Raw genomic sequence first — 128029 nt, forward strand, 5'->3', positions numbered from 1 at the left:
ATCACTTCGAAAATTATTTCTCGAAGATATCGGTTATACTACAAGAAAGCAAATCAAAATTAAAGTAAAAGTTCAACTACACGTATACCAAACGACATTTACAATATTGGAGGGACAGAATACTTAAAAAAAATTGTTGCTTCATTCGAAGGTAAAGGCGTGGTGTAGTGGTTCTTCTACCGGGTTTAAGGAGCGAAAGCTTGTAGGGTAGTGGCTACCTTTCAGGATTGTCAATCTGATGGTCGTAGGTTCAAACCCTTCCGGTGGCAGAAAATTTTCGTAAGTTTTAGACATATCCCATTGTGTTCATTGTCCACGCCGTGTGAAACGGAATGATTTAGTTTGGAATTAAGGATGGGGGGAGGGGAAATATTGAATTACAAAATCTCAATTTCAACGAACCGAGAAGTGGAGAAAAGTTGAAGAATTCTTATAAATATTAAAAATTACGTTAATTTTTTAGTGGTGTAATCGCAGGTAAAATCAAAGATCTTACATGGAAGATTTTAATTTGCTCTGAACTCAGCCAAAAGGCATTTCGCAACGATCTAATATATTCTCCAATAAATTTCAAAATGTTTTGAATGTTTCATGTCGATAATTTGACCAATGCATCCATTCTTGACTCTCAGACGATATTTTCTGCAACTACCTCTTCTCTCCAGTTCCTTCTCCTTCTTCTCTTCCCTCTTTCTGTTCTGCTTTTATCTCATATCCCCTTCCCTACTTTTCTCGCATCTTATCTCCATCCCACTCTTCTCCACTCCTCTCATCTCCTTTCCTGTCTTAGATTTCCGACTCCACTGCACTCTCTTTTTTCGTTCTTCTCTATTTTCTCTCCTTTACTCTACTGTCCACTTCCCTCTTCTCGTCTCCCTCTCTCCTCTCCTCTCGTTTTACTCCTATTTTCTATTCTTTGTTCTCTTTTCCTCATCTCTCCTCGAATCTTTTTCCATTCTCCTCACTACATCTCCTCTCCTCGTCTATCCTATCTTTCTTCTCTCCTCTGCTTTCCTCTTCTCCTTTCGCTTTCTCTTTCTCCTCTCCTTTGTAACCTTTCGTTTCCTCTCACCTCTTTTCCTTACTGTAGACTCATCAGCGATGAAATACTAGAAAACCTATTTTTTTCTTTCAGAAAGAATTTTGTCATTTGCGATATAATAGTGATATTTTTAATAATTTTATACAATAATACTTGTTTATATTTCTTTCGCGTATTTTATAAATATATATTGTGCATGTTGCAACCCTGAAATTGAGCCTAACTCTGCACGCAACCCACCAACGGCTTGTGTAAATTGGGTTGCCTAGTTTAAAATGTCGTTGTCCTAAAACTTTTGAGAGACACTGTACATACATAAAGCCCCAAAGCACGTGCAAATTCAAACAGTATTAACATAACTTAACAACGACGTAAAATTACTATCAGCAACGACGTCATGGCGTTATAAATGGTACCACATAAAACCATCCATTACTTCGCTATAACACATCTCCACGAGCTAAAAGTAACAGAAACCGTTCATAATAAACACAGTGGCGTAACTACAGCGACAGCAGGGGGACATTATCCTCCAACATGGGATGAATATCAATTATTTTATTTTTGTTATTTAGCGTCGCTTTTCTGCCACTTTAATCGCTACGATGATGATGGGTTGTGATATCTGAAGTGATCCGGAACTCCTGAGGTATTTTTTCTTTGATTTTTGCTGTTCAAGGTCGCTTTTCTGCCAGTTTGCCTACTCGCGACCATGAGGATGAGTGATGATATGATAAAAGTGACAAAGGAACACTTATTTATTTATTTATTTATTTACTCAGAGTTTCAGATACAGTCTTATTTAGCCATTGCTAACCACTGTGCTAACCACTCCGCCACGGAGATCGGCGGAAATAAATTATACAGGACGCAAGCAATGAAAGAAGAAGCAAGGATAACAAAATCTTTGGAATATTTTCAGACCGAAGCGACAGGTGATAAGTGGCACGCGATAAATCACAGGCGACAAAGGAGGTGGTTTGACACAGAAGCGACAACCGGCACATGCCCCTACAGTTTTTGAGCAAGCATTCACCGTGCATACGCGAACAGCAGACCGAGGCGACACGATGCACGTGCAGCATGTTGTGGCGCTTCTGTTCAAATAATTTCAGGTATTTCAGAAGAGACATGCGTCGCTTCGGTTCGAAATCTCCCTTTCATTTATCACCTATAATGGCACCGCCGTACCAACCAGTGTCCATTCACAGCGCAGAACGCTTATTTTGACAAAATCCTGTCTCCCTGCTGGCTACTTTGGAAGAGGGGATATTTTAATGTTGCCAATTCTTGCCCAAGCACTAGGCCTAATTTGTTGTTTGGCCGCGAGTTCCTTCGTGGGTAAACGTGGCAACAGAGGGTCACTGACAAAACTCACGTCATATTTAAGTAGCAAACAGCCGAATGAATTTTCAATAAAAAAGTACGTTGCGTTAAAAGTCATGTAAAGCAACTCTAGTATAGTCGACGCGCTAGCTACGTTAACGACCGGCTGGCTTTAAAGTCCACGGAGCGCGCCCACCAGCTGCAACGATCACATTCAACGTACAGTGTTGCCACACATCTACTCTACGTCACCTTGTCCCTCCGCCTTCCCACGGTCTCCACATTGAAGTTGCAAAGTACGGCAAAAACGTATCCGCAGTCATGTGACTGAGACTCCACGTGGAGTAGACGAGCAGAATGACAGCTGCGCCCATTGGCTGAAGGTTGAGTGTGATTGGACGAAAACAACTCGCCCGCTATTTATCCCCCACCCACGTTCGTGGCGGCGGCTTTCTTCAGTTCTTCGACGTTAGCGAAGTAAACGCGTGGACTATTAGAGCATCTGGCAGCAGCTCCTACAAATTCCAATCTCCATTCACCCTTCGCCATTTCTACACATTCTGCACATTGAACTATCAGTACCCTCGCGATTTTCCTGATCCAGTGACCATCACGCAGCCGAGGTGCCAGGATTTATCAAAGCAAACATGTCTAATCGTAAAACCTCCAATATTCGCCCAGGGTGAGAAATCCGCACGGGGGGAATTTCCACCACCAACAATCCTGGCCTCAATAATCCACCACCAAAAAATTTCGGGAGGGAGAGTTTTTGTTATAACAACAAAAGATATGCAAATAGTGTTGACTTCAAATATACTCTACTAAGGATAATATTGAAAACACACAACACTATCCCTTTCAAGAGATCATTAACAGATCTACACCAATAGCAATACAGTATATGCACAACAAAAGTAAAGCAAGAATGAAAAACAAGAATAAGTATGAAATCTAATTCCTTCATATTAATAGAAAGCAAAAACTAAACAAAAACTATTTAATCTTAACTATTACATAATAGAACTATTTAAACTATTTTGAACTTTATTGACATCTTTAACCAGATACTATGCTACTTTATAAATATCTGATATATGTAAGTATAATAAGTAACAAATTAATCCCTCTTTATTTATTCAATAATAATGTATTTTTTAAAGTATTTAGTTATTAACTTTGTTTAATAACATTATAAATATGTATGTCATATAAAAATTATACATACATACAATATACAGGGTGGCTCAATAAGTCACTTAACACCCTCAGTACAAGGCCACTGCAGCGCGCAACATGGAAATGGTGATGACCAATCGTTATCAGGCCAAGGGGGAACCACATTGACGCCACCCACACGGTCGGCGGCCATCTTGATGTCCGCCATCTTGAATTCAACTTCAGAATTTTAAATGGGAAGGGGGTCGTGCGACATATCAAAATGGGCTAGAATTTCACGAGAAATGCAATGGTGTAGGTTCTTTCGACGTATCTTTAACCAGTAAAAAGTTATGACTGAATTCTTGTACCAATTTGCTCCTTTTCGAGGTGTTAGAAAAATGCCTTAAAATTTGTTTAGCGCTTCGGTAATGCATCGAGATCAAAGTGACGTCTATGGAGAGATGTTCGCATGCCATTGCACATTATTTTAATCGGATACATCCATGAAGAGCTGTGCATTATGAATGGTTGTCGCGAACAATTTACAGTGTGACGCTTCCATTGAATTAAAAGTCCTTCACAGTGACAAGGCTAATGTTTATGTTCATAAGGAAGTTCATAAACAGAATATGCGACCCTTGTCATCTGATAACTAACTTTGGACAAAAACTGGTTCATAACGTTCCCATAAGTGTTCTGGTGTTCTTCCCTATTGAAAAAACTCTGTAAAAAGTACCTTCTTCCATAAGCAAGGATGAAAAAAAACTGTTTATTTAACACATCCAAGTAGCCCTAAGCATTTAAGGTTCCGTTGATGGAAAATTGACTAACCAATCGTGTTCCACACAGCACGCCACACCATTAACTTACCAACACTAACCATTCAGCTTTGATCTGTCGAAAATGGGTTATCAGATAAAAATCATCGAATATTCTGTTTATGAACTTCCTTATGAACATAAACATTAGCCTTGTCACTGTGAAGGACTTTTAATTCAATGGAAGCGTCACACTGTAAATTGTTCGCGACAACCATTCATAATGCACAGCTCTTCATGGATGTATCCGATTAAAATAATGTGCAATGGCATGCGAACGTCTCTCCATAGACGTCACTTTGATCTCGATGCATTACCGAAGCGCTAAACAAATTTTAAGGCATTTTTCTAACACCTCGAAAAGGAGCAAATTGGTACAAGAATTCAGTCATAACTTTTTACTGGTTAAAGATACGTCGAAAGAACCTACACCATTGCATTTCTCGTGAAATTCTAGCCCATTTTGATATGTCGCACGACCCCCTTCCCATTTAAAATTCTGAAGTTGAATTCAAGATGGCGGACATCAAGATGGCCGCCGACCGTGTGGGTGGCGTCAATGTGGTTCCCCCTTGGCCAGATAACGATTGGTCATCGCCAATTTCAAATTCCATGCCGCAGTGGCCTTGTACTGAGGGTGTTAAGTGACTTATTGAGCCACCCTGTATATACAGGGTTAGTCAAAAGCGTCGGGACAGGCCAGTAATAACGAGACGCGTGGACGGAGGACAATCACATGTTGCAAGTGAGTATTGAAACCTATCCACAACGATGGATTGGAAGACGAGGTATGATCGAATGGCCTGCAAGATCTCCCGATCTATCACCACTGGATTACTTTCTATGGGGCACATGAAGGACAAAGTGTATTGCACCAAACCACACTCCCTGAATAATCTACGGAATCGCATTGTGGACGAAACAAGATGACTTTCTCAGGATATGCTACAACGTGCACTTTGCAGTTTTTACGATCGGTTGGCATATTGTCAAACAGTCGACGGAAGCAGTTTGAGCAGCGGCGGCTCTAAGGGGAGAGCCGCCGTGCCATGGCTCAAGCCTCAGAAAAAGAAAAAGCACTTGCTTTGCCAAAATATAGTTAAATTAATACATTTACGAACGAGGAGATTCGAATCTCGTAAGCGTTCGAGCTTACGGCCGCCTCAATTCCTACGCCTCATCCCCAGCTGTTCTCTGACTTGCTCTGGGCCAGCATAGTCTGGCCTGTACGCAGAGGCATGCGCGGAGGCATGAAAATGTATCCGCAGTTAACGAGCGAGGAGGTGGTAGCCTAGTGGTAACCATAAGACAACCAGCCGTGCCCCTTTTCGGCTGGCACGGACGCGAGAGCTTTCGCATTGTGTTGACATAGTTGCAAACTTCAGAGAGAAGTGACTAATCCTGACCGATTTGTAATACTCGTTGGAGAAGTAATTCTCGAGGAAGATACTTTGCTGCATACTTGGCAAGAACGAACCTAGTATCTTCCCCAAATTTATATAACCATTTAGCCAGTTAGCCGTCTAATGAGCCATCCAGACTTTTTTGTTATCGATTTCTTCCTTAAGAAAAGATATATCCCTTGCTCTCACGCACACAGACACTCACGTGTTGCAACTGACGTTGACAATATTGAAGAAATTTTCTGTACGAAATTGATTGATTGATTGATTTGGTGTTTTAAGTCCACTTTATGCACAGGAGGCTTTCTGTACAAAAGAATTGCCTAAATATCAAAGGGAATTCGCAGCACCAGGCCATTTTTACTTTAATATTTGTAAAAAATCACACGGAAAATCTATCAGTATAAGAATTTCACTTGGAGATATAATTCAATTTCTTGCATTGAATTTTAAAAATTGTAGATCTACAGTTCATTTAGCAGATAATCATATTTCAATTGTTAGTAACACCGATTGTTGATGTATCGTCTGCCGTGCTGGGGTTGCAAATTATAAACAAAGCAAGGCGAGAATACTGTGTTCGACTCGGTGTATCTAATTGTTCAGTGTCTTTCTTTTTACTGAAGTGAAAGTGTCCGATGGTGTGTGAAAGGGGTAGTTAGTAAAGATGAGTCAGATTAGAGCATTATTACATACAACGTTTTCCAAGGTACTATACGATATTAAATTAAAAGTTAAACAACACGCCAGATTTAACAACAATTCTATTTAAAAATATCAAAAAAATGGTAAAGGTGACAGGCGTCGAAATTTTAATAGTCCCATTTATTTCCTACAAACTCTGGCCGACCTCCGCACAGCATGCTACGACGCCAGGGATTGCGGGTTCGAATCTCGGCCTGGGCATCGGTGTTCTTTGTGAGTGTTCACTCATCCTTATCTTTGCGATTAGCCAAAAGTAGTACAAACACAAAGTAAAATAAACCAATCTTAGGAACTCTGAATTTTTGTCTGCAACTTTAGTAAACAAAGTTCCATTAAAATTACCTCTTTCATTAGATTTCTATGACTATGCTAGAAAAAAAAATTCGATTTCTTGATCACGTTGGCACTACCCATCATACTAGCTGCCAGCCACCACTGAGTTTGAGCCCTTGCTTTGAGGCATTCTGTAAGCCAATGTCATGTTTTCTTGTTCATGCTCTCTGTAATTTGCAGTATACAGTTACCCACAGGCATACAGTAAACAATTATTTCAGACAAATCTCATTTCTTGCAGTCAAACGTAGCACACCCTATCTCTTCCACGTATGGCGATAGGTCCCAAATGAGTTCGGATTGTCATTTGTGGAACGTTTCTAACCTAAATTGATGTCATACATATCCCTTTCCATTTGAAAATATTGTGTGATACCCAATATGGCGGAATCCAAGATGGCTGCCATGATGGCCACACCCCCATTCATTGCAGTTTCCACACCAATACCCACTTGCAACATGTGATTGTCCTCTGTCCACGCGTCTCGTTATTACTGGCCTGTCCTGATACTTTTGACTAACCCTGTATGTATGTATGTATGTATTTATATATATATATATATATATATATATATATATATATATATATATATATATATATATATATATACCGGTGTATAAGCTTAAATCTGCTGTTTGCTCATAGATGGCGTTAGTGAGCGTATGATGCTACCATGGGCACACCATACCTGGTGTTTGTATGAGTTGGACATCTGCCAACACGAATCAGTGCACATCGTCAGCACGTGCAGACAACAACAGACAGTGTTCCTGTGGTAAGCATGTCTAGTTTTGTGCCAGAAAAAGAGCATATGCGGGAAGTTCTGCTTTTCTGCTTCCATTTGAAGAAATCGGCTGCCGAATTGCATCGAATGCTTGTGGAGGCCTATGGTGACAGTGCTGTATTGGAAACAACATGCAGGGATTGATTTTGCGGTTCAAAGATGGCAATTTTGACCTGAGCGACAAGAAGTGTGAAAATCGGCCCAGGAAGGTTGAGGACCATCAATTGCAGGCTCTTTTGGACGAGGATGATACCCAAACGCAAAAGATGCTTGCTGAGCAATTGGGTGTTACTCAAGCAGCCATTTCCATGCGTCTACGTGCCATGGGAAACTTTCAAAAGATCGAAAAATGGGTGCCGCATGAATTGGCCGATCGGCAGCTGGAGAGATGCCAAAACACATGCAAAATCTTGCTTGCCAGACAAAAAAGAAAGTCTTTCCTGCATCGGATTGTGACTGGCGATGAAAAGTGGATATATTTCGAGAATCCTAAATGCAAGAAATCGTGGGTTGATCCCGGCCAACCATCAACATCTTCCTCTAGACCAAATCGCTTCGGCCGGAAGACAATGCTGTGTGTTTGGTGGGATCAACAGGGTATCGTCTACTTTGAGCTGTTGAAACCTGGTGAAACTGTCACTTCCCACCGCTACCACCAACAACTAATCAAATTGCACCATGCTCTGTGTGACAAAAGGCCAGATTATCAACAAAGACATGACAAGCTTATTTTCCTCCACGACAACGCCCCATCGCACACGTCAAGACTGGTCCAAAACTACTTGGAGACATGCAACTGGGAGGTGCTACCCCATCCCGCCTATTCACCAGACCTGGCCCCTTCCGACTAACATCTGTTTTCGTCGATGGGCCACACTCTCGCTGAGCAGCACTTCGATTCATATGCAGACGTCTGAAAATGGCTTGATGAGTGGTTTGCCTCGAAAGAGAAGGACTTTTTTTGGCGTGGTATCCACAAATTGCCCAAGAGATGGGTAAAATGTGCAGCTCGCGAGGGCAAGTACTTTGAATAAATTTCTTGTTGCTTTCTATGAACAAACCATGTGTTTTTCTGACTACAAAACAGCAGATTTAAGCTTATACACCTGGATATATAGATAGATAGATAGATATATATATATAAATCAAAGAAGGTAAAAGGAAACACTCACCGGACAGTAGAAAAATTCAAAATGTTCGCTAATTTCATAGCATCATCAGTGTGAGGAGAAAGAGACGGAACCGGTGTGTGTTTCCTTTTACCTTCTTTGATTTTTACTTAGCCCTTTTGGCCCTCCTTGCTTTTATCCATATATATATATATATGGGAGGTGCACGCCTGTGTGTAGATTGATTAAGATCTTTCTCACCAATCAGTCATCAATGATTTTGCACCCTGTATACACTTAATTTTACTCATTTCAAAATGGGGTGTTAGGGGTGACCTTCCACATAGGCACCCAAAAGTCAACCTCACTTCCACGTAGTGCACCCTGGAGTGCATTTTGCAGACGAATGAGGCTCTGGCGACTGGCCAGTATAATTTTGTGTGTGTTGTCGTTTTTCATCCTTGTGTGTGCTGAGTGCCCCTTTACCGCCTCAGCTTTTAACGAAAGTCAGAACATTTTAATATTTTAGTAACACGACACTGAAATTATGCTATTTAAGTTATGGAAAGGAGCTGGACTCCGTATAATGTAACGGGTGCAAAATAGCCTAAGTGCTGACGCACCCAAAATTTTGAATTCAAATTAAAAAAATATTTCAAAATATAGCCAGTAACTTAAAAAAGGTAGTATGAGGTGCATCCAGAAAGTAAGTTCCTTTGGTGTCCGTACCCTATGCTTTAGTGTGGCATCCATACGTGACAACTGCCCCTCTTAATCGCCGCATCAAAATACTCCATCTGGAGTCCCTATTGTGTACTACAGGTAAATTGTACTGCAGCATTGCTACAAGTGTGATAGGCCATTAACAAATCACTTGCAGCAAACTTAAGTGGAGTTAAATGTAAAGTCAAGTTTCTTGCACACTTAGACTGATGAAAAAAACTGTGATTCTTTGTAATCTTGAATTTTATTTTATTTTAATTTTAATCTGTACTTTTTGGGGTTAGGTGGTAGACCAGTAACAGCTGAACCTCGGCCAGCAATAAAGTCAATTCAATTCAATTCAATTCAACTTGCATCCAACTTGACGCGCCACGCAAACCTTGCAAGATAAAATCGAATCTAGTGCACACTTGCAGTTAACTTATGTGATATCTGGGGAGTGGTTGGAGCGTGTGGCATGTATGCAGGCAGGAAGAGATGGTATGTGTCTGTAATCTGGTGTAGTCGCAGTGCAGTGAAGGCAGTCATATATTAGGACAGTACTAGGAGAAAGATTGCAGTTCTCATACAGCTTCCCACCGACTTTGTGGTATGTGCCGTAATCAGATTTTTGCAAGCTCGGAGTCACATACCGGATATGAGGTTGGAATTTTTCCTGCCTTGTCCCTGCATAAAATGGCCAGATGGCTCACCCAGCCTCAAACCAATGGGTACCTGAGGGAGGGGGTAAAGGTGGCTGGAGCATGGTGTTGAAAACATCACCTTCAAACTGGCAGAGATCGAGAATGTGTGGCGCCCTACCTGCACAACCCCTAAATATGCCTTCATGGCACAGTGCTATGTGTACGGGGAACTTTACCCTACCTTATCTTCCCATATAAGCCCAAGCTTTGACCAAACATACCCCTGGCTAATAATTTCCACTTCAAGTGCTGCACTAGATTTTTGCATGCAGCGTTGCATAATTTTATTGTAATTCAGTACAAACTCATTGTTGATCCACACATATTTTCAAATACTCTGAAAGTGCCTGGTGAAATTATCTTTGGGATGCACATTCAGTCACACATGTGCCACTGTGAAAGTATTTTCACTCATCTGCCAATGAAGTGACACCAATCCAACTTCCACCATTCGTACACTTGCTTGATAGATACGAGGTTTGGCTAGATATAAAACGGATTGATGTTGCTATTGGCAAAGAACGAATGCGCGAAGGTTGAGCAATGCATGATTCTATTCTACCATACCCTGCCTACAGAATGACTAATTGCCCTGGGTGCAGGCCTCTCAGTTTCGCTGTGGCACTTGGACAAAGCGGAACGTGCGTCTGTGCTCCGTCGGAAAAATGCTGAGTATTAAAATGGAACAGCGTGTCAATATGAAGTTCCTTTACAAACTGGGGAAAACTGCAACAGAAGCGTACGACATGTTAAAATCTGTGTACGGGGATGAGTGTTCATCATGCACACAAGTGTTTGAGTGGTTTAAACGGTTTAAAGAAGGACAGGAAATGATCCAAGACAACCCACGTTCAGGACGACCATGCACGTCGAAAACGGAAACAAACATTCAAAAAGTGAGTGATGTGATTCGAAAAAATCGTCGATTGACCATTAGAGAAGTTGCTGAAATCACAGGAATAGACAAAGAAAGTGTTCGACAAATTTTACACGAGAATTTGAACATGAGTAAAGTGTGTTTAAAACTCGTGCCAAGGAACCTGACATCGGAAAAGAAGGAAGCTCGAGTGAACATTTGTAAGGACACTTTGAAGAACATTGAAACAGACCCTACATTCTTAGAGAGAGTGATAACCTGTGATGAATCGTGGTTTTTCACGTACGACCCTGCCACAAAGCGCCAATCAATGCATTGGAAGACCCCGAGTTCGCCACGTCACAAGAAAGCTCGCATGAGCAAGTCCAAATTCAAAGCCATGACGATTGTCTTTTTCGACATTCGAGGCATTGTGTACGTTCATTGGGTACCCGAGGGTCAAACTGTAATCCAAAATCATTACATTAATGTGCTGAAAACCCTTCGTGAGCGAGTAAGAAGACGACGACCTGATTTGTGAAAACGGAAGTCATGGATTCTGCACCAAGACAATACTCCTGTCCATACGGCCCTGTCAGTGAAGACATTTTTGGCTAAATATGGCATCCCAGTGTTAGAACATCTGCCGTATTCGCCGGACCTTGCTCCCTGTGACTTCTTTTTATTCCCCAGAGTGAAGTACGCCCTAAAAGGAACCAGATTTGAGACAGTAGAAGCTGTGCAAAGAAAAGCGACGGATGTAATGAACATGATCTCCGAAAATGACTGGCAACACTGCTTCCAGCAATGGAAAATTCATATGGAGCGGTGTACAGATCGTGCAGGGGAGTACTTTGAAGGAGATAAAGTTCCTGTTGTACAAAATGCCGAATAAAAGATTTCATAGCATCAGTCTGTTTTTTTTTCTAGCCAAATCTCGTATATTGAATTTTCATTTGCCAGGGAATTTCTGTAGGTTTCGGATTTACCTAAAAAACAAAAAAACACTGCATTTCACTGCTGTAAGGGTGTAATGCGGTGCCCTTCTTTAGAATGAAACAATGGCATTTTGAAGATCATGTGATCAGTATAAGTAATGGACTAAAACAGGGAAGTGCTCTTTCCCCACCGCTCTTCATAATTACAATGCATGCAATTAATGAAGAGGTGGGGAAGAAGATAGGAGGAAGAGATGAAGTTACTGTTTTTCGCTGATGACAGTATATATGGGGAAACAGGGAAGAAGAAGTACAGGGATAGTTGGGAATGAGGAAATAAATTCAGTGCAGAAAAGAGAGAGGTGCTAATTACAACAAGAAACAGAGCCAGAAATGAACCAAGATAAAAGATGGACACGAAAGAGTTGAGGGTAGTGGAGAGCTTGAAATATCTAGGAATCATAATTGAGAGAAGTGGAAGAATAGATGAGGAGGTAAACAGAAGAGGACAAATGGGTGGTGGACTATATCAAAGCATTTGAAGATTAATATGGAACAGGGATGTACCTTTCAAATGCAAGACTGTAATATATAACACATACTATGTGCCAATAATTACATATGGAGCAGACTTGGACAATGACAGAGAGAGACAAAAGAAAGATGCAGGCAGTGGAGATGAAATTTTTAAGGAGTATATTGGGGAAGGCTAGAAGGGATAGAATAAGGAATGGGGAAATCTGACAGACAGTGGGGGTGGTGAAGTTTCAGAACAGGTTAGATCAGGCACAGATGAGGTGGTTCGGACACATGAAGAGGGTGGATGCAGAAGGACTACCAGTAAGAGCTTACAATGCACAAGGAGTGGAATAAAGCCAAGGGGGAGACCAAGATGTCGGTGGAAAGAGCAGAGAGTGTTAGGAGAAGAGGACAAGATTGGAACACTGTGGAAAGAGAGGAGTGGTGGAAGACCAGAAGATAATGGAGGGGCTTCACTTCTAAGCCGATCCAGCCAGAGGCAGGAAATGGCAGAGGAGGATGATGATGATGATCACTGCTGCAGCCTTATAGAAGTTCTGTAAATAACAGCTGATGCCTTACATAAATTCAGCCGTATACAATCTGTCCTATAGTTTTTGTCTCTCTCTCATTCTTAACGTATAGTTTAGTCAACGTGCACCAGGAGACAGTTTTCTGAAGATGGTGGCTAGTGGTAATGAGAAGGCATAGACTCAAGTAGAGGAGAAATATAGTGTCCTTTATGTATCCCAAAAGGAAAAGAAAAACACAGGGTGGACTGTCAGGGGAGTGAGGGGGCCAGGGTTAAGATTATTTTAGTTTCCACATCCGAAGGACCGTTGCGGTAGGGTGTTGTTCAAGAAATTCCACATCCATGTGAATATGGGGCAGGGCCACATCCATCCAACTGTAGTCATAACTGATAAGCCATTCTTACATATCAATAAATGTTGATCCAGTCACTGTTGGTTCAGCGAAAAATCCTTTTCTCCGACATCGAAAAACACGGATTTTGGGGAATGATATTCAACATTCACACATGGATTTCCCACAACTCAAATTTGAACATTGTGTGGGTTTACCTTTCCAGAAAGGTGAAATCTAGCCTCGTCCATGAATAACGGGTTATCAACAAAGTTGTCACTCTCACTAATCAATTTATCAATGTTCATGCATACCACTAGTCACTATTTTGCGAAAATTACATTTTAAGAACAAGAGAGACACAAAAACTTGGTTAGTATCTCGATAGATTGCCGGTGCATTATTTTCTTGAAAAACACATTATCGGTAATAACTTCAACAAACATGAAAAATAATTTTGAAAAGCCCTGTACGAGGTGCATTAAAGTTCTAAAGTCTCCTATTTTTTCTTCATTAATAGAAGCAGTTATAAACGTGAGAGTTGTTTGAGAAGAAGCATCCATTCTTGAAGGTTGATGAGGCCAGATGACAGCACGATACAACCCATAGGAAGTTAGTGGCGCTATCTAACGACTGACATGTTTTTGATACTGGGAATGACATCATTTACATTGAAAGAACAGTGTGTTATTATCCATTTTCTTCACCTGCGTGGAGTAACACCCATCGATATTCATCTTAAATTGACTGAGATATGCTGAGGTGGTGTAATGGACGTGAACAATGTGCGTTCGTGGGTACGATAGTTCAAGGAATGTCGAACGTCGTATGAAATCAAGCCAAAGGAACTTCGCCCACGAACCAGCTGCCAGTTACTCCATTGCTGAGAAAAGTGATGTTTTGGAACAGCGAAGGCGTTATACTTACGCATTGCTATCCTAAGGGTACCACAATGATGGGTACAAGCTATGAAACTGATTTGTGGACCAAGTTGCTTCCAGCATTCCGAAAGAAACAGCTGGAAATGGCTGCAGCTGTGTTCTTTCATCAGGACAATGCACCTCCTCATCAGGCGGCCATTGTTCAGATGCTCTTCATGGAAAACAAATTTGAAGTGAATCACATGCTCCGTCCATACTCACCTGACCTCACACCTAGCAATTTTTGGCTCTTTGCAACGCTCAGGGACAGTCTCCGTAGGTGCACATTTTCCAGCCGTTCCTCTCTTGCATCAGCGATTAATCAGTATACAAAACAGACTCCTAAAAAAGCGTTTGCAGAGGTCATGCTATCGTGACGTCAGCATTGTGAAAAATGTGAACGTCTAGACGGTGATTATGTTGAAAAGTGATGGCAGTTTCAGCATTCTGAGGTGAGTATATTTTTCAAAATAATTTAGGAGGCCTTAGAACTTGAATGCACCTCGTATGTACAAGCTGGTCTATAAATAATAATTCATGGAGGGGAAAGGTGATGTGGTTGGCCCTTAGGTCAATGGAACCACCAAAATCAGGTAACCATGCTCTGTGTGTGTGCCCACAATATTGTGCTACTGGATGTTGGCTGTATGACGCTCTTATACAACAGTGAAAACTCGATTTCATGTTTTTCAAGGGACCAAGCCAACTTAAAATATGAGAAAATGTGAAATCAAGCAAAATTCTATAACATTTTGATAGTATGTTGGGACCATCAAGATTGAAGGTACAATGTGTGAAAATGTAAAATCCAGGAATGTAAAATTTGAGTTCCACTGTATTGAGTTTGCATAAACATTAAAACCTCACAAACAGTACAGGGTGATACTAATAGAACCAGCCTGATGAATTTGCTAATAAGTCTGCAGGTGATGCATGTAACTGCTCACAATTACATCATAATCCTTGGGCTGTGCCGAGTCAAATGGTGTGCGGATGGTCTGACAGGTGGCAGCACTTATGCAAGGTTCAAGGATACGTAGCGGTGCACATGTGAACGTTTGTGTGCCGTTTTCAAGAAGGCATGTTGTCCTTTAAAGCTTTTAAGGAACGTGGTTTGTTTGCATACCTGTCCTTCAGCAAATCTCATAGGCAAAAATCCAGGCTGGTAAGGTCAGGGGATCTTGGGGGCCTGTTGCCTGGGCACAGCAGACACTTTCAACACATGCTCTGATCACAATAAACAACACACTATCCAAGGTATGTCATGTATAAATTGCGTTAATATCTATATGGTATATTTTACATTAAGAGCTCATTTTGTCAGGCTGGTTCTATAAGAATTCCCCTGTACAACATTGGAATTGGCCACTTCACACAGTCAGGTTCAACTCTATGTGAAGAAGTGGACTGTGTTCTTGGTTAACCCAATGTTGGTAAGAGAATGAAAGAATGACAAAATTTTTGGCATCTGTACACACAGCCATTTTGCACCCTTCAATGTTTAGGGGGAAGTATCCCCTTATCTAAATTTCTTACCTCAGTTAAAAAATGTGTAAAAAGCCCCTTGAGAAAGGTTGAAGTGTGAGGTTGTAAAGGAATTTACAGAGGACAAACGCAACACATGCGAGTGTGGATCCATTCACAAAACCAGTATTCTTTCACAAGTTTTCAGTCTTCCTCAAAGCTTTTCATAGCCAGTACAAGAGAACCCTGATCCATGTTTTTGAAGTCAAAAGTTTTAAAAACGATCTTAACTAGGGCTGAGCCGATACCACTTGCAACCGATACCGATATATGAAAATTGTAATAAAATTAAAAGTTCTTTAAAATATTCATTAACAATAGTGTGTTAGTATACGCTGGTCTAGTGAACGTCACTTCCGGCGCTGTTGCCATAGCAACAGTATACCTGGCAATATACAACGCATTGTCCGTACTTTCCCCATGCAGTGAGTATTGGAAGCGGACCGCAAGGGATACTTTTGTTCTTAGTGACAGGGTTTTTCAACGAAAATGGTAATATGTATCTTACACCACTGTAAAGATTAGATTCACAAGAATACGTACATAAAATACAGGTTGCTTACAGGTGACAAGTTAAAGAAACAATGGAAGAACAAAAGCAGGCACACTCCATGGAAGTGACCGGCAACTTACGATTTCTTCGGTTTCCGATACACAGGCTTGCTGACGGGTAAATGAACGTAAGTCGCATGGTTCTTTGCCTGTGGTCAGATGTGTCTTATTGCTATGCGTATGATTACAATCATTGTGCACATTAGGCATATTTCGTGCCTTTGCACTAATGGGTATTCAAAAACTACAATGTATTTTCTCGATCGGAAGAATACATATGTGTAATACATAGTCATAGACGTCGAAAGAAATTCTTGTAGGGGTAGCCAGGCCATTGACATATTTTAATAGTAGTAGTAATATTGGGAGTGTCTAAAGTGATTTCAGTCAGTAGCCGGAACAGCAAACAAATGAATAGGCACGAATACTGCTACTACTACTATCAACAACAATAATAAATGCATATGAAGATAACAATGATTTATTATTCTTATTGATTGGTTGATTTGGTGTTTTTAAGTCCAGTTTATGCATAGTAAGGCTAATCGGAACTGGACCTACAGTTTAAATTGTAATCCGAACAACTATGTGCCTCCACCGTATTATTATTATTATTATTGCATCCAAAGTAAATGTGTAAACTCAAGGTGTATCACATCTGTTATCAGGAAATTAGGTTCGCATTTACATCTTAAACGAATGGCACTTTCCAAAATATATTATGTTCTTGAATTTCCAGAAGTTCTGAATAATCGTAACTCGTAAATAAGCGATTTCTAACCGAAAATATTTTACTCCCAATTATAGATTATGAGGAATTGAGATAATACGAAAGAAATCTCTCCCCTAGAAGCTTATCTTCCCGCTTCTTAGAAATTCACCCCATTTTCGAGTTATGCATATCGCTGTGTGCATTAAGGACTATTGAACGAAAGATTGAACTTGTGATTAATGCAGTGGCGTAAATAACACCCCCGCGGTGCGCGGGTGAGGGGCATGAGCTTCGGGGAGCAGTAAGAATGATAAACTAAGAAAGACCGACAGTTCACTTTCGGCGTTAAAATATATTTTCAACCGAGCATATTATATTTTATGCCCCTAACTGCAAACTGAAAATGTTAATCACAAGTAGGAAGTGGATTACCAGATTAGAAAACAAAACTTCATTAGCTGAATGGTTTACGTAGCCGAAGGGTAGACACAGGCAAGACAACACACTGGCAACGCTAATTTTCACCCTACTTACAATTTTTACCAAACAGAAAAGAGAAGTTTAAAAAAATCTTCCTCGACGAAATGATTTTCCAAGTTAAAATTCATCAAAAATTACTTGAGAAGCACAATGTCAGGAGTGAGAGTGATCGAGGTCGAAAACTAGCAAAATAATTAGCTTCCATGAAAAAATGCAGAGGACTGCTAATGATCATTTGACAATATCGTAATTTTTGTAATAACAGTCTGTTTTCATATATAATTATAATATATAATATTTTACAGCTTCTCTGTTGTCTTAACCTTTCGTATCAGTTTTTACATTGATTCAAATTACATGAATGCATTTTCATGTTTTTATATACCTAATATAAATGTGGGCGTGAATTAATATTTTAGAAAAGAAATATATTTGTATATTTTTAGACGAGTATGGGCGCACAACTGAAGGTTGCGCGCGGGGGGCGCAGAGCATGTTAGTTACGCTACTGGATACATTCCTGGCGCCTGGAGCCTACTGATCGACCTGAAGGTGTTTTCAGCTTGGCAGCCCATTCTTAATTACAACAAATTGTTTTGATTCTAATATTTTTGCATAAAAGAACATGATAAAGTAATAAGTTGAAATAATAACAAGATAATGATGGACAGAGGAAAGGGCACATGTTGTGTTCAACCCTTTTGTCCTCGTAATAGGCTCGTAACAAAGGAATAGAGGCTACATTGGTTATGTAAAATATTTCATCTGGTTCACGTAAATATAAAGAAAGCAGTAGCGGCGATTGGGTTCCAAAACCGGGGGGGGGGGGGGGGGGGCAAGGTGTTAAAACTGGGAGGCAAAGACAGTATATTTCTCTTTTTAGATAAGATTTAACATAGTGCGGGGGCAAAAGTGGGCGAAAAAGTGTGGGGAATTGCCCCCTCGCCCCCCCTAATTGCCGCCACTGAAAGGTAATAAACATCTCTTCGCACATAGACAAAGTTATTGCAAAATTTTCGAAGAAGTGCTAGTCACAACACGTGCGACATCTAAGTATCGCTTTCCTTAACATCATATTCTTTCCTTCATGCTTGCTTTCACCCTTACTTTGACGACGCCTTCTTATCTTGTGTATCTGAAACTACGAAAGTGGTTCTCCTTACATGCTAACCCTCCATCCTTCATTGTTTTCGGCTCATCTTTCCAAAACCTCAGCAACGCTCTATAGACAAACGCCATGTTACCGACCTTAGCAACGGGTTGTTTATTGCCAATATGGCCGCACTCATGCGCGGAACCAGCAGACGACTTGGCCAGCGTATTCCACTCTCTATGGATCGATTGACCAAGATTTCTGCTTTAAAATAAACAAAAAATTATATTAGAACATTAAATTAGGTACATGTTGTCATGTCAAGGTGGCCGCGGTGGCTCAGTCGGTAACGCATCTGACTACCATGCTAAAGGTCCCGGGTTCGATCCCCAGCCAGCTCAAATCCAGAACTTTTCTAACGATGGAAGCGGCCCCGGTGCCCACCCAGCATCGAATGACATGGGTACCTGGGGGATAAAGGTGGTCAGGAGCATGATGCTGATCACATCACCCTCACTAATGACTGGATCAAGAAAGTGTGGGGCGTTACGCCCACACCTCCTGTGTGTCTTCATGGCGTGGTGCTAAGCACAGGGGAACACTTTACTTTTACTTTTTTTTACTTTACATGTTGTCATGTCATCAGAAAATTAATTTTTTGGTGCAAAATGACAATAAACTTCAAATTTTGCATAATTTCCAGAATAATTATAATTAGACCCGGCAAAGTGTCGAGAGGTATTTCAAGGTGTCTACCAAAATAACAAATCCAAAATTCTTGACTTTTTAATGTCCTTTTCCCCCTTTTTCTTAACATTTTTATTTAATCGCCCCCTACTTAGGTACGAGGTGGTATCAAAATATTCAGAGACTAGCTCTGTTTAAAAGAGAGCACTTTATTTATCTACATTTACACACTATCACCTTCAAAATAATCCCCTTCCACAGCGATACAGTGCTCGCAGCATTCCTGAAATGTCCTGGAAGTCTTCTTTTCGAAACGTGTCAAGCACCTTGTGCGATTCGAGCTGGATCTCCGTAATGGCGTCAGAACGGTAACATTTTAGCTGGATCTTCTTTGGGAAGAAGGCGAAGTCTGCAGGAGCCAAATCTGGCGAGTAAGGTGAGTACAGAAGTGAGATCATGTTGTTTCCACAGGGTGCATTGTCGTCGTGGAGCATCGAAGTCTGCCAAGAACTCAGTCAACGTGCCGTGGATGATCCATCCTTCATGTCGAGGATGGTGACGAAACTTCGGTGTGTGGGTACAACCCTGAGCTGTAAACATACCGAATCATATCAAGCGTCTCTGTGGCAGATTTGCCCAGTTTCAATCAGAATTTCACGTTCGTTCTTTGTTCTAACTTGCTGACCGTGATGAATTCGCAGACGTGGTAACGCACATGGTCAGAAGAGCACCAGTTCACAGCTACTGATGTACACAGGACGATGTCTCTTGGCACACTGACTCATGAAGGTCAGCGCTCCCTGCGAACGTGCGTGCAGTCTTGTGCTGCCATCTGCTGGCGTGTCACATAACTAGTCTCGAAACTTTTTGATACCACCTCGTATAGTTGGAAATTAAGAAAATAGTTATTTTAATTCAACGAAAAACCCTACCACAAGGCTGGTTACGACGAAAACTGAAGCTGTACTTTAACGAGATATTTAGACTTGTTGCATGTAAAAATTAATGCTTCTGGCATCCTGGATGGGGAATGGCAACATTACTTTAATATTTTTTACAAAACTTCACGCACAGGCTATAAGAATGTAATTCTTAACAAACAAAGAGAAAAAATCTTAACCACAACTTAATACGAGATTTCCAAATATTCAATTTTATCAAATTCCAGTACAGGTATGTAACAATGTAAATTCACTATGCTGTAAAAAAAAAAAAAAAAAAAAAAAAAAAAAAGCAACAAATCTTGACCACAAACAAAATTTCTTGACTTTTTCTTGACTGCTAGACACCCTGTATTTTTGCAGAGATCTGAGAGATCAAATTGCTGGAAAGATATCAGTGAATACATTGCAACAGATACTTTTCAATACCGATACCAATACATCGGCATCAGCTCAGCCTTAATCTTAACGAAAACCTAATGAAAACTAGTAATATTTTATTGCTTTTCTGGCACAGACCAAATACTGTCAGAGGGCTGAACAGGTGAAATAAAATTAAACGTTTCCATAAAACCAGAATATCATGCACATTTATTTTAAAACACAAATATAGCTACATTATAATAGTTTATATTTCTAGACGAAACAAGGAGGTATATATTCAACAACAGGTTTTGTTTGTTCCCAATATTCAACTATTATTAACAACAGTATATTGTACAATTCAATTTTTAGCTATTCTCGATCCAACAATGGTATTCGTTATTTCAAGCGAGCATTTTCTCATGCACATTATGTAATTTGTAATAATTTGCAGCACAATTTTAGCAATAATCACCTTTCCACGAAGCCAAATAGTAAACAGCACATATTTAACATGACCTGGAGGATATTTTTCGTAAACAGAAGACTGTAGTTTGATATAATCATGCAAAATAGCACCTACTATGATGACATACATGTATACATACAACTACAAATTAAATATTCCTATATTTGTGTTTAATAAAATTTGTGCAGATCTACAATTTTTCTACTAAAACGTCCAGGTGAAATGCTGTTGAATTTTAGTAAATATATTGAAGGCTCTTCTCTGAACGTTCCTTAAAAAAAACTATGGTAAAAGGACGAATTTAGTTTTTCATTTTCTGAAGGAAGGTTGGAAATTTTGGAAATTATCTTCAGTTTTTCTCTTTTTGTAATTTAACAACATTCTTGCAACATGTCTCTTATTTTCACTGAGTATTTTTTAACGAACAGCATCGATTACATAATTATACTTTCAATCATCAACGTTCTCTATAACCAATACAAAAATACCATGTGTATTACCATGAAGGCACTTTCATATTTCTCACTTCTTTTTCACGACATTCTGAGCCTGACTATTAACACCAACTACTACACATATACCACTTCAACAGCAAAATGTATGTTTAAAAAGAACAATAAATTAAAAGAAACTAAACAAAGAATGTGACAGATTAGAGAAGACAAATTTGCACATTATTAAAATAGCATAAACAATAACTAATAATTTCCAGTGTCATGATGCGAGTAAAACAGCTCTACTGGTGTCTCACGAGACATTGAGCACATTACTACTGGCCATATCGATTTGTTTCTAAGAAGTAAAGTTACGAACGAAAATAAAAGACACCGAAAGTAACGTTTCAAGGATTCATGAGAAACTATCCTGCTCGTAGTAATAATCTGGATCCCAACTATCGTCTAGGTCATCATCATCATCATCTTTGTCTGCGGTATCACACGAACTCGTGGTCGTGGTGTCGGGATCAGTGTGGTATTTATCGTCTCTGCCCGTATCATCATCATCATCATCATCTATGCTACTATTGCTGTCGAGTCTTGAGCTTTGGTTGCTATCTGCTTTTACTTCCTCTACAGTATTGTTTTCGTGTTTTTGATCTAGGCTGGCTTTGCTATCGTTTGATTCCTCTTGGTCCATGTTTAAATTGGACAGGGCTTCTGGAAGATCATCCATGGATCCGTGCTCTTTTGGAAGTGTCTTTGCAGCTGACGAATCTCTACTTTCCTGGCTTTCTGAATCTGAAAAAAATATCATTATTATTAATGTAATGTCTACGAAATAAGAATAGTTAGGTGTTCTATTTTGTTTCATCACACACTACCTACCAATCCTTTTCTCTTTTACAATATCCTTTACTATATATTCTATCAGGGTAGCTACGATTTTTTGATTATGAAATTCCCTGACTTTTCCAGGTTTTCCAGACCAGAAATGAAATTTTTCCAGACATGTTTGCAGTCATGATTTTTGCTTTTGAACCTCATGTTTTTGAATAAAATATGCAGGCACGTTAATTATTAAGAATATGACTATACACAGTTATTAGCTGAAAATTGACCAAGTGATTAATACAATGCTATTCAATGAAAAAATAAAAACTATTGTACTTCCGCATTTTCACTAAGTAATTACAATTAAAGTGGTGTAAAAAAAATCAATAAAAAAATGTGGCATATATCAAAGCTGTACAATGTAACCTGTATACAACCTCAATTATATCAATACAAATGAGAAACAACAGAAAATTAGGTCATGTACCTTTAGAAAATATGCAATAAATGTAATGATTATATTTTTAAATTTATTGAAAATAGTACATATTTCGGAAATTCAGAACGTGAATGGGGCTGGTGACCCACCATACACCTAAAAAAAATATATACGTGGGCCATACTTTGGAATCAAATATCTCTATTACTTGAGTTTTCCACATGCTGGAACCAATTTTATATTACGGAAAACCTAGAAATCTGTCTATTAAAAGGTAACAGTTCCGAATGTTTTATGATTTTTTCAAATTTTCCTAGAAGGAAGACTAATTACCATAGAATTTTGGCAATCATTGTGACACAAAATTTGAACCTTCCTTAAAATAATAAGCACTGTTTGGATTCGAAAAAAGTTATTTATGTTGAAAAGAAAACTTCAAAATGACCTTACGCAATCATACACACTTCCCACGGACAAGGGGACAAGGTAATTCTCTGGTTGACAAGCGACAGTAAGTATCGTAAACTAGTGGAAATGAATGTAGAAATAAATCGGAACCTTAGTAGAGTGCATTCAGGGTCTTTATTTTAATTCTAAGACAACCAAATCTGACCTTCCTAACCTAACCACAAAAGCATATATTGACAAAATCTTAAGTAATCGCTAAAACTCTGCAGTATGTGTTAACCTTTTGAGTCCCAAGGCCATTTTCACAAGTAACCTCCTTTGTCCCGAGCCGATTTTGAGCAAAATGCAGAGTTTCAATTAAATGAGTGTAGATCGGAGACTAATTGCCCTAGAGAGATGAGTGATATACCGTTGTACGCGGAATGAACCAGAGATACAGACTATATGAATTTTTTGCAAATTCGGCGTATATGTGGTGGGGAGGAGGGAGCTATCTCTCAAAATTCCAAAATTTCGGGGAAAAAGCCCGACCCTGTGGCCGAGTGGTTAGCACATCGCGCTGCGACGCCAAGGGTCCCGGGTTCGAATCCCGGTCGGGCTTGGTTGTTTGTGAATGTCCATTCATCAATTTCATCATTTCATCACTCATCCCCATCTTCGCAAATTAGCCAAGAGGCACAAAACGCGAAGTAAAATAAACTAAATCAATCAATTCGGGGAAAAAATGGGGTACCCCAACCCTCCCCCAAGAAAAGGTACATGACAGTGTCGACATCCACATAGAAATGATCGCTCACATGTAAGGAACACAAAAATATTTGCATTATTATCATATGACCAATGTAACTTGAGTTGTACCCTCAAAAGGAATGGTACACTGATTCAAGCTTCAAAATGCAGCGGTACCTTGAAATGACTTTAGCTCAGAGACTATTTGCCCTGGAGATATGAACGATATACCGTTGTACGCAGAATGAATCACAGATTCAGACGATATATAATTTATGCACATTCGGCGTACATGTAGAGGGAAAAAGGGGGGAAATACCCTGAAAAATACTTTTTTTAAAAAAAAATTGGGGTTTGTCCCCCCGCCACCCCCCCCAAAAAAGGATATGAATAGTTCAAAATGCACATAGAAATTATCGCTGGCATGTAAGAAACAGAAAAATATTTTCATCATTGTCATATGACCAATGTAACGCGAGTTGTACCCCTGAAACAAAAGGCTTGTATGCCACTGTACGCACAAAACGACACACACCTACGCACAACTTTCACGGACGAAAAGCTAGAATGCAGTGAAAAATGAGCGCCGATTCTTGCAGCTGCTTGAAATTCTATTTTTAGACAATGCAGGGTTACCTGTGTTGCAACTTGTGGAACACCTGTGCTCAAAAACAAAGGTTTCCTTCATCGTGCCTCGAAATTACATTCTCACAACGCAGATTCAACAACCAGTCTTCCCCCTCCCCTACCCTCAACCCCTGCTTGCGCTCGCACGGAAAACTTTCATTTTGACATTGGATACTGATAAACATGCTTCCTTCGAATGCAGTTACCAGGCGGGAGTGAAAAGCATTGCTTTAGAACAACAGAGCCAGTCTTCCTTTGCCGGCAAAAATTTTCCCTTGAAAAGAGACACAAAAGAGAAGTAGTTCCCTTTCCTGCCTTTTCCCCTCCATTTTCATGAAGAAAAAGAAGTGCAAGAAACATTTCTGTTAAATACATTTGTTAGGAACAATATATATATATAAATCGAAATTCTAGCAAAAAATAGAAAAGTTATAACGTAAAAACTACGACCTTGACACAGCGTCTCAATCGAGATGCTTGGGACCGCGAGGGTTACATTTTGGTATCTCGATTGAGGTGCTTGGGATCCAAAAGGTTAACAGACATACTAAATCTAAATCTAACCATGTAAAAGTTGCATATTGGTATGATGAAATCGTAATAAAACAAAAGGAACTTGGGCCCATTTTCACCACTTTTCAGCATAATTTCATTCTACACGCAAAAAATACGTAAAATTACTATCGGCAGCAAACCAACATTCCTAACCTAACAACGATGTGTGACCAGCGTACGTTTAATTCCTCTATTTCGCACCAGTTTTTTAAAAAAATAAATTCATTCTACATGCACAAAACATGTGCATATTCGAATAATGACATCACTGATACTGCATAAAATCACTAATTTCTCAGGTGTAACATCTCTGCAATGTAAAAACTACGACAACGAGCAGCAAATGAACTAGTTGATCAGGTTGCTTCTGAACGAGTCGCAAACGAAGAACTCAAAATCACAGAATGGGTTCACGGGGGGAACGAAATAGTGAGTCCCTTTGATTTTACTAGGCATCCGCACCCGTCCAGTGTGACGTCAACCACAACCAGTTTACGTGAAATTCTGCTCTTCAAGGCAGAAAGTATTACATTGTCTTTGGTTCAAGGAGTATACAGTTATTGCAGATCCAAAACCAATGAACTGTCTGAACACCAACCTGCTCTGCTTCACATATCAAAAGAGAACAGGTTCCGAACGGGTGTGTTCTTGCAGAAAGGAAATTTAATCACTACACACAAAGCTAAAGCAACATTTTCTCCGCAAGAAATTCTGAGGATGGCTGGTGCGTAGGTTTCGTCTTGAATAGCTTGTTCTCTAAGGAAAAATCTCAGGCCTCTCCAAATTCCGTTCTTGAACAGGTTCACAAGAACGAGTCACAAAATGAACGGATCCAAGAACCTAGAACCAAGAGTGAATAAATATAGAATTGAAATGCAAAGGAACCATAATTTTGTATGTAACAGACTAGAAGTCATAATGACGAGAGGAACAAGTTTCTGAACTGAATCTTTTGGGGGAACTGGAATCACAAGAACCGAATCCGGAAGTGGAAATGAACCGTTCGTTCATTTTGTAACTGGTTCTCCTGCAACTCCAAAATGAGCGTAAATTCCAGAAAATATGCAAAATTCCCTGACTATTCCCTGACTTTTCCCTGACCAACCAAATTCCCTGACTTTTCCCTGTTTTCCAGGTTTTCCAGTCGCGTAGCAACCCTGTCTATGTTCCTCGAGTTTACGTTTTCCTGTATTATACAGTACATTCAATCTTGGTGGTCCCAATAGAGCAAAATGTTTTAAAATTTTCCTCCATTTTAATTTAGGTTCCAGTATATATGTAGACAAAAAGAAATGCAACTCTCATATGCCACATTTTTTTTTCACATTTGAGAAGAAAATACAATGGGAAAAACTTCATAATAGATTGTTTCAATTGTTTAATGATATGATATCTGGACACATTGGATAATACCAAATGATTGGAAAACATCATTAGTAATACTTATCCACTAAAAGGGAGAAAAAAAATAAATGCTCAAATTATAGACATCTCACATTCATAGCATACAAAAATCTGCACTATAGCTTATTCGGTGTTGGGCATAATATTACGCCCGGGAACATCTCTGACTGAAGTAACCTGTGTTGAATGGAATAATACGTTTTTTGTTGGTGAAACGTATGTTTTGCTATTGAAGAAACGACGACCTTTTATTTAGTCACGATTTTCAGTGCTGACAAAGAAGAAGAAGAAGTAGTTCAGAGGAAAGTAAACTGTTTTTGTGTTATGCTGACAAAGTGCAAACGTGAGTTCGTTTGTGTGCTGTGTTTAGTCAGTTGCTTTATATACATTTGTTTTGGTGTAGCGTTATTTCAACTGTTGGTGATTAATTTTTGGTTTTTGAGTTTCTAATAGTATCTAATAGTATTGTCAAACAGGACTGCGAAATATTTTTCCCTCATCCCTATTGAAGATAGTGCAAGGAAACTTGGCGGATGCATTTCGTATAGACCATAGTATTTTTCAAGGTAGATTATAATCGGAAAGCTATATCCAGGCCAGTCCAGACGGCCCCAAAGTTACCAAAAGGGACTTTTTGGAGGGAAATTTCCCGAATTACCCTCGATTTCCCTTTCCTCATACATGATGTACACATACGCGTGGTACCATTTGAAAGCCTGTTCTATTCTGAAGAGAAAGACATATGAACCATGATACTCGGATGAATTGTACTGAAGCAGTAGCTACTTCAAAATATTACTACGCAAACTCAGAAAAAAAATACACAGAACGGAGAGCATTTTGCCAGAAAATTACACAGAGAAGGGGTTGAAAAAAAAATTAAAGGAAATAACAGAAGAGGAAATTTGAGAACAGCAGAGAGATCATATGCCCCATTTGTACTGAAACAATTAATTTACTCTGATAAGTTTACTTTTCATTTTTCCGCACAAATTATCTTCGCCATCGATTGTGCCACCCATCTGGTCGCTGTGAGTAGAGGCCAGCATAGTCTGCCTTTTACCTACCCACTGCCCGCTTGCACGCGATAACAGGTTTACCTGCTCGCCTGCCCACGGCAACGAGTCGACTTGCGTCTTTACCCGGGTTCTTGGTCTTCAAGGCGCTCTGCGCTTACAAGGTACCTGGGCATTCATCAAGACCCGGGCACCTGCAAAACCTGCTGGAAGGAAACAGCCCTCCGGCAACGTGTCGCTCCAGGTGTTTCATCACCACGTGGACGGCTGCAGCCAGTGTTGCCTACTTACGTAGCTACTAAATCCTACGAAGTCCTAGGAGGAGCTTCTTCTCCAAGGAGAATTTATATACTTAGCGATTTCAGTTCAGCGTAAGCAGTTTTTATCTTATTGCCAGGAAATGCACGCAATATTACAGTTTCATTTATCTAAATGAATGATCGAGCAAACAAAAATCTCCTCACTGAAAACTAATTGTTTTTCATTGCATGGTGCCTTAACCAGGCACGCAGTGGCGCAACCAGAGGGGGCAGGGTGCATTGCTCACAACCTTGGACGGAAATTGTCTAGCGGAGATGTCATGGTGGGGGTCAAACATTAAAGTACAAGTCTCATCAAGTGCAATGCGTAGCAAAGGGGTAGCGGGAGTCGGCCCTGAGCGCCGAACGATCTAAGTGAGAAAAGTTTTAAAACAGAGAATGCTATGGCAGCCCGTGATATTATTTGCTATTAATGTTGGTTTGTTACGAGTTGGATGAATTAATTATGTAATACGTCGCTCCATGTAAAAAGAAAATATTGTAGATGGAAATTTTACATGCCATATGTATGTACATTCGGAATGCATTTATCATGCACTTTCTTTCTTTCAAAAATAGTTTGTGTGCTTGTTTTCCATTATTAGATAACGTGAAATTGACGTGTTGAAAAAAAATATTTCTAATCCTCTGTTTCAACACAAATGCGTGAGAACCGACTTCTACCCCCTTTTTGCGTAATTTATGAGGATAATAATGCCTTTCATGCTACTTTATTACTATTATTGTGATTGTTGTTGTTGTTACGTTTATCCAAGTACTTGCCCCCCCCCCCCCCCCCCAAACGAGGGTAACGGCAATGCCCCTGGCTGGCTACGGCCCTGGTGTTCGCAGTAGAACAGCGTGTTGTTTGACTCGCGACCTCAGCGTCGAACGTGACATGTTTCAGTCCTGCCCTATATCACTATATATACGTATATTGGTTATTTACGACATATACTTATGGATCCTGTGCCACGGAAAACCTATTTCAATGTATGTGTGTGTGTGGGGGGGGGGGGGGTAGCAACATTCGTAAATCTCATTTCATTGGTGATGTGGCTTACGAAGCTTTGAGTTCCCTTTTTTAAGTAGTGAAAATCTATTGCAGTTGGCAACACTGCAGAATGGTGTGGGCCCGGTGCAGTTTCTACTCGAAGCAACTACGTCATGCAGAGGGAGGGGCCTGCAGTTGATGGAAAGAACGAACTGAGACCTACTAGGTATCGTAAGACTGCGGGTACCCGGCGGGTCTACAATGCCTGCCAGGAACGATCTGGGCAGGTGGGCATACAAGCTGCTCAAGCGAGGGTGTTGCGCAGGTTGCATGGCATTTCAGGAGCGATGTCTCGCGAACGGGTCTGCTCCAGGTCTTGTGCAGGCCTCTGGCTGTGAGCAGCGAGGTTCCTTCTCCTTCTGCTTGTGCTCATAGTGGTGCTTGTTGACACGGTCCTTTCACTTTCTGCCGTTCCAGTGTGAGTGTAGTGCCTCCATCTTTTGCCGTGCATCGGGGTTTTGGCACTCTAGGCGTCGGTTTTTGGTCTCGTCGTCTGCTTCCATGGAAAGGCATTTGTTGGTTTCTTGTCGCGATGGGGGCCTACAGCAGCAAAACCCAGATGCACGGCAAAAAAAAAAAAAAAAAGGAAAGTACTTCAACCCCATCGGAACGCCAGAAACTTAAAGGACCGCGTCAACTAGCGCCAGCACAAGTGGAAGAAGGAACCTCGCTGGCCACAGCCAGAGAGTACACACCTGATGAAGCAATCAGACGGGTGGCGAAATCAATCGCAAAGAAAATTTACATGGAAAAATGAAAAGTAAATCTATCTCCGCGTAACTGCCAAACAGATATATTTAGATACAATGTGAAACAATTAATTAAAAAAGGAAAGGAATTTAATTGTGCACTTTATGTATTTTTTTGATTTTGAAAAGGCATATGACCAAGTAAAAAAGACAAAGTATGGAAAGTCTTGGAACAGCATAAAGTCCCAAAACATTTAGTACATGCAATAAAGAGCCTTTATGAAGCTACATTAGTGAAAATCAAAATAGATCATGGCAGAACATAATTAAGGAACGGAAATCTTTAAAGCCCTCAAGAATATATATTGACAGAAATACAAAACTACAAACAGTAATATGATTGACTGGTTGTATTAGATTATTTTATGTCACTTTTCTGCCATTTTTGGTCAATTGCGAAGATGAGAATGGATGGTGATATGATGAACTGACTAAGAGAGAAACTCACAAAGAAAACCCATAGCCAAGATGGGATTTGAACCCAGAACCCCTGGCATAAATTTCCATAATTCAAGAAATTCCGTGTCAGTCAACATCCTCTATTACAAGAAATCCAAATAAAAATTCAATTCAATTCTATACACTGAATTTGCAAGAGATTTAATTGTTCAGAATTTACAACATCAGCATGATTGTTCAAAAGAAGAGAGATATCCTAGGAAAGAAAGAGAGAACTCTGTACCTTGTTCGGTTTCCTTGAACTCCTCATCTACTTCTTCGTCCTCAAAATTCTCTACAGTTGTTACACTGTATACGGAGGATGACGTTGCCGAGTGGTACGAATTGCGAGATTCTACTTCTTGCATCCGAAGATTCTCTAGGTCCTCAATGTGGTAGACTGCAGGGTGGGCTTCCTCTGGAGCTGGAAGAGATGGGATCCAAAAGTCAACACTCAATTATAAAAACTGATTAACGGAGGAATGCATTTTTAGTTTCTGACATATATATGAAATGCGAGATGACACTTTGCAATGTTCTTCTACAAGTTGGATGTTTTATAAACAGATCAGGAATTCACACATTGCTGTTTAGTCTTTGTTTAATGGCAGGCGAAGTGTACTCAAGAGAAATCAATTACAGTGGAACCTCGATTGTACATTTTCCCCGCATTACACATTCAATCTTCACAGTCTCAATAGAGCAAAATGCTATGAAATTTACCCTGATTTTACAGTTTCCTGCATTTTAAGTAGCCAAGTTCGTTCGCTGCGGGACAGCGTAGGTTCGAATCCGGCTCTGGTTGGAATTTATTCGGCCTACGTATAGGACCGGTGGCAAACCACCATTGTGAGGAAATTGGGGAGCTTCGAATGAGCAAGCAAATCCGGTCCCGGAAACCTACTATAACGGCTGAGGATACGTCGGGCTGACCCCCCGGCTATTCCAATACTGGTTGCAGATCTCCACGCTTAGAGGTGACGAGGGAAAGCGTGGGAGGGAGTCTGGCAGTCGGTAGGTAAGCCAAGGCCCTTCAGGGTTGTTCCCCAAATGATTATTTTATTATTATTATATTATTATTTAAGTTATTTCACCTTGGTCCTCTGAAAAATTGAGGTTCTGCTATAAGTTTCAAAAACAGTCCAAGTTAGTAATGTTCACGCTTTTATTAAATGAAGAGCATGGAAGTAACTTAAATAACTCCTCAAAAAAGGTGTACCACACGCATGTAACCATCTTACATCCAACTGACTTGTTCCAAAATTTAACCAACAAGTTATAATTTGTACATCATGATTGCTTGCATGCAAAATTAGCTTTTATGCATTTTTCCTACTTATTTCTTCTGGTATGTTGCCAGCAGGTTTGTAATTGATACATCGTGATTAGGGCTGAGCCGATACCAAGGGTATCGGTATTGGCTAGTATCGGTTCAATTTTTTTCGCCGATACCATCCGATACCAAAGATTTTGAGTGTCTAGAGTGGCCAAGAGAAACGTCAAGATTTGTCCTTTTCAAAAGTTCGTTCACTCTTCCTTGCGACAGGTTGGGCTCCCGCACAAGAATTCCATGTACATTTCCGAAAATGATGCACCCTCCTGGGAAGCAGATGACAAGATCAAAGGCAGGGCTAAAGTAAAAGCGCTGCATCCAAATGTGACATTGAAGGCATGTAACTGCCTAGTGGTCAACGCTATGAGGAAATGAAAGAAACCATTCCTTGCCAATTCTTGTTCGCAAAATCGTGGGTCAAAAACGTGACGTTTTCAAAACCAGCATTATTATAATGCTAGGCTCATTCCGGAGTACCTGGGAGTGGTATGAATGTCGCTGTGGGAGGGAGGGTTGTGGATTTTCTTATTGTGTTCTACCCTTCTGTGCGACTGCTGCCCAATGCCGACACTGCAGTGACTAGTTTTTATTGCAAATGAGAGAGACTAATGGACAGCAGGGCATATACAGAGCTGCCAAATGAGCATGAAATAAATATCTGTATTTGTGTACATTTTTCAGTCGTTTTCCTCCCTCTCCAGGTTAATCCAAATGATAAGAATGTTGTTTACATTTGTATTTATTTTGCATTCCTTGGGCAAGTTGTATGCTATATGCAGTACATACATTTTATTTTACACGCTATAACTTTCTCTCCCCTTAAAGACTTGTGTAATGAATTTGCGAATCATGATAATCCACCGATTTTTTCGGTGTATATGCAACATTACCAAAACTTCTTCTTTCTTTGCATCCTCTGGGGGATGGGGGGGGGGGTAGAAAGAAGTTCACATAAAATATCACAGGACATTTTAAGTGATATAATGCTACAGCAGAATAATTTGGAAGTATTTGATATCATTAATAGAATGCAATCTGATGAGTTTTGTGACTCAGCAACTAGCCTTTGTTATTTTAAACTGGAATTATACAAGTATCGGTATCGGTTGGAATCAAAATCAGTATCGGCTCAGCCCTAATCGTGATTGTTTCGATTTCACAATTTATGAAGAAGAAAAAGTTGCACATGCAGCAAGACAACATTACAAATATAAACACACATGTAAGGCCATACACAAAGCAAAATACTATTCTTGTACAAACCATTCCATGAAAGTGGTATTTAGAGACTTTTGAAAATAGTAAACAACAACAGATTATGACGATTTGTCATAAAATAAAATATTACTCTACAATAATTAATTGTTGCTTCAAACAAACTCTCAGTGTAGTTTTTCCTGAATATGAACACAATCGACACAGAGTATTGAATTTACAGTCACAATAAGTCTCGAAATAAAATCAATTGGGGCATTCCACAAAAAGTGGTCCTACGTCATTTAAATAACAAATGAATTAATCTGAAAATTATTAGTGTTTCTAATTGCATTAAGGTTTAAATGTACATGAATACATATAATTTGCACATTAAGCCAACAAAACTTATTAGCATCTGTAACCTATACGCTTCAAAGACAAAGAAAGTCAAAATTTGCTACATTTTAAAAGTATAACACATGTAACATATTTTCGTTAATGCTTTTCATGGATTTATTCAATTATTTTTCATTTGTTAGCAAACACAAAGTACTTCATAAATCAATGAAATCAGTTCATTATGAATATTTTAGGGATGGACCGATTAATCGGTAGTCTATCGATATCGGCCGATATAGGAATATCGGTGTATCAGTTTATCGGTAAAAATACCGATTATGTTACTGATCCGATATATCTTATAATTCAGTGCAAAATTCTGCAATTTTGTTGTAATGTTTATGGATAATCTCGATGCCCTACTTTCTAAAGAAGTAACTGTCTAAATATTCAACTTCATTGGCACTGTTGTCACCTCGAAACACACATTTATTAAGGAGATCAATGGAACTTTCAGGTTCTTCAAGGACCATTTCTAACTTTATATCGGATCGGTAGAATATCGGTTATTGGCCCACCCCTAGAATATTTTAATCCATCTCATGTCTCGAACCTTACATTTTGTATGCGAAATGTCACACACGTGATGCTGGAATGCCCCAATTCCTAATCAGAAGGCATCTTGCAATAGCTCAACCTATTGACTTCCTAATCTATAACTGAACAGCTTAAACTACAGCAGTGGCACAGGTTGCCCACGACACCTAGATGTGTTTTCTAGATAGTGAACAATATGCAGTATGACATTACTTAGCTCCCCTGTATCTCACCTCTACTTACTGGGACCGAAAAAAAAAAGGCTAAAATAAATATAAATTTACACTTAGGCAAAACACTGGCACATTAGTTTCACCTCATTAAAACAAAAGCAGTTGGACTACAAGTAATATATCAATTACATCTAACCATGCTTGGTTTTCAATCATACTTACTGCATTTCACCAGTTCTTCAAAGTTATACTGATTGATATCAACACTCTGGTTAAGCCATCTGTTTGTAAGGAGGTCAGACACTTTGCAACGTTCTCGTGGATTTTTGGCAAGCATTGATGAAAAGAGTTTCATCAGTTCTGAAAAAAAATAGAGAGTTGATATTTATACATGACAAAATTTCACACATTTGCTATCTGATAAGATAATGGCAATTCAAGAACTACGTATAAATGATATTTGATTACAGCAGAGGATGAGATGCAGTGGTCCACTAGGTAGGGTGTCTGACTGCCACGTGGGAGACCTGGGTTCGATTCCTGGTGGAACCATTGTTTCCCTATATAAAGTGGCTTTTGGGATCACCCAGCCTCTAACAAATGTTCATCCCCCATATGTATCTTGGAAAGTTTTGTTCAAACAAATACCCTTCTCGCGTTGACAACTGAACCTTTAACAACATATAGTGTTCATCCATCTTGTGCCAAACACACAGATATCGAAGATCCCACGTCATTTTACAAACTAAGTACTCGACTTTTAATACAAAACATGTGACCAAACATTCATGACAACAGTGTCACAGTTTCACACTTATCTGGTTCAGTCCTGATGACTCAGTTATCCCACAGGGTCCAGAATCTCACAGCATCATTTTTCTTTATTGTATTACCTCACTGAGGCCAAAAACAGCACATTTGAACCATTTTGCCTTGTGATTTCTTGCTATCATCCACCATATATTTTCTCAAGGTGATAGTGATGTAGATTTCACTACTTTCTTTGCAAACATTTTTTCTTTGCAGAACTAAACACAGGCTGACATATTTTGTTACAAAGTTTGTAATAATAACAATTAAATAGTTTTTGGACAACATTGAATGAATTTGCACTGAATAATTAGATAGCAAAAATTGATTTTTTTAAAAATCGCTACTATGTGAAGCCATGACTGTTTTGCTGTGGTGAAAATATGACAATATCTTGATCTCTTTTTTAGAGAATTCAGGTTTTTCATTAAAATTGAGAAGATAACCACATGTAAGAAGATAACAAAGTTAAATTTCTAATTGTTATAGAGAAAAATGTATGTGATTGCCTTTTATTGAAGTATGGGAAAGCTAAATCCTTTCTTGCAAATAGCTCTCATATCGAGATCATTGCATGATATCGATATACAGAGTTACTTTTATTTAGTTCTTTAGAGACATAGTTCCTTGAAGAACACATAATGAAGCTCCCCACTACATACAAGATGTACGTACATGCCATAATATCATATTTTCAGAAATATGCCCTTACCTTCTGAAACAGCAAAAGGTGGATGAAGTTCTGCCTTCACAGTCTCTTCAACATCAAAGAATGGATTCTCTCCGTAGGTCATAATGTACAAGGTAACACCAAGCGACCAAACTTCCAACTCCGGTCCTTCATACCTGGAGTAAAAACAATTTGGTAATCAATGCCACTTGCCAACATTTCAAATATTATAGCTTTTCATTTCTAGTGTTAAAACGGATTCTTCAAAGTTTCACAAAATTAATTTTATGTGACGACATCAAAAATAAAGATGTTAAGTAACAGAATGAAACATAAAATAATGTTTTTTTAATATATATTAAGGATGGGACCCATTAATCGGTACTCTATCGGTATTGGCCGATATAGGCATATCGGTGTATCAATTACCGATTATTTTACCAATCCGATATATTGATAAATATCTGATAATTGAGTGCAAAATTCTGCCATTTTGTTGTAATTTTTATGGATAATCTCCATGCTCTAATTTCTAAAAAAGTAAATGTCTAAATATGCAATTTCTTTTTCACTGCAGTCACCTTGAAACACACATTTATTCAGGAGGTCACTGAACCTTGCAGGTTATTCAAGGATCATTTCTAATTTTATATGGAATTGGTAGAATATCGGTTATCTGTATCAGTAAATTTTATATCGTTACTTCATTGATATCAGCCCAAAATTTCATATCGGACCATCCCTAATATATAAAGCACGAACCTCATCAATGACACAGGCAGCATTAATTATTACATGTTGAATCACTCTGTAAAATCACACATTTTTAACAAAGATGGGGAAAAATTTCTTATGGAATCAGAGTTTGCTGATCGACTGGGTTTATTTTACTAGATGATGAATTGATTAAATTGACGAAGACACACTCACAAGGAACACCCATGCCCAGACCAGGATTCAAACCCAGAACCCCTGGTGTCGCAGTGTGTTGGGTTAAACCCTCCACCACAGAGGCCAGCCAGTCAGAATATGTTTCTGATGTTAAAGAAGAAAAGGTAACTCCATCTAGGTTAAGATGATGATAAGTAGACATGCTGGCATCAATTTCCTAATACCGTAGGACCAGTTTCAGAAAGGGAGTATCTCTCACCATGGCCAAAATGTAGGTAGGTAGTGTAATACATGTTCCATATATGTATATGTAATACAGAGCATTCCCTGACTCTGCAACAAGTGACCTGGCGTCAGCGCTTGTCTTTCCTGATGAACGGGTCCACGACAATCGCACGCCACAGTCTGTTTTTTTTTTTGTTTTTTCGCACTCCCTGATTTCACTCTCTTTCCCTTTCTGTTGACGTTGCAGACTGATGCCAGTTAAATCCTCCCTCGGAAGTTGTGTCGTGTCAGTGTCTTGAAGATTGTGGCTTAATATGGCACCACAAAAGTTTACATTACAACAAAGGATTTATCTTGTCGATTGTTACTTCGGAAAGAGGAATTGTGGAGAAGTGCGACGATGTTTTGCAACAAAATTTCCTGATGTTTCCGTTCCACGTAGGACCACTATATTAAACCTTGTAAAAAAGTTTAGAGTAACAGGGTCAGTTCTGAATAAAAGTGGAAAGAAAAACGAAGTATACAAAGACAATCCGCACACCATCCGTGAGTTAAAAGAGAGTATTGTACAAGAAATCGGGAGAATTACAGTAAACGAACTTGCAAAAGTAAATGCGAATTTCCTTCGGAGATGCCAGGAATGTGTTGCAGCAGAGGGACATCATTTTCAACACCTTCTGAAGTCAAGGTTAGTACACAACATGAAAACTGTAATTTTAATAGCCGACTCTAGCGACTGTTACGGAACCGTTCACTGGGAAAGACAAGCACTGATGAGTGCTGACAAGTGCTGCCACTTGCCGCAGAGTCTCATAGCAAATGTCAGGAAATGCTCTGTATATTGGTACCACCTGGAACAATTGCACACACTGCCCATTCTGCAAACTGACTGCTAGCAGGTGGTGTGGACAAATTTGTTACATTGCTACCTACATTTTAGCCATGTTGAGGGATATCCCTATTTTTCCACTAGCCCCTTTAATTCGTGTCAATCAGCTGGTATAGTTCACACACTGCCAGACATAAAAATCAAGGAAGCACATGCCATATGCACTTCCAACATGCATTAAACATTGACACCACACCTGGATTCCTTTACAGCAGCAGTTAGCACTAAAGCAGCAGAAAATGCTGCAGAAAAGCACATGTAGTAGCATGCCATAAAATTTAAAATAACAGAAGCTCGTCGAGCAACATTACAAGAAGTTAGCTAGAGGATGGGTGACAGTTGCCACCGAAATTTACAGAACATGATAAAAAAAAAGTTAGGCAGATGAATAGAGTGGAACCTCGATTTTACATTTTCAGGGCACCAAACTGAAAAACTTAAAATGAAGGAAAATGTAAAATCGAGGAAAATTTTATAGCATTTTGCTATCTTGGGACCATCAAGACTGAATGAATAAAGAGGAAAAATGTAAAATCCAGTAGAATAAAATCAAGGTTCCACTGTACTTGATTTCAATATATTAATTTATTACCATGTCTTTCTCCCCCCTCCCCCAAAACAAGATTATTCTATTGAATTCTCCACAGATTTAATTTCCTTAGAATTTAAGATATCACCATGGTTTTTCCAAACTAGTAAATTTTTATTTAAAAAATCACTGCCATGAGTAACCCAAGGTGCAGTGGATCATAGCTAAATATTCTGTGCAGAGCATATTTTTGTGCATAAAATAACCTTGAATGTACAACTTGACATTAAATATTAGGGATGGTACCGATTAATCGGTTCATTATCGGTATCGGCCGATATAGGCATATCGGTGTATCGGTAAAATTACCAATCCCATATATATCGATAAATATCTGATAATTTAGTGCAAAATTCTGCCATTTTGTTGAAATTTTTATGGATAATCTCCATGGCCTAATTTCTAAAAAAGAAAAAGTCTGAATATGCAATTTCCTTTTCACTGCAGTCACCTCGAAACACACATTTATTAAGGAGGTCAATGAACCTTTCAGGTTCTTCAAGGACCATTTCTAATTTTATATCGGATCGGTAGAATATCGGTTATTGGTATTGGTAAATTATATATCGGTACTTTATTGGTATCGGCCAAAATTTCATATCGGCCCATCCCTATTAAATATTAAATACTTACTTATTCCCAGAAAGTACTTCTGGACTGCAGTACTCGACAGTTCCATAGAAAGTTGAAAAGTGCATTCCCGTGTTCATGAAAGTGGCAGAACCAAAGTCTATCAATTTTGCATGGAACCTCTCGTTGATTATCACATTTTCGTCTTTAATATCTCTATGCAAAATATTAAGGGCATGCAAATGGGCAACAGCTGACACAATCTGAAAAATAAGAAAATATATTATATTACAAAAGCCAAAACTTTAAATTGTATAACAAATTGAAACCATCATAAAATGTGTTTACTAGTATTGTGATGATAACACATATGTAAATAAATGTCTTTACAATTTAAAAAAAAACTATCATATTACATCATGCTGGCTAAGACACTTCAAAAGTCGTGCTGTTGTTTGTTCTGTATTATTGTTAACAAGAATGTTGCCGGCACATGACGTAAAAAGTTTATTAATGTCTTAGATAAACTGTCTTAAGTGCAAGATTAGGATGCAGGAAATACTGGTGAATATATGTGAACATGGATTAGTTCAAATCGACAATATCATTTCTTCGTGATGAGTGATGGTCTGAAAAAGTTAACACACATTAGTTGTTATTGATTTGTGCATTACAGTCAAAGTATTACACTTGGGAAAATTTACTACAGTGCGAAGTAGGGACTTACAAAATTTTAGCTTCTGTGCCTGAATATTCTGCACTACTTCAAAAAGTAGGGGGAAATTCCATAGGCATGGTGAAGCCAGTCTCCAGAGATAACTGGAAATAGAAAATCCCTGGTCCTCTAAGGTATGTGGGACATGCAATTAAATTCTCTGTGTGGAGTTTGCAACTCTGCCAGAGGATTTGCAATACTGAGATTCTGTGACATCAGCTTAGTTCAGATTTCTGGCAATCTGCCAGTATATAAGCAGTGATGCAAGGCCAAGAGCTCAGTTGATGCCCAGTTGCGAACTGGTGAATATCTGCTAAGGAAGAGGTCCAGAAGTATATTGATTGATTGAAACTAAATTGTGGGTGCATCAGCACTTAGGCTATTTACACCTGTAACATTATATGGGGTCGGAGGGTGATCTAAGGTTGGATTTTTTCTGGGCTTGTCCCAACATAATGCGACTCTGGGGCTCAAATCAATGGGTACCTAGGGGCAACCCTGGGGGGTAAAAGCAGATGGTGCTGATCACATCACCTCCAAAATTACCGAGATCGAGAATGTGTGGGGCCCTACCCTCCACATCCCCTAAATGTGTCTTCATGGCATGGTGCTATATGCACAGGGAACTTTACCTTTTTACCTTACCGTAGCTAAATTCAGTATCTGTCTCGGAAAACTAAAATCTCCTTATTTAGGTAAAAGCTGAGCCTGTAAAGGGGCGCTCAGCACAGAAGGACAAAACAGGACAAACACAGTTCTCCGGAGGATTATACTGTGCGAAGAGTCAGCTCAAGACACCAGTACGACAACAGTCGACCTGCAACATTGTAGTTATTTGCAAGGTGAAATTTTTAATATATCTCTGTTCTGTTATAGTTAAATTCTATGAAGGTGATGTATTGTAGACAAGGATTAGATACCCTATTATTATCACTGTTAATTAGGCTTGAGTAGTATTAGTTATGATCTTGAAACTCAAAAGAATTTCGTGGTGCATTATTGATTGGGTGTGCCACGTGGAAATCAGGTTCATCTGGGTGCCTACTCAAGACAACTTACTCCCCCCAGGAGCAGCAGAAGAAACCAGAGGAGTAAAAGAAATGTAAGACAGAACCTTACCTTCCCTATAGCCTGTTCGGGCTGTTGCTTTGAGACTGGACTTTCCTTTGTCTGCTCATGCATCTGCCTAGACTTCAGACACACTATACTGCACCCTTACACAGGGGTAGACAAATGCAGGGTGTGTAGCCATGCAATTAAAAATTTTCACTTGGCGCCTGAATTTTCAAATCAAGTCTTAAATTTGGAAATTTCCATTACCTTTTTTTTAAATAACGAGTACAGTATACATGTTCTTTAATGCTCGGCTGGACCTCTGGCATTCGAATGGGCAATGGATACTATCAAGTTTTATCAATTGCTTGATCCCCCCTACACAAACATTTCTGGTGACACTCATGACTGATTGTAGCTACAAGGAGTCTGCAAAAAAAAGTCTTATGTTCTTACCTGCCTAAAAATATAACTAATAAGCGGTTCATCCAACTTTGGATTCCGATCAATGAATTCGAACAAATCCATTCCTGACCCATGCTTCTCCATCACCATTTGGAAGAACTTCTCATTCTCAAACACATCAAGAACTTCCACCTGAAACAATCAACACGATTTTTAAAAAACTGGAAAGGAAAAATGTTTTCTAATTTGTGTGACACAAGATATGAATAAAAAGACTGAAACCTGCTCACACCGAGAGCATGATCACTTCATGATGCTGCAAGTAAATATGTAAAAAATCCATTAGAATTACTGAATATGTTAATTTTTGTATAGGATCACCTACATAATTTATCAATATTTTTGCATTGTATGTGCCTCACAAAATATACAAGGGTCATTAACAGTACCAACAAGCATTACATTATCATATAGTATATCTGGAGTTCAACAGCTAAATATCATACAGAAAAAATAGAATCAATTCAGAAAATATGTGCCTCTAGCTATGAAAATTGTTAAGTACCATTTAAATATGAGGAGTGGTTTGAATCCCTTAAATTGCAAACACTGTGCTTAAGAAGGAATAACAAAATAAGTGTACAGTGAAAAAACGATTTTACAATCCCAGATTTTACATTTTCCACATTATATGCTCACTCTTCTTCATCCCAACAAAGCAAAATATTGTAAAACTTTTTCAATTTTTCAGCTTTGTCCCATGAAAAACATAAAATCAAGGTTCCACTGTATTTGTACATAAGATGTTATTATCAAAGATCAATAGTGACCATTTCATGAGAGCTACAGTATTATTTACAAGGCTCCCAAATATATCACTAGACAGAATTCCTTATTTCAGTAAATAACAATGGTCTTGAATTGATAAAACTCTTGTAAATTATTTATAGGATGATGTGAATTAATTGTACAAATTCGACATTGTGTTGTAAGTGGCCAATGATGTGCTCAGCATGAAGTAATGATAAACAATAAAAAATTATTACTATTAGAGGTATAGTAGAAGAAAACTATAACTTAAAATGTAAATATGATGCCCTCACTATATTATTTTACATCTCTCATGTTTTATCTGTGTAATTTTGTACTTTTTTTACTTGACTTAGTGCTGTATTAGGTTTTATACTGTGCACAGCACTTAAAATAAACTATTATTATTATTATCATCATCATCGTATGGACTGGTTCTCTTTAAAGATAAAAGTAGGTCTGAGTTGATCAGCAGTATGTTTTCAGAAACAGAGCACGTGTTTACATACCGGGTGGCTAGAATTAAAGTTACCCAACTCAGAGCCCTCTGTAGCCTGTTTGAGGCATCGTAGAACTCGGAAATTTGGTGAATCCACTATGCAGACCTTGGGGAAGAGGATGGCGATAAAAAATAGTTCAATTTTCTGCCACCAGGTTGAAATGTGGTGCTGTACTTCCATGATGGGTTGTGATAATGACGTAAACTGCTCCAATTGGTTATGGACTTGACTTTACCTTGCAATCTTGCAATAAACGAGAGATTATTTTCTCGCAACTTCCAGCCACTAACAAATGTCTTTCTAATTAATAACTCTGCTAAATCACTTAACGTGGGTGCTGAATAAAAGTTCGGAAGTGATCACCATACCATTAAATAAGAAAGAACGTGCATTACTGGTGAAGTTGTTTTATCAGAATGGTAGTAATAGTGCAGCTGCACTGCGAGGTTATTGAACACTGCTGTACTGGCAGAAACAAACAATAAAGATTTGTACACCTGACTTGTTTTTCAATATTCATTATTACAGCACCACATTTCAACCTTGTGGCGAAAAATTGAACTTTTCAATTATTTTTTTTAATGCCATCCTCTTCCCCATGGACTGCATAGTGGATTCACCAATTCAGAGTTATACGATGCCTCAAACAGGCTACAGAGGGCTCTGAGTTGGGTAATTTTAATTCTGGCCACCCGGTATTAGGGACCGACCAATATGAAATATCTGCTGATACCAACTACGGATATAAAATTTACTGATACCAAAAACTGATATTCTACTGATCCAACATAAAGTTGTTCCTTCAGCATGAATGGTTTATTTACTTGCTTAATTAATGTCTGTAAACAAAGTGACTACAATGCATTTTACCTTTGAAAAGTAAACTGCATATTTAAATGTGTATTTTACTAAACCAGGAAATATGAATACTATGTCTATATTCATAATAATAATAAAATGGGAGAACTTTGATACCAATCCTACTACAAGACCCAGCCACAAATATAATATTACCACTACCTTGTGACAACATTGACACCCACATGCACATTTTAAACATATATTATTTAAGCAAAGCAGCCACTTACAATATTAGGATGCTTTAGTGTCTTCAAAAGGCTAACTTCTAAAGGCACTCTTTTCTCCAAAGTAGGATCATCAACCCAGGACTCCTCATACACCTTCTTCTTTTCAATGCACTTTGTAATGACCTGAAATGAGAGGAAATAATTTCAATCAATGCTCACTTGCAAGGAAAGCTCCCCAATCAGTTGATGAGAATAGGAATGAAACTTGTAGAATGGCATGATAATGAGACCAAAGTTACAAGGGTGCAGGGTAACATTTTACAATTTGCTCAAACCCCCTTGAACTTGGTTAATATATGAGGGTTGGGGTAGAAGTCATGGCAACTATTTTTTATTTCGCGAGAATGCGGGACCAGCATGAAAATCTGAAATATACGAATGCAAGGGGGCAATGTATAGTATTGTGGAATGTATGAGCAATGCAGATCATGTGTACCAGGTATAGGATAGGGAAGCGAGCAAACATCTATTGGATAGCATGGTGGCACATGTATTTACAAGTCTGAAAGCATAGGAACATTACAGGAACAAAAGAGGCACATACAACAGTAGGTCGCTATTTCCCATTGTGGCATTCTCTGGTATTTCTCCCCCCCCAAGAATGGCTATTTTGTTACACGAACCTTGTTCATGCCATGGCACGATGGTCGACTCAACAATGAATTACTACTACTGCCCACTGTACAATAACCATTCATCACACTGGCATGGAGTAACGTGTCCACATGTTCTCCAGAACATACGATCAATCATATTGTGGAACAACCGTTTAACTTTGAAAAAAAAATAGTTACCATGACTTATGCCCCAGCCCTCGTATTTAAAGGGTGTGCTTATAAGTATGCAATCAAATATCTGCAGAGATCAATTACAGGAAAGTAGATATATATTAATCACCATAAGGATAAAAAATACATATCATTTGTCACATGTAATGAGACAACCCTTAAATGGTGCATGTGACACATACGTTACTCAAGTAATGTTCGGAGATACATTTCTTGAATGGTAGATGATTAATTGGAAAATTTAAATTTGATTCTGGATATAAATGGTGGGGGGGCGATTTTAAATTTTCCACTGAAAACAAGCACAGCTTCAGATTAGAAAATCTCTCTTTTCTCCGAAAGGATTAGCAGCAAATGGGCAATTCTTGCCACAAGAATGGAACACATATCAGGCAATATGCAAGTACCATTTTGAAACCTCATGTTTTGCCTAACAAAGTCCAAATTTCTTTAAAAAAATGTATTTTTCATCATCTTCTTCCACTACTTGATGAATAAAAATTGGCTTTTTTCAACCATAGGCTTATAAAGCCTCTTCCGTACTGAAGAAAATTAGCTATAATTTGTAACTCTAGCATGAGATATATAATTTTTTCTTGTCAAAAACAAATAAACAGCACGACACTTTAAAAGTTTGTCCAAGCTTTCGATTCCATCTCGGAGTCATCATCAGGTCTGGTCAAAGAGACAGCAAAGACATGGTCGAAGTTCCCATGACATTTCTTGCTGTGTCTGCCAGAAGATGTCATTGAAGTCTTGGTAAGTTCCTGGTTGTTCCAACTGATGGCTGAGGGAGATGGATTATTTAGTTTGATTCTTATACCATGACAAATAAAGATTTCCACATAAATTGTTGTTGAGATTATTTATATTTTTAATCACGTGTACACTTTCCTTAACATCCCGTTCTATTTTTCCTTTAGCATGCACCAAAAAAGAAAACGTAATCCCGTGATAATTGATGGTTGGTTTCTATGGCGTGTTTGGTCAACCCAGAAGAACTTTTTTTCCTGCATATGTATCCTATGTGGTCTGAGAATCTGTCCTTGATAGGTCTCTTGCATTGGCCTATGTATTTCCTGTTCCATTTGCATTTAATACTGTACATGCCGAAGTTCATTACAGGCTCTTTATCATAAGTTTTGGAGCTTACTATGTTTCTTGTACTTCTGTTTTTCTAGGATGCATCGGATTTTAGTGGATAGACTTGGTACATATGGGATGCATATCCATAGTCGGGAGTCCTCATCATCATTTTTGGGATGATTACTTCTAGTTTATTCTTAATGTTTCACATTTTGCAGGTTGTGGTGCATGATGTTGGGACTCTAACCGTTGAGGATGGCCTGTTGCCTTCTTGTAACACTTTGTTGCTGGTACATAAGTGCAAGGCTCTTCTGACACTGTTGTTCCAGATGTTATCTTGTGTCTAGGTGGGTAGTTGGAATTTTTATGTATGAATAGGGAACCTTAAGTGAATGGCGTTAAATTTTTGTAGCGAATCTATTCCTTTCTCTGAATATAGTGATGTCGAGGAAATTTGAGGTTACTTTCTTTCTCAACAGTAACTTTAATGGAGTCACATATACATTGTACCAACCACCCACCAGTGTAAGATATGAGTTAACACTAAATCTTGAAGAATTTGTTTTTAGAGTACATGACAAAGTTTGAATTTTCGATACATTAGGTCACCTGATTAATCTTGATCTCTTGTCCAATCAAATGAGTCCCTAAATTAGACAGTTTCAAGCCATAATAAAAAGCAGTAGCTAAACTTCCTCAATCAATCAATATTTTAGTACAATTCAGATGTGTTTCTTGCATATCAACATTCAACACAATGAAATATATTGACAATTACAAAAAATTATCAGTAACAAATGATTAAATAATTTAGTGCAAAACAGTTGTAAACCACAGTAAACATTAGTGAACACAAAAGGTATTACGTACCAACAATTTATCAGAATTCCGATATGCCATCTTAACGTATCCAAAAGCACCTTTGCCGATTTGTTGCAACGTGGTGTATTTCTGGGAGTAATCTCCTGCCATCTGGTCATCCTCTGCAGATGCAGAGCCAACCAATGAGGTGGTTTGTTGTGCACAACTACGTATAGCCTACAAAAGAGAAATTCAACCTCTTAACATGAAAGTCAAAGAACTGGACATATCAATCTTCACTTGCCAAGAATTTACATAAATATATTTGGTTGTATAAATACAGTGGAACCTCGATTTTACATTTTTCAGAGGATCAAGATGTAAAAACTTGAAAGTTGGGGCTGAGCCAATACCTATGCTAATGTATTGGTATCAGAAAGAACCGGTGGGAATTTATTTGCAGACACTGGCTGATACTTTTCCTGAATTTTGGTCTTTTGCAGGGTCCGCATAAGCACCACACAATGCTTTTGCAGTGTCTAATTATCCTGAGAGTTATGCAAAATTTGAAGTTTCCATTGATTTTGTACCAATATTGTGTGAAAAACTGTATTTTCTGACTACATAACAGGTATTTTTATATTCTGATGTAATTTTTTAATATTTTAAAGCAGAACTGTGTTAAATTGATGCTTATAAGTGAAGTTAATGTTAATCAGTATGTTGAACATCTATCAATTGTTACGATTTTCCAGCATCAATATTGTTATCAATTGGAATTTGTAAGAGTATCAGTATCGGTTCAAAGTTCAGCCCTACTTAAGATGCAGGAATATTTCATCTTTGGGAAATTTCTTTACACCGGAGGATTGAATGTATAATGTGGGAAAACGTAAACGGGGTTCCATTGTATAAAGTTAAAATTAATGTACAATATTTATGAAAAGTAAGGGAAGTAGATGGAGAGTGTGAGGAAAGAGTGACAAAGAGTGAGGGGGTTTAGAGGGCACACAATCCTCAATGGTCAAAAGTACGAGTTTGCAATAATTTTGATTTTTGATTTTGATTTATTTTATTTTACTTCGCGTTTTGTGCCTCTTGGCTAATTTGCGAAGATGGGGATGAGTGATGAAATGATGAAATTGATGAATGGACATTCACAAACAACCATGCCCGAGCGGGAAACGAACCCGGGACCCTTGGCATCGCAGCGCGATGTGCTAACCACTCAGCCACAGTGTATGGCGAGTTTGCAATAATTGTAAGATCTTATACATTTGGCAATCTCACTGATTTTTCTAGAACAGATAGGTGTTTTAAAAATACTACATGTGTAAGTGGTCATTTAAGTGCAACCCACCACAACATAACCTTCCCAATCCAGACATCTGTAAAAGTCACATACAACACAGGAAACAGCAAAAATGTGTCATGGTAAGATGATTTCACTGTAACAAATAGTGCACGGAACTTCCTAGGCACATTGCTATCACAGCAAGAAAATATATACTAGGGATGGAGCAATATGAAGTTTTGGGCGATACTGATAGAGTACCAATATAAAATTTACTAATACCAATAACTGATATTCTACCAATCCAATATAAAATTCCAAACGGTCCTTGAAGAATCTGAATGGATCATTGACCTACTTCGTAAATGTGTGTTTCAAGGTGACTGCAGTGCAAAAGAAGTTGGATATTTAGACATTTACTTTTTAAAAAGTATAGCACGGAGATTATCCACAAAAATTATAACAAAATGGTAGAATTTTGCACTAAATTATATTTATAGATATATCGGATGCGTAAAATTATCGGTAAATTTACCGATAAGCTTATATTGGTTGATACCGTTAGAGATCCAATCTGTCCATCCCTACTATAAGCTATAGTTTAAAATCAGTAGACAATGTATTGATCGACTTATTTGTTGTTTTAAGTCCACTTTATGCACAGGAAGGCTAATCGGGATTGGACCTACAGTTTAACGTGGGATCTAAACCACTGTGCCATGTGCCTCCACCAGGTATTGAACCCGGGACCCCTTGATTACAAGGCAACAACGTTACCACTATGCAATCGGGGAGGCCCCAGTAGACAATGGACAATTTCCAATTAGCATTGCATGCTAATTCAGAACCATTGTCACTAAAGTTCAGAGAACTATAAGAAAATATAAAACTTGCTAGTTGCTGCAGGGAGCTTTTAGTGTGTCTACTGCCAATGTTCGAAAAGAAAATCCCATTGCTTTGAAACACTGGCACTACATAGTAAAATTCCATATTGCAAATACCAATTATTATATTTCCTTGGTGATATGCGAGCACACATAGTGTCAATACTCCAAACAGAAGTATCTTTATAACTGGAGACAAAAGTCTTTCAAGAGTCTCATCCACAAACACAAACCAGATATATAGATGTAAGACACACCTATCCACATAAGCACTTCATTCCACATTATATGCACTAAGTATACTTCATACTGTAATAAATATTTTAGGTCACACAACGACCCATAAAACATCTTACCTGCCCAAGAGAATTGTCAACCGTACTATTCAAACTTGATGCTAGAGTAATACTGCAGCAGTTTCTCCCTCCTTCTATATCGTCTGAATCTCTTGTTACCCAGATACAATACACTATCTTTCCATTTATTAAGCATATTTTGCGTACTTGATACACAATATCTGAAAGTATAAATTGATAGAAAATAAGTTCATTGTTAATGCAGTTCACATTCACAAAATTCATGTTATTTCAGTAATACAGTGATTCTACGTTATCGGATTTTACATCATTCCAAATAAAACATTTAATTTTCATGATCCCAACAGAGCAAAATGCTAAAAAATTGTCCCAGATTTTACACTTTCCTGCATTTTAAGCAGGTTTTAACCAAGGTTCCACCGTAATACATGTAACTATAAAATTATAAATATTGAGAATGCAATTGTTTTCTGTTACAATTACAATCCTAAATCATAATTGTGTATATTATTATTAAAGACTAAAATACCATATAAATGAAAGTACTGTATGCAATATCTACAGAAACTTAAAATAGATACAGAAGCTAACACACCTGCCAAAGCATTTAAAAATATCATATCACAGTGCAACAAGTATGTTTACATAATTGTTCGCTTACCGAAAAGGAAAATAATATTCTGTAAAATAATAAAATGCAGTTATAACATTAAATCGAACATCATTTTAATGTGACAATAATCGTAGAAACAGAAAATGTCAGCCTAGGTAGTTTCAGCCCATAATCACCTATTTCTTTCACATATCACTGTGTATTGTAAGACAGGATCTAACAAGAAAATAAATATGTCTCTAAGTAGCCGGTTTAGGCATGTAATTTTTCAATTTACACAAGCTTGGCTACATTATGTGGCTTCACCAGGAGTTAAGACAAGACCAGACAAAGTTTAAAACATGGCAGCCATACTGGATAAGCCAGTATGTTGCCAGCCTGAAATGGAGTAGGAAGCAGTGACAGTATACTCTGTATTGTCTTTTATCTTCACATGTTTTAAATTTTGACTATTCTTCCCTTTGAATAACTTAAAAAGTAAGTACAGTACACGCCTAATCTAGACTTCAGCTACTTACAAGGGAGGTTATCTAAGTGTCCCCCTCCGATTTCCATGAAACTTGGCAGGTGTATAGAGGGGCCCAAAGGAAGAAATATGTGTTTTTATGTTTCAGCTAAGAAACTGTTTTAGGGTGCAAAACCCACCCTAAATGTCAAGATGAGGAGAAATTGAAGTGGGGATCTGACCCCAAAGCCACGTAAAAATAGCATAGGAAGAACACGCGCATATAATTGGAACACACACAGCTCAGAACTGTAGGATTGTCGGTACCAAACGCAAGTGCTATCGTGAAGGACGACGGCGGTTGAAGTTCTGTGCTAATAGTACTGGCAGATACACAGGTGGGACACTTGAGATATGAAGTGCATATCACTGGCAAACACAGCTCTGTGCTGTGTATGTTCCAATTATATGTGCTTGTTCTTCCTATGCCATATTTACGTGGTTTCGGGGTCAGATCCCCACTTCAATTTGTCCTCATCTTGACATTTGAAGTTGGGGTTTTGCCCCCTAAAACAGTTTTTTAGCCGAAACAAAAATACACGTATTTCTTCCTTTGGGCCCCTCTATACACCTGCCAAGTTTCATGGAAATCTGAGGGGACACTTAGATAACCTCTCTTGTTAGTGAAATGATGGCATGATGCCTTACCAAAAATACGTGTTAAAACATTCCTCAACCATTTTCTAAAACTAATACTGTACTGTCATAGACTACTATCAACAACTAAAGCTATACTGTCTCTCAGGATTACGTCCCCATACCCTAGTTTAAAGTTGAGGCTGTTAAGGGGCACTCAGCACGCACAAGGACAAACACAGGACACGCACGACTCCACAACCTGGCTGTTGGTTCAGGTGTCAAGTCTCTTATTGGGCTCCAAGATATACCCATTTCTTATAAGGATCTTTCCAATGGCATAGTGGTAACGTAGTCACATTGAAATAAAGAGGTCCATGGTTTGATACCTGGCAGAGGCACATAGTAGTTCAGATCCCACTTTAAACTGTTGGTCCAGTACTGATTAGTCTCTCTGTGCATAAAAGTGGAGTTAAAATCTAATGGTTCTTCCCAATACTCTCAACTGTTCCACCGATTAGCCACATTGGTCTAGTCAGTACGGTGTCTGACTGCCACGTGGGAGACCTGGGCTTGATTCCCAGTGTGGGCCTTGTCCCCACATAAAGCCACTGACACTCACCCAGCCTCAATTAAATGGGTACTTGGGAGCAACCCTGGGAGGTAAAGTCAACAGGAAAATGGTGCTGACATCACCACTCCAACATGGTCGAGATCGATAGATTGTGTGGGAGCACTAGCTCCACATCCCCCTATACACGACTCATGACCTGGTGCAAAGTGCCTACCTACCTGTCCCAATTAGTCTACTTGTGCATAAAGTGGACAACCCTCAAAAAACCTAATTTCTTAGAGGATGGGTAAACTCCAAGGCCGCTAATAAAGGGACAATGATGAAAAAATTCCCATTAGCGACATCTACCATTGAAACAAAACCCTAATCTGCATTGTCATCAGCGGTATCCTACGAACTGGAACACAACAGTTAGAAACAAAATTTGCAGAACCCTAGTCACACTACATTCAGGTTCTAAAAACACAATAAACAAACTTACCAAGATGTGTCCCATCCTTGTGCCTTCCGAAGCCAACATATGTGCCTTCACAGAACTTTTCTTTCCTTACTTGGCCAACACCTCGAAAAGCAGGTGTCGACGCAACAACACTGCCATCGCACAGAATAAGGGCACTTGAGTCACCAGACACATTGTCTTCTGGCTGATTGGAACTGTACAGGTTCTTGGAACTGGCGTCACTTCTAAGCATGTCATCATTGCCTTGCACGTTCAACTGAGGTGCACTTTCGTTTAATTTACCGTACAAAGGATTGATATTCTCTTTGTTTGGAGCATCAGATTCGCTGCCCGTCTGCCTGCTGGTCGGCTTCTGCATGGAAGAGATTACAGTACTCATCGGAAACTGAATGGAGGAATTGCTTGCTTTTGAAGACTCCGAAAATGCCAAATTCAAGTGATTCAACGAATCTGTGATTTCAGACACACACCCTGAGTTGCTGTTTGCAAAATCCTCTTGCAGCGGCTTCAGTGGAAGATCCAACATGTTTTCACTGCTCATCTTATTGCTGAATCCTTCCATGGATTGAATGGTTGGTGACAATTCCGACTCGATATCCCCAAAAGCAGGAATTGACATTCTGTCATCAGCATATCTTACATCTTCAAAGATATCTGGAATGATCTTAGTTATTACCTGCAAAGAAATAGTAAATAAGTAGGGCCACAAGCTTATGATCAAGAAAAGAGCATTTCAGTAAAAAAAAAACTGGTCAAACTAGGGATCAAAAGCAGTATATAAAATTGTATTTCGGTGTTAAAATGGTGAATATAACCCTAAATTTGATTTAAAACTACACCTATTACACAAAATACATGCGGCTCAACTCTTGCTATCCAAGATAAAAGTACTAATACCACTAATAATAATAATAGTGTTAATAATAATGTTATTAATAATGTTGTTATCATAACATTATTATTCTTATTGATTTGTTTTATTTTACTTCCCTTCTTGTGCCACTTTTGGCTAAATTGCGAAGATGAGGATGAGTGATATGATGAAATTGATGAATGGACACTCACAAACATCCATGCCCAAGCTGGTTTTTGAACCCGGGACCAACATTGTTATTATTTTTATTATTAGTAGTAGTACAAATATATTATCCACGTAAATTATGCAAAAAGGGGGTAGAAGTTGGTGGTAAAGCATTTGTGTTTTAACAAACGATTTGAATTATTTTTTCAACACGTTCAATTTCACATTAATAATGGAAAACAAGCACACAAACTATTTTTCAGACAGAAAATGCTTGATAAATGCATTCCAAATATAATTCTTTTTTACATTAACATGTATAACTTTCATGCACGATATATGTTTCACATATATGCAACATGGAGCGATGTGGACACTAAATTGTTTGAGTTGGTGTTTTAAGTCCACTTTATGCACAGTAAGGCTAATCGGGACTGAACCTACAGTTTAAAGTGGGATCCGAACCACTTGTGCCTCCACCAGGTATCGAACCCAGGACCCCTTGATTACAAGGCAATGACGCTACCACTGCACCATGGGGGAGGCCCGGACACTAAATTGTGTACGTATTCAAAGTTTCTTTAATACATAATATTTAAATACATTACACAACCAATTCATCCATCTAACAATAAACCAACAGCAAAAATTACATAAACTGTCTCTCAAATGTGCATGTTCCCTTTCCTCAAAACAATTGTTCATGAATTTAAAACAAAATCAATTAAGACAAGTCTTATATCTCTGTCTGATAATTTACAATACAATGCATTACGAAGAACAATGAAAGAATGTGAGCGAAGCGAACTAGAAAACTTTTGCAGGTTGAAATCAATATTGATTTAATAGGACGCAAATAATTTCATGGGACGCCAATGCATTCTCTCTTTTACAACTTTTGTGCCTCCTCGATAGTGTAGTGGTAACATCGTCGCCTGGTGATTAAGGGATCCCGGATTTGATACCCGATGAAGGCACGGCACACAGGTTCGGATCTCACTTTAAACTGTAGGTCCAGTCCCAATTAGCCTTGCTAATCAATCAATTTTACAACTTTTTTCATTTAGATCGTTCGGCGCCCAGGGCAGACTCCCGCCACCCTCTAGCTACGGTTATAAACTTGATAGACTAAGAAAAGCACGAATTGCGAGCGAAACGAGCAAGAAAATTTTACAAAAATATTTTTTTTTTGCATAAAATGTGAAGTTGTGGGTGGTAATTGCCCCCTGCAGGTACATTTGCCCATCAATGTTTGGCCCCCTTGCCCCCTAGAATTCGTTTTCGGCCAAGGTTGGGGGGGAACAATGCTCCCTACCCCCCCCCCCCCCTGTGGTTGCGCCACTGTTTAAGATTTCACATAATCAGACTCGGAAACTCAACTTTGATAAACTTGCCTCAGGGCATTTATAAATACATGTACAATTTGAATAGGATTTGGATTAATAAAAGTTGTAATTTTTCACGTCACGGAGAAAAATTCAAGTAGAATTCACGCATAATTCCTGGAGCCAATAATTCACGCATAATTCCCAGTATTCAAGCCACCCTGATACCGATGGTCCAAAGGTTTATCAATATCCATTTCTTGTCTGAGATTGAATCATGTAATTTCCATCATTAATGGATGCGTATCCCTTAAAAGAAAGAACAAGAATATTTACAGAGGAAATTATACAAAGGAAGAAGGATTTTTTATATTTATTGTATTTTAAGTCATGTTTCTCCATCTGTTTGTTAATCGCGACGAAGAGACAATGATGATTAGCTGAAATTGTTGAAGGAACACTCATAAAAGAGCTTACACACACACTTTCTGCGCAATGCAATGTTTACTTGACTCAATCTGTACAGCAGACAAAAATGCTACTTCTCAACTCTTTATCCAATGTAACACAGTGAAGTTTCACTACCTATCACTCAACTCAGTTCAGAGAGTTGAGTCGGATTGGATTAGATACAGCCATTGTTGCTTCTGCCATAATAGTTTCCCCCCCCCCCCCTCACACAGCCTGCTGGACAAAGCATAAAGAAATTAAACATCTAGAAAGTACTACATAAGTAGAGATATGGCAACAAAAGCAAATGTATAAGGTAAGGTTCAGGAATGTAGAGTACCTTCAACTTTGAGCCAGCCAATCTATGTTTCAAAACTACAAGAAACATCTGCTTGCTTCTGTAACATAATCAGGACATAAAGTTGTATACATTATAACCCAGTTTAATCTATTTTTATAATGTTTAACCCTTCCACGTCTCATTCTTATCTTCCATTTCTGAAGGAGGATTGTGGTATGGTAAAAGGTTAAAAAGGTAAAGTTCACCTTGCATATAGCACCGTGTCATGAAGGTACATTTAGGGGATGTGGGAGTAGGGCTACACACATTCTTGATCTCGGCCACTTTGGAGCTGATGTGATCAGCACCATGCTCTGGCCACCTTTACCCCAGGTACCCATTGATTTGAGGCTGGGTGAGCCCCTGAGCCACTCTATGCAGGGACAAGGCTGGAAAAATTCTGACCTTAAATCACCCACCCCACCCACCCCAGGAACTGTACCCGGGTCTCCTGCATGGCAGTCAGACCCTCTACCGACTAGACCGCCGTGGCTTTTTGTTGTGGTTGATCCAAAAATTCAGAAGTACATGTTGCGATTTTATCTCAGTTTTTAATATGTTGACTATATGCAACAGGAAATACCACCTTCTTTAAAGATTTCTTTGCCACATTTGAAGCAACAGGATAGGTAATAAAACTGGAAATACTTTCAATCTTTGAAGTTAATCTTTTACAACAATGCAAGAGCAGATGCACTTCTAGTCCCATGGATTCATATTTAGATGGCAAATAAACAATGTTCACATATCTGAAATATTACCTCGCCTTGTACAGTCAGAGACACTTCTGCATTGTAATGATCAGTGAGGTCGTCACAAACCAGAAGTGTACATAACATTGCTATCCTACTGCTGCCAACATTAAGGAAATACATTTTTGTGAAGAGTGCCAATCACATTTGTAGTGAACATGTATGATAGGTGGGGAGTTTGCGAGTTTACTTTGCAGTTCATTTTGCACGATTTTGTGACAAAACATGTTACAAAAATGCACCTCACACCCCTCAAAAGCATGAAACTCAACAGTACAGTGTGTTTTATCTCATTTCGCATTTTCGTTGAAAACTAAATATGTACGTCCCGAACGATCAGATATCAACATTTGAGAACATGTGACTTTCATCCATCATTATCACCGACTTCATTCCTGCAAACTGAAAATTTTCTCCTCTAAATAAAGTCTTCATTTGTTTCACCAGTCTGATGGACACGAGTGAATTCTAGAAAAGAACCTTACATTTCAGAAATTATTAAATGCAATATAAGCAATACTAAATTAGTATAAAATTGAAGTTACTTACGCGAGTGAGTATGAAGTTTAGAAAACGATGTTTCAGGGTACAACTGCCCCCTTCATCCTGTTCATATTTTCTCTAGGCACTAATCATAATGCCGCGTCACTGTGTCTAAAAACAACCAGTTAAAAATATTAACCAAACCTCTTAGTGACGTGGCATTATGATTACTGCATAGAGAAAATATGAACCGCATGAAGGGGGCAGTTGTACCCTGAAACGTTGTTTTCTAAACTTCATACTCACTCACGTAAGTAAGTTCAATTTTATACTAATTTAGTATTGCTTATATTATATAGTGAGTAACATGCACAATATGCAAATATGTTATTAAATGCAAATATAATGGGTGTTTCATAATGAGGGGTCACATAAATTTATTGCAAGTAAACTATTGAACATACGTTAATAAAACCAGTTCAGAAAGATCGAGGAACGCAAACAGTTTGTGCATGCATGTTTTGTTAAGCTGAGAGTTCATATCCCTGCTGCTGGCGACACTCAAATCACCCACATCACTCGCAGTGTTTTGTGCAATGTTTTGGTTCACAAGATCATCGGACCTTACACCGTGTGACAGTCTATTTGTTGGCTTTCAAAGACAGGGTATTCGTCTCACCAATGCCATGTTATATCGCAACCCGAAGGGAGCGTAGAATCACAGCGACAGACACTATCGACAGACCCATGTTGATGCAAGTGTGGCAAAAACTAGACTATCGTGTTGATGCATGCCGTGTCACCCGTGGTGCACACATTGAACATTTGTAGGTGTAAAAAAAAACTGTTTGAGTTCTTGTTCGTTCTTGGCTGGTTTCATTGACGTAATTTCAATACTTTACTTGCAATAAATTTTTGTAACCACTCAATTATTTATGAAAAATCTGGTAGTATGTTTGCACATAAAAATAATGCAACAAGACTACACACACCTGTCCAAGCAGCTCCCTTTGGGGATACCCAAACATCATGTGGGTGAAGTGATGGTTACAAGCTTCAACCATTCCATCCTCATTCAACACTAGCAATCCACTCATGTTAGCAAAAACCTGCAAGGAAAAGTAAAAATAACATTGCTGAAATTCTGAATGTAGAACGGACATAAACACAGGTAATTAATAGGGATGGACGATATCGGAAATTGATATTGCGATATATCATCAGAAAATATCACAGACGATACAATACGATATTTTTTCTCAATCATGATATTGGTGATACATCGTCTCCACGATATATATCTCTAAATATCGTGGCAACATAATGCTGCCACAATATATATCACTGAAATATTGTGACGATATATATCCGCAAAACATCGTAACAATATATCGTAGACACGAAATATATCACCAAATATTGTGACAATATATTGCTGACATGATATATATATACTATCGCCAAAATATCATGCCGATATATCACTAACACGATATATATCGCTTTCACCAAAATATCGTATGATATATCGTCTAGTTGATATCGCCTGGACAATATTCTTTTCAATATCGTCGCCCAACACTAGTAATTAATGACATTCTCATTTTTCGTAGCTTCTTTAACACACAAAAAAAAAACACTAAATATGGCAAGAAACCGAGGGTGTCCAGAGTGGGACTGACAGTTTTTAAAAAGTGTGTTACTTTAATATGGTAAGGAGTAACCAGAAACAAAAACATACACTTTGAAGGCAAACTCATCAAGTTTTATTAGAAGCAGTTAGAGCTCAGTATAGCTCCACGTGAGCTCAGTTTGTTGCACAGAGGGCAAATGAATGTCTATTCGGCTTGTCATTTGGCTTAATTTTGTGCATCAACTACACTATGTATGCATACAAATGTAACCTTTTGTGCACGACTTTGTGCAAAGTGGACCTTAGAATTCCTAGCTGCCTGCTTGTCTCCCGTACTGACTTCATAGGGCTACACGTGAAAAAATCTCTTATCGACTCGACATGTTCATCTGACACTTGGGGATTAGCACCACCATGATGTTTCACCACACTCCCTGTCAATAACAATTGTTTCTTCCATGCTTTGATCGCATTACGTGATGTAGGATCCTTGTGAAACACATGGCAGAAGTTTTGTTGCATTCGCACAACACTTTTTGTCTCTGCATACCACACACACACATTGTGAGTTTTTCCTGTACCGACGCCATTTTTGTTTGAGTGACACAGTGCCACTACCAGTGAAAATTTGTTGAACCAAACTCACAATTGTACTATTGCTTTTGCAATGTTTTGTTAACAAAAAGCTCAGTTTGTTGAAATGTAACAACCAGGGAATGGATTTATATGTAGTAAAAATGTGCTAAATATGTAAATATATATTTAGTTATTTTCACTAAATTATGGAGTTAAATATGGACTTGAAATTGTAAAAATTTATCTTTTTAACAATGTAAAAGAACACAAAATGTGTTTTCAAAATGTTGTTGTAAGTGTTGAAATGTAAATTTCATTCTGTCTCTTAAGATTTATATTGACTAAAACTACTTTCACTATCGCAAGAAGTAAAATGGGAGCGTATTTAAAATTTGTCAGTTATTCGCGAGAAATTCACCCAACTCTTTAGGGTCACACGAGGACATGTAGTTATTGCGCGAATATGGAGTACCGTATTTACTCATGTATAATGCACATTTTTTTTCAAAATTTTTGCTCCCAAAAACTGTGGTGCGTATTTTGCATGGAATAATTCAGACAGCCAACATGAAACCGTACAGGGTCATTCCATGATTTTGGGACATTTAAACTAAAGGCTAAAAGATTAAAAATCAGCAACTTACGTGTGTGAGTATGAGATTTTTCGTACTACGTTTCGGAGGTTACACTACCTCCTTCTTCAGGTTGAAACGATGTTATTCAGACACCTGACATGGTGCCTCGTCGTGAAAGTGATGGTTAAGGATTTAGGTTAAAATGTTGCATGAAGGACACTTTCTAAAAAAGAATATAAATTACACATCTAAAACCGCGCAATACTATAAAAACAAAAGAACGTCCAAGGCTGAAGTCGGCGAACTGCCGACTTCAGCCTTGGACGTTCTTTTGTTTTTATAGTATTGCGCGGTTTTAGATGTGTAATTTATATTCTTTTTTAGAAAGTGTCCTTCATGCAACATTTTAACCTAAATCCTTAACCATCACTTTCACGACGAGGCACCATGTCAGGTGTCTGAATAACATCGTTTCAACCTGAAGAAGGAGGTAGTGTAACCTCCGAAACGTAGTACGAAAAATCTCATACTCACACACGTAAGTTGCTGATTTTTAATCTTTTAGCCTTTAGTTTATATTTAATTGTGAGTAATTCGCACATTATCAGTATGTTTTTGGGACATTTGCATTGATTTTTCATGATTACGGAACCCTAACGTGTTATATATCATTGTAAAGCTTAAATCCGGCAGTTTCTGAATATGACAACAGTATTCCATTCAAGATAACGACACTAATGTCAAATGCGGTTGAAAAAAGTTCATCACAAAATGAAGGAACGTTCTGATTTCTATGGTGCTTTGGATGAAAGAAAACATAAGGAAGAAGAAAACAATAATTAAAATGTATTACTGGCCAAATAATTGTATATGGAGTGTGTAAATTACTTAATGGAAGGAATCTTGTGCCGCTAACTGCAAGTTTGAAGGTCCTGAATGTGCCTTGCATAAATGTTACACTAGTCACGGTAAAAGTATATTTTTGAAGTTCTTTTAGATAAAGTAAAGGAATGAGCAAAACTACATATAAAAGTTTGAAGGCCATTTCACACGATTTTTCACTTTGTAATATAATGTTCTGCGAGGCCAAGAAAAGCAGTGCAACTGTGGCGAAATTCGAGCATGCACCTTCCGTCACATGGGATGCATATCAGCAGTATTTGTTGGGCGAGAAATTATAGAAAATAACTTCCTGATCACTGCAAATCCATAACATAATTTTGATCTTGCTTTCTACAATTACAGAATAAGGTGGTTAAAGAGTGAAAGCTTTGGGATGCTAAACACAATGGAGGGAGAAGGGGAGGTGTCATGGGTTGATGACTTACTGTTTACACAAGAGGATATTCTCCTCTTGGTCCATATAGCAACAGGTGACTCATTGAATAGGTACGATGTTATTCACTTTTGATCGGCATAGCAACAGCTTTATGACCTACAACTAAGAAAGCCATTTCTTGAAACTGGATTGTACTGCACATTATATACAACATATAATTTTTTGTAACTTTTACCCATCAAAACCCAGGGTGCACATTATACATGCATGTGCACTATACAAGCGTAAATATGGGTATATGTTGAGAAATGTTCTGAAATATGGAAATAATATGTAAAAATATGGAAAATAAAAACTGATTTCAGCTTCATGCGTAAATATGTATTTACATATAAATCTGTTCCCTGGTTATAACTATTTAAAAACTTTTTCTTGCATGTATTGTAGAATTATTTGTCTGGTAGTCTACGGTTGTTAAAGCGTAAAAACACAGTTTTTGTTGTGACGTTTCAGGAGAACACACGCTTGTAACAACTGTAGACTACAAGAGAAATAATATTTAAAAACTGTCAGTTACCATCTGGACACCCTGTATAGTGTTTCAAAAGTCACACAATTTTAACTTTGACCACTTACAGAATGAAAGTTGGATGACATATTTGCACCTAGTTCTGCATTATGAAGCTTTACCCACTGAATTATTTGTAATACAGTTTCAGGAAATTTCCTGGCTTTTTCCTAGAAAATTCAAAATACATTTTCAGACAATTCTGTATAGCTTCAATATGTTAATATCGAAGATTTAAGTGTTAAGCTGCACTTACTTTTCAAAAGAAGCAGGTTTATTCAACATTGTTCAAAGTAAATGAACAAAATTTAAATATAAAAAAGTTTTAAGTGGCATAGATTATCTCCCATCATAAAGTTGGTTTCAAGAGAAAAGTGGTTTTCCCAAAGATTTCCACTCACAGATTGATTTTGCTATTTTTTCCAAGATATTCAGGTCAGTGGGAACTTTGAGATGAAACATTTAAGTCAAATTCCTCCCCCACAAATAATGCGATAGTATTGGGCAATACGCATATCAATGTACCAGGTGGCCACAATTAAATTTCCCCTCCTCAGAGCCATCTGGAGCCTGTTTGAAGCATTGCAGCTAAACTTGGTATACAGGCTAGAGAGACCATGGGGAAGCAAATGCTGATGTAAAAAAAAGTTCAAATTTTCACCACCAGGTGCAAATGTGGCACTGAAGTAACCACAACTAGGGCTAAGCTGATACCACAATTTGCCGATACTGATACAGATACCCTGACCAATTCCAACCAATACCGATACTTGTATAATTCCAGTTTAAAATAACAAAGGCTTGTTACTGAGTCATAAAACCCATCACATCACATTCAATTAATGACATTAAGTAACTCCCAAATTATTTTCAGGTAGCATTATAGCACTTCAAAATGTCTTGTGACATTTTCTGTGAACTTCTTTCTACCCCCCGAAGGATGAAAAAAGAAGAGAAGTTTTTGAAATGTTGCAAGCCTTTCTAATTGTTCAGTTACACCAAAAAATCGGTGGATTAATAAGAGTCCCTGCTTCATTTCATGATCCGCAATTTCATGTAAACAACATTCTTGTCATTTGGAATAATATGGAGAGGAAGGAAAATGACGTAAAAATATATACAAATGGAGATATATATATATTTGTTAATGTTCATTTTGCCAGCTCTGTACATGCCCTGCTATCCATTATTCTCTGCCATTTGCAATAAAAACAAGTCATTGCACTGTCGGTATCGGCCAGCAGTCGCACAGAAGGGCTGAGCACAAGAAGAAAATACACAACCCTCCCTCCCAGAGCGACATTCATCCCTTTCCCAAGAACTCGGGAATGAACCCAGCGTGACAATAATGCTGGTATTAAAAGCATATGGCTATGTTCTTACCCCATGAGTTTGCGAGCAAGAATTGGCAATGATGGTTTATTTTATTTCCACATAGCGTTGACAACCAGGAGTTACATACCTTCAATGTCACGTTATGGGGCAGCACTTTCACTTTAATCCTGCCTGTGATCTTGTTATCTGCTTTCCAGGAGGGTACAGTACTTCTCAGAAATCTACATGGTACTTCCTATGTTGGACCCCCTTTTGAAAAGGACAAATCTTGACAAAAGAATTGTTTCTCTTGGCCGTTCTTATAGTTAATGAAGATAATTGGTATTGGATGGTATCGGCAAAGAAAATTCAACCGATTCCACTGGTATCGGCTGCTCAGCCATAACAACAACCACCAATAATTTGAGTTGATGTCGGTACAGCAGTGTTCAGTATGCACCTTGTCAACATGAACGACTCTTTGGAAGCATTAAGACAGTGTGATCAATGGTCGCACGAAAAATTTCCCGGGAAGATGTTCACGGAGCACCAGATTTCAGCGCCAAATTTGCACCTGATGGTGTAAATTGGAACTATTTTGTTCATCAGCATTCGCTTCTTCACGGTCTCTATATCTTCTATACCAAGTTTCAAAACAATCTATTTCTTTGAAAGGGCTCCAGGTGGCTTTCAGTAGGGCAACATTAATTGTGCCCACCTCGTATCAGTTAATCAGAAAAAAAAAACAACTTTAAATCCAATATTTATGTAAGTACTTATAACTTAATTCTGCCAATTTATTATAATTTGTTATCATTTTAACAGTACAATTACTATATCCTAGAGATGCAAAGCATAAGTTTAAATATGGACACTTACAAAGAACACCCATGTCCACGTGAAGATTCGAACCTGGAACCCCTGGCATTGTAGAATGCTATGATAACCAATCCAACATGATGGCTGGTTATTCTAACATTAAATCAAGACATTTTTATGCTTATTGTATTGTGATGTATACTTAATACATACCCAAATTGCTATGCTGAATAAAACATTTCCATTAGCACTTTCTACTTCATTATCATCTAGTTTCTCCTTTAGTTTCAAGGATAGAGGGAAGGTGGCACCATCTTTGGTTCGTCCGGTTGCTTTCTGCTTGTACACATTCTGGAATATAAACATAAACTTATTCAAATGTAGACAAAAAGATAAGAAACCTGTGTAACTTTGAAGAAATAATTTATAGAACAATGTGCATAAGTAATTTAACTGATTGATTAAATTGAATTGAAAATTCACCCATCCCTTTTGTGTACAGGTATTGGTCCTTGAACCCCCATTAGCCGCGGTGGCTCAGTCGGTAACGCGTCTGACTACCATGCTCAAGGTCCCGGGTTCGATCCCCGGCCGGTTCAAATCCGGGAACTTTTCTAATGTTGGAAGCAGCCCCGGCGCCTACCCAGCGTCGAATAACATGGGTACCTGGGGGAAACCCTGGGGGGTAAAGGCGGTCAGGGGCGTGGTGCTGATCACATCACCCCCACTCACGACCGGATCAAGAAAGTGTGGGGCGTTACCCTCACACCCCCTATACGCCTCCATGGCATGGTGCTATGCACAGGGGAGCACTTTACCTTTTTTTTACCCCCATTAGCCATTGATTTGTGGTGAAAATTATCTTACCTGCCCTCATTTGTCAGTTGTGACAGTGACAGTGACAGTGTTCGCAATGTTGAAGTGTGGCACTTTGAATTTTCAGCAAACATCTGTGGAGACTTGTTTCATGCAATAAATGAAATTCAATAGTTTGTTAACCATGTAAAAAAAAATCAAACAAAAATTACGAACTTTAAGTGAGAACAAGTTACATGTGTATATGATTTTGTTTGTTAATACAGACAAGGACGTATATACGGAGGAAGATCATGGAGGTCCAGACCCCCCCCCCAAAAAAAAAAAAAGACTTACCAAGTAGTAAAAGTAAATAATCAAGATATAATTGTTTAGCATTTGTTATATAATCGATGGTTATTTCCGCTGAACTTATTGGATGGCAAGGAATTTGGCTTTGAAGGGTTCCAAAGATTTATGCACACTACTAATGATAATATCCATAAAATATTAATCAGGAACTTTACATTTCGTTAACATTAAATCAAGTATCTAATTGGATCTAACTCCTTTTTTTGTTATTCAATAAATATTCAATTATTTTTCTAGTTGACATTAAATTCCTTGCCAGGGCAGTTGTTTTTATGTAAATCTTGCTGATCTTAACTACACGTAAGCTAGATAATGAATACGTGCTGTTATATCTCTATATATTTTACCTATTCATGTAATAATAACAATACAATATTAATTAATTTACATATTTAATTAATATTTTAATTAAATTAAATATAATTATTCTAATTCTAATTGGTTGGACCCCACCCCAAAATGTCTTTCAAGATACGTGCCTGAATACAGAGTACTTGTTTAAAGATGTTTTCCATTTACTGATAGCTTAATGACTATTGTGAGACGTGCACTATAGGACTACGTACAAAAGACTGCAATTTTTATGGTAATGTCCTCTGCATGTTCATTACTTTTGTTTATACTGTAGTAGTATTTCTTTGAAAATACATGTTTTGGTTCATTCAAATTTTGGATAATTGAAACATTCGTTTTGTTCTCTTGGAGTTCGAATAAAAAACAGTGCTCCATAGTTTTTTGAAGAATAACATTTTGGAAGCTATACACCCATAAATATGGTGCATTTTATTTTTTAAGCCAAAAATGCAAGAATGATGGATTTGTTGCTCTTTTTATTTTTAAGTGCAAAATGTAAAATTCGTGAAAAAGGCCACAATTTGCATTTTATGCCAAATGTACGTTATTTCACCATTTTGAATGCATGAGAAATGTGTTTAGAACATGTCACTGTAGATATAAACGTTTCTGTAACAATTAACATTTTGTAGCATAATCAAGTTTGCAACATGCCTTTTTATATAATAGGAATTGTAGCTTTCCTGACAACGTGATTCGAACAAGTGTTCTCATCATGGAATATGTTGATGAGAGCAATGTATGCGCTCAAAATGTTGGAAGCCAACATAGACTTAACCTGGGTGGTAACCCAAGAACACTTATTTTTTTTTTACTCAAGAAGTATCAGTCTGATTTCAACAAAACTTTGCATGGTTGTACGAATGTACCGCAGCTACATACTACATTCTTTAAATTCACTTTGGTCTATTGAGGGGGGAGGGGGACAGGAGCATATGCAAAAAATATTTTTCAAAATTCAATTTTCTTCTACTTCGCGACAAGTTTTAAAAGGCCTCAGCTTCGACGGGAATACAGACATCCGAGGCTCCGGGAGATAAAGGTTAAAGCTGAAAATTATTTTTTTGACGATACTAACCCAGCTACATTCGTGTCTCCGTTTTAGGTATGGTTCAACTACTTCTGTCATTTTCTGTTATGAAAAGCATTATTTCCGACAGACGGTAATCTATGTGTTGAAAACTGAAAATGTAATGGTTATGTGCAATCAAGGCAACAAAGAAAACTAAAAATATTGTTTCCATGTAGATTTTAAATTTTTGAATGAAATTTTAGATACAAGTGACTTGAAATTTGTCACTTTTTTTTATTTATTGTGCCTATTTTCTTTGCTTTTGCCACCTATTTTCCACATTATAAATGCCTTTTTGTCTGCCTATTTTAACCAAAATAAATGCCTGCATCATGCACACGACTACAAAAAAATACCTTTTCTACAATTTCTCCTTCTTCTGGGATTACAAGAGCAGGAATAAGGGAGAAAATACTGGCTCCTATGAGATCATCCAGGTCGTACTGGAATATTACAGTTGCACTCTGGTCAGCCGACACAATCACACCATCCTTGTCGACCAATACCTAGAACAAAGTCGAAATCAAACATAAGCATTAACTGCAAAAACTACAAGTACGTACATGTGCAAATAAAATACTGTATTTAGGCATGTATAATGAGCACCCTGGTTTTTGATGGGGAAAAGCAACAACCAATTGTACCTTGTGTATGGTGTGCAGTACAATTCAGGTTCAAGAAATGACTTAGTTGTAGGTCGTAAAACTGTTGCCATGCTGATCAACAGTGTATGACATCATACCTATTCAATGAGCCACCTGTTGCCATGTGGACGAAGAGGAGAATATTGTCTTGTGTATACAATGAGTAACCAACCCACGACACATCTTCCCCACTGCATTTAGCATCCCAAAGCTTTCCCTTCTGTAACTACCTTGTTTATTCTGTAGGAAGAAAGTGAGATCAAAATTACATTGTGGATTTGCAATGCTCAGGAAGTAATTTTCCATTATTTCTCACACAACAGACAAATACCACTGATACATCTTCTGTGGGATGGAAGGTGCATGCTCAAATCCTACAAGAACGGTGCCGCTTTTTTTGATGTCTCAAAATGCTCTGATACAAAGTAAAAAATCATGGGGAATGGCCATTTCTCTATTACAGTGATTTTTTTTTTAATTATTATTACTAAAGAAATCCAACTTGCTAATTTGTATTTGCACCTGTTGATATATACACTTTATACGCAGTGACATAGTGAAAACATGCATGGTTTCATCTTGGCTATCTGAATTTTCCGTGCATAATATGCACCACAGTTTTGGGGGCAAAATTTTTGGAAAAAAAAAAAAGTATGCATTAAACATGGTATACTGGAAACTTAACCCCGGTTTCCCTGGAGGATTGATCAGTTTTTCTGTTATGCAGACTGCATTAAAGTCCATGCTAATTCTTTATTGTAATAATAGAATTACACTAAGGGAAATATAATGCTTGTTACACAAAAACCAGTGAACCCATACGGTTCATTTCACTCCATTAAATCCTTTTCATTTCAAAGATCCACTACCTTCAATGTCAAAGGTATCTTGGATTCCCTTGAAATTAGGAATGCCGAATAGATAAATGACACATGTTGCTTGGGAACGAGCCAATCAGCAGCAATGTTTCACACCGTAGCAGTATGACAGGCCACACAAGTCTGTGATTGATTGTTGAAATCCTCAAGTGACATGTCGCCTGTCACTTCAGTGTGAATTCTCCCTAATAGGTTCCAGCCAAGTGAAAGATCAACCTGTAATTTTTAACTGTGTTGCCTGCATTACTTGATAATTTAAAGGTCATTCATCTGGTATGAAATCAACCTTTTGAGTCCCAAGGCCATTTTCACAAGTAAGCATCTCGGTCCATAGCCGATTTTGAGCAAAATGCAGAGTTTCAATTAAACGAGTGTAGATCGGAGACTAATTGCCCTAGAGAGATGAGTGATATACCGTTGTACGCGGAATGAACCAGAAATTCAGACTATATGAAATTTATGCAAATTCCAAAATTTCGGATAAAAAAATTTCGCTCCCCCACCCTCCCCCCAAGAAAAAAGTACATGACAGTGTCCACATGCACATGAAAATGATCGGCGACATGTAAGGAACACAAAAATATTTGCATTATTATCATATGACCAATGTAACTTGAGTTGTACCCCCAAAAGGAATGGCCACTGATTCAAGCTTCAAAATGCAGCGGTACCTTGAAATGACTATAGCTCAGAAACTAAATGCCCTAGAGATATGAAAGATATACCGTTGTACGCAGAATGAATCACAGATTTAGACGATATATAATTTATGCACATTCGGTGTATATATGGAGGGGGGAAAGGGGGGAAATCCACTGAAAATACTTTTTTTAAAAAAATGGGGTTTGGGTATCTCGATCGAGACGCTTGGAATCCAAAAGGTCAATGGAATCCTTGAATATACTATTTTGTGAATGCAATGTAATATAAATTATATTTCCATGAGAAAAATAAATTAATGTATAATTTTTCCTGTTTGTACGAATTGATTGCATTTCTGACTGTCCCAAATATTCACAATTATCTAATTTATTATTTATTGTTTAATTTTGTGTTTAATACACATATTTGTGTATGAATTTCTATTTTGTTATGTTCGCAAAACATGATGTATAATAAATTATATTCACATTATTGATAATGTAAAATTATGATGTATAAATTTCTAGACGTTTTGACCATAGCAACGGTAAAGAAAAAAAGAAAAAAAGACAGTAGATCAATATAAGTGATAAAATATACAGAAATTTTAAAATAGTGACATCCGAGTTTCATTGAAGTTATCAAAATTGTAATTGCTATTTCGTAAAGTGAAATACTAGGATGCTTCGTTGAAGTTCAGGTAAATGGCTTGCTTCACATTGTAGAATTATTTCCCTCAGTTTACAGTTGTCACAAGCATATAAACACATTTTTTTATGTAAAGATTCAGGAGAACACTCACTCCCTTCATCAGATATTTATTTTTAGTTTTAAAAAAAAATGTTACATCAAAAATTGTATTTATATGCTTGTAACAACAGTAAACTTCAAGAGAAAGAAATTAATGTATTTGCTAGGGTCTTTCCAGAATGCAGGTGCCTTTTCGAGTCAGCCAGGACCCAGCCCCCATATTTCAACTCTCCATGCATTGCCGCAAATGTGAAACATTTGCAGAAAACTAAATACTCTTACCAGTATTAAAATAAGAATAAAAATAATAAACTACAAAAATAAAAAGCACGAAGTGACTTGACATTTTGGGGAAATTGCATTCCCATCATCAGGATGAAAAGAATGCATGAAAATACTGTGGTTACTCTAAGAACCAGACACAATTCAAGTATAATTCCAGGTATAGAATACAAATATTGCAAAAATTCAGGGCAAAAAAATAACAATTCTAATCATAAAAACGTAATTTGTATTAACATTTTGCACTAACATTTATGAACAGTTCATTATCCATTTTACTAAATATGTGACTATATTGTGGACACATCCAAGACATCAAAAACTAACAATTGCTACTTCCATTTGTGCAAAGGTATATAAATCTTAATTTTAAACCTCAGCTAGAATATCTACAGGGTAGGGTTCTTTGTAGACAACGAAACCAGACAGGATGCCTTCCAATTGAGACATTTAAACGTATATATTATTTGAACACAGGATACATGGAATAAGAATATTTACATGATGAGTTCCATTCTTCTGTAATTTTCATTTACAATCCATTTTCATCTCAATATGCTTTTTATTTCTTTTCTCCATTTGAATATTCTTCTATATGGACTTCCTTCTTAATGGAATGTCTGGATCTGGACTTCCTTCTTAATGGACGATCTGGATCTGTACTTCCTTCTTAATGGAATATTGGGATCTGGACTTCCTTCTTCGAAGATGGTTTGGATATGGACTTTCTTCTTAATTTCCTTCTATTTCAGATTTTTCTACGATTTGCGGATTACTTTATCCTTCTTACAGCTTTTTCCCTTAGGCTTTGGGAACTGTACTAATTTCCTCCCCTGTGGCTGCGATTGGAACGCACCAACATTAAATATGCCCAACCTAGGGTGTACTTAGTGCCAAACAACTGACACGCACAACCAAGTAGGTGCCACAGCTGAAACGCGTAACCAAAAGTGTTGTGGGGCGTTGACTGAAACTAGCCACTATTGGAAACGTAAATCAAATCAGACAGATTCAAAATCTGTTCAGACACAAATTTTTAGCAGTGCTTTGACTTCTTTAGTTTTCTGATCAATTTACATATGATCACTAGTTTGATTTATCAAGTATATACATTAATTTATTTCTTTTATATTTATTCTTTGTCTTCTTATAATAGATTCTATTGTTTTTCATCTTTCCAATTTGCTTTGTTCTTATTTATAAAGTTATTCACATACATTAGGCTAATTCTTAATCTTGCATGCCTGGTGCTGCCATCTCTATTCCTCTTTGGCAAACTATTGACATGACTTGGTCTTATCGGGTACATAACATAATAAGTCATTACAGTAAATGGCAATTGCTAATTCTCTCACCTTGACCATTTTTAAAAAAAGGCTTCCTCTCCTTGGCATCTAAACCCCTCACTGAAGTTATTTACATTAACAAAAGATAATTAAAGTGAATGTTAACTAATGTAGATCATCACTATTACAATTTTAAAGTTAACATTTAGAATTAACTGATGATATACAAGGCAGAAAAAATAATAAATTATTCACTAAGGAAGAGTAAATAGCAAGTGTTTACCCCCACTCTTATTTATTTTTGAGCATCTCAAATAAAGTAACAACCTTACCGCTCAGACGAAGTCGCAAAGCAATAATACGAGGCCAAAAAAACACCCTCTCCTCCTAAACTTTGTTGAGAAGATTTATGCAGACTTCATGCATAATTCTTAGTGGCATTGAATAGCTAGGCTGCACTGTGTTATTGTTTGAGCAAGTGAGCTCAAATTATATATTTTTACATCTTCATCCTTCATTTTAACCAAATAACAAAAATGCAATATCACCAAAATTTCCCCTTGTAGTTTTACATTTTTCGTGCTTTGTAACCTGCTGTGTTCTTATATAAATTTCAATGTTAGGGGAGTGTAAACAAATGCAGTATTGTAATATTCCCTGTCGTTGTGCAACAGCCATTGAGGGCCAAGATCTACCAACCGACTGCCCAACTACTTACCATCCCACCAGTTATGGGTGACGTGTGGTCAGCAGGATTAAACCCAAGTCGTTGTAGGTTTCCATGACCAGGTTAAGCTACTCATTCAAACCTCCCCAATTTCCTCACAATGGTGGATGCCGGTCCCATACACAGGCTGAAATCTCAGGGAAAAGGTTGTTACGCTTCCCCCAGGAAACTTGCACCTGCATGCATACTATAGCTCAAGCACAAAGCTTGCACCTTAAACCAAACAGCAAAGGTGCGGGACTCTTAAAATTTCCATTACCAATTCTATAATTTTCTTTTAAATATCAATAGTATGAAATAAGAAAAACCAAAACATAATGGATAATATAGCAGCTATTTCAGCTTACCTGGGACACTCTCCTTTGAACCAACTCCATGACAGCCAGACATCTTTGATTTTCCTGTTCTTTTTCAAACTTCCTCATCCACAAAGACACAGGCAAAACAACTTCATCTTTAGTTAGGACCTCTACCTGGAGGAAAAAAAAAAAAGGATAAAGAATATTACTGAATTTAAAGTAGTAATTTTAACAACATTAAAACTGAAATACAAACTTAAAAAAAAAACTTTAAAAAAAGAAAAGGCAGGTTCGTGGATAAAAGTGAGTACTAATTTCTCCGTATTTATATACTACCGCGTCTCTCCTTTCCCAATTATGAATTAAAAATTTTGTTATTAAAATGTATTTCTAACTATTAGAGCCACATATTTATGGTGAATAAAAGATCAAAATTTTGGTACAAAAAATAGGCATATTTGAGGATCAAAAGTGGCATATAAAAATGGCATTTCGGTGTTAAAATGGTGAATAAAATCCTCAATTTGATTTAAAAATTATACTTATTACACAAAATAAACATTTCACTTCTAATAGCATATTTATATAGTTATCAGAGCATTAAGTTTATTCCTGTGTGAAGGAGTGAATTTTTGCTTCTCAAATATTAACAGCAGAATTAATAATTTTTCCTTGGCTTGCATCACTCACAGGGTAAGTCAGACCTTTGAAGGTGTCACGTCTGTAAATAAACTCTAAATTTCGTGTTTAAGAGTACGTTTTGCATTTTGCAGTTCATTTTGCATCATTTCGTAGATAGGCAAACGCACCTCACATCTTTCGAAAACACAAAAATTCACATTACACTTTGTTATTTCACATTTCGTGTTTTCGTCAAAAACAAAATATGCATGCCTTTACTAATTATAAACAGCATATAATACAGTAAAATATGAATGATGTTTAACAATATTCTTCAGATCCAAGTGGAGTTGAAAGAAGCAACTACTAAGCCAAACTTCTGTTTGCTTTACAAAATAAAAAAATAAACCTTATTTCATGTTTCAGGGAGTGGTTAAAATGGTTTTTAATTATGTTCAAGCTTACACTACAGATATAAATCTAGAATGAAACATTGCTAGAATATTTTTAAAAAATAAAAACATTTAATGTATTGTTTTGTAACATACACAGTGAAAATGTCAGCTTTTAAGAAGAACGCAATTAATTTTATCCAAGATGACTACTTATTGAATGAAGGCAAGAAAAAAGAGACTGATTACCAGGTCACCTTGTTACTTTAGCTGTCTCTTATCATTACATATTACTTTATTATTACAAGCATTTTTCTCCTTTCTTTCTGATTGATTCATTATATCTGTGACAAGACTTGGTTGTGAGAATGGCCCATGATGCCAAAACATGCCTGCTTAAATACAGACCCATTTAATTCTATTCTACTGGTGCAAAGTAAAGTTAAGATTTCCAAGTTAATTTTCATTATACATTAGGGATGGGCATATATGAAATTTTGGCCGATACCGATAAAAGTAACAATATAAAATTTACCAATACCGATAACCGATATTCTACCGATCCCATATAAAATTAGAAATGATCCTTGAAGAACCTGAAAGGTCCATTGATCTCCTTAATAAATGTGTGTTTCAAGGTGACTGCAGTGAAAAAGAAATTGCATATTTAGACATTTACTTTTTTAGAAATTATTCATAAAAATTACAACAAAATGGCAGAATTTTGCACTAAATTATCAGATATTTATCGATATATCAGATCGGTAAAATAATCGGCAATTCCAATATCGGTCCCACCCCTATTATACATATTTATTGCTACCATGATTATATATTTAAAAAAAATACTTAACATGTGACATTTCCACACCCTTTCCCGGACTCAGGACCAATCTAAACCAAACATTTTTTTCATTCTATTTTATTATTAGCACAATGTTATGAATAGGGAGTGAATTTTCAGGTAAAAAACATATTTCTTCTGTTGCTTTGTAAGTCCACCACACTCTGTACGAGTGCTGACCATATGGTTACAATGTAATCTGCAGTGTCTTATTTCACATAAAAATTCATAATTATACTTTTAGCACATAAAATACACATTTCTATGGAAAGAAAATAAAATTTTACACATACCAGACAGAATAAAGTTTCCAAATTCTTTGCATAAACACATATTTTGAAGTTAATGTACAAGATACATGATACACATGAAAATTAGTAAATTACTAACCAATTCAGGACTCACTAAGAAATAATTTTGAAGCTTTTGCCCATGTTGTGAATGAGGTCGACCCCTAACCCCAACCCCTGCAATACAACAGGTGCTTCTTCCTGAAAAATTTTCCTACGAAACTTCCTTTCTGGGTAGATCACTACAGCGAATTCTATTTCAGGATGAGGTCAAAGCACTGTTAGTCATATGTGCACCAAACAGCAATAAATGAAGTGTGACAATCTCTCTTAAATTGAACTTTCACCAGCTAGACTAGAAATAACAGAACTTATAGCACATCAGGTAACTCTCATTGAACAGAAGAAGCATGTCCCCAGTTTATATTGTATATCTCGCATAGTTTTTAGAGTTGAAAGTACAAAATTCAGTGTTATTCTGAAAAATTGTATAATTTGCGTTATTTCATGATTCCAAAATACCAAAAACATCTTAAACACTTTATTTCGTCTTCCTCAACTTTTCAGTGTTATCATTAAAATGAAAACATCACGTTGCTACTCATTAATAATATAGACAACATTGAACAAATGACAAAATGTGCAAGTTTCAGTATAATACTTACCACCTTCCCACTAAAGACTACCATTTCACCAGATGCATCCAGGTACTCCTCTGAAAACTCCAGCTGTGTTTTTTGCTTGTCAAACAAATCTTTCAGCTTCATTTGGCACAATTCTTCAGCTGTGTAGCCCAGCAGTTTACAAGCCATATCATTAACCACCAAAATCTGGAGAATAGGAAAAACCAATTCAATGTAATTATTAAGTCAAAATTACGACTTCTCTATGTAAGATAGAGATACAGTGGAACCCTGCTTTTAAGTTCCTCGATTTTACATTTTCCCGCATTATACATTCAAGCTTGATGGTCCCAACGTAGCAAAACGTAAATAAATTTTTCTTGATTTTACATTTTGCACGCATTTTAAGTTTTTTCAGCTTGGTCCCCTGAAAAATTTAAAATCAAGGTTCCACTGTACTTCACTATTGATGCAAATATTAGAAATGTGTTGAAATTCTACAGGACTGCAAGCTTTGAACCATCGTTGTGCATATTTGTTACCTTAAGACAACAAAACAACCATGAATTGTATAACTTACACCACATGCCATCATTTCACTAAGTAATAAAGACAGTTGAAAGCCAAGCATGGATTAGGAAGGAGTGACAGGGCACCACTGTCTTTTATCATTTTAATCTTAACTTACCTTCCCATGTCTTAAACCCTTCACTATTCTTGTCCTATCTCCTGAGGAAGCCACATGATGTGGTGAAAGCTAGAGAACCAAGTAATAACATGCCAAAACTGGTATTTATTAGTTAGTAAAACAACCATGCTTCGCAGGCAGGCATGTATCTAGAAATACATTTCAAGCAGGGGGGGGGGTCTAAACAAAGTGTCTCAGAAATAATAATAAAGTAAATGTTTAATTAAAATAATTATATTAAATTATAATATGTAAATTAATGAATATTGTATTATTATTGTATGAATATGTAAAAATGCCGAATAAGAATATAGAGATATAACAGCATGTTAAGATTGCCAAAATTTGTAAAAAAAGAAAAAAAACTGCCCTGGAAAGGAATTTAATGTCAAATAGATAAGGAATTGAATATTTATTGAATAACGGAAAAGGATGTTAGGTCCTATTGAAAGTGTAAAGTTACTGATCAATATTTTATGCATATTATCGTAAGTAGTAGTGTGCATCAATCTTCTTTGGTACAGTCATTCAAAGCCATATGATCTCAATATAATCCTTGACTTCCAATAAGTTTACCGGAAATAACTATCGATAATACAACAAACACTAAACAACTATATTTTCATTATTTTATTTTGGTGCCGGGTAATTCTTTCAGGGTGGGGGGGGGGGATCATCTGCTGGACTCGCATAGACCAACTTTTGCCATGAGCCGCTATATGAAATTTTGCACGTGATATGACACTGTTATATTGGATGTGACTCCACCTACTCCTCAGTGGCGGCTGGCCAAGTGCAACAAGTGCAGATGTTTTCACCTAATTTTCAAATTAATATTGACATTTTTCATTTGCTTGTTAACTGAAACTATTTCCCAGCAGAACGCACACGATAATACTCAATAATACGCCGCTCGGCGCTACGCACGTGAAGAGTTCGTCGTAGCATAAAACAACCCAAGAGCAAATGCCGCCAGGTTGCGGAAAACTTAGCCGGTTGTCATGGCAACGGTGACGTCACCTAGCGTTGGCCTTGAACGGGTGTCGCCTTCTACGTGAAGCAGTTCTCTCGTCGGAGAAAACATTGCATCCAGTGATTGTGGCAAAATCTTTGCGTTCTCGCGAGATCTTGTTCCGCGTGTGTGTTTCGCGTTTCCTATCGTGTGTTGTGTTCATGTGTTGAGCTGTGGTTTCTACAATGAACCCAGTAAATGACTTAGTGTGTAATTTGTTGCAGACACCATTTTCCAGATGGACGGATGAAGACAAAAAAGACGTTTTAAATTGTGGGGGGACCCACTGACATTCTTCAAATATCAGTTAAGCGAAAGAACAAAAAGGCAGGGAAATCGTACAACATTAAATTTAAAAGTTCCTGGTTTGTCGACTTTCCTTGGTTGTGTAGTAGTCGTTATTTGCAATCGTTGTTCTGCTGGCTTTGTTTACTGTTAGTAACAAATACAATGTGTGGAATAAAGAAGGGTATAACGATTTTGTCAATATAACGCGTTCTCTGCATAAGCGCAATGATTCGATGGAACATTTAAAGTGTAAATTACAATTCAAAGTTTTTGAAAAAAACAGGAATACCATAGCAGATGCCCTTCAAGAAAATAGTAGGCTTTTAAATGTACGGTTCAATGAAAATGTAAGATTAAATAGGCTTTTCTTACAATTAATAGTTGACGCAACGCTGTATTTATGTAAACAAGAACTTGCGTTCAGGGGTCACGACGAAAGCGTGTCTTCGCTTAATCGTGGGAATTTCAAGGAACTTGTTGCATTATTAATATCGAGAAGTTCGTTAGAAATACAGAACCATTACAAAACGAACTTCTTCACCTGTTATTTTAGGCACGAGCCGCTACTGCTCCTACCTCCCCAGCTACTTTTTTATAGCGCTGTGGAGATGACATAACATTGTTCACTACAGTGCAGTGGCAACATCATCGCCTTGTAATCAAGTGGTCCCGGGTTCAATACACAGTTGAGGCACATGGTTCGGATCCCACTTTAAACTGTAGGTCCAGTCCCAATTAGCCATACTGTGCACAAAGTGGACTTAAAACAAGAAATAAATCAGACATAATATTGTTATCCGGGAATCCTTTATTTTCGATTTCATACGACCATCGGTGGATTATTGAGATGGTTAATGCTGCTGGAAAACTAAGAACGAATTGTCATTACTTTAAAGTTAATAGTAATAGCAGCAGCACCCCCCCCCTACTTTGGCACTTAAAATTAACCCAGGGGACACTTTGTCCAGCCTTCAAAAATCTTGCTCCTTGAAATCCGGTTTTAACTCCATTTAAGCTAATATTTAGCTCTTTTATGCACATTAGGTTTGGCAACACTGCCAATGGGAACATGACAGATTGATAATGATTTTGACCAGCAGAAAAGTCGAAACTTCCATTTGATTAGCTGCAACTTGAAGTTGAAGTTGTTGAGTTTTATTTCTCCATAACATATACATGGGATTCTGTAAATACTCACTCACCATATTTTTCAAACATCCTGTCTAGCTTAATCATAGACATAAAAAACGCTTCATACTCTTGGATAGACGTTCAGGTTTTTCTTTAGTATAACAGCATTCTTTAGTAGCAGCGTCCATTCCAACGATATTGAAATAAATGCACACATGGTGCGTAACTGTAACTGCTCACCTTAAAACGAAGTTGCTATTGTGTGAAAGATATTGGTGACCTTTGAAGATCAAGTAAAACCATGCGATGTATGTAATGCTGCAAAACCTGATACCAAAAAGAAAGAATACAATGATTGGAATGAAGTAACTAAGCCGTGGGGGAGAGCGCACATGGATTTTTTTCTATTTTCAAGGAAAAGTGTTGCTTTTCATTGTTGACGGATTTACTAAATGGCCAGAATGTGAAGTTGTATCATCTACATCATTCAAAGATGTAATTTCAAGATACAATCAGCCATACACCTTAGTAACTGAAAATGGTCCTCCCTTCCAATCTGCAGAATTCAAGAAATATTGTGAAGATCAAGGGATTGCCTTGATGCATTCACCAGCTTATCATCCGGCTAGTAATGAACAAACTGAGACACACTTTAAATTATTAAAAGTGCTCCGAGATGCAAATCATATGAAACTAGAAGAGATGACTTGAATAGTGCGTTGCTAGTTATGCTACGTAGTATTCAAATGGATCCAAACACCGTTCATTTGAAATCTCCTGCTGAGCTGATGTATGCATTTGAGCAGATACTGAAAGATGATATACATTGGTGGCAGGATGTTCATGATGAAAACAAACGTGAGGATACTCAAGGAGGTGTCAAAGTCTGGGTGAAACTTGCCAACCAAGATTCCAGTGGTGCATCATCCTTTGTTAAGGGTGTACGTAGTTGTCCGGAGAGCAGGAATGTACACTTGGTATATTGAAGATGATAAAGATGTTAAGTTCATGCATGGAAACCAAATAAAGTGCAGGAATATGAAACAAAATGAGAGAGGAAATCATCATAACAGTAATAAAATAGGTCATAAGAATAATGATGCATCTCCAGAAATCCACGAAAGGAAGATATTTATATCAGAATTATGTGTTTAAGGATTACGAGAGAGGAGACAATCATGAAGTGGTGGAAGAAGCTGCAAGAGGGAACATGGATTTGGATAGACGTGAAGCAGCAGTATCAAGCACATTAAGGAGAATTCGAAGGCAAAGAAAACCACCTGACAGATTAGATTTAAGTGATTATGGTAAAAAGAAGTCTATAAAAGTTGCAAGGGCAAAATTTTATCAACGTGGGGGAATGTTGTGTGTGACGCTGCATATAAGACCTTTGGAATTGTCAATATGTTTGTAGTAACAGATTGTGTTTTGTCTTTTAGACATTGAGTTTGTTATAAATTTTTAAGTGGCAGTTTGATGTTAAGTAAATAATGTTGGATTATGCGGTGCATATATTTTAAAATGAACTTGACATGCTGAGTGCAATTTGCGTGTGTTTGTATACACAACATTCCCAATATAGCAAAATGTTATAAAATTTTCCTCAATTTTACATTTTCCCGTATTTTAAGTTTATTCAGCCTGGTCCCTGAAAAAATGTAAAATCGAGGTTCCACTGTACTTGCTTTCTGTGTATTTATTTCTAGATCTTGTTATGAAGTATGAAACTTCAACCCTGATGAGCCTCGGTGAAAAATTTGATGCCAAAGCTCTCTAGTTTACCAAATGCAGTCCAGGGTGGACTGTGTAAAAGGAAGGTTGACATTTGGGTGTGTCTGAAAAGGGTTGTCCCTGACACACTGATATCATAATGACGAGCATTGCTCTTATTCTTTAATTTATGATGATAATTTGAGCAGTGGACTGAATGATAGCTGCTTTGTTTCTCTACAACTATCCTCATATGCAAGCTAGCCATGACAGTTGCTTGTTGCATCGCACACTCATATTCATTCAGATATTTTTCCAATCCTAGATGTCACAAAATAAAATTAGCATAGGCGCCGACTCCATGGGGCTTAGGGGGGCTCGAGCCCCCCAATGTTAATGATGTGGGGGCAGAGCCCCCCAAATAATTTTGCTTAAGAGGATCTAATGTATTATTTTTCTTCTCTTGTAAAGTTTACTCTGAATTGTGCCACATGAACTTAACTTTAAATACACATTGAAATGTTCTAGACCAGTGGTTTCCAACTTCAAAAGGTCCGAGGGCCAAAATTATATCCAGCAGTTGATTGGCGGGCTGCATTTTTTTTTTTTGGGGGGGGGAGGATTAAAAATTACAAAAATTGTAAGTACTGAACTTAAAATGTAGGACTCTCACATGACCTAAATTTCTAAAATGAAGCAATAAAAACAATGGAATCACAAATCAAAATTGTATAAATACAATTTATTTCACCAAAACCCAATACTTATGGATGAATTGAGAGAAATGAAAAACACACAATACCAATACAAATAAGAATCCTTCATACTAAGTGTTCGATGTGAAAATTGACGCCGATCTGCTTCTTTTATTAAAGTTGAAATGTCCACTTCAATTTCTGTATTTGAAAGTCTCAGAAGGTAAAGCAGTCGGCTTCTGTAGCGGTTCTTGATGAACTTCATTGAAGAAGAAACACTTTCACACGTGTATGTGCTACCGAACATCGATGTCATTCTTTGCCCGAAACTACGAAGGTTTTGAAAGCGTTAAGCGTTACTTTGAAAGATATTTGAAAAACTCTGGCCCCTTTTCTTGCCTAGTTTGAAGGAACAAACTTGCAAATCACACAATTCAAGTTGGAGAGAAGCTTCTTGTTCTTCTATGTTAACACGAAGAGGATTGCTAAATAGCTGGATGCTGCTTTTAAGTTCTTCAAAATATTTAAATCTGGAGTCAAACACATCTATTACTTCTTTAATATTTGCACTGAATTCAAAAAAGTCCAGTGTTTCTTCATCTTCTGCTAGCCGCCGACAGCGTTATTCCTCTCCCAAGTAACGTTGAAAATCTTCAGTTTATTACGAAACTCATTTATGTTTCCCATTAAATCTGACGGGCGAGTTCATTCCGCATAGCGAAGGGGTGGAATCTGTAATGCATAGTGTGTGAAGAGTACGTTACGTCACTTTTGATTCTTCTGATGATCATCATTGACTGCAAAATCAATTCTACCTGTGATATTGTCTTTCTTCACAGAGCTTCCGTTCCTTCAGTAAAAATAGACGGATTTTAATAAAAATACATGAAATTAATGTATTTTGCAAACTGGCAAACTGGCCAGTTGGAAACCCCTGTTCTAGACCATCAACTTTGGGGGGGCTGAGACCGCTAAACCATCAACTTGGGGGGGGGGCTATGACCGGAGACAACAAAACACATGACTTATTACTATATACTAAGTATATAATTATTATTTACTATTATACATATATTAATCGGAGACATAATGAATTTAGCCAACGACTTGTTAAAGACTGTTTGGGAATCCCCTAAAAGAATGCAAATAATTTAGGAATATTATTAATGTGAATGAGAAGGCTGGCCATTCTGGACTGCGACCACTTTGCCTTCGTCGGTGGACGTTGAGAGCCTCCAGTATGCGACAAAACTTAAGGAACTATGAAAACCTTCTCAATTATCTTGAGAAATTTTCTGAAGAAGATTCTACTGACGCAGCATTAAAATGTGCTGGATACCTGGAGACAATGCTTCACTTCAAGACATTTTTCTTTCTCTCCCTCTACTGCCATGTGATGGGTCAATAGAAGAGGTAAACTGTAAGATTCAGTCTCCACGCATTGGTGCTACAGAAGTGGAATCAAAACTAAAATACTTGACTGACATCTTTCAAGAAAAGCGAATATGTTTTGAGCAGTTCTCGCTGAATGCACAGAGGGCAAACCAAGCCTCGTTGATGAGCCAGAATTGCCCAGGCAACGTCACGTCCCTAAGAGACTTGAAAATCCTGATGCTACCAAACATCATAATTTCTACATTCCAAAATAGTATTATAAATCAATATACACTGATGTGTGTGACACAGCAAAATCATGTGTTAAACAAGGACATGAACCTACAGGACTATAAAAAGTAACAGCCGTAGACAAAGAATGCATCTCAGCTGTGAACCGTTACACAACAAACTTTCAGTAAACGCGAGAATTCTTTAGCCAAGATTTGGATGCCAATAGGCTCTCCTTACACATGCCCATGCTTGGTGATATCGCCAAACAGAAGAAAGTGGTTCTAACTACCATGCGTGACATAAGGAAGTTTCTTTTGGAAGACAGCACCCTCCAGGAGCCAAATTCATGATGGTCCTCCGCACTGTGCCAGTGACGACAGCCACAGCCGAAAGGTCATTCAGTGCTATTAGCCGACTAAAGACATATTTGAGATCTACAATGAGGCAGAAGATACTAAGCAGCTTAGCGGTACTCCACATACATCAAACTGTGCTTGATAATTTGGACCTGAGACCGCTCGTTAATGAGTTCATATAAAAATAACCCACTGCGTAGAGCAACTTTTACTTTATTTTTAAATCATGTTCATGTTTTTGTTGTGTATGTCACTTTATATCTTAGTGTACATGCTTATTGCAAAATTAAATTTAAAAAGTAAAATATTGTAGCAAGAACAAAAAAGTAAAACAATTTTCCTGCGATTTGTGTTAGCATTTATGTAAATAATTAAATAAAACTGTTAAATATTCGTTATTTTATGGGTTATTTGCAACCCATCACATGTCTGTTGCGGACATTAAAACACACCCATGTCCTCGCCGGGACTCTAACCCAAGACCTCCGGATCAAAGCAAGTTGAGTCGACCACCCCACATGCTCAGCTACCGAGGCCGGCATAAAACTGTTAGGTTGGCCTCTTAATGTAAATACATACTTTTGAATAAAAATGTTAATTGTTATCTAAAAAACAAATGAGCAGACACAAAAGACATAAAGAGACTTGGAAACATTTTCTAAACGTTTTTCATGTTACATTTCATTTGCATGAGGAATATAATAGCTGCTTAAAAACTGCTATACGAAGATGTAATTGTTATTTTTAAAAAAGGGAGGGAGTGAGTCATTCATTCATTTATTTCAGTGATCAGAGCACCCCCCAATAATTTTGACAAGTCGGTGCCCCTGAAAATTAGGAACATAACAGTTGGGCTGAAAAGTTCGTAGGCTAACATAGTAAAAAATATTTTTTTGACAAAATTCGATTTTATTATTCAATATAGTTGCCTTCGAGGGCGATACAATGATTATAGCGGTCATACAATTTTTCGATGCCATTTTTATAGTACGATTTCTCTTTAGCCTCAAAATAGGCCTCAGTTTCGGCGATTACCTCTTCATCAGTGCTAAATTTCTTTCCAGCGAGCATTCTTTTAAGGTCTGCAAACAGGAAAAAGTCACTGGGGGCCAGATCTGGAGAATATGAGGGATGGGGAAGCAATTCGTAGTCTAATTCATATAATTTTGCCATCGTTTTCATTGATTTGTGACACGGTGCATTGTCTTGATGAAACAGCACTTTTTTCTTCTTCAAATGGGGCCGTTTTTTCGTGATTTCATCCTTTAAACGCTCCAACAACGCTATGTAATAATCGCTGTTGATGGTCTGGCCCTTTTTGAGGTAATCGATGAATATAATACCATGCGCATCCCAGAATACTGATGCCATAACCTTGCCAGCCGACTGTTGCGTCTTTCCACGCTTTGGATTCGGTTCATCACGTGCAGTCCACTCGGCTGACTGTCGATTGGACTCTGGAGTGTAGTTATGGAGACATGTTTCATCCATTGTAATATATCGACGGAAAAATTCGTGTTTATTACGGTTGAATATCGCTAAACATTGCTCCGAATCATCAAAACGTTGTTGCTTTTCATCGATTGTGAGCACGCGCGGCACCCATTTTGCACACAGCTTTCGCATGTTCAAATATTCATGCACAATATGTCCAACACGTTCCTTTGATATTTTTAAAGTCTCAGCTATCTCGATCAACTTCACTTTACGATCATTTAAAATTATTTTGTGGACTTTTTTGATGTTTTCGTCGGTAACAGCCTCTTTGGAGCATCCACTGCGTGCATCGTCTTCGATGCTCATTTCGCCTCATTTAAATTTAGCAAACCACTTCTCAACGGTTGATTTTCCTGGTGCAGAGTCCGAATAATGTTTATGAAGCCAAGCCTTGGCTTCAACAGTATTTTTTTTCGCCAAAATGCAATGCTTTATTAACACACGAAATTCTTTTTTATCCATTTTTTCACAATAACAAAAGCTTCTTCACTCACAATGCTATATCTCACGAACTAATTATCCGGCAGCTGTGAAATTTATACACGTATCTTTTGAAGGTTAGTACTAAGTAAAAATCACATGGATTTAATTCTAGTAACACCATCTATGAGTTAGCCTACGAACTTTTCAGCCCAACTGTTATCTTAAGGTAAACAAGAAAATTTACAAACTTACTTTAAAAATCTGTCATAAAATATAGACTGCTTACCTGTGAGGTTTTGATATCAATTGTAAACACTGCCTTGTTGGGATTAAGTACAGTATTTGGGAAACAATTGTTAGCTGCAGCCCCACCAAAGCAATTCACAAATGACCAGGAATCACTGAGACTCAAAGGTTTGTGTCCAGACTCAGGTGTGCAGTTGAAGGAGCCGCGGGTATGCCCTGGTGCAAAACTGTAGCTATGCAATCCATTTCCTGAAAGAGATTGTATTCAATTTTTACTCTTCTAATACCACTACTAGTACATGCTACCAAGAACAACTTCCTCACTCCGGAAAAATCACCAACAGGTAATTTCTCTTCCATTTCACTTTCACAGACCTAGTCCCCATCACAGAATGCAAACATAACAATTAATGGGACATTCCACGAAAAGTGGTCCTACATCATGTAAATAAAATGGATTAATGTGGAAATTATTATTGTTTTAATTGCATTAAAATTAAGATGTTTGTGATTGCATATAATTTGCACATTTCACAACTAAAAGCTACTAGCATCACAGACAAACTATATGCTTCACAGACAAATGAAGTCAAAATTTCCTGCATTTTTAAACCGTCACACACGTTTGTTAATGCTTTTCATGCATTCAGCCTACGCTATCAAACAAGCTTTTTCCATTTGTTAGCAGACACCACAAAGTATTTCATAATTCTATGAAATCAGTTCATTATGAATATTTTAATCCAATCTCATGTCTAGAACCTTACATTTTGTGTGTCCCTACTGGTCAAATTTTCAACCCCTACCCTAATTCTGACACTGACAAAATGTTTTTGCAATATTTGTGTATTTTATTTAGATCTAAGTCGATCCTCTCATCAATTCCCACCAATATCAATCAAAACTGTTGCAATTACAATTTGTTCAAAATATTCATTAATATTAATATGTAAGTAAAAATAAAAAAGGGCACAAAAGCCCATGAGCGACGGGCCCTACTTTCAGACTGCCGGCCTCACTCCCACCTGCTGAGGTGCGAGATCATCCAACGAGTTACAGAGTGACGTGTGGTCAGCATGACAAACCCCCACTTGTTGTAGGTTCCCGTAACCAGGTTAATCTACTCATTTGTAGCTCCCCAATTTCCTCACGATGGTGGGTGGCCACCGGACCCACATCCAGGCCAAAAGATTACGATTCCCCCAGGAGACTCGAACCTGCATGCATTCTGTAGCTGAAGCGCTAAGCCTGATGCCTTAGACCGCATGGCCACGGTGCTGGACAATATGTAAGTATTCTACTAATAATATGCATACATTTCATTTTAGCACACTTATCTGCCAAATATACCTTAAATTATATCTTCACTGTGCTTTACACTAGCATTTTAATTTGTACGTGAGGTACCAATGTTACAGATTCTGTGTGACTGCAACTTTTAGGAAGCATATATTTACAGGGATTCATGTAACTGCCACAATTAGTTCCATAGTTTCGTTTTGAGATGAAAGTTTGGAAAATCAGTGTCATACATGTGTAAATATGGTACATATTATTGTTTCATTGGTATTATTTTACTTCGCTTTTTGTGCCACTTTTGGCTAATTTGCAAAGATGGGGATGAATGATGATGTGAAGAATGGATACTCACAAACATCCATGCCCAGGCCGGGGCATATTTTTGAGACTGAAACACAAGAATGTTGGATTTTTGTTGATTTTCCCATTTTCAAGTAAAAAAAATGTTGGAAGTTAGCAAAAAAGGCCACAATTCTCATTTTATGCCAAATTCAAATTATTTTGAGATTACAAATGATTGAAAAATGTGCATAGAACATGTTACTGCACATGCATAAGCACTTTTTTGGCAAGAGGTAATATTTTTTGGTGTTACCTACAAAAGTATCAAAGTCCCAATTCATTTGTTATTACATAGTATGGAAATTTATCTCTCGGCTTATGTTGGTCCCCCATTTCTACATTCAATAACAAATATTTTACTATCATTTAATACTTTCTTCAATGTTCACATTTCCACGACAAAAAATTTAGAACGAGGTACTTACAAGCAGTTACAAAATTTTGACAATGACTAGCTACAACAGAGCATTTTCAGCATGATGTCAACTCTCCTTCTTCCTAGTTTTAACTTGTTAAGCAATTTACCTCTCCTCCTAAATTCAATCCATTTAGTGAAGATTTTTTAATGTTTTAGACTCCCTGAGAACACGTAAGATGGTTCATGTAATGGGGCCAAAAATATCGAAATTTCGGGACAAGAACCACACATAAGCAACCACATAAAAACACTGCACACATGAGTAAAAGTAAAGTTACCCGTGCACATAGCACTGTGCCATGAAGGCACATTTAGAGGACGTAAGGTAGGGCCCCACACAGATTCTCGATCTCGGCCATTTTGGAGATGATGCAATCAGCACTATACTTGCCTCGTTCTTTGGATCCCCAGGCGGCATCAAAGCGTGCTGGTTTCCTTTGGAAATCTGATCCTCCCACCCTCTAGAACATTGCAATCCTGTGACGCGTGCAGGGTGAGCATGCTGTCAACAGGCTGGACGTTGCCAAGTCACTTCCTCCCCCAAGGCCTTCTCTTCGCCGCTTTTCACAACTCCACAACAAGAGAGCAGTGTGAGATGCGTATGCGAGTTCGTATTCTCGGGGATTGACAAAGTGTATTTTTTTTATCTAGTTTATTGTTATATCTTAGAAATATTATGGGAAAACAGAGTTTGTATCGACCGTGGGACACAACCGAAGTTCCAGATCATTCAACAAATCAAGATAATCCTCAACCAAGCACTTCTGGAGCACCGAACAGAAAAGTATTCAAAACCAAAACGTTGAACAAAGTCAGTTATTTGTGTGTAATGTGCACGAATATGTCGAAAAGAAAAAAGCTAGGAAAAGGAGCCATTGCAGAGACAGCCTTGAAATAAAAAGAGAAAATTTAACAAAGTGGACGAGTTTACTTGTGATTTCATTAGATGCGAGATTTACAAGTTCTATAGTAAAGGACAGTCACCGACAGTGAGTGAACTATTGAAACTTTTAAAAAGTGTGTCGGACTTCCCTTATGAAGAAACAACGCTTCGAGAACTAATAAAAAAACTTGGTTTACGGTTTGGTCGCTTAAGGAAAAAGAATGTAATAATGGAATCGGTGAGAATTGTTGCTTGGAGATACCGGTTATCTACGGAGACTACAGGAGCTGCGTTCAGAAGGTTGCAAACTCATTTACTTGGACGAGACTTGGTCCACATTAAATTCTCTTATTAGCCTAAACGTTATAAAATGTTATGCAAGATTGGACGAATCAGATGATTATTATGATGTATTTTCGGGTCACAGAAATAATGAAACACCATAATTAATTATATGAGACGATTTATTTATTTATGTCACATGCTTTGAGTGCAGCGCGTCGACTTCCTTCCGCCGCCCTCTTAAAGCATGGCAACAACGCGTTGCCTGGAGCTTTGTTGGGGTGGTCTTGCTAAGGAGGTCTTGGCTCATTAGAAGAGGGGCGGGCAGGGTACGATTCCAAAGGCAGCCGCCTGGGGAACCAATGAACGCGGCAACTATACAGTGCGGCCCCCAGGTACTCATTTGATTTGAGGCTGGGTGAGCTCCAGAGCCACTTTATGTGGTGCATCGATATCAAAATGGGATTATTTTCGGGAGAGGGGCATCGTAACGAACCGTAGGATCTCTTAATTATAATGTGCAACGAACTCCAACTCCCAGTCATTCAACCAGTCAGACAGCACTTAAGCACTTCCTGGTCATCAGCGGTATAAACATGTAAACAGGCAAAATCCAGAAAGAGGCTACAGGCCTGACTGACTCTGCATTCCTTGAGTAAATTTGATTGGAATAAATGTCTGGGAGCAGGGAGGTCAAGCTATCGATTGAAGTGGAGGAGGAGGAGGAGGAGGAGGAGGAGGAGGAGGAGGAGGAGGAGGGAGGGAGGGAGGGAGAGAGAGAGAGAGAGAGAGAGAGAGAGAGAGAGAGAGAGAGAAAATTGGAGGAGTTTGGGAAAAGATGGGTTGACACGAGTCACAAGAGTCAGGCTCATCGTACAGTCGCGAGCATAACCACTCACTGCAAATATTCAGCTGCAGTACAGAGACAGATATACCATGCTGACTCAATCAGTATGGGTTTAAATTCAAGAGTTGTGTATTGCCATTCAGTGTGTGTAAATTAGTACCTTTTGAGCCTTACCATCAGCTAGCGAGTAAGACTCTCCTCTGAGGATGAAGGAGATTAAGTGTACATCACCCTCCATAATGATAAAGATTCTTGGTTCGATCCCATGTTCTTGCGGAACGTTACGATATCATGCAATAACCTCGATATGAGAGCAATTTGCAAGAAAGCATAACTTTCCCATTCTTCAATAAAAGGCAGTCACATACATTTTTCTCTATAGCAATTAGAAATTTAACTTTCTTATCTTCTTACATGTGGTTATCTTCTCAATTTTAACGAAAAGCCGAATTCTGTATATAAAAAAAAAAGATCACTACTGAGAAAACATGATGGATGATAGCCAAATTTGTAGGAGCTGTCATTACTTAAAAATAAAAAAATGTTAAGTTTTTGACGTCAGTACTGTAAAATTACTGCAAAAAAATGCTGCTATGCCTTTTCGAATGTGTGGAAGAACTGAAGCATCAGGACCCAACAGATAAGTGTTAAAAAATGTGATTTTCTTGTGTCGACTATTTGGTCACATGTTTTACTTGGGTTTTAAAATCAGCTGGAATCTTTGACATCTATGTGTTAAGCACAGAATGGGTGAAGAATATGTGTTATTCATAGAGGCACATATTTTTGGTAAATAAAAAAGCAAAATTTCGGTACAAAAACGGAGTCAATTTCAGGTTCAAAAGCGGTAAATAAAATAAAATATCGGTGTTATAGCGGTGAAAAATTTGATCAAAAGTGGCATATAAAAAGACATTTTGGTTTTAAAATTGTGAATATAATCCTAAATTTGATTTAAAAGCTACACTTATTCCACTGAATTAACATTTCACTTCTAATAGCACATTTATGTAGTTATCAGAGTATTAAGTTTATTTCTGTGTAAAGGAGTCCATTTTTGCTTCTCCAATATTAACAGCAGAATTAATCAATTTTCCGGGAATTGCATAACTCTCAGGATAATTCAGACCTCAGAAGGTGTCACGTCGGTGAATAAACCCTAAATTTCGTGTTTAAAGAGTTAATTTCGCTTTTTGCAGTTCATTTTGCATTATTTCGTGACAAAACATGGTCACAAAAGGAATCTCACAGCTTTCAAAAATATGAAAAATTAACACTACAATGTTTTTTTTTTCACATTTCGTTTTTTCCTCAAAAGATCTAATTCTCAAATCGAAAAATTCGTTTTTGCTTTTGTTTTTTTGCACCTATTTAAAAATTGCTGCTGTGATTATTTGACATTTGTGCAAGTTCAGTCAGTCATTTACTCATCCTAAGACAGAGTTTGCATGATCCAGGGGCATGACACGTGTAGATTTTAGATTTTTTTTTTTTTCATAAAGTGTGGGGACAAGGCTGGAAAAATTCTGACCTTACATCACCCAACCTTGAAACTGAACCTAGGTCTTCTACATGGCAGTCACATCTTACAGGCTAGACTAGCTAGTTGCACACATGAGTTTTTGAGACATTTTTAGTATGATATTCAAGTCTGCTTTTATCTGTAACTGTAGAATCTGCAAATTTACTAATCAATGTCATGCCAAATTTATTCACTTTTTCATTATATGTGTGGAATTAATGCAAGCAAGTATTCCAATATTAAAAAACCTCATTTAAAATTACATGAATTTTCATGTTTTGTTTCATTGTAATTTACCTAACATATTCACAATCATACCAAAGAAATGATTATGGAGTTTCCCGTTAAGTGTACCTAAAAAATTCCTAACACGTTATGATCACCAGTTTTTTGGTGCTCGTAAACGGGAAGGTGCTGTGAACCAAGAAAATGCAAACCACTGCAGTAAATATGCCTCGATGGTATTGGTATAAGAAAATGTGTTATAATTTATGAGAAGTTTTCATTTATTTTGCACCAGTATTGAGTGAAAAATTTAATTTTGTGATCAAATGTGAGGTATTTTAACATTCTTATATAATTGTTGAATGTTTAAAGCAAAACTCTGGTAAATTGATACACATAATTACAGTGGTGTACATATGAATTACCGTATTTACTCATGTATAATGTGCACTTTTATCAAAAGTTTTTGCCCCAAAAAAGTGTGGTGCATATTATGCACGGAATAATTTTTTAATGTTTACGGAACCCTATCAAGTTATATATCGTTGTAAAGCTTGAATTCTGCAGTTTCTGAAAATGGCAACAGTACTCCATTCGAGATGGTGACACTAATGTGCAATGCGGTTGAAATAAACTCATCACAAAATGAAGGAACATTCTGATTTTTATGGTACTTTGTATGAAAAAAAAAGATAAAAAAGAAAATAATTAAAATGTATTACTGCCCAATATGACATATATGGAGTGTGTAAATGCCTTAATGGAAGAAATCTTGGACTGCTAACTGCTAGTTTGACTCTCCTGAATGTGCATCCTATAAATGTTTCGTTAGTCATAAAAAAAGTATATATTTTGAAGTTTTAAAGAGGAAATTAGCAAAACCACTTATAAAAGTTTAAAGGCCATGTGCCACAATTTTTCACTTTGTAATGTAATGTTCTCCTCTTGGTCCACATAGCAAAAGGTGACTCACTGAATAGGAATAATGTCATTGACTGTATAATGCGCATAGCAACAGTTTTACGACTTACAACTAAGAAAGCCATTTCTTGAACCTGGATTGTACTCTGCATTATGTACGAGATATAATTGTTTGTCACTTTCCCCTATCAAAAACCAGGGCGTGCATTATTCACGCGTAAGTACGGTAATACTAATCAATATTGTGAACAATATTTAAAGTAAAAAGTAAAGTTGTCCCCTGTTGTCACCATGCCGTGAAGATGTAAGGTGGTGTGGAGTTAGGGCCCCACACTTTCTTGATCACGGCCGAAGATGGGGGTGATCAGGTTCATGCCCCTGGCTGCCTTTACCCCAGAGTTTGCTCCAGGTACCCAATTTATACAATGCTGGGTGGATGCCGGAGCCGCTTGAACAGGTGGAAAAATCCTGGTTCAGATGCCCTAACGACTGAGCTACCGCAGCTACAATATTTCAGCATCAGTATTGCTTCAATGCTAACAAATTTATTTCATTTAATACCTCGAATACGGTCCATTGTAAATTTCTGTATTGGTGGAGTATCCGGATCTATCTCGCCCCGCAGAAGACGTGGATGAGTTAGCCGTGGAAAGCTTTGATTAAGCTCAAAGGATGATCTCTTCTCATTCCGAATGCCGAAGGCCTCAGCACGTCTGCTCTTTCCGCATCTGGGAACAAAGGAAAACACGAGATTAAATCAAAAACGGTTTCTCACTGTTTGCACATGTATACAAGCTAGACCTGTGTACATTAGGGATGGAAAAGATTAATTGTTATCAGCTGATATAATCATATCAGTGTAATGGTTAATAGTTTTTTTTGATTTGATATATTTTATTTTACTTCGAGTTTTGTGCCTCTTGGCTATTTGCAAAGATGGGTATGAATGATAAAATAGTGAAATTGATGAATGGACATTCACAAACAACCATGCCCGAGCAGGATTCGAACCCGGGACCCTAGGCATCGCAGCACGATATGCTAATCACTCAGCCACAGGGTCTGGCTAATGGTTAATAGTAAAAGCAGTAATCTGATATATGTATCCATAAATAGCCCATAATACAGTGTAAAATTCTGACATTTTGTTAATACTTATAAATATAATTCATATCTCCTACTTTTGTAAAATGAAAGCCTAACTACACAGATTGCATTTTCAGAGGTAAAACCATTGCCGTTCCTTAGTTATAAAAAATAAGAATGGCAACAGACCACCCATTAGAGTACTGTAACGAGTGTTTTTCACACAGACAATGCTAGATAGTGTACAGAATTGACAGCTCATTTGTTCAAGCGAATAATGCTCGAACGGGCAAAACGAGTGGTATACGCTCAAAGCCCAGCAGTACACGTATAACCATAATTTGTCTATGGTAGTGGGCTCTCAAATATGGATCGTGAAGTTAAGACACAGTGAAATTGAAACTTAAGTGAGAATAGCCATCATCTTCACGTTAAAATGTAGTTTAGTATATCTTACCAATACAGTGATATATGAAAATGGAATAGATAGCTATGAGCAGAAACTGGCAGGACATACACTTTGCATGTATATGTACACGATTATTGTCACATTAAAATGAGATTCTATTGTCTACGCTTGAGCGTGGGAGACTCGAACGAGTACAACCGAGCACAAGTGGTCCAATTCAGTACTCTACCACTCACATTCTTCAAGGAACATTTGCAATTTATTGGATCCATAGAATATCAATTCCTACAAGCAAAAATTTCAGTTGTGCTGAATATGCTAAACTGAAAAATATGCTTACAAATTCTTGTGATTTTTTTCTTTACATATTAAAATATCTTATCCAAATTAAGATGGAAACATGGTGATTTTAGGTAATCCAGAATATTCACGGAAACACGAAACTTCATGTAGAGAATCCAGAATATATTGCATTAAGATTGCACTGGACCTTGGCCTGTGGCAGCAAAGTCACATTCGAAAATTTCTCTCTTTTTCAAAAATAAATATGGTGTAACAAATTTGGAATTCCTTCTAAAGCATTCAAATGATTCTAAATGTGCTTTGCTTACATTGTTGCGCAGATAGATTTGTGATAGAAAAAACAGTGAATATGACAGAAAAAACTACAATACAAACCAAAGAGGAACGGTCGTATTGATTCTTAATGTAAAATCTGTGAAACATTGAGTGAATTAATTTCTATTAATTATTTTTTTTCAGTCCACTTCTTTAGATATCTTATTCGCAATTTTGAAGGTGTTGTTGATGCCACAGGATTCAGATGTCAGCTCATGTCAGGCAAATTAGAAGTGTGCCAAATGAGGTGTCATACAACAGCATGGACAAGAATTAGCATGTACAGCTTTAGGTCAAACTGCTCACCTGATGCGATCTAATGGTGAAGGGTAGCATGGTGTGCCTATTTTCTTATTGGAGCTCTTACTTGCTAACTTCCACTGCAGCGAATTCTGAAATGAGAGAAAATATGGAATCGTATCAAATACAGTTGAGACTGCTTTATACATAACTCAGTTTTGTGTAATTCTGTTTTATACATAAATAATGTCCCAGCATAATATAATTTTAAAACATGTTAATTAAACCTTATTTGTACGTAATGCATTTATACAAAATTTGGTGTTACATGTACTAATTTTCATAAAATACAATTGATTTGTACATAACCAAGGTACAACAATGTCACAGAAGTATACATTCTTGACGTTACAAAAACACAAATACGAAACTGGATAAGCAGGCAGGTGGTGGTCGGTCTTGAGTTGCAAGAAAGGTGAGTGCAGTGCAGCATTTTCACAGAGAAGTCAAGGTGAGGCGGTGCATGGCATGAAATCAAAGGAAATAGATTTGTCGCAGGTGTTCAGAATATGAGACGCATTTTCTTTTTGTATGTAATTGCAATACAATACAAAAGTACACAGTTAAAAGGATTCTGATAGCTGATGTTTGCCGTGTTCCGTAATAAAAACAGAACAGTGGTTCCTTCGAAGAACGTTTTCAGTTGCTACTGGTCAGCCATGGAGAACAGAAAGAGGAAAAGTTACATACTTGACCAGAAAGTAAAATTTACACGGGAAGTGGATGCTAACACAGGGTGGCCAATCTAGGAACATGATAAAATTCAAGTATAATTCCCGGTTGACAAGGGAAAGCCACATGCTAGAATGTACCAGAACAACTTTCTAATAGTCTGGAGGGGAGTAATGTTTGTGTATATACGAGTATATCGTCCTGTTTTTGTACCTTGTTACATTTGTACTTGGTGCAGAGTCTGAAGAAGACCTTGCTAAAGGTTGAAACGTTACGTTTATTATTTTCCTGTAGTTTACGGTTATTACAAGCATAAGAAAACAGTTTTTTCTTTGTGACGTTTCAGGAGAACACACGCTCCTTTCATCAGACATTTATTTTCATTTTGACTAAAGATACAGTTATAACAATGGTTAGTAATTTTTAAACAAAAAGAATCTGTTATATAATGGATGTTGTCAATGTTACATTGTTGTAATATAGCAACTTAACTGTGAAAAAAGCAGTCTTTTTTTTTTTTTTAAATTATGAATCCTAAATATCATCAGGTAATTCAAATTCATCATTGTTTTCACAAAGTCTCTTGATGTTTTCTGTTACATTAAATTTTAAAGATGGTGGCTTACTCCATTTGTGAAAAAGAAAACTCCACACTGGATCTATGTTACCATTTTCATTATTTAATTTATTCCAGTGTTCTTCTGCAATGAACGAGGCTTCCCAGACATTCAACTCTGTGTTTCCCGTTAATCTTTTTAAAACCCTTCTCTTTTTAATCAAATGCTTCTCTTCGATGATATGAGTTGACAAACCTGTTCTTGGGTTTAGATTTATAATGTCCAAATCATGTTCGTGCCATCTTATTGCCATTTTCCTTGCTGTTTGTCCCACATAATCTTTTGAACATGAACAACTTATATTATATATTCCTGTGGTTTCCACATCTGGTAGCGAGTTTCTCATTTTGAATTCATTAAATGTACATTCCAAACTTCTTGGTGATTTAAAAACAATTTTGAAATTAAAACTTCTAAAAATTTTTGCAATTTTATGTGAGAATCCCTTGTGGAATGGAATGCACACAAATTTCATTTCAACAGATTTTTCATCTTTGTCTGTATTTCTCTTTTCCTTTAGTTTTCTTGCAACTTGTTTTTTGATTTGGTTTATTCTGTTAGTGTGAAAGCCATTTTCTTTTGCTATATTAAAGAGCCTTTCTTCTTCATTTTTGATATCCTCATTATTAGAACATAGTCTTTGTGCTCTCAGGAAAAAAATTAAAAATATGTTATCCATTGTTATACATGAATGTTCTGATTTGGCATGGATGTATTTTTCCCCCGCTAATTTTTTTCTATGGACTGATGTTTGAATTGTTGAGTCAGTTGTCTTAATTTGCAGATCAAGGAAAGAAATTACATTGTTATTCATGGGTTCGCAAGTGAATTTTATGCGACGATGTGATTCATTTAACGATTTAAATACGTCCATGATGGTGTTCTCATTTTTAGCAATAATTAGCACATCATCTACATATCTGATGTAGAGTTTGATATCTGCACCTATCGCATTAACAATTGGAGATTCTATGTAATGAAGGAAAATGCTGGAGATGATTCCGGATACTGGGTTTCCCATTGATAGACCATTATTTTGCTGATAGATTTTGCCATCAAATATAAAGTAATTGTAATTTGCACATACAGTAAACCATCGAACCATTTCCCATGATTCTACTGGGTTAACCTTCATCTCAATAAGCCATCTGTGTAATGCATCTGTGGCACCTTCTATTGGGACACTAGGATATAAATTTTCAACATCAAAACTTGCAATACGATACTCACTATTCCAAACAATATTTTTTAGTTTCTGTTTCAGTTCATATAATTCTATCATGCAAGCAATGCGTACATACAAGAAAAACTATTACGTTACGTTTAGTTTATGTTTTATAATAAAATAAATTACTGCCTTGGTCAGTATATCTAGTTTTTCATATCATGGGAACAAGGCTTAATGGTGTTATAATTGTGGATTAAAGTGTTTAAACAGTCTTCATTAAAGCCCGATGGTCTTCCTAAATGCGGAGAATCATCGAAGTCAAAATTGCCCTCTTTAGCTCACAAAAAACACTGTCGTCCTTCAAATCTGCAAAATTCAATGCGTATATTCACAAGCACAACAATGATACTCCAATTGAACATTAAAAGATAAACAAACTCGTAACACCGCAGTGTTGCCATACCAAACACAAACGCTAAAAACTTATGCATCAACCCAATATATTGCTCCTCAAAACAGATACAATTACAGTATTTTAATATTGATATAACATGGTATCTAAACCTGATTTTTAAGTAATTCTCAGTTATACATATTATTTTCCCTTCACCTTGACATAAGTATAACTCAGGTTCACCTGTATTCACATACAAGGAATGACTGAAAAAGTAAAATTACATAAAAGTTCACATAATACCAGGAAGGTTATTTTCCTGTAGTTTACGGTTATTACAAGCATAAGAAAACAGTTTTTCGTTGTGACGTTTCAGAACACACGTTCCCTTGACTAGACATTTATTTTCATTTTGACTAAAGATACAGGTATAACAATGGTTAGCATTTTTTTTAAAAAAAAAAAGAATCCGTTATATAATGGATGTTGTCAATGTTAAATTGTTGTAATATAGCAACTTATAGGTGGCCGCGGTGGCTCAGTCGGTAACGCGTCTGACTACCATGCTCAAGGTCCCGGGTTCGATCCCCGGCCGGTTCAAATCCGGGAACTTTTCTAACGTTGGAAGTGGCTCCGGCGCCCACCCAGCGTCGAATAACATGGGTACCTGGGGGAAACCCTGGGGGGTAAAGGCGGTCAGGGGCGGTCTACCGGATCAAGAAAGTGTGGGGCGTTACCCCCACACCCCCTATACGCCTTCATGGCGTAGTGCTAAGCACAGGGGAGCACTTTACCTTTTTTTTATAGCAACTTAACTGTGAAAAGAAGCAGTCTGTAAACTACAGGAAATTCTACAATGCGTACATACAAGAAAAACCAGGAAGGTTACTGTAAGACTAAATTATGTATCACATTGGCAACCATCCTCATCATCATGATAAATACAGCAATAGAAGAGGAGCATAAAATACAACAAAGACATAGATTTTCTAATTTTGATGATCTGAGAAATAATATTGATTTAAAAAAAATAATTAACTATAAGCATTACGTGATTCCAAAATTTAGTGTGACCATTGATCTCACGTGTAGACTTCTGAATATTTTATAGCAAAAAACTAGTAAATTGTCAAGATATAGTCCAAATGGAATACTTATATATTACAATTTATAAATATCCTGAACAACTTTAATTTATCAAGATCAGTCATCGCTAGAAGCTATTCTTCTATTAGCAATGATGATAAACTTACCAATTTATCATTACTTTTCTTTCTTAGGTTTCTTTTTGGAGTCACACACACACTCAGTGCTGGAATTCTGAAAATAAAACAAACACCTTGGATTAATTGATTGGCCTAGATTTGATTTCCGGTTGAACTTAGACGCTTCACTGAAATTCCTACATACTAATATCCCAGTTCCATTTTGTAGACACAAAGCGTGGTTGTTCACTTAAATTCCCAGACTACAGAATTGCTGTGGATCTACGGGAAGGAAGAACAGGGGTACATGAGCCAAAGCAACTATTAAAAATTGTAACATGAAACAACATTAAGGTTTGGCATATACAGGAGATGTACCAGCTATGTTGAAATATCAGAGAAAAATGCAGGTTTGGACAAGCCTGACCTTTTCACTGAAATTTCTACATAGTACATCTCCTGCGTGTGCTAAATCTCAATGCAATTTACACAGAAAACCAGGCAAAAATCGATCTTTGCAGTGCTTCAAAGACAACAGATCCTGTTGTGGTAGCACTGGCATGAATAATTCCACACAGGTAAACTGCGACAGCAAAAATTCATGAGAAGCCAGGGCTGGCTCGGTAGATCAGTTGGTACAGCATTGACATGGTATGCCAGTCCTGATCGAGGCTATATTTTTCGTGGAAATTTCAGCATGTATCAATATGGGGTTCACGTGAAATTCTAAAGCTATAAATATTGGAATTAAGTATTGCATATTCCACTGTAATATAAGCGTTCATTTGATTGTGATGACACAACTTAGGCAGAATACAGACAGATAGATCTGGTAAGAATCACCAATATGCTACTGCCAACACTGCGTCAATACCACTGCTTTCTATTTACATAACAGAGCACAGTTCTTGATTCTGTGTATATAAATGCCACTTCAGGCCAATATTACTATCAATATATGCATGCATGCACTGAATCAACTATAGTAACTTTAGGAGTCACATGAGCTGGTCAAGAGCACTCGAGTCATTTTTTCAACTTCAGTGTCATAAAACAAATAAATTACATATAAAAACACTAAACTTCTACTGTCTCATTCAAAAATATTAAGTCCTCTGTTTACACGCTTGTAAAATTGTACTGCACGAGAGGAAAAAGCCAAATATATCTTATTGGACAGCCAGAAGTATCTGCTTTAAGACAAAAGTAAGTCAAAGTGATTTTAAATGATTTTAAATCTGGCTGTTCTTTATTCAGACAAAAATGTTTGCAAGAGTTTATTTTCTTTTCCTTGTGTTTTATAAGTAGATTTCAATTTGAGTGTAACTTATTGTAAATCTGTCATAAAATATGATATTTTTTTTTGTGATTGAAGCTTGTGTATGTAGAAAAATTAGAGTTGGAGGTGGTCAAAAGAAACTGCTTTTTTCGTTGGGCTTTTTTCACAAAAGTGTCTCAAATCAATAAAAATATAGGAGTTGGCAGTATTTTTCCTGTTCCATGGTTTTCGTTTATCTCCCTACTGTAAAATAGACACTCAATTTCTAAACAGAAAATACAATTTACAATTTGAAATTCATAGCTAGACATAAACAGTATTTTCAAAGAAGCTGGCTTTTTTGAATGGGCGGTTCTTACCAAGTGTTATCTTCATATTTCAGTAGGCTTATTAAATATATCTATGTAGTATAAACATATTTACATAACTAGAGTAGTTTTGCATACATTTTTAATATAATCTAATACTACGATATGATTTTCAAAATTTGAATGTGTCATATGAACACGTACCTACATGAAGCAAAAAAGAAAATACTGCTCTACCTTTTGAAAATCTACTATCAAATCTCTTTACATTAAATATTGTGTTCAGTAAAATATATTTGTATTCTGGCTTTCCCGTACATCATGTATAATTTGGTTAAATGGCCGCCAAACCTGGTCATGGACCAACCAGAGATGTATTTTGGCTGCTCCTTGCAGTGGTTCTGAACCTTTGTGACACCACAGCCCAGTAAATTTATTTCTTACAAGTCGATGCCCTGAACCCATTTCTCATCTTTCAAACTATATATGTAAATTAATATAAAAAAGGTAAAGTGTTCCCCTGTGCATAGCACCACGCCATGAAGGCGTATAGGGGGTGTGGGGGTAACGCCCCACACTTTCTTGATCCGGTCGTGAGTGGGGGGTAATGTGATCAGCATCATGCCCCTGACCGCCTTTACCCCCCGGGGTTTCCCCCAGGTACCCATGTTATTCGACGCTGGGTGCGCGCCGGGGCCGCTTTCACCGTTAGAAAAGTTCCCGGATTTGAACCGGCCGGGGATCGAACCCGGGACCTTGAGCATGGTAGTCAGACGCGTTACCGACTGAGCCACCGCGGCCAACCATGTAAATTAATATGCACCCTTAAATAATATTAAATATTAATATATAAACTATGACAATCATAAAGAGTAATAAATAGTTCAATTATGTATAGATTTGCTATCAAATGTAAAATTAGATTTAAATTAGTTGTCAACCACTGGGTGGAAAGAACCTTTGCCAGTGCTTGAGAAACACCGGCACTAAAACTGATGCAGAAGGAAATACGATTGACTGCAAGTGGCAAAAAAGAAAAACAAATCTACTAAAAAATCTGGCTAATTTGGACTAGACCTACAGTTTGAAATTAGATCCAAAGCACTCTACCTCCACTGAGGATTGAACATCAGCCCCCTTCTTATTACCTATCAAAAAGCCAGCCTTTTTCACAACAACTGTACTTTCAATTTGTTCTCTGTGATTTACAGGCTAAATTGAATGTTAATCTCGGATAAAGTAGCTAACAATCTTGTAAAGTATAGAGGGCATTCAGACAGAAGCAACACATGACAGTGGGGGAGGGGGTCACATTGAAGTGACAAGTGACATGGGCCCTTACAGTGTATAAGCAAGCACTCACCACATATGCTCAAACAAGACTGAGGCAACACGATCCGTGCCATTGAAGGAGCTTTCAGACTGAAGAAGTCACAGGTGACAAGCGACGCAATCTCCTTCAGTATAAAGCAAAACATTTGCTGTGCATGTAAGAACAACAGAGCAAAGCGGGACTATGCATGCCACTGAGAAAACACTATAGTCCAAGCAACATGCAAGTGACATGTTTAGATCGTCGTACTTTGTTTCAAAAGGTTGAATAGATTACCAAGGGTCTGCTTCCAAGTGAGGCGTGTCACTTTCTCCTTCGGTCTGAAAGTTCCATGAGAAGTGCAAGTGACATTTGCCATCATATGTTGCTTCAGTTCGAAAGGTTGCATTCAAAGGGTTGGTTTCCAAGAGCCACGTGTTGCTTCCGTCTCAAAGCTCCATTAAACAGGATATATACACACATTCACGTAATACGTATACTTCTGCATGTGTGTTAACTAACTAAGTAATTCTCTAGCCTTCTTTAACCCGAAGGTTCATGGCTGCAGCAACACAGGCCTTCCATCTGTCCCTATCTTGAGCAAGATCTATATACTCTTTTCCATCCCTACCGATTTCCTTTAGGTCCATCTCAACGTTCTCCCTCCATCTTCGTCTTCGCCTTCCTACAGGTCTCTTACCATCTGTTTTCCCAACAAGAATCCTGTAAACTCCTCTTTCCTCTCCCATTCGTGCCACATGGCCTGCCCACCTAAGTCTTCTTGATTTAATTATTCTAATAATATCTGGACATGAGTACAAATTATGTAGTTCTAAATTATGTAACCTTCTCCACTCACCTGTCTCCTCATCCCTTTTAGGTCCAAAGATTTTCCTAAGGATCTTATTTCCGAATACTCTCAATTGATGTTCCTCTTTCAATGTAAGGGACCAAGTTTCACACCCATATAATACTACAGGCAAAATTACTGTTTTGTATATTTTAACTTTTAGTTTCTTAGATATTAAACGAGAAGACAAAAGTTTATGAAGAGAGAAGTAACATGCATCTCCTGAATTAAGCCTACTTTTTATTTCCTCTTTAATATAATTTTCATTTGTTAATATTACTCCTAAGTATTTGAATTTGGAAACTGGTTCAAACGAGTTGTTATCAATAATTAGATTTTGATTATTACCTAACACTTGGTTTCGGCCTGTAAGCATATATTTAGTTTTGTCTTTGTTAACTTCCAAACCTATTTCTTTAGCAGTTTTGAAAAATATTTTAGCATTATTCTTAATTGTATTCACATCATCCCCCAGTAAGTCTACATCATCTGCATATGCTAACAACTGAGTCACACCATTTAATTTTAGTCCTTCTTTAGTTTCTTTTACCTTCCTAACAGCATATTCTAACGCAAAATTAAAGAGCAATGGAGATAATGCATCTCCTTGTTTTAACCCATCATGAATTGTAAATTTGTCAGACACATTAATACCCACATGAATTTTACTTTCTGTTTCACTGGTGCATATTTTTATCATACTAACAAGCTTCTTAGGTATTCCAAACTCTACTAATATATTATATAATTTATCTCTTTTGACCGAATCATATGCTTTTTTGAAATCAATGAATAGCTGATGGACATTTTGATTATATTCCCACTTTTTTTCAAGTGTCTGTCTGATGTGAAAAATTTGATCTGTAGTTGATCTGTTACGTTTAAATCCACATTGATAATCACCTATAATTTCATTAGCATATGGGGTTAGTCTTGTTAAAAGAATGTTAGACAATATTTTGTATGTTGTTGAGAGTAGAGAAATTCCACGGTAATTACTGCAGTTCATTTTATCACCTTTTTTAAACACAGGAACAATTATGGATTCTTTCCACTGTTGAGGGATTTCTTCTTTATTCCATATTAAACAAATTAATTTATGAATTTGACATATTAATGAATTTCCACCATATTTAATTAACTCAGCTGGTATTAAATCAATGCCAGGTGCTTTGTTATTTTTTAGCCTTTTAATAGCATCTTTAACTTCAGTCAAGTTAGGTTCTGGAACTAAAGGTTCTGCTGTGTGGACTTCATTTACTTCTGATTTATCTCCTACATGGACATTTAAAAGGTCATTAAAGTAGTTCTTCCATCTATTTAGAATATCGCTTGGGTCAGCTAGAAAATCACAGTCTTTATCTTTTATCAAGGTTGCCACCCCTTTTTAAACTCATTTACACCTTTATATAAATCTCTGATATTTTTATTTTTGCTGTTTGTTTCAATTTCGTTAATTTGGCTTTTCAAGTAATCTCTTTTTTTACTTCTAAACGTGCGGTTAACTTCTCGCTTTATTCTATTATAATTGCTTAGATTTGTATCATCCGAGTTATTTAACCACCTAAGTCTAGCCTGATTTCTTATTTCTATTAGATTATGACATTCATTATCAAACCATGGCTTACTTACGGTTTATGGTATCCTATACTTTCTTTAGCTGCTGATTCTATTGCATTACGTATGTGCTCCCAATTCTTATTTACATCTGTTTCATTTATATTTTCATCATCATTTAAATCCTGCAAAACATCAAATCTATTTGACAGTTTAATTTGGTAATCTTTCTTAATTCTTTCATCAGTAAACTTTCCTGTATCAAATTTTAGAACTTTTAGATTTTGTTGCTTATGATTTATCACTGAGAGTCTTTCTCTTAATTTAGCAATTACTAAATAATGGTCACTGGCACAGTCAGCAGCTCTATGTGTACGAACGTCAATTATACTAGTATGCCTTCTCTTATCAATGAGAATATGGTCTATCTGATTATGAGTTTTAACATCTGGAGAAGACCAGGTATATTTATGGATATCTTTATGTTTAAAAGTGGTACTTTTCACAATTAAATTCTTTGAGGTTGCAAAAGTAATCAATCTTATACCATTATCATTACTTAATTCATGAAGACTTTCTTTACCAATCATGGGTTTAAATGTCTCTTCTTTGCCAATCTGTGCATTACAGTCACCTAACAGAATTTTCATATCATACTGAGAAAATTTATCAAAGACCTGTTCTAACTCTGCATAAAAATCATCTTTAGTATTATCATCTTTATTTTCCGTTGGTGCATGTATGTTTATTAAAATAATTTTACACCACCTACCCTGTAAAACTGCATATGATATCCTATCATTAATAAATTCTACTGTTTTAAGAGCCGAGATAATTCTATTATTTATGAAAAAGCCTGTTTCAAAATTATGATTTTCAGTACCACCATAGAAAAAAGTATAATTTTTAGTTTTACAATTCCCTTCTCCTGGCCACCTAACTTCCTGGACAGCTACTACATCTAATTTATACTTAACTATCTCATTAACTGTACACTGAAATGCCCCAGGCCGGTAAAGGCTCAGAACATTCCAGGTGCCTAATTTAATATCCTTATTCCTAACGTAGATCTTATCTGCATGTGTGTTGTGAACACTAAACATTTTTAATTGTCCCGAAATCTGGAATATTTTTATATTAACATTTGTTTCATATTTTATGACATCAACATTTAAATTGAGACACAACCAAGTAAAAGCTTGTTTTAAGTCAATTTCATGGTCAGATATGCTCATCAGGACTACACGTTTAGTTTTAACCCTAGCTGACCCATGCCGTACAAGCAACTTACCGTATCATGCCTTTTTTTTACGTTACATACCGGTGGGCCAGTTATTTATTAATTATAATAATTACAAAATTATAAATTTACAATTCATGATGGGTTAAAACAAGGAGATGCATTATCTCCATTGCTCTTTAATTTTGCCTTAGAATATGCTGTAAGGAAGGTAAAAGAAACTAAAGAAGGACTAAAATTAAATGGTGTGACTCAGTTGTTAGCATATGCAGATGATGTAGACTTACTGGGGGATGATGTGAATACAATTAAGAATAATGCTAAAATATTTTTCAAAACTGCTAGAGAGATAGGTTTGGAAGTTAACAAAGAGAAAACTAAATATATGCTTACAGGCCGAAACCAAGTGTTAGGTAATAATCAAAATCTAATTATTGATAACAACTCGTTTGAACCAGTTTCCAAATTCAAATACTTAGGAGTAATATTAACAAATGAAAATTATATTAAAGAGGAAATAAAAAGTAGGCTTAATTCAGGAAATTCATGTTACTTCTCTCTTCATAAACTTTTGTCTTCTCGTTTAATATCTAAGAAACTAAAAGTTAAAATGTACAAAACAGTAATTTTGCCTGTAGTATTAAATGGGTGTGAAACTTGGTCCCTTACATTGAAAGAGGAACACAAATTGACAGTATTTGAAAATAAGATCCTTAGGAAAATATTTGGACCTAAAAGGGATGAGGATACAGGTGAGTGGAGAAGGTTACATAATTCGTATTCATGTCCAGATATTATTAGAATAATTAAATCAAGAAGACTTAGGTGGGCAGGCCATGTGGCACGAATGGGAGAGGAAAGGGTTCACAGGATTCTTGTTGGGAAACCTGATGGTAAGAGACCTGTAGGAAGGCCAAGACGAAGATGGAGGGACAACGCTGAGATGGACCTAAAGAAAATCGGTAGAGATGGAAAAGAGTATATAGAACTCGCTCAAGATAGGGAAAGATGGAAGGCCTGTGTTGCTGCAGCCATGAACCTTCGGGTTTAAGAAGGCTAGAGAGTTAGTTAGTTAGTTACAAAATTACTATCATTAATAAAAAATTATTGCTTGAGTGTCTGGCATATATTTCATCATTCACTAAAACTCACAAAATCCATAATATTTTTTTATTAATGCTTTTTTGTTTGTAGAAGTGCAGTTGTTTATTAAATAACTAACTCTCTAGCCTTCTTAAACCCGAAGGTTCATGGCTGCAGCAACACAGGCCTTCCATCTGTCCCTATCTTGAGCAAGATCTATATACTCTTTGTTTATTAAATATAATAATTACAATAATTACCAACTAATTCTACCAACTGGCATGAGTATCTCAAATAAGATTCATTCAAAGATGGCACCTGATATGTCCACCAAGTGCATTTTGCCTCCTAATTAATTCAACTTGTTTTTATGAACAAAAGTAGTATAGAAATATTGGGAACATCCTAGGAAACAATGTAATTTATTTTCAAAATAGAGGTGGTGGGCCTGCAAGCCCCTTACCCCCTCCCCCTCCCCTTGGTAAGCTAGGGTTAAAACTGCATCTGAACCACTATGCAATATGTGTCAAGTGTCCACTGGGATTGGCCAATATCTGTCTCTTGGCTGCTACATCATGTAATTTTTTTTTTAGCTAATTGTAAAATATGTTACTACAAACCTGTAAACTCATAACAGTAACTTCAAGTGAAATAGGTTAGCTGTAATTGGTAAAAAGGCAAAATTTCCATTTCTTTTCCAAAAACGTCTGCTTACTATCGAAAAAAAAAGTCCATTCAAAAAAGCCAGCTTTTTTGCAACTCTAAGAAAAATGTCAGTCATATAGGGTAAACATGCCAGTTATTGAACAATTAAGCACACTGAAGGAAAAAAATGTGTATAACTGTAATGGGAATGGTAGAAATTTTAGTGTAATTTGTTTCTGACATTCCAAATAGCACCTTTATTTTAAATAATAGAGACTTTCTTCCCATGGATCTGCTGGAAATTGTTTATGTACAAAAACATAGTAGAGTATAAAAAAACAAGTAAATGAACACGACATCCCAGTTAATAAACACACGATGACCCAGTAACTGAACAGATTAAGATAATTTGCAAACACTGCAACAAATCAAAGGCCAACTCGAGATGAATGGTAAACAAGATACTCAGTATGCAGTTGTATATATTTATCACATTTTGAAAACTTCGGTCATGTCAAAAACAATAAAGTGCTGCTGTTCCATAAAACTTTAAGTAGGCCATTTTCTCCTTCTGAGATCATTTGACGAAAACAGCTAATCAGGGATAATCTCACTTCCGATAGGCTACCGAAAGGACATATGTTGTTCCTTTTGATTGGAGGGTTTGTAATACCTTATTATTTACAGAAATATGTGTCACGTTCATTCACTGGGGGCTGTTCATTCACTGGCATGTTTACCCCTACCTATAACGTTTCTATCATTTGTGGATCGGCCACAATTAATGCTTAATTAGTGTTGCAAACTCAGTAATGGTAGGCCCAGTGACAATGCAATGCATATCAAAATGATGGTTATGGAATAAAATATCCATTGCTCATTTTTAAACACTGTGCAAATTTAAAAGAACAGACAGAATTGTTTTCCTTGGGCAATAGGCTCCTGCATTTTTGCCTCGTTGCTATTAATGAACATGGTGCAAGTGCATCTTGTTGCCAAACATCACCCACCTGCTCTTTAAACTCCATGTCCAGGCAGCAGCTTGAAATGAGAAGACGAAATGTTGGAACCACTACAACTACTCAACACCAAGATTAGGTGAATAACACACAATTCAGATGAATCTTTGTTCAAAATACATGAAAAAGTTAATTATCATCATATATGTAAATACATATTTATGTATGAAGCTGAAATCGGTTGATTTTTCTATTATCCTTGCACATCATGGCATGTAGAACTGAAAAATTTAGTTTTTAATTTTCCATATTTGTACATACAGGGTGTCTCAATAAGTCACTTAACACCCTCAGTACAAGGCCACTGCAGCATGGAATGTGAAAATGGCGATGACCAATCATTGCCTGGCCAAGGAGGAACCACATTGACGCCACCCACACAGTCGGTGGCCATCTTGAATTCAACTTCAGAATTTTAAATGGGAAGGGGGTCGTGCGACATATCAAAATGGGCTAGAATTTCACGAGAAATGCAATGGTGAAGGTTTTTTCGACGTATCTTTAACCAGTAAAATGTTATGACTGAATTCTTGTACCAATTTGCTCCTTTTCGAGGTGTTAGAAAAATGCCTTAAAATTTGTTTAGCGCATCGGTAATGCATCGAGATCAAAGTGACGTCTAGGGAGAGAAGTTTGCATGCCATTGCACACGATTTTAATCGGATACATCCATGAAGAGCTGTGCATTATAAATGGTTGTCGTGAACAATTTACAGTGTGACGCTTCCATTGAATTAAAAGTCCTTCACAGTGACAAGGCTAATGTTTATGTTCAGAAGGAAGTTCATAAACAGAATATGGAACCCTTGTCATCTGATAATTAACTTTGGACAAAAACAGGTTCATAACGTTTCCATAAGTGTTCTGGTGTTCTTCCCTATTGAAAAAACTCTGTAAAAAGTACCTTCTTCCATAAGAAAGGATGAAAAAAAACTGTTTATTTAACAAATCCAAGTAGCCCTAAGCATTTAAGGTTCCGTTGATGGAAAATTGACTAACCAATCGTGTTCCACACAGCACGCCACACCATTAACTTACCAACACTAACCAATCAGCTTTGATCTGTCGAAAATGGGTTATCAGAAAAAAAGCATCGAATATTCTGTTTATGAACTTCCTAATGAACATAAACATTAGCCTTGTCACTGTGAAGGACTTTTAATTCAATGGAAGCGTCACACTGTAAATTGTTCACGAGAACCATTTATAATGCACAGCTCTTCATGGATGTATCCGATTAAAATCGTGTGAAATGGCATGCGAACTTCTCTCCCTAGACGTCACTTTGATCTCGATGCATTACCGATGCGCTAAACAAATTTTAAGGCATTTTTCTAACACCTCGAAAAGGAGCAAATTGGTACAAGAATTCAGTCATAACTTTTTACTGGTTAAAGATACGTCGAAAAAAACCTTCACCATTGCATTTCTCGTGAAATTCTAGCCCATTTTGATATGTCGCACGACCCCCTTCCCATTTAAAATTCTGAAGTTGAATTCAAGATGGCGGACATCAAGATGGCCGCCGACCATGTGGGTGGCGTCAATGTGGTTCCCCCTTGGCCAGATAACGATTGGTCATCGCCATTTTCACATTCCATGCCGCAGTGGCCTTGTACTGAGGGTGTTAAGTGACTTATTGAGCCACCCTGTACATTGGGTTTTGGCTCATATTTTACGTATTATTTCCATATTTCAGAACATTTCTCAACATATACTCCATATTTGCACAATAACATGGTCCCATGTGACCGAAAGAGTTGGGGGAATTTCTTTTGAACAACTGACAAAGTCTGCAGTGACGATAAACAAACGAAAGTTTACAACCTTCTTTATGCTCTCCAATTGTGTTAATTACAAGTTTTCTATCATCCAAATAATAATATTTGTTTCCCTTCTTCAATTTTACATCTCCCAACTTTTGTTATTGTAAAACACTTGTAATTCCTGTTTACTTATAATTGTTATCAACAATAGATAATGAGGGCTCAAGCATCGGCTCCAGGTTGTTACAAACATTATTTTGGCAATGTTGGAAGTGTGTCCCAAGTATATGTGTGTGTGTGTGTGTGTGAGAGAGAGAGAGAGAGAGAGAGAGAGAGAGAGAGAGAGAGAGAGAGAGAGAGAGAGAGAGAGATACACAGAGGAGAATGCGAAACCAGAGGTCATGGGTTTGTATGTTTGGTATAGTGGAACCACAAGCAAAACAACCTGCGCAGACCAGCGACTCCTGTGCACCATACACATAGGGGAGGAGGAAAGAAGGGAAAGCTTCGCGGGAACTTTTCGTCCTAGGTTTTTTTCCTTGTGATCACTCTATAAGATCTTTCATTGACTTCATTCAAATCACCCTTATCCTTGCATGCAATCTCGCTGTTCAAATTCACAACATAAAATGATATTGAGAAAATGACGTGTCACATAAAGATCGGATAAACACCAGAAAATAAGACAAAAACTACAGTACAGAAAAATACATGCTCTCATTTATTATTTCACACTCCACTAATGCTTTGGATCAGACCAACAGGACACACTTACACGATTATTACATGTCATGTGGCAAAGCTGTGGAATTCACCTGCAAACTGTGGAGTCTGGAGTTGGCTGCATCTCGCCATATGCCCATTTACCATATTAGCAGCACAAAATAATAATTAATGTATCTCGTCATATTTGAGATACACATGTCACACTTCTAGATTTTGATGAAATGTGTTGTATCAAGTACCCCCCCCCCCAAATATAATTGAGCTCACAATCATGACTTTCAAGTGTGCACATTTCCCTAAAATTTCCATTTCTGATATATCTATTAAAAATTTCCATTTGATTTTTTCCACATTTTTTTTTATCAGACTTGAAGTATACAAAATCTCAATATTATATCAACAGCTACAGACTGAGCCTCGCCCTACAATAAAGAAAATTTGAATTTAATTATAAACTGTATGGTGTTAATTGATTGATTGAGTTAGTTTGTGTTCTAAGTCCACTTTATGCACAGTAAGGATAATGGGGACTGGATCTAGTTTAAAGTGGGATCCGAAACCAATATGTGACTCCACCGAGTATCGAACCAAAGACCCCTTGATTAGAAGGCAGTAACGCTACCACTGCACCATCAGGGAGGCGCTGTATGTATGGTGTTAAGTTAGCTGTTGGAAAAGTTTGAAAATGTAAGGAAAACCACCCTTTTTAGTTAATCTTTCATTATAATAATTTTCAGATAATGCTTATACTTGAAGCTTTCCAATGAGGTCAAATTTGACTTTTTCTCCCATGTAGTACAATTTTACAAGCACATAAACTGAGGGCTCAACATTTTTGACACTGACAATTAGCAATATTTGGCCTGACGCTCTCGTCAACCATAGGAAGAAAGGAAGAAACAGTTCCTGATCACAATATCAATTACCCATAAAAAATGAAGCAGTATTTGTTAGTTCAGTTCAACATGCCAAGCAGTACTATACTCCTACTGCTAGCCTGCTAGCTAATAAATACAGTAAAATGTCACGTACAGCAAACATTGGAAAATTTACAAGATAAAAAAGATGCCCTTGACCCTCTGTACCCCCTTGAGAAAGTGAAATATTTTGCATGATTTAAGAAGATTATGTTCATTTCAGCTCATGGAAATGTGTTATTGTGAAGTAAAGTATGTCTGTTACCTTAGCGTGTTACCATACCGTGAAGCAGAATAGCTCTAAGGCTTCGCGCAAGTGAATACAGCACCAACACAACATTTCACAACAGCAACTGTAATTTTACGTCGTTAGGTTAGGAGTTGATTGCAATTTCTGATGTGTTCTTTTGCTATTTTAGTATGCATTTTTCAATCAATATAAAGGTTTACCCTATTTCATAAAATAAATACAAACACACACTATATTTTTTCACGGCAAAATTATAAATGTTCTTCTCAGAATCTTTGAAATTTTACTTCAGATTTGTAGATACAGTTAAATTTTGTATCATTTATATGATAAATAATAGCACACTTTTATAAATGTGTAACATGAAAGATTAAACTTATTTAAAAAATGAATTGTCAAAAAACAAGTTAATGATGTATGCACTTCCAACTAACAAAAGATATGTATGACTTTATGCTACATAAAAAATGGAAACTTATCAATTAAGTTTCCATGCTTTATGTAGCATAAAGTCATACATATTCAACATAATTTTCAAGGGGTATAGATCGATCACAAACAAAATAACCTTCGGCGAAAAGTCTTCGTTCAACTCAGGCCATAAGGAAGCATGCTCCACTCTGCCCCTCCCCTCCATGCAGAGTAGGGTGCACAGGAATTGCAGGTCTGTGCAGGCTTTTTTACTTGTGGTTCCACTATACACTTCCGTCACCAGCCCCTCAATATGTATAGAATATATCAAAATTTCGGAAAGAGTTTACAATACCAGACCACTCTCCAATTTCTATGAAATTTCACCTACTCACTAATTGTGAACTGCTAATCATGTATCTGCATGTAATAATTGGCGGTCAAGTATGGAAATCGTGAAAAAAATTAAATAAACTATGTTTTCTTAACGTAACGAACCCTACCATAAGAACAATAGCTCCACTGAAGATGACATTTTCCCAAAATAAAGAAATCAACAGGCAAGACAAGGTATAGTTCTTAGCTAAAATATTAATTTTTCTTTGTATTTGTACTAATGGAACCTATCCTAACCTTTTAGGCATTCCTCATCTGACGTCAGCATGATTGTTGTGTGTAAAGGAAGACCATTAACAAATTGCGAAATTGGTTCCGAATTGCTGTGTATCGACAATCACCATGGTAAATTGCAAGGTTATTTTAAAAGTTCTACACGTAAATGTACAATTTTAACAAGTGACCACCAAATATGAACTACAGATACGTCATCAGGACACCGAAATTAGTAAGTAGGCGAAATTTTATAGAAACTGGAGAGTGGTCCGGTAATGTAAACTCATGCCAAAATTTCATAGCATAAAACTGGATTTCTCATCATGCAACCCAAAAATTGTTACTTTTGTAACACATTCAAATTTGAAAATAGCTATGCAAATATATGTTTCCAGGCTCAAAAATTTTGAGACAAAATTGGTGTATCCTTCCATCCTAGTTCATGCAATATTATTAACATTTCATGCAGGTTACATCACTTGAATTACTTTTCTGTTTCTTCATACAAAACATAAGGACTTCCACCAATTGTCGATTTCAATTGAAATGATCATTGTGTGATCAGCAACATCCTCCCGACAATGTTATCTCCTTGTGACAATTTGATAGGATATAACTAAATTCGTGCAGAATTTTAATTGCCCGAAAATCAGCAGATAATTTCTTGTGGAATAGGTTAGAAATGAAAATTATGTATAGGATGCTTATGATTTTAAAATTTATACATGGTATCGGAAAACCACTTTCTCCCCGAATGACGAAAAGGGTAAACAAAAAGAAAAAAGTACTGGGTGGCCGAATTTCGGTACATATTTGTATACGATTATACGCACTCTATTATTTCTATGCTCCCGAACGAAATGTGATGTCACATAACCTAATTTTTGAGAAAATATATTCTTTTTTACAACAACGCGAGTCAACGTTATGTTTCTAACTAGAAAAATGCACAATACACAAAAGTACGAAATTATATTTACAATGAAACAATGTAATTTAAATGTAAATCTGGTTATGAGCACAGCATTTGCCATCTGTTACGCTCATTCAAACCAAATACACACGAGTGTGCCATGTATTTGACAACATGAAATATTCTAACACTACATTCGAATTTTAGAGATAAGAAGAAACACTTACTACTCCGCTACAATAGTACGCTGAATTCATCATGAATGTTAGCTTATCCCATCATATTCCCAACCACAGAACTCCCTGTACGTAGCATCAGAGTAAAAAATACATGTTATAATTTAATGCGTCCGTCATCTCCACAGAACTCCTCCGTCGGCCCTAATCAATACTTGGTTTTCAAGAAGCAAAGAGCGCGCTGCCCCTATCGCCCACAACATATTCACAATCGATCTTGGTAGTAAATAAGCATTTAAAATAATTACAACATAATAGCAAGCTACATAATAGTTTTAACTGTACTGAAAATGTTACTTCAAACACACAACATCACAGAACAATGCCATGAATCGCCCGTTTATAATGAGTCTACATACCCTTTCGAAATATCCGCCATGATTCTCGAGTCTGCGTTTACAAATCCTGGTGCGAATTATTAGCGGCAGATGTCTCTCATGTAAAAACTTAGTTGTCCGTTATACCAGCATTGGAATGACATATTGGATCCAAAACATGTAAAATTTTGCAATGGATTACCTAAGAAGGTTTTATTTAATCTTAATGTAAGATTGAATATGATCACAATTTCCTATTTAGAGCATCAAAAAACAATTTAAAAATTGGTTTACAATTTTGAGCATGTCTGCTCTAACGACACTACAGAGGGGGCGAGGGCAGAGTGGCTTTACAGGCTGCAGGATCCATATCAGTCTCTTTAACCATAGAGTTCCCACTACTGTTTAACCTAGCGCTGCCCCTGCCAGAAGAAATAAAAATTTGGAAATGTAATGTGATATAGATCATGCCGTGTACAAGGAAGGGGGTTAATGGAGTTCATAACCCTTCTTCCTCCTTGGTTTCTTAGAGAGTGTAAAGAAAATGTCTGCCGCCCCTTTTCGAGTTTTGTTTCATATGTGTTTCCAGCATTTCCTATCTAATAGGAGTCATGGGAAACATTATTGGAGCGTCCCCCAGTAATCCAAATGTATATTTAAATGTTGGTGTATTATGCAGAGCGCTCGAAGTGGGCAACAAGCTGCGGTGGTATAGTCGGTAGTGGGTCTGAATGCAGGCGCGGTTGGCCCTATAGCGCACAGGATCAGTGAACCCCCAGTAATATACGATAATCACCTCGAGAATGAACAATAAACAATGTCTTTACATTTTCACATTATTTCGCTAAAAATTCTACACAATAAGTCATGTATTTGTGCCCGTAATACGGTGAACTCTTTTGCTGAGAAGAAGAAACCGCGATTCGGCCGCCCTGATACAGACCCTCAGTTGAACCCCCACAGGACAGCTCTTGCCATTGTGAAAGCTTCGTGCGGGAGCAGAAGCTCGAGGAGGGTATACGACAAAATACATGGGAGATGAGATTTGCAGAACCTATGTTCAACCCAACGGTCATGCGCAGTTCGTTCTCTCGCAGAAGGCGCGGGACAAGGCTCCGATCTCGCTGCTTCCTCCCTTCCAGTGTTGCTGCGTGCGGTTCAAGTTTGAAGCGCACACATTACATATTCAATATTCTCTTTGTATCATTTTTGTACTGAACTTCTTGGGAATAAATGCAAAATTGTGGCAGAGATGGATGAGTGGAAACAAATAAAAGCTGGAATTAGATGCGATGAATTAAAATAAAGGAGATACATTACCAAAATAGCTCGTGCAGGAATTCAGAGGTTTTTCCTTAAAGGTGGAAACACTTCGGGTTCGCGAAAGAGAAAGAATGGCGCGAAGACGTGACTCGCTGTCGCTCGGTGTCAATCGTCTCAAGTTTGTTAGTTTTTGAAGTGCTTGGATACTTGTTGGAAAGTAGTAAGTGATGCTGCGAGTGAAGCGAGGGATGGACTTTACCTAGGTTATGTCACATGATGCAGTGTAGGCGTTGCTGTCCGCGCAGGTAAGAAATGACCGATAGAAATGCACGTAATTAACGTAAACGAACTTCCTTGTCCACTGAAAAAAAGCGTGTGCTGGTCGACCAGCCCCAAATTTGAAGAAAGCTATCTTGTATCAATGAAAGGGTCTCAGGTTCGATTTCTAGTATGCACATGCCATTAGTTGCCATTTCCCTTTAATAAATGTAGGACCAGTTCTGATTAGTCGGCATGGACGTCCGGAAGGGGAAAAGGGGGCAAAACCAAAAATTATATATTACACGCATATAATTTAATTTCAGTCACAGTAATTTTTGATAATTATTATAAAAGCGTTGCAGTAACTTCAGACTGAAGGAGTGTTTTTTGCTCCTCCTGAGGAAAAAATATATTACTTGCCCCTACTTGAGGACGTCCATTCCAACAAAACTCAACTTTTTTCATAAAGGCACAATTTATTGTAGTTTCAGCCCTAAATTTATTCGCACACCCCTAATACAAAACCTTATACTCCCATATAAAAAAAATTCTGGACAAATCTTTTAAGCCCGCCCCCCATCCTTTTGTTAGGCGAAGGAAGTTTATTTTGCGGAAACTGAATATATGTCACATGACTTCAGTGAACCCCCGGGTAAATAATGCACGAGCCGCGCCTGGAATGCCATGTAGGTGACCGACCCGGTTCGATTCCTAGGGTGGGTGATCTAAGGTCAGAATTTTACAGGCCTTGTCCCTACATTAAGTTGCTCTGGAGCTCATCCAGCCTCAAACAGGCCCCTACCTAGAATGGACATTTCCACTCAATTTTTTTTACAATAATTTTAAAAACTACACCCTGGAAAAATGACCCCTGCAAGTTTTCGCGTTTCTCTGCGTCCAGTTTAAGGCAGAAACGAGACTTCCAAAGTTGCGAGGCTAGCGTTGCGCTGAAAACACGCCGCCGCCATGTTACTACGTCACTCCTTAGGGAGAGCTCCTTTGTCGTCTGCTTCGAGCGTCCAGTTCCGGATGGGTAGCCCACGGTGAGCGAACACGTGAAGCAGTTTTACAAATCTGTACCGATTTAAATAATGGAAGAAGGGGCGGTAGGAGAAAGGAAAGCTATGCTTTGTAATGATCATTCTTCTATGAAATATCCGTGCTGCTCACGTGCAAGATAAATGAAAGGGTTCAGCTGCGTGTGTGTTCTCAGACCATGCGAAAAATATTGCTTATAAAAGTGGTTGCTGACCAGACACTCAAAACTACTTTTTAAACCTATATTTATCGATATTTACCGTAACCTATGTAGTGCAAAACAGGAATTTTCACATTCTTCACTTTATTTATAAAGCCTATTTAACTTTCTTTTCCATAAAGCAATTTCAGTTTGTGTTCCATTTCTGTTGCGCAAATTATGATCAAATATTTTTGTGCAGATAAGAGAAAATACACTGAGAAGATTACATTAGTTGCACAGTACATATCTATACTTAGTTTATGTATAATCATTACAAGGAAATAATGTGTATAACCATGGGCGTATTTAAGGGGGATTCAACGGGTCCAACCCCCCCCTTTTTTTGGTTCACTAAAATTACCAGTTTTCTTGTTCTATCCGCTTGTTCATAAAAAAATCCTTCGGACTTATTTCATTCTCTTAAATTAGAGACGTTTAGGACGGGTTACGGATGGGAAGGAAATTTCGTAATTCCACACAGCAGATGGGACTGCAGACCAATATCTGCAATTTCCTGATAGTTTCGGAATTTCTGCGATAAGAAACTTCATTGAGACTGTCAAATCAGTTATCCCCCCCCCCCCACTCGAATCATATTAAAGGAATTTGGTTCTTAAAAACGTAGTGACACAAGACAAGATGAACAGAAAAGTATCAATACTTCCTGACTACAAACACACAACTTTGTCGGGTCCAACATCCCCTCACCCCATGCTCCCCCAACAAGCTTCCGGCCAGCAGTGTCCTGGATTTTCACTTACGAAATAAAGCAACCCTAATCACACCAAAAGTTGATCCGTCCTCCCCCCCCCCCCCGTGAACTATATATACGCCCATGTGTATAACAATATCCCATACTGAAATGGTACGATATAATTATTTTGAATTTTGTACTGCGAAAAAAGCCGCCTCATCTCGTTACCCCGAACGCATTAATTGGTTGGTTCACAACTTCACCACGAAGGATCCTGTCGAGACGAGACATGGCAGCCTTGGTCTCGTTCTTGGTGACAGTTGTAAATGTCTGTCTCGTGTTTATTTGTAAATGTCTCATTGACAGTCTCGTCTCAATTTATTTGGGAGGGAAATTCTCGTTCTCGTCTCAAGTCTAGAAAAAATATAGAATTAACAACGTATGCAAAGGCTTATCATTATAAATACAAAAAAAAACATTCTTAATATTTTTTATTATTATTATTATTATTTACTCCTCGTTTCGACGGTACAGCCCTCGAAAACTAAATATTATCCTGCTTACATATGTAAATCAAACTGCAGATTCAGAATTACCAGGAATGATTTGATTTGATTTGATTGATTTGGTTTATTTTACTTCGCGTTTTGTGCCTCTTGGCTAATTTGCGATGGGGATGAGTGATGAAATGATGAAATTGATGAATGGACATTCACAAACAACCAAGCCCGACCAGGATTCGAACCCGGGATTACCAGGAATGAACTGCCGTTGTAATTATTATACACAAAATTCATGATTTATCTGAGGAAGTCGCATGTTCCAGGTTTGACTCTCGACTTGGGCATGACTGTTTCCTTGTGAGTGACATTTCATTGAACTGGAAATTGTTACATGGGAGGATGTTTGCTCGAGACTTTGGGGACAGCTAGGGGGATGCTTCTATTGTTAACGTTAGTGTTGCTTACGAGACGAGGCATGTTCAGTCTCGTCTCATAAAAGGAGATGGGACAGAAGAAAAAGTTTGTCTCTTATCGTGGCAGGTTGGGTGATACTTAGATTGTGCTTGTTGGTGGTAGTGTGTGTGTGGGAGAGAGGGGTGTACTCCTGCACCCCGACTTCGAATACTGCTTGTAGTCATTCATCTTCATTGTAGCGATTAGCCACAAGTGGGAAGAAATGTGTTGTTAGAGATGATACATAATAAATTAACCATGCGTTCTCATCGTTGCGGTTAAACAAAGTGAACGGAAAAGCGACGTAAAAGTAGGCTAAATACAAAAATTTGCAATATATATATTAACTGAAGAAAACTGTCATTTACTGCAGGAAATTTAAAAACTCACCGTACCTTTTTATACCGTATCACCTCTTATAGGGGCTATCCACCGGAAGGAAGTGCCTTCGCGCGGACGCCATACTTGTAGCACAACAACTTCCGGTTCGTAGGCTCACAACATGCCGCTAAAGGGAGCTGAGATTGTGTCATGTATGAAAGGAACGAATGAGTGTGTACAAGGAGAATGTAAACTACGATCAGGGCTAAATAATCTTTCATGGATCTCTCTTCATCCATTTCCTCGATATCTAGGAGCCAAATTATTGCATTGAAGCTATCAGGCGTGAAAATTGGAAGACCATTAGCAGGAGTAGACTGCGCAGTAATGACAACGGGACGAAAAAAAATATATATTCCGATTCAGACTTCGGAAAAAATGATAGTTTAAAAGTAGTTTATTCCCTGCATTTTTTTGTACTAAATGTCCGAAATTTATTGAAATTAGCAGTTTTTATTCCAGAAATGCAAAATAAATCATCACCCGAGGGTGAAATTGTGTATAATTATTATTATTATTATTTTTTTTTAGTATCGGGTAATGTTGAATAATTTCCGCTCCTAAAATCTCCCAATTTAGTCAGAAATAACATTATTTTACCCGTTTTGAACGTCAGGACTTTAAAAATACCCCGTCCTGTTTCCTTCCCAACCAAAAATTTTGCGTCCCGCACCACTTGTACTTCATTAAAAGTAGAGGAGAAATCATTCAAATCTCGATTTTCTCTGTTTTAGTGATATGAGCAAAAATATTACTTTTCCTTTCAAAAGATGCTCGGTCATGGCCAGATAGGTTACACGTTAAGTTCTTGAAGTACACACGAACTGTATTAAATTTTTGTGTAACCAGATTTTTTGTGTGTTTAACCAGAGGAATTTTTTTTGTGTAGCCAGAAAATTAAGTGCGGGTACTATTATTAATTTTCGTCTTTTGCAATGGAAATCTTTTCAACATTGATAGATAGAGTGCCTCCCCGATGGCGCAGTGGTAACCTCGTCGCCTTGAAATCAAGGGGTTCCGGGTTCGATTCCCGGTGGAGGCATATTGTGGTTCGGATCCCAATTTAAACTGTAGGTCCAGTCCCGATTAGCCTTACTGTGCACAAAGTGGACTTAAAACACCAACTCAATCAATCAAATCAACATTGATGGAGAAGAGGTCCTAGGTTTGAACACCATGGTGAGGCAATGGTGTGTCATTGTGTTTGTCCCATCATTAATTTTTCCAGTTTATTATTCATCTTCATCGTCATGTTTAACACAAATAGCATAAAATTGACTTAAAATAACAACGAGCGTTTTGTATTTCTGCGTTCAAACGAGAACGAAACCAGCAAGTGTGCATTATTGCATCTCTCTGACTCGTCCTGACTGAAGAAAGAAGAAAATAAGCTCCTTTTTCCGTTTTTTATATGTCCGTACATCTCGCACTTTTTCACTTAGAACATAAATGTATGCATTTAAGCGCTCTCGCTCTGTAGGAAAAAATACTTTCTATTTAATATGTAGGCTACAAATATCGCCAATGAAACGACGATCAGCAAATGGATCTCATCTTGGAATAATGCCGTATTACTTCCTAGTTGCTCATCCAATTGATATGCAAAGGCCTCTACTTTGCCCTGATATCTCTTATTTTCCTCGTCGTCAAGTGCTTTTATATGATCCATTTCATCCGGTATACAAAACGAGAAGAAATGCCACAAGTACGCGCTTGAATTACCCGGCCGCCGTGAACCGGAAGTTGTTGTGCTACAGTTCGACAATCGATTGTGCCGTTCGATATGTTTTTGTTTACTCGTGGATAGCCCCTATATTGCAGAAATTGGCGTGTAAACCGTGTGTTCTAAAAGTATTATCTTAAAATTTGTGAAGAAAATATTATGACGAAAAAAAGGCAGAAAGAAGAAAGGGCATTCCTATAACATTAAGTTCTTGCCAGTCAGAACTAACCTATGTATTCGCAATGAACAAGGCTGTTCACGTGTTCAGCCATTGACTGTTACAAGGTTTGCTTTGTCACCCTAATGAGAAAACCCTCTACCGAGTGGCTGAATTATAGTAAATACTACTATACTGCTAGGGCATAATTCATCTCCAAGAAATGGAGTACAGATTTTTGCACTGGAAGTTATAAGATACTTGTTTTACACAGTAACAAATGAATTTTCTGTCGCTTCCGCTGCTCATGCTAAGTTGACGGGACGAGCAGAAGCCCCGCCTGCACGCATTTCTAAGTGATGACGTCAGAGGACCACGTGTCTGTGGAGAGGACGTTTTCAAATCCGTGACGTAGTAGGTGAATTTCAGCGGTGTTTGAAGGCGTGTTTCTCGAGAACCGAAACAAATATCGCCGAGATATTTTGCACATCTCATGTTTGTGTCATTATCTGTAAAATGAATGGATTTAAAACGTTTTTCATGTCAAAGTGGAAATGTCCATTGATCTCCAGGGGGCTTTGTAAACAAAGTCCATTTTTCAAAAGTTTAACAATGTTAAATGAAGGTGAATTATGTGTGTGTGTGTGTGGGGGGGGGGTTACAAGGTTACATAAAATTTAGAAATATACAAAAACTTCGCTTAGCTTGAAGTGTTGATTGACTGCTATTGAAATCATCCCTTACTACACAATCCATACTACCTTTGATAACACAGATATTTATAATCACACAAAAATGTACAATATTCAATCATAGTGCCTACATACTTACATTCTACCCCTGGCCGAAGCAATGAAACTCCCCTTCCTTCCCAAAACTTGGGATCTGCAGATGTGGAGAAGGAATTTGCATGATGACCTCGAAGTCACAGATCTAGAGGTTGCAACAGTGGCAGCATAGATACAGATAAATAATGTAATAGCTGCTGTTCATGTTATATGAATTTATCCTTCACCAAAGTTGTGAGCAAAATAATATGTGCTGTTTACATTTTCACTCTTCACTGCAAACATATTATACAAAATAGTTTTACCTAATGTCAAGGGAGCTGACGGCAGTGCCGGGGGGGGGGGGGCTGAGCCCCCTGGCCCCTGCCTGGCTACATGGCATCAAATCAATGGAAACCTTGGGGCAACCCTGGGGGTAAATGCGGCGGGACAGTGGTGTTCATGACATCACCTCCAAAATGGCTGAGATCGATAATGTGGACCCTAGCCCCATGTGAACATCCCCTAAAAATGAACCTCCCCGCATGGAACATTACCTTTATTTTATTTTTATTTTTTTACCTGGGGGATGCTTTGTCGAGTTCTGGGATTGGAGGAGGGATGCTTGTGTTTAACATGGAGAAAATGCATTGGGGGGGGGGGGGTGCTTGTTCAATTTATTCTAGCTGAGGTTATGCTTTATGAAAATTTTCTTAACTGAGGGGGATAATAATTTTAACATCAAAATGTCCATAATTTATGAAAATTTTGAGGGAGGTGTACAAAATGTTCCAGAGTAACTGGATAAATTTTACTGGCGGTGTTACATGTTGGCAGCAATTAAAAATGTAACATGAAAATTAATTGACTGGTCAGTACTCATGTCTGTTTTTAAGAGTGATGAGTTGAATCTCCGAGATACTTTCTGCTTTTCTTGTAACATTCATACTTGGAGCTGCCCATGTACAAAAAATGCATTGATTTATTTTTTCTATTCACATATAGAGATAAAAAATTGAAGATTTTTTTGTTTTGTAAACTGAAAGCAGAAGCAGCAAATGCATAGTTTTCGTGGTGGCTGGCAGAAGTCATATGCCACATATTCAGTTTCCGCAAATAGACCTTCTCTGCAGAATGTGTGTTTAGGGGGAAGGGGGCAGGCTTAAAAGGTTTATCCAGAATGTGTGAAGTATAACGGTTTATAGTAGGGTGGTACAAGTAAAAAAAGTGGGGTCATTCCACGTCAAATCATCCAGAATTTTGTGAAAATGTCACCCACCATCCCCGATTTTGATGAAATTCGATATACTTATAGAATTTTTAATGCTGATGACATTTTTTTTAGATTGGTCAAGGGGTTCAGAAGTTACGCGCTTTTTGAAATCTCTGTGTACGCCACTTGCGGCTCCACTTTGAATGACACGCATTAGGTTATAAATGATGGTATCTTCCCTCAGGTTTTCCGTAGAAACTTCAAGTTTCTTTTCTTTTGTTCAAAATAGTGTAAACTTTCATTTAAATAAGGTTTCAGATGATTGTATTAATAACCATGTATTTTTATGTATAGTTTCATGTATTTTTTAGAAGAAAAAATGACTAACTTTAAGAGCGAATTTCGTGCAATGCCCCCCATTCAATTTCCCCCCAATTTTATATGTAGGTAGCTCAACGTGTGTACTAATACCTGATGAAAAAATTGGGATGGGCGGTTCAGAGACAGGGTGATAAAAAAATCATTTGCATCAAATTACATTAAAAGTTGATCTTATTAAAAATGCTTATGTATTTAGCACAAAGCCTGAAGTATAATATGTTTTAAGGTATAATATTCAATATTTATTTTCACTCTGTGTGAAGGTAAGTATAGGCGTAACCTGGCAGGGGCAAAGGGAAGCATTTGCCCCTCCAAAATTTTTAAACATTAATTAAAATTTACAAGTTAATTATATTTTGTGAACCTCCTGGTACTTGAGGAACGAACAAATAAAGAGTAATAATTGTGATTTTTCAAATGTATTTAGCAAATAATCTTGGACACTTTTTTTTATGGGATGGAAAACTTTGTGATTCTTTCAACCCAATGATAGTTCCCAAGTTACTCCCATGAAGATAGTACTAATAATACTTACACTATTGTACTCTATGCATTGCCAAAGTTTCATGTACTACAAATTGTGCCCTTCACATTTTAGAAGAATATTTGGACCATTTCGAACACACGAAAGTAATTGACTTATCACTAAGTACATATGTCCTTCTATTTGTGTTGTTAATGTCCACTGGACACAGAATATTTTGTGACCAGTAGTAGAAAGTTGATGGACCAAGTGGATGCAAGAATTTAATTGTTGCATTTCCTTTCTTGCCATGGACTTTTGAAGCAATCTTACAAACAAGTTTCAGTGTCACACACAAGCTACTACATAACTTTTTAGAGTTGGAATTCAGAAAGAAACTTCTTCACAACAGTCAAACCACACAGTTATACAAAACTTATTTCGTCAGCTCTTATTATTTTTGCATTGACTGTTAAACAACTAGTGTTTCGAAGTAACTGGTTGCAAGTAACAGTTACTTTTTATTTAGGAATTCTAACTGTAACTAGCGACTGGAATTGCTGGCCTGGCAAGGAAGCTATGCTTTCTTGCATGCTAACTTTAGAACATCCATGCTTTACTTCAATTCATTTTTAATTACATGTGAAAACTTCAGTGTTTTTGGTGGTCTGCTGCGTTCGTTTGGGATGTGGTTCTCAAGCTACGAAAGTCATTGTCAAAGGAGTGGGCCTTGTTGATCTTGGAAATAGGTGCAAGTGCAAACGCAATGACACCATATTCAATATACCGGGGTTAGCATACTAATGATTTCTTAATTAAAATCGTTCAAGCAAGGCTGACTCTGTGTTCCATCATTTATTTGCAGTAGTAATGTAACTCTTCCATTTAGATCTCCTACTATCAGTACTTCTTCCTTTCTTTCATCTATGATTTTCTGTAGTGAATCATAGAACATGTAGAGAATAAAAACATGTTCTATGATTCACTACAGAAAATCATAGATGAAAGAAGGGAAGAAGTACTGATAGTAGGAGATCTAAATGGAAGAGTAGGAAACAATACGGAAGAATGGAGACAGGTAATAGGACAACATGGAGAAGAGACATTAAATAATAATGGTACACGAATCTTAAAATTATGTGTAACAAATGACATGGTAGTGGTAAATACTAAATTCCCACATAAAGAAATCCATAAATACACTAGGGAAGAACCAACAAGAAGGGAAAAATCTATAATTGACTATTTCATAGTAGAGAGAAATACGATGAGAAAGATAAGAGATGCCAGAGTCAAAAGAGGGGCGGAAATTGGGAGCGACCATAAACTATTAATAATGGAAAGAGTAGTACAAAGAAGTAGAGTGCTAAAAACTAAAGGGAAAAGAAGACAGGAAAAACAAAACAAAATAAGAATAAAGGCATACAAATTAAAAGATACAAAAGTTAAAGAAAAATATCAGCAACTAATGGAAGCAAAGATACAAGAGAAACATGAAACAGAAGAAAGAGATGTAGATAAGTTGTGGGATGAATTTAAGAAGATTATGCTACAGTCTGCAGAGGAAAGCTGCGGGACAACATACATTGGAAACAAAATGAAAAGAACGGCATGGTGGACAGATGAGCTGAAAGAAGAAGTCACGCACAAGAAAATACTGTGGAAAAAGTACCTATCAGTAAATGATTTAGAAAGCTTCGAAGAGTATAGGAGGCAAAGGGATATAGTTAAAAAGAAAGTGTTAGAGGCTAAAAAGAACTCGTGGAGAAAATTTGGGGAAAGTATGGAAGAGAACAGCCGAGAAAATCAAAAACTATTCTACAAAGTTTAAAAGACCATGAGATAAGATAAGGAAAGCCCATTAAAATACATAAAAGGAAATGATGGTAAACTAAGAACAAAACCAGAAGAAATCATGCAAAGATGGAAGGAATACTTCAAAGAATTGCTGAAGGATGAAACACAAACTAACAGGACGGAGGTTCAAACAGGAAATGAAAGAACAGAAGATACAGAAATGGAGGATGAAGAAGAGGACATAACTAATATCAAAGTAGAAGAATTAAAAGCAGCACTAAAGAAAATGAAGTTAGGAAAGGCTAGTGGACATGATGGTTTAACACCAGAAATGCTGGAGAGCAACTGTTTTTGAACCTACTGAATGTTATATGGGAAAAGAAAACTGTACCGAAGGAATGGGAGATATCAGTAATAATCCCAATCTTTAAGAAAGGGGATAATAGAGAATGCAGAAACCATCGGGGGAATCTCATTGCTCAGTGTGCCAGGGAAGATATATTCAAGAATCCTGGAGAATAGACTCAGAAAATATGTCGAAGAGCAATTAGAAGAAAGTCAAGCAGGCTTTAGACCAGCAAGAAGTGTACAAGACCATATTTTCACCCTCAAACAAATAACAGACAAGACAATAGAATACAATAAAAAGGCACATGTATGTTTTGTAGATCTACAAAAGGCTTTTGACAGAGTTCCTTGGAATGAGATATGGAAATCTTTAGAGAAGAAAGGAGTGGATAAAAACCTAATAAAAGCAATCCAAAGTTTGTACAAAGGATGCAGATGCTACGTGAGGACGAGAAACCACCAGTCAGAGGAATTTGAAATAACAACAGGAGTTAAACAGAGAGATATACTATCACCATATCTATTTATAATCTTATTAGATGAAGTAATAAAGGAATGCCATATAAAAATTAAACAATTTCATGTAGGATAGTGGAATATGAAATCAATTAAACTAACAGAGCTCATATACCCTGATGATATTATACTAATAGCTAATACACAGGCTAGTTTACAATATAATCTAAATATTTTTAATGAAGAATTAAAGAAAAAGAATATGGAAATAAATACAGAGAAAACTAAAACAATGATAATTAGCAGAGAAAAGACAAACCATAAGATAAAACTGAATAACAAACCTTTAGAACAAGTGACAAATTTCAAGTATCTTGGAGTAATTATAAACAGTCAAGGAAAAGAAGAGGAAGAAATAAGAGATAGAATCATGAAGACAGGAAAGTTATATCATTTGACAAACCAAGGATTTATAGGCAAAAAAGAAATATCTACCCAAACGAAATTCACTGTATATAAAACAATTTATATACCAACACTTACATATAGCAGTGAAAATTGGACAATGACTGGAAAACACCCGCAAAGTGTACAAACAATGGAAATGAGGTACCTTCGAAGAATAAGTGGGAAAACCAGGAAAGATCGGATAAGGAATCAAACCATTCGGCAATCTTTAAATGCTCAGCCACTACAAGAAACAGTTGAACGTAATCAACTCAGATGGTTCGGCCATTTGAGCAGAATGAGTGAGACGAGACTGCCAAAGCAGATATGGGAAGCATGTCCACAAGGAACAAGACCAAAAGGAAGACCAAGAAAGACATGGAATATGAGTGTCAAAGAGATTTTGGAGAAACGAAGCATAAGATGGAAAGAGGCACAGGAAAAGGCATTGGACAGAAATGTCTGGAGAGCTCTCTGTAACCCCTCGACACCGGCAGGTAGAAGAGGATGCGACTAAGTAAGTAAGTAGTAATGTACATATATGAAGGCATATTATGTACTAGAAACATAAATAAAACACTCAAGTCTTCACGATCATTGATTTTGTGTAATTTTTACACAAATCAGATTGTTAACTGTAAGTTACTTTAACAGTAATTGTAAAGTAACTCATAATTACTTTCAAAGTACCAGTAACTGTAACTGAGTTAATTTTTAAATGAGTAACTGTAACACTGTTACTTGTAAAAAGTAACTTACCGAACCTGTAGCCTAAGTTCAAAATAGTGCATACTTAATTTTCCTGGTTCCGTTGTTTAGTACTTTGTAATCGCTGACACATCATACTGCACGTTTTGTTATTTCACCTTACATGATTAATAAGAAATGTATGCCTTGAATACTGTTTCTAATTGGTACATCATTGCCGCACTTGTTTTAACTGTTCCAACCAGCCCGTCACAAGAGTTTCTGTGGTATATGGCAAAATCTCCATGGAAAAACTTCAATCAGCACAAATGTGTATTATTAATTCTAACTTCATATTACGTACCAACGTGAAGAGTAGCCAAGAAAAGAACTACATATTGAGATAAAATGCACAAAAAGAATATTCTCGAAGATAATTTGCTAAACTTGGGAATGCTAATAATGATGATTATATTTCTTAAAAAATTGAAGACAGTTGAAATTGACTTAGATACAGTGGAACCTCGATTTTACATTATTCAGGGTACCAAGCTGAAAAACTTAGAATGCGAGAAAATGTAAAACGGATGATAATTTCTTAGCAATTTGCTATGTTGGGACCACCAAGATTGAATATAAAATGCAGGACAATGTAAAATCAAGGAACTTGAAATCGGGGTTCCGCTGCAATTATTATTTGTAAATTTTAATTAATTTATGAATTTTGGAGGGGAAAATGCTTCCCTTTCCCCCGCCAGGTTACGCCTATGCTTATCTTTACACATAGTGAACAGAAATTGCCTGGGAAACTGTTAAGAGGGTATTGGGAATGTGTGGATGAATTGCTGTCTGGATCATTTCATGCAGCACAGATTAAATTGATTAAAATATCAATTGTGAACTTGAATTGATGTTTTAAGTCCACTTTATTCACAGATAGGCTAATCGGGACTTTACCTACAGTTTAAAGTGGGATCCGAACCACTGTGCAATGTGTCTCCACCAGATATCAAATCCAGGACTCCTTGATTACAAGGTGATGATGTAACCAATATGCCATCGGAGAGGCATGTTAATTGTGAACTATACTTAAAATTTAAAAAAATGGATAATCAGAAGTGGTCCTACAGACCACACAGATATTTTAACGCACTAGAAATGGAACCTGACACTCGTGATTGAAACATGGTAGCTTTGTTTGGCCCCACAAGATAAAAATAATTGTTTGTGTACGGTTTATTAAGTGTTTATAAGATGCTGGTGCTTCCATTTACGCAACTAATCTTATTTTCCGAACTTTACAGATTGTCTTGACATACTTTAAAATATCCAAAATTACTGAAATCATATTCTAAACAAAGTACTACATAATATTCAATCAAAAATAATTAATATGCACTATTCGTTTATTTCTAGAATAAAATCATGAAGTGAAACTATTATTTCATGTGAAACAATGTAAATTCACTACAGCATCAAAATTCAATGAAAAGTAAACAAAAGAGAATTATATGATAAATGTTGTTGCATATGATAAAAACCTGCCACTTTCATAGGTAAAATTCTAGTTTGATACTGAACACACCCAGTTTTATATTTAAATGTAATGAACATCACATCAGTGGCACATCGGAAATAAAAAGGAACAATACTTTAGAAACTTTTATTAGCTTCCCATAAATTTTGGTTTCAACCTTCAATATGTTCTGCTTATTGTTCATAAGTAATAAAACAAAAAATATATATATAAATTGATTATTTATTAATTATAATAATGATTATATTGTGATACAGGACACCTTCACTTCAGACAAACATCTCTATTTTTTTCCAGGTCTCTGAAAAATTATGCTCATAAGTCTAGCGTATATTGTTTACTCCAGGCCTTGCAACCACCTACGGGCAGTCATGCCACCAACTACCCAAGCACTTCAAAAACTAACAAACAAACAGAATGAGAGGGTTACTGGCATCTTCCCTTCCTGTCCAAGATTGCACCCTTTAATTTTTGTTTACCTGAGTGTTTCCACCTCTAAGGAAAAAAACACTTGAACAGATTCTTTCAGAATTTCAGAGTTACACATTCAAAACTTTTTACAAAGGATTAGCTATGACAGTAAAATCTTGGCGGAGCTGCAAAGCAGCACTTGCACCCCTCCCACCTTTTTTGGCATTATCACTGGTTAAGGGTAATCTACATAAAGAAGTTGAACTACTACTACTCTTGTGATTATATATAATAATAATCCGTGGCACGACAGCCCTGAAGGGGCTTTGGCCTATCTCCCGACTGCCAGTCTCCCTCCCACAATCCTACCTAGAGTCGTTTTCACGTTCAGAAGACACAATGGGCTCTTATGGGCAATGCTTTTCTTATGGAAAATATGAGCGCGCTGTTGTGAAATTTCTGGATTTACAAATTTAGCTTAAGTAAAATCGGTACCTGCAGATTTGCAGGAAATTTTGTAGAGAATACGCTGGTGAACACAAAAAACTGGTAACTTGCTTACATAATTTTAGATAAATTAAAAACGCAAATTTTCTGTGAAAACACAATTTTTACATTGTTTTCATTCCTAACGTTGAAACATGCCGTAAAATTGAAGCATTCATTATTAAAAAAATTGACACTGTTTTTTAATTGTCGTAGGTGATGGTGGTACTCAGAATTTATCAATACTTTAAAGCATATTTGCATTAAAAAATATTCAAATAAAGTATGTGGAGATTTTTTATATTCGTGTAGTAGAAAATGTCGTCGCTGGCCATTTCTTGTTCTGTAATTCCAAGTAAAAACTTCCAGCGACAAAGTTGTGGAGAAAATAATGAAATTATTTTTTATAACCACTTAAAGGTTCCCAGAAATATTACTTCCATGCATTTGGAGTTTCTTTTTAACCCGAACCGCGCGCGAAGTAAGGAGACGTTGTCTGGCCATCTTGAGCTGGCTCACCGCAGCATTCAGGCTAATCACCACCAACTTTTCGAGTTGTTATTTTATTTCCATTCATTAAAAATATGAACTTCATGCAGTTTGTTATAATAGAATTGAAATTACTTAAATTTAATAATTGACAATTATTTCCAATGCTGCTGTTGTGAGCAACATTAGTGCTGTCGCAAATACACGTTGTTTTTGTTTACATTACTGTCGACATTAATACTGAAATGAAGAAAACCTTTCAGTTTCCAACATACACATAAATTCATAGACGACATATTAACCTTTGAAAGGCTTTCCAACACGTGACAAAATATGGGGCTTCAACATAGAAATATGACATGCCTTGCTTGAGTCATTTACGTCTTATCAGTTCACGTGAGCCATAACTCATTTGTTTGTTTGGGTTGCAACTTGAATCAAACCCATGTGCCAGGTTCCTCTTACTTGAGTGAGAGTAGACTTTTTCCCTCTCTCGAAAAAGTGTTTTCAGTTGTGTGAGCGCTCTGTGATTTTTATTTTTTTAAGTAATTTCTGAAGTGTCATATTCGTGCATTACACTCGCGTGTGTAGTGATCGCAATGGATCATAGTAAAAAGGATAACTCTAACGTTCACAGTATAATATTAATATTAATAATTACATATAATTATCATTATATATACAAAATATGTAACACCTTCATTGTGAAGGAAGCTCATCATTTCCCGGCGACATGAGCTAGCGCTGTATTGGCAACACTGTGCGGTTTCTCCATAAGTGCCATTGTCTCTTCTGAACGTGAAAATGACTCTAGAGGTG

At 37.3% G+C, this 128029-nt stretch overlaps 1 protein-coding gene across 1 annotated transcript; it reads right to left on the reverse strand.

Moving 5' to 3' along the window:
• Positions 1–20733: 20733 nt before the first annotated feature.
• Positions 20734–111123, reverse strand: Pask (PAS domain containing serine/threonine kinase). The gene is made up of 21 exons (XM_083144424.1): positions 111096–111123; positions 104897–104927; positions 95661–95727; positions 91563–91648; positions 89705–89871; positions 82445–82653; positions 72793–72957; positions 70029–70154; positions 64829–64978; positions 62093–62230; positions 56108–56224; positions 50766–51420; positions 48056–48216; positions 45591–45758; positions 42847–42969; positions 40500–40640; positions 38339–38538; positions 35154–35287; positions 33854–33991; positions 30237–30416; positions 20734–22241 (listed from the first exon to the last, which is right to left on the reverse strand). The coding sequence occupies exons 5-21, from the start codon at positions 89718–89720 to the stop codon at positions 21853–21855; spliced, it is 3210 nt and encodes a 1069-aa protein (XP_083000550.1). The 5' UTR covers positions 89721–89871; positions 91563–91648; positions 95661–95727; positions 104897–104927; positions 111096–111123; the 3' UTR covers positions 20734–21852.
• Between the last annotated feature and the right edge of the window lie 16906 nt (positions 111124–128029).

Source organism: Lepisma saccharinum, chromosome 23 (assembly GCF_977018435.1).
Source record: "Lepisma saccharinum chromosome 23, izLepSacc3.1, whole genome shotgun sequence".
Taxonomy (NCBI): domain Eukaryota; kingdom Metazoa; phylum Arthropoda; class Insecta; order Zygentoma; family Lepismatidae; genus Lepisma; species Lepisma saccharinum.

What these genes read in the sequence shown, in the direction of transcription:
- Pask (XM_083144424.1), bottom strand. An exon ending in TATTCAGCATAGCAATTTGG is followed by an intron (nt 56,225 to 62,092) that starts GTATGTATTAAG and finishes TTTTCCTTGCAG; the next exon opens with GTTTTTGCTAACATGAGTGG. An exon ending in GAAGTACTTTCTGGGAATAA is followed by an intron (nt 35,288 to 38,338) that starts GTAAGTATTTAA and finishes TTTTTACTCCAG; the next exon opens with GTATGAAGGACCGGAGTTGG.